Genomic DNA, 144,179 nt, shown 5'->3' with positions numbered 1-144,179 from the left:
GTCCGCACCGAACACCGACAAATTTATTTAGATATTCTTGTCCTAGGACAGTCCCAGGGATGTCCTACGACAATACGCAGACAGTCCTGGTTGTGTCATAGGACAAGATCAGTTGCATAATCTTTTCCGGAATTTGGTTGCGGACAGCATGCCGAAATGACAAAAGTAGCTTCCGCAACCCTTCCTGGTCTTGTCCGCGCCCTAGTGGAAAACCGCCTTTACGGGTTGGCAAGGAGCCAATATGCCGCTTACACTTGATCTTCTATATTTTGCGTATATTGACTATTTTGGATGCTTACAACACCATTCCAAACGATTAGAGCTAGTTTGGGCGGGTTTTAGGCTCAAATTTATGAAAATATGTTTTTTTACTAAATTTGGGCCAATTAAGCCCGCTCACGTGCTGGCGAAAGAGCCTAAATGCCGCTCAGAATGGATGTTTTTCATTTTGCGTAAATTAACTTCTTTGGATGCTAGAACACCCATTGAAACGATTACAGCTAGAATGGGCTTGTTTTGGGCTCAACTTTAGTAAATACGTGTTTTGCTCAGTTTTGACCAATTAGGCTCTCTTACGGTGTGGCGAAGGAGCCTAAATGCCGCTTACACTTGATCTTCTATATTTTGCGTATATTGACTTGTTTGGATGTTAGGACACCCTTCGAAACGATTACAGCTAGATTGGGCTTGTTTCGGGCTCAATTTGGTACATACGTATTTTGCTCAATTTCGGCAAAAAAGGCTCTCTCACGAGTTGACGAAAAAGCCTAATTGCAGCTCAGAATGGATGTTCTTCATTTTGCGTATTTTAACGCCTTTGGATGCTACAACACCCTTCGAAACGATTACAGCAGCTAGATTGGTATTGTTTCGGGCTCAACTTTGGTAAATACGTATTTTGCTCGATTTCGGCGAATTATGGCTTTCTCATGGGTTGGCGAAAGAGCCTAAATGCCGCTCAGAAATGGATCTTCCTTATTTTGCATGTATTGACCTTTTTGGATGATAGAACACCCTTCGAAACGATTACAGCTAGTTTAGGTGGGTTTAGATCTCAATTTGGAAAATACATATTTTGCACAATTTTGGCCAATTAGGCTCTCTTACGGGTTGGCAAGGAGCCAATATGCCGCTTACACTTGATCTTCTATATTTTGCGTATATTGACTATTTTGGATGCTTACAACACCATTCCAAACGATTAGAGCTAGTTTGGGCGGGTTTTAGGCTCAATTATATGAAAAAACGTTTTTTACTAAATTTGGGCCAATTCAGCTCGCTCACGTGCTGGCGAAAGAGCCTAAATGCCGCTCAGAATGGATCTTCCTTATTTTGCATGTATTGACCTTTTTGGATGATAGAACACCCTTCGAAACGATTACAGCTAGTTTAGGTGGGTTTAGATCTCAATTTGGAAAATACATATTTTGCACAATTTTGGCCAATTAGGCTCTCTTACGGGTTGGCAAGGAGCCAATATGCCGCTGACACTTGATCTTCTACATTTTGCGCATATTGACTTATTTGGATGCTAGAACGCCATTCTAAACGATTACGGCTAGTTTGGGCGGGTTTCGGGCACAATTTTGGAAAATACGTTTTTTACTCAATTTGGGATGATTAAACTCTCTTACGTGCTGGCGAAAGAGCCAATATGCCGCCTACACTTGATCTTCTATATTTTGCGTGTATTGAAGTGTTTGGATGCTAGAACACCCTTCGAAACGATTTCAGCTAGATTGGGCTTGTTTCGGGCTAAAATTTGGTAAATACGTATTTTGCTCAATTTCGGCAAACAAGGATCTCTCATGCTTTGACGAAGGAGATTAAATGCATCTCAGAATGGATCTTCTTTATTTTGCGTCTATTGACCTGTTTATATGATAGAACAAAATTTAGAACGATGTTGGCTGGTTTTGGGCTGAAATTAGGAAAATACGTATTTTGGTCAATTTTGGCCAATTAGGCTATCTTGCGGTTTGGCAAAGGAGCCAATATGCCGCTGTCACTTGATCTTCTACATTTTGCGTATATTGACTTTTTTGGATGTTAAAACACCATTCGAAATGATTACAGCTAGTTTAGGCGGGTTTAGATCTCAAATTTTGAAAATACGTTTTTTGAACAATTTGGGCCAATAAAGATCTCTCACGTACTGGCAAAAGAGCCTAAATCCCGCTCAGAATGGATGTTCTTCATTTTGTGTATTTTGAGGCCTTTGGATGCTAGAACAGCCTTCGAAACGATTACAGCTAGATTGAGCTTGTTTCGGGCTCAAATTTGGTAAACATCTTTTTTGCTCAATTTCGGGGAATTATGACTCTCTCATGGGTGGGCGAAAGAGAATAATTGCCGCTAAGAATCGATCTTGTTTATTTTGCGTCAATTGACTTGACTGGATGCCAAAACACCATTCGAAACGATTACAGCTAGTTTAGGCGGGTTTAGATCTCAAATTTTGAAAATACGTTTTTTGAACAATTTTGGCCAATTAGGCTCTCTTACGGGTTGGCAAGGAGCCAATATGCCGCTTACACTTGATCTTCTATATTTTGCTTATATTGACTATTTCGGATGCTTACAACACCATTCCAAACGATTAGAGCTAGTTTGGGAGGGTTTTAGGCTCAATTATATGAAAAAATGTTTTTTACTAAATTTGGGCCAATTAAGCTCTCTCACGTGCTGGCGAAAGAGCCTAAATGCCGAAATTAGGAAAATACGTATTTTGCTTAATTTCGGCAAATAAGGCTCTCTCACGGATTGACGAAGGAGCCTAAATGCCGCTAAGAATGGATCTTCTATTTTTGGCGTCTAATGACTTGTTTGGATGTTAGGACACCCTTCGAAACGATTACAGCGAGTTTAGGCGGGTTAAATCTCAAATTTGGAAAATACGATTTTTACCCAATTTATTCCAATTAAGGTCTCTCACGTGCTGGCAAAAGAGCCTAAATGCCGCTCAGAATGGATGTTCTTCATTTTGCGTATTTTGACGCCTTTGAATGCTAGAACACCCTTTGAAACGATTACAGCTAGATTGAGCTTGTTTCGGGTTCAAATTTGGTAAAAATATTTTTTGCCCAATTTCGGGGAATTATGACTCTCTCATGGGTTGGCGAAAGAGCCTAAATGCAGCTCAGAATGGATCTTCAATATATTGCGTATATTGACTTGTTTAGACTCTTGAACACCCTTCGAAACGATTACAGATAGTTTAGGCGGGTTTAGATCTCAAATTTGGAAAATACGTATTTTGCACAATTTTGGCCAATTAGGCTCTCTTAAGGGTTGGCAAGGAGCCAATATGCCGCTGACACTTGATCTTCTACATTTTGCGTATATTGACTTGTTTGGATGTTAAAATACCATTCGAAATGATTACAGCGAGTTTGGGTGGATTTCGGGATAAATGTTGGAAAATACGTTTTTTTTAACCCAATTTGGGCCAATTTGCCAGCTCTCTCACGTGCTGGCAAAAGAGCCTAAATTCCGCTCAGAATGGATGTTCTTCATTTTGCGTATTTTGAGGCATTTAGATGCTAGAACACCCTTTGAAACGATTACAGCTAGATTGGGCTTGTTTCTTGTTCAAATCTGGTAAATACGTATTTTGCTTAATTTCGGCAAATAAGGCTACATTTTGCGGTTATTGGCCTTTTTGGATGCTAGAACGCCATTCTAAACGATTAGAGCTAGTTTGGGCGGGTTTCAGGCTCAATTTTATGAAAATACGTTTTTTTTTACTTAATTTGGGCCAATTAAGCTCGCTCATGTGCTGGCGAAAGAGCTTAAATGCCGCTCAGAATGGATGTTCTTCATTTTGCGTATTTTGGCGCCTTTGGATCCTAGAACACCTTCCAAATCGTTTACAGCTAGTTTAGATCTCAAATTTTGAAAATACGTTTTTTACCCAATTTAGGCCAATTAAGCTCTCTCACAGGTTGACAAAAGAGCCAATATGCCGCTGTAACTTGATCTTCTATATTTTGCGTATACTGACTTGTTTGGATGTTAAAACACCATTCGAAATGATAACAGCGAGTTTGGGTGGATTTCGGGATAAATGTTGGAAAATACGTTTTTTACCCAATTTGGGCCAATAAAGCTCTCTCACGTGCTGGCAAAAGAGCCTAAATTCCGCTCAGAATGGATGTTCTTCATTTTGCGTATTTTGAGGCCTTTGGATGCTAGAACACCCTTCAAAACGATTACAGCTAGTTTGGGCGGGTTTCGGGCTCAATTTCGGAAAATACGTTTTTTACTCAATTTGGAATAATTAAGCTCTCTTACGTGCTGGCGGAAGAGCCTAAATGCCACTCAGAATGGATGTTCTCCATTTTGCGTATTTTGACGCCTTTGGATGCTAGAACACCCTTCGAAACGAATACAGCTAGATTAGGTTTGTTTCGGGCTCAAATTTGGTTAATACGTATTTTGCTCAATTTCGGCAAATAAGGATCTCTGACGTGTTGACGAAGGAGCCTAAATGCATCTCAGAATGGATCTTCTTTATTTTGCGTCTATTGACCTGGTTATATCATAGAACACAATTTAAAATGATGATGGCTGGTTTTAGGCTGAAATTAGGAAAATACGTATTTTGGTCAATTTTGGCCAATTAGGCTATCTTACGGGTTGGCAAGGAGCCAATATGCCGCTTACACTTAATCTTGTACATTCTGCGTATATTGACTTGTTTGGATGTTAAAACATCATTCGAAATGATAACAGCGAGTTTGAGTGGATTTCGGGATAAATGTTGGAAAATACTTTTTTACCCAATTTGGGCCAATAAAGCTCTCTCACGTGCTGGCAAAAGAGCCTAAATTCCGCTCAGAACGGATGTTCTTCATTTTGCGTATTTTAACGCCTTTGGATGCTAGAACACCCTTCGAAACGATTACAGCGAGATTGGTATTGTTTCGGGCTCAACTTTGGTAAATACGTATTATGCTCGATTTCGGCGAATTATGGCTTCCTCACAGGTTGGCGAAAGAGCCTAAATGCAGCTCAGAATGGATCTTCAATATATTACGTATATTGACTTGTTTAGACTCTTGAACACCCTTCGAAACGAATACAGCTAGACTGAGCTTGTTTCGGGTTCAAATTTGGAAAAAAAAAAAATTTGCCCAATTTCGGGGAATTATGACTCTCTCATGGGTTGGCGAAAGAGCCTAAATGACGATCAGAATGGATCTTGTTTATTTTGCGTCAATTGGCTTGTTTGGATGCTAGAATACCCTTCGAAACGATTACAGCTAGTTTAGTCGGGTTTAGATCTAAAATTCGGAAAATACATTTTTTACCCAATTTAGGCCAATTAAGCTCTCTCACGTGCTGGCGAAAGAGCCTAAATTCCGCTCAGAATGGATGTTCTTCATTTTGCGTATTTTCAGGCCTTTAGATGCTAGAACACCCTTCGAAACGATTACAGCTAGATTGGGCTTGTTTCTTGTTCAACTTTAGTAAATACGTGTTATGCTCGATTTCGGCGAATTATGGCTTTCTCACAGGTTGGCGAAAGAGCCTAAATGCAGCTCAGAATGGATCTTCAATATATTACGTATATGGACTTGTTTAGACTCTTGAACACCCTTCGAAACGATTACAGCTAGTTTAGGCGGGTTTAGATCTCAAATTTTGAAAATACGTATTTTGCACAATTTATGCCAATTAGGCTCTCTTAAGGGTTGGCAAGGAGCCAATATGCCGCTGTCACTTGATCTTCTACATTTTGCGTATATTGACTTGTTTGGATGTTAAAACACCATTCGAAATGATTACAGCGAGTTTGGGTGGATTTCGGGCTAAATGTTGGAAAATACGTTTTTTTACCCAATTTGGGCCAATTAAGCTCTCTCACGTGCTGGCAAAAGAGCCTAAATTCCGCTCAGAATGGATGTTCTTCATTTTGCGTATTTTGAGGCCTTTAGATGCTAGAACACCCTTCGAAACGATTACAGCTAGATTGGGCTTGTTTCTTGTTCAAATCTGGTGAATACGTATTTTGCTTAATTTCGGCAAATAAGGCTCTCTCACGGATTGACGAAAAAGCCTAAATGCCGCTAAAAATGGATCTTCTATTTTTGGCGTCTAATGACTTGTTTGGATGCTAGGACACCCTTCGAAACGATTACAGCGAGTTTAGGCGGGTTAAATCTCAAATTTGGAAAATACGTTTTTTACCCAATTTATTCCAATTAAGGTCTCTCACGTGCTGGCAAAAGAGCCTAAATGCCGCTCAGAATGGATGTTCTCAATTTTGCGTATTTTGAGGCCTTTGGATGCTAGAACACCCTTCAAAACGTTTACAGCTAGTTTAGGCGGGTGTAGATCTCAAATTTGGAAAATACGTATTTTGCACAATTTTGGCCAATTAGGCTCTCTTAAGGGTTGGCAAGGAGCCAATATGCCGCTGACACTTGATCTTCTACATTTTGCGTATATTGACTTGTTTGGATGTTAAAATACCATTCGAAATGATTACAGCGAGTTTGGGTGGATTTCGGGATAAATGTTGGAAAATACGTTTTTTACCCAATTTGGGCCAATAAAGCTCTCTCACGTGCTGGCAAAAGAGCCTAAATTCCGCTCAGAATGGATGTTCTTCATTTTGCGTATTTTGAGGCATTTGGATGCTAGAACACCCTTCGAAACGATTACAGCTAGATTGGGCTTGTTTCTTGTTCAAATCTGGTAAATACGTATTTTGCTTAATTTCGGCAAATAAGGCTCTCTCACGGATTGACGAAAGAGCCTAAATGCCGCTAAGAATGGATCTTCTATTTTTTGCGTCTAATGACTTAATTGGATGTTAGGACACCCTTCGAAACGATTACAGCGAGTTTAGGCGGGTTAAATCTCAAATTTGGAAAATTCGATTGTTTACCCAAATTATTCCAATTAAGGTCTCTCACGTGCTGGCAAAAGAGCCTAAATGCCGCTCAGAATGGATCTTGATTATTTTGCGTCAATTGGCTTGTTTGGATGCTAGAATACCCTTCGAAACGATTGCAGCTAGTTTGGGCGGGTTTCGGGCTCAATTGTAGAAAATACGTTTTTTACTCAATATTAAGCTCTCTTACGTGCTGGCGAAAGAGCCAATATGCCGCTGTCACTTGATCTTCTACATTTTGCGTATATTGACTTGTTTGGATGTTAAAACACCATTCGAAATGATTACAGCTAGTTTAGGCGGGTTTAGATCTCAAATTTGAAAAATATGTGTTTTACACAATTTTGGCCAATTAGGCTCTCATGTGCTGGCAAAAGAGCCAAAATCCCGCTCAGAATGGATATTTTTTATTTTGCGTATTTTGAGGCCTTTGGACGCTAGAACACCCTTCGAAACGATTACAGCTAGATTGGGCTTGTTTCGGGCTCAAATCGGTAAATACGTATGTTGCTCAATTTCGGCAAATAAGGATCTCTCACGTGTTGACTATAGAGCCTAAATATGCATCTAAGAATGGATCTTCTTTATTTTCCGTCTATTGACCTGTTTATATAATAGAACACAATTTAAAACGATGATGGCTGGTTTTTGGCTGAAATTTGGAAAATACGTATTTTGGTCAATTTTGGCCAATCTTACGGGTTGGCAAGGAGCCATTATGTCGCTTACACTTAATCTTGTACATTTTGCTTGTTTGGATGTTAAAACACCATTCGAAATGATAACAGCTAGTTTGGGTGGATTTCGGACTAAATGTTGGAAAATACGTTTTTTACCCAATTTGGGCCAATAAAGCTCTCTCACGTGCTGGCAAAAGAGCCTGAATTCCGCTCAGAATGGATGTTCTTCATTTTGCGTATTTTGAGGCTTTGGATGCTAGAACACCCTCCGAAACGATTACAGCTAGATTGGGCTTGTTTCTTGTTCAAATCTGGTAAATACGTATTTTGCTTAATTTCGGCAAATAAGGCTCTCTCACGGATTGACGAAAGAGCCTAAATGCCGCTAAGAATGGATCTTTTATTTTTTGCGTCTAATGACTTAATTGGATGTTAGGACACCCTTCGAAACGATTACAGCGAGTTTAGGCGGGTTAAATCTCAAATTTGGAAAATTCGATTTTTTACCCAAATTATTCCAATTAAGGTCTCTCACGTGCTGGCAAAAGAGCCTAAATGCCGCTCAGAATGGATCTTGTTTATTTTGCGTCAATTGGCTTGTTTGGATGCTAGAATACCCTTCGAAACGATTACAGCTAGTTTAGTCGGGTTTAGATCTAAAATTCGGAAAATACATTTTTTACCCAATTTAGGCCAATTAAGCTCTCTCACGTGCTGGCGAAAGAGCCTAAATTCCGCTCAGAATGGATGTTCTTCATTTTGCGTATTTTCAGGCCTTTAGATGCTAGAACACCCTTCGAAACGATTACAGCTAGATTGGGCTTGTTTCTTGTTCAACTTTAGTAAATACGTGTTATGCTCGATTTCGGCGAATTATGGCTTTCTCACAGGTTGGCGAAAGAGCCTAAATGCAGCTCAGAATGGATCTTCAATATATTACGTATATGGACTTGTTTAGACTCTTGAACACCCTTCGAAACGATTACAGCTAGTTTAGGCGGGTTTAGATCTCAAATTTTGAAAATACGTATTTTGCACAATTTATGCCAATTAGGCTCTCTTAAGGGTTGGCAAGGAGCCAATATGCCGCTGTCACTTGATCTTCTACATTTTGCGTATATTGACTTGTTTGGATGTTAAAACACCATTCGAAATGATTACAGCGAGTTTGGGTGGATTTCGGGCTAAATGTTGGAAAATACGTTTTTTTACCCAATTTGGGCCAATTAAGCTCTCTCACGTGCTGGCAAAAGAGCCTAAATTCCGCTCAGAATGGATGTTCTTCATTTTGCGTATTTTGAGGCCTTTAGATGCTAGAACACCCTTCGAAACGATTACAGCTAGATTGGGCTTGTTTCTTGTTCAAATCTGGTGAATACGTATTTTGCTTAATTTCGGCAAATAAGGCTCTCTCACGGATTGACGAAAAAGCCTAAATGCCGCTAAAAATGGATCTTCTATTTTTGGCGTCTAATGACTTGTTTGGATGCTAGGACACCCTTCGAAACGATTACAGCGAGTTTAGGCGGGTTAAATCTCAAATTTGGAAAATACGTTTTTTACCCAATTTATTCCAATTAAGGTCTCTCACGTGCTGGCAAAAGAGCCTAAATGCCGCTCAGAATGGATGTTCTCAATTTTGCGTATTTTGAGGCCTTTGGATGCTAGAACACCCTTCAAAACGTTTACAGCTAGTTTAGGCGGGTGTAGATCTCAAATTTGGAAAATACGTATTTTGCACAATTTTGGCCAATTAGGCTCTCTTAAGGGTTGGCAAGGAGCCAATATGCCGCTGACACTTGATCTTCTACATTTTGCGTATATTGACTTGTTTGGATGTTAAAATACCATTCGAAATGATTACAGCGAGTTTGGGTGGATTTCGGGATAAATGTTGGAAAATACGTTTTTTACCCAATTTGGGCCAATAAAGCTCTCTCACGTGCTGGCAAAAGAGCCTGAATTCCGCTCAGAATGGATGTTCTTCATTTTGCGTATTTTGAGGCCTTTGGATGCTAGAACACCCTTCGAAACGACTACAGCTAGATTGGGCTTGTTTCTTGTTCAAATCTGGTAAATACGTATTTTGCTTAATTTCGGCAAATAAGGCTCTCTCACGGATTGACGAAAGAGCCTAAATGCCGCTAAGAATGGATCTTCTATTTTTTGCGTCTAATGACTTAATTGGATGTTAGGACACCCTTCGAAACGATTACAGCGAGTTTAGGCGGGTTAAATCTCAAATTTGGAAAATTCGATTGTTTACCCAAATTATTCCAATTAAGGTCTCTCACGTGCTGGCAAAAGAGCCTAAATGCCGCTCAGAATGGATCTTGATTATTTTGCGTCAATTGGCTTGTTTGGATGCTAGAATACCCTTCGAAACGATTGCAGCTAGTTTGGGCGGGTTTCGGGCTCAATTGTAGAAAATACGTTTTTTACTCAATATTAAGCTCTCTTACGTGCTGGCGAAAGAGCCAATATGCCGCTGTCACTTGATCTTCTACATTTTGCGTATATTGACTTGTTTGGATGTTAAAACACCATTCGAAATGATTACAGCTAGTTTAGGCGGGTTTAGATCTCAAATTTGAAAAATATGTGTTTTACACAATTTTGGCCAATTAGGCTCTCATGTGCTGGCAAAAGAGCCAAAATCCCGCTCAGAATGGATATTTTTTATTTTGCGTATTTTGAGGCCTTTGGACGCTAGAACACCCTTCGAAACGATTACAGCTAGATTGGGCTTGTTTCGGGCTCAAATCGGTAAATACGTATGTTGCTCAATTTCGGCAAATAAGGATCTCTCACGTGTTGACTATAGAGCCTAAATATGCATCTAAGAATGGATCTTCTTTATTTTCCGTCTATTGACCTGTTTATATAATAGAACACAATTTAAAACGATGATGGCTGGTTTTTGGCTGAAATTTGGAAAATACGTATTTTGGTCAATTTTGGCCAATCTTACGGGTTGGCAAGGAGCCATTATGTCGCTTACACTTAATCTTGTACATTTTGCTTGTTTGGATGTTAAAACACCATTCGAAATGATAACAGCTAGTTTGGGTGGATTTCGGACTAAATGTTGGAAAATACGTTTTTTACCCAATTTGGGCCAATAAAGCTCTCTCACGTGCTGGCAAAAGAGCCTGAATTCCGCTCAGAATGGATGTTCTTCATTTTGCGTATTTTGAGGCTTTGGATGCTAGAACACCCTCCGAAACGATTACAGCTAGATTGGGCTTGTTTCTTGTTCAAATCTGGTAAATACGTATTTTGCTTAATTTCGGCAAATAAGGCTCTCTCACGGATTGACGAAAGAGCCTAAATGCCGCTAAGAATGGATCTTTTATTTTTTGCGTCTAATGACTTAATTGGATGTTAGGACACCCTTCGAAACGATTACAGCGAGTTTAGGCGGGTTAAATCTCAAATTTGGAAAATTCGATTTTTTACCCAAATTATTCCAATTAAGGTCTCTCACGTGCTGGCAAAAGAGCCTAAATGCCGCTCAGAATGGATCTTGATTATTTTGCGTCAATTGGCTTGTTTGGATGCTAGAATACCCTTCGAAACGATTGCAGCTAGTTTGGGCGGGTTTCGGGCTCAATTGTAGAAAATACGTTTTTTACTCAATATTAAGCTCTCTTACGTGCTGGCGAAAGAGCCTAAATGCAGCTCAGAATGGATCTTCAATATATTGCATATATTGACTTGTTTAGACTTTTGAACACCCTTCGAAACGATTACAGCTAGTTTAGGCGGGTTTAGATCTCAAATTTGGAAAATACGTATTTTACACAATTTTGGCCAATTAGGCTCTCTTACGGGTTGGCAAGGAGCCAATATGCCGCTGTCACTTGATCTTCTACATTTTGCGTATATTGACTTGTTTGGATGCTAGAACGCCATTCGAAATGATTACAGCTAGTTTAGGCGGGTTTAGATCTCAAATTTGAAAAATATGTGTTTTACCCAATTTGGGCCAATAAAGATCTCTCATGTGCTGGCAAAAGAGCCAAAATCCCGCTCAGAATGGATGTTCTCCATTTTGCGTATTTTGACGCCTTTGGATGCTAGAACACCCTTCGAAACGAATACAGCTAGATTAGGTTTGTTTCGGGCTCAAATGTGGTTAATACGTATTTTGCTCAATTTCGGCAAATAAGGATCTCTGACGTGTTGACGAAGGAGCCTAAATGCATCTCAGAATGGATCTTCTTTATTTTGCGTCTATTGACCTGGTTATATCATAGAACACAATTTAAAATGATGATGGCTGGTTTTAGGCTGAAATTAGGAAAATACGTATTTTGGTCAATTTTGGCCAATTAGGCTATCTTACGGGTTGGCAAGGAGCCAATATGCCGCTTACACTTAATCTTGTACATTCTGCGTATATTGACTTGTTTGGATGTTAAAACATCATTCGAAATGATAACAGCGAGTTTGAGTGGATTTCGGGATAAATGTTGGAAAATACTTTTTTACCCAATTTGGGCCAATAAAGCTCTCTCACGTGCTGGCAAAAGAGCCTAAATTCCGCTCAGAACGGATGTTCTTCATTTTGCGTATTTTAACGCCTTTGGATGCTAGAACACCCTTCGAAACGATTACAGCGAGATTGGTATTGTTTCGGGCTCAACTTTGGTAAATACGTATTATGCTCGATTTCGGCGAATTATGGCTTCCTCACAGGTTGGCGAAAGAGCCTAAATGCAGCTCAGAATGGATCTTCAATATATTACGTATATTGACTTGTTTAGACTCTTGAACACCCTTCGAAACGAATACAGCTAGACTGAGCTTGTTTCGGGTTCAAATTTGGAAAAAAAAAAAATTTGCCCAATTTCGGGGAATTATGACTCTCTCATGGGTTGGCGAAAGAGCCTAAATGACGATCAGAATGGATCTTGTTTATTTTGCGTCAATTGGCTTGTTTGGATGCTAGAATACCCTTCGAAACGATTACAGCTAGTTTAGTCGGGTTTAGATCTAAAATTCGGAAAATACATTTTTTACCCAATTTAGGCCAATTAAGCTCTCTCACGTGCTGGCGAAAGAGCCTAAATTCCGCTCAGAATAGATGTTCTTCATTTTGCGTATTTTGAGGCCTTTAGATGCTAGAACACCCTTCGAAACGATTACAGCTAGATTGGGCTTGTTTCTTGTTCAAATCTGGTGAATACGTATTTTGCTTAATTTCGGCAAATAAGGCTCTCTCACGGATTGACGAAAAAGCCTAAATGCCGCTAAAAATGGATCTTCTATTTTTGGCGTCTAATGACTTGTTTGGATGCTAGGACACCCTTCGAAACGATTACAGCGAGTTTAGGCGGGTTAAATCTCAAATTTGGAAAATACGTTTTTTACCCAATTTATTCCAATTAAGGTCTCTCACGTGCTGGCAAAAGAGCCTAAATGCCGCTCAGAATGGATGTTCTCAATTTTGCGTATTTTGAGGCCTTTGGATGCTAGAACACCCTTCAAAACGTTTACAGCTAGTTTAGGCGGGTGTAGATCTCAAATTTGGAAAATACGTATTTTGCTCCATTTCGGCAAATAAGGATCTCTCACGTGTTGACTATAGAGCCTAAATATGCATCTCAGAATGGATCTTCTTTATTTTCCGTCTATTGACCTGTTTATATAATAGAACACAATTTAAAACGATGATGGCTGGTTTTTGGCTGAAATTTGGAAAATACGTATTTTGGTCAATTTTGGCCAATCTTACGGGTTGGCAAGGAGCCATTATGTCGCTTACACTTAATCTTGTACATTTTGCTTGTTTGGATGTTAAAACACCATTCGAAATGATAACAGCTAGTTTGGGTGGATTTCGGACTAAATGTTGGAAAATACGTTTTTTACCCAATTTGGGCCAATAAAGCTCTCTCACGTGCTGGCAAAAGAGCCTGAATTCCGCTCAGAATGGATGTTCTTCATTTTGCGTATTTTGAGGCTTTGGATGCTAGAACACCCTCCGAAACGATTACAGCTAGATTGGGCTTGTTTCTTGTTCAAATCTGGTAAATACGTATTTTGCTTAATTTCGGCAAATAAGGCTCTCTCACGGATTGACGAAAGAGCCTAAATGCCGCTAAGAATGGATCTTCTATTTTTTGCGTCTAATGACTTAATTGGATGTTAGGACACCCTTCGAAACGATTACAGCGAGTTTAGGCGGGTTAAATCTCAAATTTGGAAAATTCGATTTTTTACCCAAATTATTCCAATTAAGGTCTCTCACGTGCTGGCAAAAGAGCCTAAATGCCGCTCAGAATGGATCTTGATTATTTTGCGTCAATTGGCTTGTTTGGATGCTAGAATACCCTTCGAAACGATTGCAGCTAGTTTGGGCGGGTTTCGGGCTCAATTGTAGAAAATACGTTTTTTACTCAATATTAAGCTCTCTTACGTGCTGGCGAAAGAGCCTAAATGCAGCTCAGAATGGATCTTCAATATATTGCATATATTGACTTGTTTAGACTTTTGAACACCCTTCGAAACGATTACAGCTAGTTTAGGCGGGTTTAGATCTCAAATTTGGAAAATACGTATTTTACACAATTTTGGCCAATTAGGCTCTCTTACGGGTTGGCAAGGAGCCAATATGCCGCTGTCACTTGATCTTCTACATTTTGCGTATATTGACTTGTTTGGATGTTAGAACACCATTCGAAATGATTACAGCTAGTTTAGGCGGGTTTAGATCTCAAATTTGGAAAATACGTATTTTACCCAATTTTGGCCAATAAAGATCTCTCGTGTGCTGGCAAAAGAGCCACAATCCCGCTCAGAATGGATATTTTTTATTTTGCGTATTTTGAGGCCTTTGGACGCTAGAACACCCTTCGAAACGATTACAGCTAGATTGGGCTTGTTTCGGGCTCAAATCTGGTAAATACGTATGTTGCTCAATTTCGGCAAATAAGGCTCTCCCACGGATTGACGAAAGAGCCTAAATGCCGATCAGAATGGATCTTCTATTTTTTGCGTCTAATGACTTGTTTGGATGCTACGACCCCCTTCAAAACGTTTACTGCTAGTTTAGTCGGGTTAAGATCTCAAATTCGGATAATACATTTTTTACCCAATTTAGGCCAATTAAAGCTCTCTCACGTGCTGGCGAATTAGCCAATATGCCGCTTACACTTGATCTTCTACATTTTGCGCTTATTGGCCTTTTTGGATGCTAGAACGCCATTCTAAACGATTAGAGCTAGTTTGGGCGGGTTTCGGGCTCAATTTTGGAAAATACGTTTTATACTCAATTTGGAATAATTAAGCTCTCTTACGTGCTGGCGGAAGAGCCTAAATGCCACTCAGAATGGATGTTCTTCATTTTGCGTATTTTGAGGCCTTTGGATGCTAGAACACCCTTCAAAACGTTTACGGCTAGTTTAGATCTCAGCGGGTGTAGATCTCAAATTTGGAAAATACGTATTTTGCTCAATTTCGGCAAATAAGGATCTCTCACGTGTTGACTTATAGAGCCTAAATATGCATCTCAGAATGGACCTTTATTTTCCGTCTATTGACCTGTTTATATGATTTAAAACACAATTTAAAACGATGATGGCTGGTTTTAGGCTGATATTAGGAAAATACGTATTTGGTCAATTTTGGCCAATTAGGCTATCTTACGGGTTGGTAAGGAGCCAATATGCCGCTTACACTTGATCTATATTTTGCGTGTATTGAATTGTTTGGATGCTAGAACACCCTTCGAAACGAATACAGCTAGATTGGGTTTGTTTCGGGCTCAATTTGGTTAATACGTATTTTGCTTAATTTCGGCTAATAAGGATCTCTGACGTGTTGACGAAAGAGCCTAAATGCATCTCAGAATGGATCTTCTGGTCACGGCAGGTCTCTCTATAGATCTATACACCAAAGAGAGCACCCCCTGACCAAAGAGCCTAAATGCATCTCAGAATGGATATTCTTTATTTTGCGTCTATTGACCTGTTTATATGATAGAACACAATTTAAATCGATGATGGCTGGGTTTGGGCTGATATTAGGAAAATACGTATTTTGGTCCATTTTGGCCAATTAGGCTATCTTACGGGTTGGCAAGGAGCCAATATACCGCTTACACTTGATCTTCTATATTCAAAACGATTACTGCTAGTTTGGGTCGATTTCTGGCTCAATTTTGGAAAATAGGTTTTTTGCTCTATTTCGGCGAATTATGGCTGTCTCATTGGTTGGCAAAAGAGCCTAAATGCCCTTCAGAATGGATCTTGTTTATTTTGCTTTAATTCACTTCTTTGGATGCTAGAAAACCCTTCGAAACGATTATAGCTAGTTTAGGCGGGTTTAGATCTCAAATTTTGCTCAATTTCGGAAAATAAGGCTCCCTCACGGGTTGACAAAAGAGCCTAAATGCAGCTCAGAATGGATCTTCTTTTTTTGCGTCTATTGAGCTGTTTTAGTGCTAGAACACCCTTCGAAACGTTTACAGCTAGTTTAGATGGGTTTAGATCTTAAATTTGGAAAATACGTTTTTTACCCAATTTAGGCCAATTAAGCTCTCTCACGTGCTGGCGAAAGAGCCAATATGCCGCTTACACTTGATCTTCTATATTTTGCGTATAATGACTTGTTTGGATGTTAGGACACCCTTCGAAACGATTGCAGCTAGATTGGGCTTGTTTCGGGCTCAAATATTGTAAATACGTATTTTGCTTAATTACGGCAAATAAGGCTCTCTCACGGGTTGACGAAAGAGCCTAAATGCAGCTCAGAATGGATCTTCTTTATTTTGTGTGTATTGACCTGTTTGGATTATAGAACACAATTTAAAACGATGATGGCTGGTTTTGGGCTGAAATTATGAAAATACGTATTTTGATCAATTTTTTGCAAAGTAAGCTCTCTTATGGGTTGGCGAAGGAGCCAATATGCCGCTTACACTTGATCTTCTATATTATGCGTATATTGACTTGTTTTGATGCTAGAACACCCTTCGAAACGATTAGTGCTAGTTTGGGCGGGTTTCGGGCTCAATTTTGATAAATAGGTATTTTGCTCAATTTTGGCCAATAAGGCTCTCTCATGGGTTGACGAAAGAATGGATGTTCCTCATTTTGCGTATTTCGACGCTTTTGGATGCTAGAACACCCTTCGGAATGATTACGGCTAGATTGGTATTGTTTCGGGCTCAACTTTGGTAAATTCGTATTTTGCTCGATTTCGGCGAATTATGGCTCTTTCATTGGATGGTCCATGCTGAAAATAATTAATACTGTCACGCATTTTGGTTGATGTTCGATATTCTCTTATCATGTTTATGAATATATTCCATTCTTATGCTTTAATTAGTAGTGATTATTATATTAAATTGTATTATACTCATTTATGTAATGAATGTCTTACTAAGATCAATTGTGAATGTCACTTTCAACTTGCCCAGTAACCTGCACACAGCCAAGCCCTCTCTTGTACTGTAACTTGTTCAGGGTCAAACTCTTCTGGTCTGTCCACTCTGTATTCTTTTTGACTTTCCTTCATCTTTCAGAAATTGCGAACAGTGCATCTCCCTTCTTTACGACCTTGCATCTACTTTCAGATAGTTTTACTCTCCTCACTTTCTCTTTCCAGTGACTTTCAACCCTCCTCACTTCTCCCAGTAACTTTCATCCCTCCTCTCTTTCCCTTTTCAGTGACTTTTAAACCTGTGTGTAATTCCCTTTAACCTTGCGACTACTTTCAGAAACTCGTTCTTGTTTATTACCATAGCTACACATTTATGTTCAGTAACTCCCTCCACTTTCTCTGTCCTCAATTCGACTTTGCCCTGCCCTTCAGACATCTCTCCCTAGATCTTCTCCTTGCGTCCAAACTCCTAGTTGAACCTTGTGGTCAGTGTATTGGTCATTATGTGCTTATTCTATTACTTGACTTTATCCTATCCTTGTTTGGAATGATTTATCCTCTCTCTCTCCCCCCCCTCTCTGAATCTGGGTTTTCGCTGTGTGCTTGGGATGACCTTCATGCTATGTCCAGAAAGTGTATATAAGCGAGCAGCATCTCAGTCAAGTTTAGTTTTTAGTTTTAGTTTTTAGTTCAGAGTTTCCTTCATGATTCCAGTCGTATGTATACTTCAGAATTATCACAAGTAAAATTCTTATGATTGTTCCAGCATCGCTCGACGTTATCTCAGTTATCATATTCAATGTATCGCTGGAGTTTGTTTAATTGTAATCATCACATACTCTGTTGCACCTTCATTAAGTTTTGAGCAGTAATAAACTACTGAACTTTAATTTCCTGTGTAATGACTGTTATTCGCTTCAACTGTGTTATTTATGCTCTGGCCATCCTCGACATTTATTTTAGACTCTTATAGCGAGACTCGTAGGACAAACCGAGCCGTCATTACAATACATAGAGTAGAATTCACTGAGCAAAACGCCGAAAATTTCATCAAAATCGGATAACAAATAATAAAGTTATTGAAGTTTAAAGTTTAGCAATATTTTGTGAAAACAGTCGTCATGAATATTCATTAGGCGAGCTGATGATGTCACATCTCCACTTTCCGTTTTCTTATGTTATTACATAGAATCATGTTTTTTTCATTATTTCATACTTGTGTGAATGATATGTCTCCTTATAATTAAATGAGTTGCAGCAATAAATATCTCATGCACTAAATCAGTTGTCAATCCAATTTTTCTAGTTCTTGGAGGAAAAAAATGGATATTTCATACAATAAAATACAAAAAACAAGTGGAGATGTGATATCATCAGCCCACCTAATGAATATTCATGACTACTGTTTTTACAAAATATTACTAAACTTTAAAATTCAATAATTTTGCTTTTTGTTATCCGATTTTGACGAAATTTTCGGCATTTTGCTCATTGAATTCTACTCCATTTATTGAGCTATAATTACTTCTAACCTGTACCATCCCTTTAAATGAGCGTAGTCCTGATAGATGAGTACTCCTGCTCTGCACTCAATTCGCCGACTAAAGCTAGCATCATCTCATTTATCCAATAATCCAACTACTCAAGCCTTTTTAACTATATAGTCAGGCAGCATATGTCATGATTTACCGGCTACTTCGACAAAGTGGCTAAGTCTGATTTTTCACTTTTATGTGATTGATGACATCACAAGGAACAACTTTCAACTTGGTGACAAATTTCTCATGGTCATCTTGACCATGTTACGGGTCAAAATAAGGTCAATAGGGGTCAATTTTTTAAATTGCCCCAATTCTGTTGAATGACACATCAAATTGTTTGTCTTGTTATGCTGAACAAAAAAGTGTACACAATGATATACTCGTGACCTTTCGTTAAAAAGTTATGACCGGAAATGTCAAAAGGTCAACGAACTTTCGTTAAATGGCAAATTACACTAAAGGTGTTAAGGAAGCTCGTTTTCCCGTGATTTTATGCGTATGTGTACTTCTTTATTTTCGATTTTTGATTAGTCCATCGTCAGAAGTCCTTATTCAGAAGATATAAAGTGTCAAGACAAGGTCATAGAAAGGTCAAAAGGTCAACAAACTTTCATTGGAAGCCAAAATACACGTCTAAAAGTGGTTAGAAGTCTTATTTTTCGTGGGTTCTTAATTTTAAAAAGTCTATATCTAAGAAGACATTATATGAAAAAAAATGAAAATGAAAAGCCATAATTTATTGTTCGAAATAGACATGAAATGAAATACTCCGAAAATTTGCTTTGCCCAATTGATTGTGGGCCCGTGCAGCGCCAGAGCGACGAGGCTCTATCCCTTTAAATGTTGAACGCCAAACAGGGTAGCAGCAATTAACGTCTTTTGGTCTGACGCGGCCGGGGTTTGAACTCCCGACCTCCCGGTTGTGAGACGGACGCTCTACCAACTGAGCCAACACACCGGTGTTATATATAAAGGAATCCAATGTGCTTATTTAGGAACAAAATAGATAAACAGAGATAGACGTCAAATTCATTCAGTGGAGTATCATGTTATTGCATGAATTGATAAACCGTCTTGACAAACCCTTATATGCCCTTAAAATCTTGTCATCTTCATGATGTGATAATTAAGTGCATCCAGGGAGTTTAGGAATTCAATTCAAGTTCAATTCATTTTCAATAATAACTTGTCTCTGATATGTAAAGAAGCATTTCCTTCATTTGCTTTGTACAGAATATTCTAATTAACAGAAATTATTGTAATGTATTGGGTGCATGTGCTGTTCTGAGCTTACCATTGGGGCCCTTTTGTATTTTGTAAAGTGAAATTTAAGGATTTCGTTCATACTTTTGGTCAATTATTTTTATTTTTCAGTAAAAATGCAAGTCTTCACAATGTCTAGGGGCAGCTGCCCCCTAAGCCGTGGTTTACTTCAATGACATAACTTATGTGATCATTCTTTCTAGTAACATCCAGGTAGTTCAGCAAGTAGGAAAAAAATAAGAACGACAAAAGAACAAAAACAAAATCTGCATCTAGCATCTATGCACATCACTATCGTGAAAACTGTATTAAGTTTAGTTTCACGTTGTATGCATGCTCTGGAAAAAAAATACTTGACAAAATAGTACAAGCCGTTTTAATATCAGTACATAATCAGGAATGTGTAGTCCAGAGATCGAGTAACGGTCAGAATATATCACATCAGCATGATGGACACACATGACTGACTACAAACATCATGCTTGCACGATGTTGCCTCTTTGTCAGAAATGATAGAAATAATACAACCGTCACGCATTAGAATTAGTAAAGGGGCAATTGGAGTCTAACTTATCGTATCATCCTCAATCCTAATTACCTCTTTATCTTATTCGTAAGTTAATCCAAATAAGATGTTAGGCATCTTTCTTAGGACCTGAGAGCACTGATCAATCGCATAGTGCACATAATCAGACCCCAATACATTATAATATCTATTTTTTAAAATATTATGCACAAAGCAAATGAATGAAATGTATCTTTACAACTCAAAGACTTGTAAATTAAAAATGAATTGAACTTGAATTGAATTTCTACATCAAGGAACTCGGAAAGAGCACTTGTAACATTATTAAGATGATAAGACTTTTAAGGGCATTAGGATGATAAGACTTTCAAGTCGTTTCAAGGCATTCCTGTAATACCATGATACCACACTGAATGTATTCGACGTCTATCTCTATGTATTTTGTTCCTAAATAAGCACATTGGACCCCTTCCTAGATGGAGATTTTTCAAAAAAAAAACCCAAGAAAAACAAGACTTCTAACCCTTTTAGACGTGTATTTTGGCTTCCAATGAAAGTTTGTTGACCTTTTGACCTTTCTATGACCTTATCTTCACCCTTTATATCTTCTGAATAAGGACTTCTGACGATGGACTAATCAAAAATCGAAAATAAAGAAGTACACACATGCATAAAAAGAAGGGAAAATGAGCTTCCTTAACACCTTTAGTGTAATTTGCCATTAACGAAAGTTCGTTGACCTTTTGACATTTCCGGTCATAACTTTTTAACGAAAGGTCAAGAGTATATCATTGTGTACACTTTTTTGTTCTGCATAACAAGACAAACAATTTGATGTGTCATTCAACAGAATCTGGGCAATTCAAAAAATTGACCCCTATTGACCTTATTTTGAACCCTAACATGGTCAAGATGACCATTAGAAATTTGTCACCAAGTTGAAAGTTGTTCCTTGCGATGTCACCAATCACATAAAAGTGAAAAATCAGACTTAGCCAATTTGTCGAAGTAAATTACATCTGCTGCCTGACTAATAACCTTTTTCTATTTTACAGTCATTTTCAGAACTACACACATTTTCAAGAAATATAAGTAAAACTGATCGGCGAGAAATTGGAAAATTGAGAGTAGATCCTAGAGTAATATATGACGACGTCGAGAAGTTATGGTTTCTGGGCCTGACAGCTATGACATAGATTCCATATGTTGCTCGAGTAACAAGCGTTCACGCGCGTTAGTGATATCGGGTCCGGTCTGAGCGTTTCTGGGCGACCGCGCGTTTGTTAGCCGACAAAGCCAGCATTTTGTAAACCACTTTCAATTTGCCATTCGGTTTTAGTCTGAAATGTATCAATTAAAAGGTTAAACATTATCACACTGTAATAAGATGGAAAAGGGGCTTACAAAAGGTATGTTTCACAGAGGGACATGTTCGTCAAAAGACACGAGGCTTACTGTGATAGGTAATTGCCCAGTCAGGGGCGAAATTTTTTCATTATTGACAATTGAAATGACAATTTTTTGGCAGAAAAGTGCCTTCATCGTTTACTTTTGTCCTTAAATGATTTACATTTTTGTACTTTTTTTTTTGGGGGGGGCTGTTACACCCAAAAATGTAATAATCGCCCACAAATGTAATAACACTTTACCCACAAATGTAATAATTTCGCCCACAAATGTAATAATGCACTTTGCCCACAAATGTAATAATTTTTGATCGCCCACAAATGTAATAATGACTTTACCCACAAATGTAATAAATTTGAAGGGATTTTTGACGAATCCGTTCTAAACTAAAATCCTATAGGAATGCATTCATACAGCACAAAAGTGCAAAGTCTTTCTTGGGGATAAGTCCAAAGAATTTTTTTCAGACCCGATTAATTAAAAAATTATCATATAAGTCCAAAGTCTCTTTTCCAGACCCGGTTGTTTCAAAAACTAGTATATAAGTCCAAAGTCTTTTTTCCAGACCCAGTTTTTTTTAAATTGTTATATGAGTCCAGTCTTTTTTCCAGACCCAGTTAATTAAAAAATTATAATATCAGTTCAAAGTCTTTTTTCCAGACCCAGTTGTTTAAAAAATTATTGTATAAGTCCAAAGTCTTTTTTCCAAACCCGGTTGATCGAAAAATTAATATATCAGTCCAAAGTCTTTTTTTCCAGACCCAGTTAATTCAAAAATTATAATATCAGTCCAAAGGTTTTTTTTTTCCAGACCCAGATAATTAAAAAAATATTATATAAGTCAAAAGTCTTTTTTTCCAGACCCAATTAATTAAAAAATTATAATATCAGTCCAAAGTCTTTTTTCCAGACCCGATTAATTCCAAAATTACAATATCAGTCCAAAGTCTTTTTTCCAGACCCAGTTGTTTCAAAAATTATTATATAAGTCCAAAGTCCTTTTTCCAGACCTGTTTATTTCAAAAATTATAATATAGGTCCAAACTAACATACGATAATGATATTCTAGTGGAATAAATATGAGAATCGAGCATAGTTTTTTCTCCAGACACAGTTATTTAAAAATGGTGGAATCAGGCAAAAACTAACCCAACTCTCTTATTAATGTTTCATAACATGGAAATATAGCATAGTCTTTTATCCAGACCTAGATCTTTCAAATAACACATGATGAATAATAATTGTTGGTCCTTTTCAGGACCAACATTTGCCCAAGAAAGATACACGGTGTACCGTGAAACCTACTACACTATTGTTCTTCGCCATGGAAACCTTCAGAAGCTATATGAATAATAATAATAAATTAGTAATAATAAAAAAAGAAAAGCAAACAAAGACCCACGATCCTATTTATGTTGAGTAACATGGAAATATAGCGTGGTCTTTCCTCCAGACCCAGTTATAAAAATCATTAAAAACACAACAACCAACAACAAAACAAAGACCCTGTAATCTTATCAACATTGAATAGCATGGAAATATAGTGTAGTCTTTCTCCAGACCCAATTATTTCAAAATAACAAAAATTATTTTAAAAAAGAACAACAGAAACTAAAACCCAACTATCCTTCAAACTAATAACTTTCAATAAATAAAAGTTTAGAGAGTTTTCTTTATTCCAGACCTTGTCATTTTCAAATATAAGATAAATGAAATCTTCATAACTAAGACTCAATCTTATTCTCGTGCCTGTTCAACATGAATAAGATGATTGTGGGAGTATTTCATCAACATTTATGTCCGACCTTGATGTTGATTGGCTAAGATGCAGTGTTCCATGGTTAGTGTCGGATAAAATGGGACTTGTCGGATTAAACGTCAGATAACTCCTTTCATGAATTGCTCCCCGGGCTCTAAGTTTCGATGGTTTTTATTAATTATAAATTTCTTTTGTCTGGAAGAAAAAGTGAATGTTTAAATACATTATATATTACAGGATCTTAGGCTGCAAGAGGGTTTTAATTTTAAATGTTTGTTTTGTTGTTCTGTTTTTTTTTAATAAGCTGGTCTGGTCAAATTAAGTATGCGTTATCACGAGGGTTTTATAGTTTGGAAGATGTTGGGGTCTAAGTTTTAAGATTAATGTTTCGCTTAATTTGTATTTTTAAGAGAACTAGGTGAGGGGTAAAGACATTATTCTAAGCCCAAGCATTTATACTGGGTTTAATTTTGAAGATTGGTCTTAGCTGTGATTTTTTTTCAATATTTGTTTATCTGTTAAATAACCGGGTTTTGAAAAAAGACTAAGCATGATACTCGTTTTATTCCACAAGAATAAGAATATGACAGTCTTATGTTTTTAAGATTTTTTCATTTTTAAATGACTGGGTCTGGAATAAAGTCAACGCTCTAAACATGTGCTTTTCTACATGCCTGGTCTTAATTTGGAGGATTGTTGGTTCTTAGATGCGTTGTTGGGGGTTGGGTTTTATTGATTTTTTATTCTTGAAATAATTGTGTCTGGATGAAAGTCGATCTTCGACAAGTGGTCTTCGTGTTATTCCACAGTAATCAGATTATTGGGTCTTCGTTTTAGAATATTTGTAAAAACTATGTCATTTTTTTTTCAAATAATAACCAAGTCATGAGGAAGGATGTTTGCTTTACCCATGCACTATTGCAATGATTTGTTGGGGTCTTAGTATTATTAAAAACTGGGTGTGGGGTAAAGACATATTTCTTTACTGGGTGTAACTTTGGAAGATTGGTCTTAGATTTGAAGTTTTGGAAATTCATTTTTTAAATAGCCGGGTCTGGAGAAAAGAGTACGTTTTAAAACTCGCGTTATTCCACAAGAATAAGAATATGATAGGGTCTTATGTAAGAAGATTTTTTTGCGTATTTGTTTTAATGATTAGGTCTGGACTAAAGACAACGCTCTAAACCTCTTTTAAAAACATTTCTTAGGTTGAAGGGTCGTTTGGTCTTAATTTTTGAATTTTTTTTTATTATTACTTTTAGCGTAATTTTGAAAAATAAAACTGGGTCGGGTTGAAAGACTTGCTACATGTATATGTCCATGTTATCCAGCATTAATAAGATTATGGGGTCTTTATACTGTTTTGAAAATGTACATGTAATTCATAATTTTGAATAACTGGGTTTGGAGGAAAGACTATGCTATATTTTCATGGAATTCAACATTACAAAGAGTGGAGGATCTTTTTTTTTTCAATCATTTCTTATTTTGAAATAATCTGGTCTGGATGAATGTCTAGACTTTTTCATGTTATTCAACATCAATAGATTGTGTGTTCTTTTTTTAAAAAAATTGATGAATATTTTAAATGACCCGAAGAAATGCCTTTGTGCTATATGAATGCATTAATATAGGGTTTAGTTTTTAGTTTTAAGTAACCGGGTCGAGAGAAAAGACTTTGCATTTTTGTGCTACATGAACGCTTACTATAGGGCTTAGTTTTTAGTTTTAAATAACCAGGTCAAGATTATGCTTGATTCTCAATTTACTCTTAGCGCATATATTCACAATAATACACCAAATAAGTTGAAACAACTACAGACATTAATTCCACCAGTCTTCATTAACTGGGTCTGGAAAAAAGACTAAGCTCGATTCTCATTTTTATTCCACTGGAATATCATTATCGTATCTTAGTTTGGACTTATATTATAATTTTTGAAATTCCCGGGTCTGAAAAAAGACATTGGACATATGGTATAATTTGTTTAACAACTGGGTTTGGAAAAAAGACTTTGGACTTATATTTCAATTTTTGAATTAACCGGATCTGGAAAAAGACTATGCTTGATTCTCAATTTACTCTTAGCACATGTATTCACAATAATACACCAAATAAGTTGAAACAACTACAGACATTAATTCCACCAGTCTTCATTAACTGGGTCTGGAGAAAAGACTAAGCTCGATTCTCATTTTTATTCCACTGGAATATCTTAGTTTGGACTTATATTATAATTTTTGAAATACCCGGGTCTGAAAAAAGACTTTGGACATATCGTATAATTTGTTTAACAACTGGGTCTAGAAAAAAGACTTTGGACTTATATTTCAATTTTTGAATTAACCGGGTCTGGAAAAAAGACTGCACTTTTGTGCTATATGAACACATTACTATGTGGTTTAGTTTTTAGTTTTAAGTAACCGGGTCTGAAGAAAAGACTACGCTTGATTCTCAATTTACTCTTAGCGCATATATCCACAATATAAGCCGTGTAAGTTGAAACAACAACAAAGACAGTAATTCCACCAGTCTTAATTAACTGGGTCTGGAGAAAAGACTAAGCTCGATTCTCATTTTTATTCCACTGGAATATCGTTATCGTGTCTTAGTTTAGACTTAAATTGTATATTTTTTTAATTAACCGGCTCTGGAAAAAAGACTGGACTTTTGTGCTATATGAAAACATTAGGGTTTTAGTTATTAGTTTTGAAGACACCAGGTCTGGAGAAAAGACTACGCTTGCTTCTCGATTTACTCTTATCGCATATATTCACAATATAAGCCATATAAGTTGAAACAACAACAATGACATTAATTCTACCGGTCTTAATTAACTGGGTCTGGAGAAAAGACTACGCTCGATTCTCATTTTTATTCCACTGGAATATCATTATCGTATCTTAGATTGGACTTATATTATAATTTTTTGAAATAACCGGGTCTGGAAAAAGACTTTGGACTTATATAATAATTTTTTAAACAACCGGGACGGAAAAAAGACTTTGGACTTATATAATAATTTTTTAAACAACCTGCTCTGGAAAAAGACTTTGGACTTATCTCCAACAAAGACTTTGCACTTTGTGCTATATGAACGCATTACTATAGGATTTTAGTTTAGAACGGATTCGCCAGAAATCCCTTCAAATTTATTACATTTGTGGGTAAAGTCATTATTACATTTGTGGGCGATCAAAACTTATTACATTTGTGGGCAAAGTGCATTATTACATTTGTGGGTGAAATTATTACATTTGTGGGTAAAGTGTTATTACATTTGTGGGCGTTAATACATTTGTGGGTGCAACAGGAGCAAAATCTCGTTTGCCCCCCAAAAAATTTTATTGGGGGGGGGGGGAAGTGCCCTCATGCACCCCCCGCTTCCGGCGCCCTTGGTCAACAAGGAAATCCGTGATCACTCTCGCAAAAAGTGTTCACTAGCTTGCCTTCAAATTCGTGATCACTCTCGCAAAAAAGTATTCATGAGCTTACAAGTTCACGAGCTTTCACTTATTTATCGAAATATTTGATTCAAAAGAATAATAATAATAATAATAATACATATAATTTATATATCGTCTTTTCCATTTTGATTAAATGCTCAAGGCGCTTAAGAGAGTAAGACATAAAAGTAAAGAGAAGAGAAGTACAAAAAGAGGGCAAATTTAAAAATGAGGAAAAATTACTGTCTTCAAACCTAGTACCTGCTGGTGAACAAAAGCGATTTTAGGTTGCAGAGTTTGAGTTCTTCAGCTCCTGTGGTAGTGAATTCCACAGGGCTGGTCCGGCATGAGCAAAGGCTCGATCGCCCCAGGATTTTTTAGATAGTGGGATATGCAAGAGACTAGATTGGGATGATCGCAGTGTGCGTGCAGGTTGATAGCGGTGTATAAGAGATTTGTTGTAATCGGGTGCGGATCCATTGATGATATGATGGACCAAAAGTAGAATTTTGAAAACTATGCGATCCTTTATGGGCAACCAATGGAGGTCTTTAAGAACAGGAGTGATGTGATCGCGTTTATTTGACAGAGAAACAATGCGAGCTGCTGAATTCTGAAGTTTTTGAAGTCGGGTAATTTTGGAGTTAGGTATATTAAAGAGAAGACTATTACCGAAATCGAGACGTGAGGAAATGAGTGAGTGCACAAGTTTCTCTGTTGCAGAACGAGTTAAATATTTTCGAATGAAACCAATGTTGCGCAATTGATAGCGGACAGATTTACAAATAGTTGTGACCTGATTTGACATTGACATTTGGGAATCAAAAATGACACCAAGATTGCGGCATGAATCAGAAAGAGGAACAGGATTACCGGCAATGAAGATGGAGTCTATGTTAAGTTTACTTAATTGAGATTTGGAGCCAAAAAGCATGAACTCACATTTACTGTGGTTTAGTTGCAGTGAGTTTGATTTCATCCAGGTGTCAATGGCAGAAATGCAATTTTCCAAAATGCGCAAAGCTTGGGAAGCTTGAGTTTGGTCCGGAGGAAAAGAGACGAAAACCTGTATATCATCGGCATATATATGGTAATGAACAGGGTGATTTTGAAAAATATGCCGAAGACCGAGTAGGTAAATTGAAAATAAGGTCGGTCCGCCTACAGAGCCCTGCGGTACTCCACAACCTAATGACTGTGAGGAGGATGTGAAACCATCAAGAACGACAGACTGTGAATGGTATGATAGGTAAGATCTAAACCATTCAAGAGCCTGGTCATGGATACCTAAGCTTGCAAGAGTATTCAGAAGTATCTTGTGATCTACAGTATCGAAGGCCGAAGACAGATCTAATAGGACCATTGCTGTAGTAGATCCAGAGTCCATTTTCTGCAATATGAAACTAGAAACGTTTATGAGTAGAGTCTCAACACTGTGGTGGGGTCGGTAAGCCGACTGAAAAGGGTTAAGTAAATTGTGTTCTAACAAATAATCGTTCAGTCTAGTGAACACAACTCTCTCAAGGATCTTAAACAGAAAGGGAAGATTGCAAACTGGACGATAATTCGTCAGGGTTTCCCGATCCAAGGAGGGTTTTTTCAACAGAGGACGAATAAGAGCAGATTTTAAAACAGAGGGCACAGTAGCTTGATCTATACTGAGGTTAACAATTTGACAAATAATTGGGGCAAAAGTGGAAGCGCAGTCCTTAACTAGAATTGTAGGAACAGGATCTAACTGGCAAGATTTGGGAGGCAGTTTACGTATAAGTGAAAGAATTTCGTCTGCGCTGGTATGTTGAAAAGACCCGAGCTGGGAAGAGGTGACTGGCTCTAATTCAGGCGGCACATTATGAAGTAGACTATTTCGGATTTTATTAACCTTAGAGTGGAAAAACTTAATAAATGTTTCAGCCATCGAACTACCATCGGTGTAAGTCGGTAGAGGAGCAGACTGTTTCCGGTTCAGAAGTCGATTTGCAACGTTGAACAGTTTCTTGTGATCATTCCCACAGTTCTCGATGAGTCTGGTGTGATATGAGCGCTTGGCTTGTGAAACAAGGTAGTTCACACGGTCACGCTGAGCACAGAATGACTGACGGTCTGCTTGGAGCTTGCCGTTGTTGCGCCATCTCCTTTCAAGTCTCCGCCGCATCTTCTTTGCATCTGAGATATCAGAGTTATACCAGGGACTCTCCTTATGTGATTTGACTTTGCGAGTCCTGGCTGGGGCATGAGTGTCAAGTAATCTGCAGAGTACTGAATTGTAACGGGTGACAGCGTCATCAACGCCTTCTGTACATGAAGCCATAATGTTACTACTTGAGATATCGTTGGCGAATGAAGTTCTATCAATGCCCTTGATATTGCGAGAAGAAAAAGTTACATCTTTCCGTTTCGGCATGTCGAAGCGTAACTTGTAGGTTACAGCGGAGTGGTCGGAAATTCCTGTGAAGACTCCTGGGTGGGAAAACAACAGCCTGTCAGAGTTCCGAACCAGAATAACGTCGAGAATATGACCATGATCATGTGTGGGTGTAGTCACCAGCTGGGAGAATCCATGGCCATCTATGAGATCGTTGAATTTCTGGGTGTGCGGGGATGAAGAGACATCTAAATGTATATTAAGATCTCCAGTAATAATCAATGGAGACAATTTATACAATTTCTCATCCAATAAATCCGAAAAATCATTAAGAAAGAAAGAAAATGATTGAAATCCTGGTGGTCTATACATTACTAAAATCTCAAAACTAGTAGTGCCATTAGATACCATAACTGACATAGATTCAAAAGATGTACAGACATTAGATGAATTAATGGCAACTGAGAGATTATCTCTGAATAAGAGCCCAACACCTCCTCCACGCCCGGAGACTCTTGGGTGATGCAGAAAAGCAAAACCAGGGGGAGTGAGATCTGCAATGATGGCATCATCTAACTGAGTCAGCCATGTCTCTGTAATAGCAACTATATCAAAATAATTATCAGAAACAAAGTCTTGAAAGATGGTGGACTTATTACGCAGGGAGCGTGCATTTAAAGTACATATTTTTAGAGAGTTCTTGAATCTGTCCTGACCAGCTCTTTTTCCTCGATGTGTCTTCGGCCCTCGAGCAATACCTAGGGACAAAATCCTCTTCCAGGCTGTGATGTTCTCTTCACGCCATTTTTCAGATTTATTACCTGGATTACAAGAATGCAGAAATTCATTAGTATAACTAATCTTACCAGGATCCAGACTTGGGTTGGGAACATCAATAGGAGGACCTGGATTGGGATTAATGTCCCCACAAATTAGTAATCTAACTTGGAAAGTAGAAACAGAGTTGGTATAGTACAATATGGGAGTCCCAATGTACTTTCCCTTTGAGCCTGTAGAGAAGCCACTGGATACATACTGAAAGCAACATGGTGTTATGTGACAATAGGTCTGTAATAGCTGAGTGCTACTATACAAAAGAAACACAGTAAGTACAAAAGAATGCAATTTCAATGGCAACATTGTGCCAGTGAGAGTGAACTACAACACACAGTATAATACACATGTAATGCACACAAGCAGTACAAAATGGCTATAGGCCTGCAGTGTGGCAAAAATTGAAAAAGAATCTACTCAAACTACAAAGAAACCACACGGTAAAAAATCCTCAAATTTGTCCAGCAGGTACTTGAAGACAGGTATAGAACAGTAAAATACAAATCACAATAGATAATTACTCAAAAAACAAATAATCGAACACAAAATCAAGAGCTCTGTAGGAGGGCCGCCGCCGGGCGCGCAACCTACAAAAAAAAAAAAAAAAAAAAAAAAAAAAAAAGAAATAACCAATATAAAATAATGACATTTATTATTTCCTATGGTGCAAAAATAATCAATATTACTGAAGGAGATAGTTGTTTAATTCTTAGAGAAAGACAGTCTCACAATTCACGAAATTTTGCAGGGACATGAATTCAGCCACGAGCATGACGGGAGGGCTTGGATAAATCTTGCTCATTTTCTATTTCATAGCAAAACTGTCGTGTGTTGCTGCCCTCTACGTTCTTTTGTGGAAGTACGGTCGTTTAATATTCGCCGACGGCTGCACAAAACATTAGCACCATGTTATGGAACATCAATAACATTTTACAAACCCCCACATTTCAGTCCTATAGAAGGATGAACATTTATTTGATTTGAGTGAGCGAAAATCCCTCCATAGGGTGCGATCATGTCTATTCATGAGAATATTACTCCCGAAGGGGCTTGGGATCCGCCCCCATTTTTTCCAAAACCGTGAACAAGAACGTAAAATGACCATATGAATGCGAGTTTTGCATCGTCAGCACCCCCCTTTTGGCTCAGCCCCTGTTACACCCACAAATGTATAAATCGCCCACAAATGTAAAAACACTTTATCCACAAATGTAATAATTTCACCCACAAATGTAATAATGCACTTTACCCACAAATATAATAATTTTTGATCGCCCACAAATGTAATAATGACTTTACACGCAAATGGAATAAATTTTAAGGGAATTTTGGCGAATCCGTTCTAACTAAAATCCTATAGTAATGCGTTCATATAGCACCAAAGTGCAAAGTCTTTTCTCCAGACACGGTCAATTAAAACAAAAATTAACGCAAGTCCAAAGTCTCTTTTCCAGACCCGGTTAATTCAAAAATTATAATGCAAGTCCAAAGTCCAATTTTTTTCAGACCCGGTTGTTTTAAAAATTACTATATAAGTCCAAAGTCTTTTTTCCAGACCCGGTTAATTCAAAAATTATAATATACGTCCAAAGTCTTTTTTTTCAGACCCAGTTGTTTCAAAAATTATGTTGTTGTTGTTTTAGCTTATACGGCGCGTGTCATTCAGTAGTGAACATTTGCGGACTTATATAATATAAGTCCAAATTCTTTTTTCCAGACCCGGTTAATTAAAAATTTATAATTGTATCTTAGTATGGAAAAAAGACTTTGGATTTATATTACAATTTTTGAAACAACCGGGTCTGGAAAAAAGACTTTCGATGTATATCATAATTTTTGTAACAACCGGGTCTGAAAAAAAGACTTTGGGCTTGCATTAAAAATTTTTAATCAACCGGGTCTGGAAAAAAGACTTTGGACTTGAACTATAATGTTTTATTCGCCGGGTCTGGAAAAAAGACTTTGCACTTTTGTGCTATATGAACGCATTACTATGGGATTTTAGTTTAGAACGGATTCGTCAAAAATCCCTTAAAATTTATTACATTTGTGGGTAAAGTGCATTATTACATTTGTGGGTGAAATTATTACATTTGTGGGTAAAGTGATTTTATATTTGTGGGTGCAACAGCCCCCCCCCACTTTGAAAACCGTTCCGCTGCCCCTGCCCCCAATTTGTAAACACGTACAGTCAGCTAATCGCATCGAAGGTCATTCCTTACCCCGTTTGCCGGCCCGTTTGTGAGCTCGAAATGAGTGGATTTCTGGAGCGATTTTTTTTTTGTCGTAAACAGGCCAAAATGTTTCATAATGTTTATCTGATCCGACAAACTTCAATGGAAACCTCATGTTTTTTTACCTCATATTTTTTTTTTTAGAGAGCGCAATCCATGCACTTAAGATTTCATTACTGCATTCTGTTACAATTGCGTTTACCTTTCAAGAACCTGAAAAAAACGTATTACCAAACTCGAAATTGTGTCGATATACATCATTATGTATGGTGTGTTTGTGTAAATAGCTTACGTCAATTTGTGAAGCTGTTTGCAAATCACTCATTTATTCACCTTTGGACTTTAGAATCGGTCCTCTAGATTGCTTGTCATATCTATTTTATTCAAAACACGAATTTGATTGAAAACAAAATAGAAATAGTAATACCTCCACTAATAATAAAAATATATTTTATATGTGTGCTGCAAAGCGGCTCACTCTGAAACCGTTACTGTTTGGAAAAAAAATATTATTTTTTATCAAGTATGTAAACAATGACAAATATAACAAAAATAAGAACAATATCTTAGACTAACAAATAAAATGATCATTTTCTCATGGTTATTTCTATTTAAAAAAACCCCTCCAAAACAAAGCAAACAAAAACGCGCACATTGATTTCCTATGGCAGATGTGAGGCATGGGTACGCCCCTGTCGTCATGAAGGACACGAGGTGGGGGGGTTCTTTTATTGAAAAGGCTTATATCTGTCTATAAACCTATAACTCAAAGCCTTGCGTTCGATTGTAAATATGAGATAAAACTATTTGATTGGTCTTTGGAAAACTTGAAACAAAGTACGCATGCAACTGGCAATGTTGACATTCATTGGGTATTACCAATCGGTAATTGATTAAAAGCTTTCGGGTAACAAGCCTTCATCCAAAGCTTACATAAGATTTCACTCCACGGTCTGATCATGATATTGTATTATCTCAGTCACAGTGACGATCAAAGTTATATGAACGTCCATTTACTGCAGTCAGTCGATAATGATCTTTCGGTTCTGTTGTGTTTGACTGCATCATTAGCTTGCTGTTTGGAAGTAAAAATTAAACACAGTGTACATTTTGCTCGAATACATGTCTACAAATCGGATATTTCATTTAACGGTACAGAGAAATAATAACATTTTCCATTTTCGTTATACCACGGAGCCATTATGAATCTTCCAGCTAGGTCTACGACTAGGATCAAAGGTGAGATATTTTGTTTTACCCATTACCCGGGCCCATTACAGAACCTTGGAATGTTAGAAATAAACTTCTGGATATATAACCAACGCAAATTTAAACGTAAGCACGGTAATCTTATATTTCAAGAATCATGACAAACATGGTTACTCAATTCTTTTCTTTTGTTGGAGTTCCGTGTACTATTGGAAACTATACCGACTTTTCGCAAACCTCGGGGATGCACCATTAGGGTCCGATAATTAACACAAGAGTTAACGAATAGTTATACACTCGATTTTTAAAGATTGATTGTACATTATAGTCAATGTAATCAAACGTACAGAATTGCTCTACAATCATTATTAAGCTTTATGTTTTAGACTCTGTAGATCTGCTTTTCGTCTGCAAAATCTTTCATGCGACACCCGCACCATGCTGCGAGATTAAATCCCGCTTTAATGCAATATGTACGACTGGTCATCAGCGTATGCCTCCTGAGCCGGTGGCGCGTTTCCGTTTTACACCCTGGCGAAGAATTTTGCTCCTCCTACACAATATAACGGGCATTATGTTTTACTTTCCCCAGAAATGGGGGATTAGATTTAAATTCCCGGAGGGGGGGGGGGGACCACTTCCATCAGTGACAAGTGGATAACAGGCGCGACCATGGGGTTTTGAAAAGCACCCTAAACAAGGGAAGCAAGTCTTTTCGTGATTATGAAAATGCATCCCTTAACAAGTATTTGGCATGTGAAACCCTACAAGTTTTGGAAATATAACCACTTTTTCAGTATTTTGAACATCGTTTTTGACACCCTTATAACGTTACATCCCGTGTTTTTTTTTTTACGTGTGGTCGCGCCTGGTATCCACTCGTCAGTGGAAGTTGGGCCCCCGGGTGGAACCTCGTTCGAGCTCTGTGAGGACCCAAATGTGGCTCTGGAACTCGTCCTAAATCGGATATATCGCTGTTACCATAGCAACCAGAATATTGCACACGAAACGCACATTGAATGTTTCCATTGCAGATGCGCAACGAAAATAAACTTCATGTCACACAATTGCATTGCAGGACAGAGTTTTACGACCGTGACGACGGGCCCCAAAGTCTCTTCCAAAATCAATATACCGTCGTAAAGTCCGTTTGCGTTGCACAGGCGAAAAGTTGGAGTATTTCACAGTACGCACAGCTAGTGAAACGTAATAACATATTTGTTCAGTGACCGCTTAAATGCAGCAAAAGGTGGATAAGGCAGGGAGGAGCCTTTAAATCTGAAGGCCTTTTTTGTAGCTTCATAAATGAAGAGAGGGCGCTGTCGTGATTACGGTTACACTTCGTAATTCCAAAGGTTCGTAATTCCGAAGGTTCTTTATTCCGAAGGTTCGTAATTTCGAAACACGTAATTTGCCTATACCTCGATGTTCGTTAATCTTAAAACGTAAAAGGGTTCGTTAATCCAAACATTTGTTGCGTTATTCCGAAGGTTCGATTATCCAAAAACGAAATAAGGTTCGATGTTCCGAAGGTTCGTTAGTCCGAAAACGAAATAATGTTCGTTGTCCCGAAGGTTCGTTAATCCGAAAACGAAATAAGGTTCGTTAGTCCGAAAACGAAATAAGGTCCGTTAATCATTACGTTTTGGACTAATGAACCTTTGGAATTACGAACCTCATTTCGTTTTCAGACTAACGAACCTTCGGAATAACGAACCTCATTTCGTTTTCGGACTTACGAACCTTTGGAAATACGAACCTTCGGAATAACAAACCTTCGGAATGTCCGAACCTTCGGAATAACGAAGCTTCGGAATTACGAATGTAGGCGGTGATTACGATCTAGACACGTCTTTCCCAGAATTGGAGTTTAATTGATATTTATTTTTACCTTTGCATATCGGTAAGCAGGCGCGGATCCAGGAGGGGGCCGAGCCGGCCCCGGCCACCCCCCTATTTTTTGACAACCTGCAGAAAAAGTGTACTCTTTATCTTTATAGAAACTACGAAAAACAGAAAGAAAAGTAAGAAAGAGGTATTATACCCATGATGTGTAACTTACAGTCTCGTAACGGCCGGCCCGACCCCGAAAGGAAACAAGAAAAAGTTTAGGGAAACAATTGTAAAATAGACTTTATATGAAAAATTTCGCTCGCGCTTCGCGCTCGCATTGCCTGTGTAATGAATCCCATTCAAGAGGATTAAATGACACTTCCTATTATATCCACTTCTGAAATCAATATGCACACAATATTCGCACATCAAGCTTTCATTATTTTGTTTGATTTACACAAATTATATCAAAATTCTCAGCTCGCGCTGCGCGCTCGCATTGTTTGATTTGTGAGATACCTACACTGTTAGAAAAAATAAAAGAAGTTCCTGCAGCAGAGTCTCGAGAACACCTGTAATCTTACCGAATTGCGTAATAATCATTCTGTAAATTCAAAAACAAGAATTTTTCTGCAATTTAACAGAACAGGTCTGTTTAAAAAGGGGGAAAAGGGTGTTTTATTCAAGGAAATTTGTAAGATTCCATACATCAAATACCAATTTCCTGTAAGATTACGCAATTCGGTAAGATTACAGGTGTTCTCGAGACTCTGCTGCAGGAACTTCTTTTATTTTTTCTAACAGTGTATCTTCTTTGGAAATTCTTTCCAAAATTTGTCAAAATGCTCTTTTATCATGTCAGTATATCAAAAAATTAAGCTCAGATGCTTCGCGCTCGCATTTAATTGCTTGAGACACACAGCTTGTTCTTTATTTAAATAAAAACGCGCTTAGACAGTCCAGTTTTCAGGTTGGAATATATCAAAAATTTTGAGCTCGAGCTTCGCACTCTCATTATTTATTGTTGATATCCTCTTCATTAATCACTAAAAAAACAGTCCTAATTGAGTCCCTTTTCACGTTACTATAATCAAATTTCGGCTCGCGCTTCGCGCTCGCATTGTTTAGTTGGATACTTATCTGTTTTTCATGATTATAAAAACTGCTCAGAATATTCAGTTCTAAGGACATAAAATATCAAAGAATTTTAGCTCGCGCTTCGCGCTCGCAATATATATTAAGACCACATGAGATACCTTATCTTGTTTATAACAATAAAAACTAACATATATTTAAAACTTCAGTCTTTAGTTAGGACTACCCCCTGAAAAACCAAAAAAAAAAAATCAAATTATAGCGGCTAATCAAGAAATAATTTTGATGAAAATATTTTCGGCCCCCCCCCTATTGGCGATAGCTGGATCCGCCCCTGGTAAGTGAAATTTTTGAGACTGATAATTCAATGATATCATTCAGCTTCGAAAGGAACCTGAATATAGTAATTTGATAAAGAGGTATAAGGAAAGTCATAAAAGAAAGCAACGACTCAACCTGGCCTGTTCAGTCTGGTGCGTTGTCGGATGCAACGTATACAGGCCCCACCAAAACAGCGGCACGTACGTGATACGGGCGTTGAGGACGGGGTCGAACCTGTCTTCCTTAAGAACGGGGACGTAGTCCAGGAAAAAAAAAAGATTTTGGAGGTCAACCGCAAACAAATTGCAAATTTTCCACAATTCATTTTTCTGAAATCCCTAAAATATATACTATAAGTCCAGAAAATTCCAGGAGTGGAAAGACGTCTAATTTACATAAATCGAAAATAGCCAGCATATTTTCAAAACATTTAATTGCCACGAAATAAGTGTCATATGACTGAGAAATAAATTTCCTACAATTTTGTATTATTCATAGGATATGAATAGATAAATGAGATTTTAAGTAGAAAACTGAATTTTTGTATCCCCCAATTTAAAATTTTGTAAATACATGATTTTACATAAATCCAAGAAAAAGAGAGCAATTACCTTGAAATCTTCCTGAAAACTTTATTGATATACTGTTATCATGTGGATGCAATTCTAACTTAGTTTCATTCTATTTAATAAATTCATAAGGTATCAAAGTTGATTGCTCAAATTTCACGAATGTCGAGTATTGTATGCATTTTCCTTTTGTACTATATGTAGTGTATGTATACTGATTGTAGTGTGTAGTATGAATTTACGCTTTTTAACCATTTAGATAATTAAGATTAGGCCTTTCTCTATCTGCTACATAAAAAGGGCCGACACATTGACACCTATCATTCTCAGGAGGCTGTCGAAGTCATGCCCCTGGCTATATCTTGTTGTTTGGTGTGTATAAAAATAAACGCAACCACCATTCATTTCAAATTTGTGGAAATTTTATTAGTTTTATAATCCAGGAAAAATTGCTGATTTGGGGGGTTAACCACAAACAAATTGCAACATAATTTTTTAACCGCAATGCATTTCCTTGGAGTATTCATTCATTATTCCGTATTCATTACTCAACATCATAACATTTAAGTATTTCCAAGTCGTTTCTCCCTCATAGTCTTTGTTTATATCATTTCCGCCACCATCCAAAATAAGTATGATCTCCGACACCTCCGACAGCTCAACCACTGATGCATGCAACAATGAAGGGGGAAGCTCGACCTTTCGCTGATGAAGCAAGCACTACGTTAACAACAATAGAGACTTCCAACCTTTGTCACGGCTCTCTATTCATTTTTAAGCAGGATTAGCACTTGGACTGAAAGCCAGGACTCCTATTTTGTTCACACGGTTTATTTATCCAGCGTCCATTGCAAAATAATATAATTAGAGACACGGTCGTCCGTCGGCTGTACTTTTCCCCCGTTACCTCACTGACTTTACTTAACTTAATCTTTTTTTGGAATTTTCTAACTATTTTTTTTAACCCCCATATTCATCTACTCGTCTTATATGAGACTGTATCATAGGCTCCCCTAAATGGAGTTCAGTATGTACAAATACCCATGTGCCTGTTGTATGAAACCAGTTAAGAACAATCAGAAGGGACTTAAGTGTACTAAATGCAACCAATGGCTACATATCATTTGTGCTGGTATTCCTGAAGAGATCTACAATGACAAGTTAGAGAACTTTTTCGGTTGGCAATGCAACATTTGTATTTTTAAAGACATGCCCTTCTATAATGAATCGGAAAATATTACCATTCCGGAGTCAGATAATGTCAGTAGAAACACTACCAACCGAAACATTACTTGTGTGCACGGTTTATACTACCAAGAATTACGTGGTAATGGCCTCAAGATCGTCCATTTAAATGTTAACAGCCTACTGAGACACATTGAAGAAGTGAGAACATTTGTTAAGACTAACAAGGTTCAGATATTCGCAGTTAATGAAACCAAAATAGATGAATCTATCTATGATATGGAAATCATGATTGACGATTATAATTTGATTCGTAAAGACAGAGTTCGACAGGGTGGTGGAGTAGCCATTTATCTCCACAAATCATTACATTTTGAAAAAATAAGTCATGAATTTCTTGATGATTTAGAAGCACTTGTTATTAAAGTTTATCTCAAGTTTTCAAAACCTCTTATCGTATCAACTTGGTATAGACCACCATCTTCAGATATTGGAATCTTTAATTTGTATGAAAGATTTCTTAGCGTTATTGACACAATGAATTGTGACATAGTTATAGCAGGTGATGTAAACTGTGATATCCTAGCTAAACCCTTATCAAGTATGACCAAGAAATATGTTGATATAAATAATGTTTATTCTCTGGTTCAAATTAATACCAAAGAAGCAACAAGAATCACAAATGTTTCTGCTACACTGATAGATCATTTATTAACAAACAACACTAAAAACGTAGTCAATCATGGTGTAATTCATAACGGGATGAGTGACCATTCGATTAACTTCCTGACCTGGAACTCTAAGATCTGTGCTCAGCCCAAATTTATCTCTTTCAGAAGTTGCAGCAAGCTCAATAGTGATGACTTTAGAAATGATATTCGTAACCAGAATTGGGAAAATATAGATCAATGTAATTCAGTTGATGATGCTGTCGAATTATGGCAAAATATGTTTTTACATGTTGTTGACAAACACATGCCAAATCGTTCAAAAAGAATAAGTACAAAGGGTCTCCTTGGATGAATGCAAATATTTGTAAACTCATGAAAAAACGTGACAAAATTAAAAGAAAAGCTTGCAAACTGAAAGATGAAAAACTTATGTGCGAGTACAGAATATTACGAAATAAGGTAACAAATGAAGTAAGGAAATCAAAGAAACGGTATTACTCTGATAAATTTACACATTTTGAGGTAAACCCAAAGCAGACTTGGAAAACCTTAAAGTCCATTATTCCGAATAAAAAACGTGAAATACCTACCGTTTCGTCTAATTCGGATTGTAATACTGAAACTGCTAACATATTCAACACTTACTTTGCAAACGTAGGGAGGCAATTAGCCAGTGAAATACCTGATATGAACCCCCATACAGAAAATGATAATCATACAAATGAGAATTTTGCATTTACTCAGGTGAACGAACATGATGTTTTGAAAATCATAAGAAATCTTAAAAACACTAAGTCTGTCGGCGTTGACAAGATATCTGTCTTTGTTTTGAAGGCATGCTCTGTGGAGATATCAATGAGCATTGCTAAGTTGATTAACTTGTCTTTGTCAAGCGGTATAATTCCGCAACAATGGAAAAAAGCCAAGATTATCCCAATTCACAAAGGTGGCGATAAAAATTCTCCTTCGAACATTTCAATTCTGCCCTGCGTATCTAAAATACTGGAAAGGGTTGTTCAACGGCAAGTTTTAGATTTTTTGCGAAAGAATGATATTTTGACACCTGCCCAATCCGGTTTTCGGCCACGGCACTCAACTATTACCACTCTCCTAAAGGTAACCGATGACTGGTTTCACTCGGTCGATCTGAAACATTACATTGGGGCCGTCTTCGTCGATTTAAAAAAAGCATTCGACACCGTGAATTGTGATATTCTTATGAAAAAAATGAATAACCTAGGTATTTCTGGTACACCATCCTTATGGTTTCGAAGTTACATGTCAAACCGGGTCTGTAGGACTCTTATTAATTCGGAACTCTCGTATGAATCAGTTATTAGACTGCGGTGTGCCCCAGGGATCACTCCTGGGGCCACTGCTCTTTATTTTATATGTCAACGATTTAGTGAAATGTATTAATACATGTCATATCCAATTGTATGCGGATGACACCGTTTTGTATTTTTCACACCCCTCCATTGATAGAATCAATGAGGCTCTCAACTCAGATTTAGAAAATATGTACCAATGGATGTGCCAGAACAAGTTAAGTGTTAACTGTCAAAAAACGGTCTGTATGCTCATTGGAGGCAAGAATATGATTTCCAAACAAAACGCCCTTCATGTTTCCTTAAATAATACCCCATTAACTTGTTCTAACAAGTTCATCATGTTAAATACCTAGGCATCATAGTTGATGATTATTTGAATTTTAATCTGCATATAGACAACATGTTGCAAAAAATAGGTCAATTAGTCGGCTTTCTGAGAAGATTGCGGCGATCCCTAAGTGAATCGATTCTGAAATTAATATATAGTTCATTGATCCTACCCTACTTTGATTATGGCGATGTTGTTTACGATGCATCCTTTAAGAAATACACAGACCGCCTCCAAAAACTACAAAACAGAGCAGGTCGTATTATACTTCAGATTAAACCCGAATCTCATATATCTACTTTGGAAATGCACAATACACTAAATTGGCAATTGTTGGACAAAAGAAGAAGCGATCATTCCCTTATTCTCATGTATAAGATCATGAATAATCTTTCTCCAAAATATTTAAGAAATGAATTTGAGTTAGTATCACATACGTATCCCTCCCGTTTCGGAACCAAATTTAAATTACCCAAACCAAGAAAAAATTTCCTCAAAAGATCCTTCAAGTATAAAAGCGCCATGGCTTATAATTCCCTTCCTCCTCACATTAAATCATCCCCTAGTATTAATATCTTCAAATCTAAGATTATTGATCTGTAGCCACATGGACTCCGATATACCCCCCCTCATCCCCTATTAGGTTTGCACCCTATACTTTTTTTTTCTTTTTTTTTTCGGTGTTTTATCTAAATATGTTAACTGTTAATATTTGTATTTTTAACCATTTATGTTCGTCACTATTTTATTTTATCTTCTGTACATCTATTATTTTAATCTTGTTATACTGTGTCTACAACTTATATGTTAATGTTAAATGTTTTGGACCCCACGGAAGACCAGCGTCACTGTGCCAGTCACGCTGAATGTGGGCTATCCACCGTATTTTATTGTATATAATTGTGCTTTTAATACGGAAATAAATACTACTACTACTACTACCTAAATAGCAAGTATTAAAATGATACTGGATGATAGGCCCAGTGATACGACAAAATTTCCGAATGAAAATCTATATATCGTGATAATTTTCAAACAAAGTTTACATTGCAAATGCTGATGACCAAGCTCAATTCTCAGATGAATGTTACTGTACTAAGTATTCCCATTCATTTGAAATGAATAAAGTAATGGATGGACTTATGTCGCAGTTTTTTGTTGTATTATTTAACTTCAATTTAATGAAATTCAGTTAAATATCTATTTTATTCCAATTGACATTAAAATCAACTTTCATGTATAGTATACAAATCAATAATATTATTAATATAGCAGAGAAAACAATGAATGTAAAAAAAGTATATAAGTTGTACATGGAAGAATGCGTAAAAACCCAGAAAACAGGTGCCTTTGTCGGAAATCGGGATACCTTTAAAACCATGAGTAAACAACAATGAAAAAAAAGGGCTAAGAAAGAGAAAGAAAGAGAATAGAGGACAAGAAAAGAGCATAGAGAGGCGAGCAAGCAAGTAGAATAAGAATGGGCATGAACCTATGTTGCAAGTGACCTAGGAGTAGATATAACGCATATTGTAGTGAAGCAGCTTTTCTATTTTTCTTGATCTCCTGCAAATTATTGAGGAAATATTTGCTCATATTATCCTGGCATATTAAAGCCCATTTTTACAGGAACGTGTTAAAAGTTACCTCACCCTTTTTCGTACTTGACATGTCTTTTGAGTAATTTTGGCAGCCCACTGAGGGAGTATAGGCTCCAATTTCCCAGCACTTCTTTATATGTAGCTAATAGTGAAATAAATCTGTTATCCTCAAGTAGTTTTGACATGTTTAAGATGATCTGGTGGATTGCTTTACAGCGGAAACAGCCTTTCGCCTCAATGGGGGCTCCAGAATTAACGATTTTCCCATAAATAGGCAAAATACAAAAAAGGGGTGAGTAATTTCGGCAGCCCCCTAAGGGCGTAGGCTCCAATTTCCTAGCAATTCCTTATAGTAGCTGATAAAAAAGACTTCTCTTTCATTTCCAAATAGTCGTTAAGATAATGAAGGTGGCTTGCTTCATAACGGAACAGTTTTTTCCTCAATCATGACAATAGGGGCTTCAAAATGACAGATTTTCCCATCAATTAAATCAATTAATTCTTTACAAAATCTTATTATCTTTCAGGTCTTAATATTTTGAAGCGAATGTGCCCTGAAATACAGCCATTACGAGCTCTTAGTTTCCTGAGGCAAACTGGCCCTGATTATGATGGAGAGTACACCCATATCATCGTTGGAGCAGGGTCTGCAGGATGTGTTCTGGCCAATCGTCTATCTGCCCGACCCAGTAACAAGATTCTTCTCCTGGAAGCTGGTCCTAAAGATAACTCTTGGAAAATAAAAATGCCTGCAGCCCTTCAGTACCCTGTAAGTCAGAAGACATACAACTGGTATTACCACACAGTTCCTCAAAGGCACATGAATAACAGAGAGATGTTCTGGCCAAGAGGTAAGGTCCTAGGTGGATCATCCTCTATCAATGCAATGTGTTATGTTAGAGGACATGCTTATGATTACGATAGATGGGAACAGGAGGGCGCTTTAGGATGGTCTTACGCAGATTGTTTGCCTTACTTTAAACTGTCCCAGTGTCATGAATTTGGTGAAGATGACTACCGTGGAGGAGATGGCCCTCTTCATGTATCTAGAGGTACTTCAAAAAATCCATTATTTGATACATTCATCAAAGCTGGTGAAGAATGCGGATATCCAGTCACATCAGATATGAATGGATATCAACAGGAGGGGTTTGGGTACATGGATATGACAATATACAAGGGTTTAAGGTGGAATACTGCAAATGCCTTCCTTAGAACGGGCGATGTCCTCCAGAGAAAGAACCTCACTGTACACCCAAGGTCTTTTGTTAACAGGGTTGTATTCGAAGGAGAAAAAGCTGTGGGGATTGAGTACATTCGTAAAAATACAACGCTGATTGCCAGAGCATCCGACGAGGTGATTTTATGTGGGGGCGCAGTGAACTCACCACAATTATTGATGTTATCCGGTGTTGGAAATGCAGATGATTTGAACGAACTCGGCATTCCAGTGGTAACTCACCTTCCAGGCGTTGGGCAGAATCTCCAAGATCACCTGGAAATCATACTCCAGTATAGTTGCACCAAACCTGTGACACTATATAAGGCACAGTGGAAGTTTCCTCATGTCATGTTAGCGATCGGTCTGCAATGGTTTATGTTTCAAACTGGACTTGGTGCTTCTAATCATTTCGAAGCAGGTGCGTTCTTCAGGAGCCGAGCATTTATCGAGCATCCAGATATCCAGCTACATTTCCTACCTTCAGCAGCCTTCGATCACGGACAGGTTGAAGGAAATTGTCATGCATTCCAGGCTCATATAAATACGCTGAGAGCAACCAGCAGAGGTTTCATAAAACTCAAGTCACGTAATCCAAAGGAGCAGCCCCTGATTGACCCCAACTATCTAGAGACTGAGATTGACCGTTGGGAGCTCCGAGAAGGAATTAAGCTAACAAGAGAGATCTTCCAGCAGCCAGCGTTCGACGATTACCGTGGAGAGGAAATCATGCCGGGTTCTTCCGTTCAGTCTGATTCTGACTTGGATGCCTATATCCGATCAACTGGAAGCACAATTTACCACCCATCTTGCACATGCAAGATGGGTTCGGAAGATGATTCCATGGCCGTAGTTGACCACAGTACGCGAGTCTTTGGCCTAGAGAATCTCAGGGTTGTTGACGCATCCATCATGCCCAGCGTTGTCAGCGGAAACACCAATGCCCCAACGATCATGATAGCTGAGAAGGCAGCTGACATCATCCTTGGTAACAAACCTCTTGAGAGAATCAACCCACCAGTCTGGAACCCTGCATCCTTACAAACTCAGAGAGACTTTATACCGATGTCCTCATCACAATAACGTATTCAAGAATCGGATTTATCTGGTTTACTCAACTACCGAAACATTAGATATTGTTTTAGTGCATTCTTTGCTCTTACACACAATATTTGGAAATTTTTGAGCGGTATTCACGCAATACTTTCCTTAGTTCAAAAGGTTGCCAAAGAAAGTGACCAGTCTTCTAGTACGGTTGGTTTGTTCATAGATTTTTCTAAAGCATTACGGTTTTCGGGGAAAACCATTGATATGGTTTAGGCATTATCTTAAAGGGCGCTCCCAGTTCGTTTCACTTAATGACAATTTCTCTGATCACAAGCCTGTCCTTTGCGGAGTTCCACAGGGCAGTATTCTTGGTCCACTTTTGTTTATAATTTATATAAATGACATTGAAAAGTCGTCTAGATTACTTCAATTCATTCTTTTTGCTGATGATTCAAATATATTTTTCTCACATCATGATCCAAAACAATTGACGCAAATGTTAAATCAAGAACTTAAAAACGATGCAAATTGGATAAAAGCAAACAAATTATCACTAAACCTTGATAAAACTAGTTATATGCTGTTTAGTAATAAAGTTGAAGCTTTACCAAGTGATGTAATTTTTGATGGTACTGTCATCCAAAGGGTCCGATCATCTCGATTCCTTGGACAAATCATAGATGACAAGCTTTCTTGGAAACCGCACATTGATAATGTCTGCAAAATCATTGCTCGAAATACTGGCATCCTTGGTAAATTAAAACAATTCTTACCACACACTATTATGCCATCCTTGTATTCTACATTAATCCTCCCTTACTTAAATTATGGACTTATCGCTTGGGGTAATCCAACAAATTGGCTGATCGATAGAATATTCATATTACAAAAAAGAGCTATTCGTGTAATAAATGATGCAGATTTCCTTGCACATACAAATAATCTATTCTTAAAAAATAAAATTCTGAAAATTAAAGAATTGTACACTTTTCAACTTGGACAGTTTATGTTCAAGCTCGATACTAAACAACTACCTTTGCCTCTAATTGATATGTTTTTCAAAAATAGTTCGATTCATAGTCACTTCACTCGCCAAGCAAACTCTTTTCATTTGCCATTGAACAGAACATCATTTGCTAAAAAACGTTTATATTTATGGGTCCTAAACTATGGAATTCCTTTACAATTGATATAACACAATGCAATTCTATACAAATGTTCAAAAAACGACTTAAATTATTTCTCCTGAATTATTACTAAATATTTAATTCATCAATTTCAAATTAAGCCTTCAGTGTTAAGTGGGAAACCTTTAATAATTTGTATACACTGTGAATGATTCATATATATAATTTTTTGATATGATGCATATGATTTGTATAATAATGTATATATTACATAATGTAAATATTGTTACGTTTTTTTTTTGTTTGTTTTGTTTCGTTTTTTACAAAAAAAAGGCAATTCAGTTGCTATAAAAAAGTAATTAAATAAAAAAGGGGGGCCTACATTTTACAAGCTCTGCTTTTCAGTTGGCCCTCCCTCCCTTTCAAATATTTATATATCTCGATCTGATGATTGTGTATTGTAATTTTAGAATGTAATTTATTTTTTTGTATGTACTTCAAATGTAATTATAATATGTTACTATGTCAATTGAATCATAATTGTAAATATGAAATTGAAAGTGGAAAATAAATAATTGAATTGAAAAATTGAATTGAAAAAAATTGAAAATGTCAATGTCAAGAGCCGTGGTGTAGTGGTTCTGACTCTCGCCTTGTAAACAGAGGGTCGTGTGTTCGTATCCGACCGCGGTCTAGCGTCCTTTGGCACTCTCGACCCAGGTGCTAAATGGGTACCCTGTAGGATGCGAAAGATATTGTATATTTGAATTTGCCAGCGCCATGATGAGGCTGCAATGAATGCAAGGAATGCTCCCCGGGAGTAGATATTGTGCACTTTTCGTGCGGGATTGAAATGAATCCAATGGCCGGGGTAATAATATGCTGTAAAGCGCTTTGGGCCATTCTGGGAAAAGCGCTATATAATACATGGCTGTTTTTATCATTAAATTTCATACGCAAACTTTTACATGCTTTGGCATATGTCTATATCGAAAAAAAGAGAACCAAAGAACAATTTCATGTGAAATCGCAAAATTTATCATTTATTTATGTATTAACTATTTCATTATCTTTTAGTTGATAATCATCTCGGTGCATACATAATCATATCACTAATTGTAATAGTAATAAACATACTTACCAACCCTTTTAGTGTACTGAACGCTCCTATATGTACGTTAGTTATGTAAAACTCATTAAGAATTTTTATTTACGCTGAAAACACCAACACCCTTTCCTTTGATATGAAATATAATGTTTATGATTCTTATATACAAAGTAGTAATGTTCACTATTGCGATTAAGATATAGGCCTAAATATATCACAACTTTTTTTCAACTCTAGGATTCCAATCATTTAAACTTACAAAACATTACCATGACAACTATTTACAACACGTACATAGTATATGTTTTAATATTAGGGGGGGGGTCAATGATTAGTATAAATTTGATGTCCATTTGTTTTCGAAATCATTCCCTATTTTGATATTTCATGTGAAACTTTTCGTATTCATTCCGTATTTTAATCTTTCACTTAAAACTGGGCTTCCTTTTTCTTTCATAAAACAAATGTTACTCTGAATTCGACTTCCACGTTTGTTTTTATTCCGCAAATCATATATGGCAGAGATATCAACACTTTTGTTCTTGGCAAAACGTTGGGATTTGAATTAGATGAGCAAAAAATGAATTAGTTAAACGACAGCGATTTTGTAGACCTCCAAGTGCGTTCTGGGCCTCGTCTTATGAAAAGTCACGATCGATACAATCAATCGTAATTCTATGGAAATCATCAGTGTCATAATTCTTTTCCACAGAAAATTTGCACAATGTCCTCTGTAAACAAATTTAGAAGCACGGTGAATTTTCAAGAAAACAATTAATGCATGAATATACACTATAGTTAGAAAATTCTTTGAACAAACATGTATTGTATATGTTGGCGTTGCTGGCCGTACATAGTTGTGATTGAGCTGATCAATTGTAACTCTTTTTAAGAAGAGACCTAGGTCTATCCTCATTATTATTATTATTATTTGTTTGGCGTCACCTGTGCCTGGGAGGCGAAAAGCGAACTGAATCACTATGACCCGCAGGTCTCTCCTCCCGATATAACTGATTGGGGGGAATGCAGGTGGACCACTACACCGGGGTTTCCCCTACTCTTATACGAATAATGCAGTGGGTTCTTAACGTGCAAAGGTGGTTTTCCATTGTAACATAGCCTACATCTATGAAACATGGGAGAGACGTTTACACACAACGCACTGGCTTCAGTCATCCGCCCGGGGTGGACTCGAACCCACGATCTTTGGTTCGACGGGCAGACGCGTTACCTCAGTTGCCGATCCTGTCATATCTACCAATCGTCTTCTTACAGTGTGGACAAACGTGGTGTACATCCTTGAAGCCTTGAACACAGAATGGAATCAAACAACACATGAACCACCATCTAGGATAGATAATAAGAAACCAGAGAAAAAAAATGATACAATGACGTAGTATTTTTCGAATCGATCAGTGAAGATAGATGGGATAAGAACGGAACGGGAGATGAAGAAAATAATGCCTTTAATTTACACTCTAGACATGCTAGATGCAAGTTCTAATGCCTAATGATAGTAATGATAATAATGATAATTATAACAATAATTATAATAGAGATTATGATAATAGTCAGTTTTTATATGGCGCATAACACAGAATACATTTGTCTCTATGCGCTTCAAAATAAAGGAAAGAAAAGGAAATAATCAGATATGACTCATTTTTTCTCTTTGACATACATCCCTCTTTTGCTATTTAACATGTTTAACCTACAGTCAATCTGTAACTCGAATTTGGGTCTGTAGTAGAGAAATCAAAAGGCCCTTTCACACGGTAAAAATATCGTAATTTGAATGATGATTCCAGTGAAAAATAAGGTTTGTAACGAATTTTTAGCACGTGTGAAACCAAACTAGAACATGATTAAAATCACGAACGCTGATCACAGTCACGATTACAATAGCAATCATCATTACAATGATGATTCAAGATTCACGTGTGAAAAGGCCTTTTAAATCCCCCATGGCAGGCCCAAATTCGAGCTACAGTTTGACTTGATATGTGGTCATTAGACTAATTGGCTATTAGACCAAGTGGTCATTAGACCAAAAGAGAATTGGACTAAGTGGGTTTAGCCCGAATTTTGTGATACATGTATTTGACCAACCGTCAGTAAACCACATAACTGTGTGTGAATTCATTCAGTTGAGTTAAGGGAAGTAGTGAATCAATTGTTTTTAGGGTTTGTTCCATGAATCAGCGACTGCATGAGCTACTGAACGTTCACCATATGTTTTTGTTGATATTGGAGGAACGATTCATACATTCTTTGTGAACGTAGATGACGTGCTTGCTTAGAGACAGTAACTATAAATCATTTAGGTATAAAGGAGCAAGTCCATATAGGCATTGATATACTGTAGTAACAACATTTTAAATTGTATTCTAAACTGGACTGGTAACCAATTTAAATGCTGTAAAGACAAGGGATATTTCGTTATGTTTCTTTGTACGAGTAACAATTTGGCAATGGGGTCAGTGAATAAGTAAATTATAGCCCAAATCAAAGTGACACATTACAAAATAAATGGACTAGATGTTTCGTTGTTTTTTGTCATAAAATCGCGAATTTATGCAGAGCAAATTGTGTAATGCGACAGTTTGTGTAACGAGCTGTATTCCTCTTCCACCTCCCCCCCTTAAAAAGAGGACAAATCTACTTACAAAAGATGCGAAATCTCATTTACAAGAAATGAAATTGTTTCACTCTGTTAGGAGTGTCATTAGGAACCAGATTAAGCTTTTTGGTACTTAGAAAGTTTGCACACGTGATTGAGTGGGTCATTGAAAACGGGTACTGTATTCTTGAGAACTCACCCAAGCATTAAGAAGATACAGACCATGAGATATGTAAGCGCCCCTGGAACAAAAACCGTTACTGTCCTGACTTCTTCCCCGCAGGATGGGCAGATTGTGTAGATGGGTGTGGTTCCGAAATTACGACTGATTAACTGAGCTGCTGAAAAAAAATAAATGTACAATTCAAGATACATGTAGGCTATCCCAACTATCGACAAATAAAGAAATATTTGATTTTATTTCATTTCTGATACAACTCAAAGAAGCTAAACCAAATTACTCGTCTCTATCAAACTTTGATAAACACTGTGGTTTAGCGTAGATATGTAGTTTTTTTTGTCTCGCCTGCATAGCAAACACTATTGACACAGTTTTCCGCCACGGTTGTGTCGTCAACGATGAAATCTTAAACAAAGTTAAATGTCAATAATATTGTACCCCAGAAAAATTCTGTTTTGAATCAATAGAGTAAAATCTAATAAACACAACGCTGAAAAATTCATTATATCGGATCTAGAAAAAAGAGAAATTTATGACATCTAAAAATATAGTTGACAAAATATATGTGAACTCGGTGGCATTCAAATGAGAGACTTAATGATGTCAATTACTACTTAATTCTTTTTTATTGTTTGAATTGTACAGATTCTACTACAAGAACCACCACGACTGAACCATAAAATCTTATAACAATGGAAATAACAAATGCTCAAAGAGGATACAAATTTGACATTTCATATTTCATATAAAATGCATATACAAGTTGATGTCATCAGTCCCCTCAATTGCATACCGACCAGTACCGGCAGCACCCAAACGTTCTTAGCGCTAACAGAGACCAAACAGTAAGGCCTACTGTCAGGGAGGATTTGGCCGCACAAAAGCATTGTTAGCCGAATCAGACAGTCTGAGTTAAACATTTGTATGTTATAATTATGTTGTAAAAATGTATGCTTTCATGTTTGTACTTTCTATTCGTCCATCCTGTAAATGACTATCGTTATGTGGCATGGACCTGGGTTGAATGTGAAACGTAGTTTGATTAATAAAGATAAAACAAAAATAATTTGATCCGATTGCTTTCAATATTATTGGTTTTACTAAGGTTCTTTGAGTGTCTTAAAGTCTAATATTAAGATACACGTGGGTTTATTTGTCATTTGTGTGAAAAACGAAAGTGGGATAAATTTGGGTATTTACATTGACAGGCCAATAGCCTCTCTAAATCCCACGTCTTACACACCCTATCTTTTATAATGTTATCTTTGTTGTTTGAAGGTCAACCTGTCCGAAAGTCAACCTGTCCGAAAAGTCGAGTCTCTCTACTACTCATCATCTCTACTCGCCGACTCAAGCCAGCATGTCCTCATCAGCTCTACCACTCAAGCTGTTCTCACTCAACATTCCTTCTGGTTTACAGTCCTCTTCAGGACTATATTCAAGAAAGAATACTCTACTCTCAAATCTCCACTTTCTCGCCTATCCACTTCTTCTCTTCTTCTATCCACTGATTCTATAACACTCCACATGATGTACCGTAAACCACATCAGCAATGTTATCTTTGTCTTTTTTTTCTTTATGTGATTTGACATTGGCTTGTCAAATTTGATCGGGGAAATTTTCTTAAAAGATTTCTTAAATTAAGCCGGAGGGCATTAAATAAGTAGTAATTAAGTAGAAATCGTATGGTCGATTGCATCACTGTTCTGTTTCAAAGTAGAATAAGAAGTGACCACTGTCTTTGACTTACTTGGTGGCGTAAATGTTGATGCAGATGGTTCCCTTGGGCTCATAGTTTGAGGTACTGGTATCGGGTTGCTATCTTCATACGATGGGGGAGGTTCGGCTGGATACTCTCCCCCTCCTGCGTACGATGGTAACTTTAAGAGTCTATGATTTATTACCTGACCATCTGCATGAGTTACGCTTCCCCCTCCAATAACAGAAGTTTCATTGATGGTAGCCGATTCACCCACGAGGCCATTATCCAATGGCACTTCTGCTTGTGACTCGAGTCGAGAAAACTCTTCAGGAAACAGCTGTGATGTTTCAGTCGTACCTAATGGTGGATAGGGCATGGTTGTGGCATGATTTGGATTGATTTCTTGCTCAGACTCGGATGAGTGTGGATTTGGCTCATTTTGTTCCTGCGTCAACTGTATTGAAGTTGAATGTCCATTTGCTAACGTTCCTTCTTGATGACTCGCAACGTCATTCAGCCCAACAATCTCATTGTCATTATCAGAGATAGTATATTCATCTCGTTCGGCTTTATCTACAGGTTGCCTGATAGGTGCATCTACTAATGGAGTAGATTCGTAATAGGACGGGAGGTTAGAAACAAATGAATTATTTCCTTGTTCACCCACATCGTCATTAGCCGTTAGCGAGAGATCTGACGAGTTAATTTGGCTGTATGATTTGCTTTGCTGTTCTTCTGTAGTTGAGAAATTTGAGGCTGAAGTATCCATACTGTTTTCGGTATTGTTGTTTCCCCAGATCTGTGTGGCCTAGAGGATTATAATGATAAAAAAATCGTTCGTTTACATGTATAAAAGTGCATACTAAATGGATGTAACATCTACTTAGTGACACATGGAACCGATTTGTCTTCACACACATTCATACACATACACATATATAAACAAATAAATAAATGAATAAAATAAATATATATATATATTGTACATGCATTGCGTCCCATCAAAAAACTAAACCGAGATTTAGCGATGGTTTATCATATTTGAATCATAAATACAATAGGCAAATGTATGGTGGCCCTGAATGGACATCGCATATAGACTAAATCCCGAATATTCATGACGAAATTGGCGACGAAATTCACGACGTCGCCAATTTCGTCGCCAATTTGAATATTGACGACGAAATTCACGACGTCGTGAATTTCGTCGTCAATTTGATTTGCTTGCCTGGGCGGTATGCGGCCGGGTTAAAACCAACTCGCCTGCTGCTAATTCGTCCACTCACAACAGGGTCTACATTCATTTAGTATAATACAAGTCTGTCCATTAACTTTTCGCCTAACAACCATGCTCCAATAACCATTTGGTCCAGTCATCACTTCGTCTTATCACCAGTTCGTCTTTGACAATTTCGTCTCATAACTAGTTGGTCTAATATCAATTTTATTTTCCTTAATTTCGCCCAATTAACACTTGGCATTACTAACCTTGGCATTAGACCACTTGAAAATAAACCATCTAAACGACAGAACGATGTCCACTGCTATCAATATGACTAGCCGGATCCAGGGGGGACGAGGTGCCCGCCCCCCCCCCCCCCCATTGGCGGAGCAAAAAAGGAAAAAAGGAAAGAAAGAAAAAAAGAGGGAAAAGAGAATAGAGAAAAGGAAGAGGAGATCAGTGAATAGAATAAGATGAGGGAAGACATGGAAATAAAAATAATCTTTCATGTCACTATATGAATTTTCGGCTCGCGCTTCGCGCTCGCATCAATTGTTTAGCTACATAGCTATCCTGTTTACGATTACAAAAATTGATTAAAAATTTCCATTCTTTATGTAGAAATGTCCAAAGTTTTTTGCTCGCGCTTCGCGCTGACATCAATTGTTTATTATATACCTATTCTGTTAAGTTGCAAAAAGTCCTTAGAATTCTCATTTTTTAGGTAAAAATGTAAAAAAATCCTGCTCGCGCATCGCGCTCGCATTAATTGATTTTTAAATATATAACGTCTTCGTGACTAACTGCATGCAGTACCTTCAATTTCCACCAGTTCATTTCTGCTCGCGCTTCGCGTTCGTAATAATTATTTATTTGCATGCACATCTTTTTTAGGAAAACAAACATTGCAAAGAATGTTAAAATGTTTGAAAAAATACATAAGATTTCCAAAAAAATAAGCTCGCGCATCGCGCTCACATTATATAAATAAGGATTATGATATTATATATTTATGTTGATTTATAAGAATAAAGCTAAGAAGACTCCCTCTTCACAGAAACAAAAAATTATCTTCGAGCGGCCGATCGGGGAAAATATGACTGAAAAATGATCCCCCCCTATTGGCGAAGCCTGTTTTGCGTTCATTACTATAACACTGTAGCACACTATACACACATGACTGCTCTCTCTGCTGGTCAAGGAACAAGTGCTTTATTCATACATATGAAACATGTGGTACCACGCAGGGTCCAGGGTATTATATAACTCTCTAGAGGGTGGTGAGGGGTAACCATGGGAACATATTAGATAGGGTAGGGGATGGAATGTGCTAACCCAGGGAAAAGTCTGCTACTGGGAAATGATGACAATATGCCAATGCATGGAGGCCTATACAAACACAATAGGCTGGATCCGCCCCTGGAACACCTGTAGGCAATGCAAGCGCGAGCGAAAATTTGATATAGTGACATGAAAGATTCCTTTTATTTCCATGGCTTCCCCTCATCTTATTTTTTTCACTCGTCTTCCTCCTCTTTTTTTTCTCCTCTCTTTTAATTCCCTCTTTTTTTCTTTATTTCTTTCTTCCCTTTTTCATGTTTTATTGCTCCGTCAATGGGGGGGGGGGGGGGGGGGGGGAGGCGGACCCCTCCACCTGGATCCGCCTATGCATATGGATAGCAGTGGACATCGTTCTGTCGTTTCAATGGTTTACTTTCAATTGGCCAACTCGTCTGCTATCATTTGGTCTACCATCAGTTCGTCCACTATCCACATGGTCTAACTGCCATTTCGTCTAATAACCAAGTTGGTCCAATTGCCATTTATTCCATGTGCCATTTGGTCTAATTGAACTAAGTGTTAATTGGGCGAAATTAAGGAAAATAAAATTGATATTAGACCAACTAGTTATGAGACGAAATGGTCAAAGACGAACTGGTGATAAGACGAAGTGATGACTGGACCAAATGTTTATTGGACCGTGGTTATTAGGCGAAAAGTTAAATGACAGACTTGCATAAATACTAAATGAATGTAGATCCTGTTGTGAGTGGACGAATTAGCAGCAGGTGAGTTGGTTTCAACCCGGCCGCATACCGCCCAGGCAAGCAAAACAAATTCACGTCGTGAATAATTCGCGACGAAATTCACGATGTCGCGAATTTCGTCGTCAATATTCAAATTGGCGACGTCGTGAATTTCGTGAAAAATTGGCGACGAAATTGGCGACGAAATTCACGATGTCGTGAATTTCGTCGTGAATATCAAATTGACGACAAAATTCACGACGAAATTGGCGACGTCGTGAATTTCGTCGCCAATTTCGTCGTGAATATTCACGATTTCGTCTATATGCGATGTCCCTTCGGGGCTACCATACAAATGACCTACCCAATGCAAAGCTTAGGATCTCCTCTTTTATCTGAAATTCAGTATCTGTTCTTTTATTTGATACCTTAATCACAGAAAACGGTCAAGAAGTAAAACAAGATTTTCCCCCGTAACCAATGCTTGTATTTCCATAGTTTCATCATGTTCATGAAATGTTTTCAGCGGTTCCCCCACATACGCTATCGCATGGTTAACAAAAGACTTAATGCATTGCTGATCGTCAACAAAACGGAGTTTCGAATGAGTCTGAACGCTAGCCTGTAAAATATATATGTATATATATATATAGAGGAAAAAATGACTACGAAGTGGTCGTTGCTCCTTGCTTCTCCATTAAATCAAGCTTTCGATCAATGCATGATCTTCCTCAGGACTATAAATATATAAACAAAATACAAATACAATACAATAATATAATAATACAATATGATGGCCTCTAAAATAATCTAAACATGCGTCACGGTTACTTATAATTATTAATTATTTTACACTATATAAACAAGAGAACATATTATATGATATAAAAAGACTTATTTTGACAATTGCCAGATAAAGATATATATTTATAGAAAGAGATATTAATTTTAGGTAATTATATTACTACAATTGTCATATATATATATATATATATATACAGATATTTATTATAAATGTATACACGTGTAGGAGTCAACATATCTGAGGAATTATAAACAAGAGAACATATCATAAAAGGACTTATTTCTCACAATACATATTAAATACATTTTACTTTCAAATTAAGACATTTTTAGATTTTAGTAATTGCGAAACTAATCGGAACTTGCTAAAAACAACAGTTTTAGCACAGCGATCGATGGTAAATATGTATTTCAAATTTACAGGATATGTCACTGGAAATCAACGTATTTTTTTTACAACAAATTAAATACCACTAAACAATTGGATTATGCCATTGAATTAATCTTAAGATTTATCTTTGATGTTAATACTTTGATAAATTTGCAGTCGCTTACAGATTTTCTACATTACCTACTTATAGACATTACAGGTATAAATACCGCCAATGATTGCAGGGCACGCTGGGAGAACAGTTTTCGGAACTGATATATATAATATTACTTCCAGACAATGTATGTATGTGTGTGTCTATGTATGTATGCGTGTGTGTGCGTGTGTGTGTTTGTATATGTGTGTGTGCACATTTACTAGTCAACCCATCGAAAATAACTCTTAACTGACACGGGAACTTTGTTAGCTCTAACAGAGCATGCAACCCTAGTATTGGCCCTGGGCATCGCTACGACATTATCGGTTGTAACAGAGGCCTCTGTTAAGCCCCTTTCACAACTGACGTACGACCTGTTTACGACCGCCTGCAACAGTTTTTTTCCTGTTGTTGCACGATCGATCTCTTGGTGTCTTGCGAGCTCTCGCAGTCGTTGTAGACGAATGCACGAATTTGAGGTGGTCGGAGGTGGTCGTGACTGGTCGCATCTGAATTTGAACATGTTCAAAATCCAAACGCGATCAAATACGATTGATTTACTCGAGTCAGGTCGTACCATCGGTCTGGCGATCATCGTGTGAGTGTTGTTCAATATTGTACGACTTGGTGCGAGAGTTGGCACAGCTACGTATAGTCGCATTTAGTCGTCTGGAGGTCGTACAACACTTGCACATGTGCTAGAGACCAGTCTTGCGACTGGGTGCGATAATATAAGACTGTTGCAAGACAGATCGAAATAACGGCTTACAACATTCCACTACCGTCGCATTCGCATATATGCGACTGTTCAGCCCCTTTCACAATTGACGTCCGACCAGTTTACGACCGGCTGCAACAGTTTTTTCTTGCTGTTGCACGATCGATCTCTAAGTGTCTTGCGAGCACTCGCAGTCGTTGTAGACGGTCGCACGAACTCGAGGTGGTCGTGACTGGTCACTTCTGAACTTTGAACATGTTCAAAATCCGAACGCGATCAAATACGATCGATTCACTCGCATCAGGTCGTATCCGGGGTCGTACCATCGATCGGGTAATCATCGTGCGAGTGTTGTGCAACGTTGCACGACTTGGTGCGAGAGGTGGCACAATTAAATCTACTCGACTGGGGGTCGTACAACACTTGCACATGTGCTAGCGACCTACATGTACAGAGACCTGTCTTGCGTCTGGGTGCGATAATGTATGGGCCATAAGACTGTTGCAAGACCGATCGCAACGGCTTACAACATTGCACTACCGTTTCATTCGCATGTATGCGACCGTTCCCCTCGCAATCCCTCGTGCAACACACTCGCATGTAAACGCACGAGCACAATTGGATCATAAGCGACTTACTCGTGCAACGGGTTTTACTGGTTGTTTTTGTTGTACGACAGCTGTTGCAACTGTGAAAGCCTCTGTGCGATCCTATGAGATAACTGGCGATTGATGCCTGTTGCAGCCTGTCGCACGACCAAAAGGTCGCAAATGGTCGTACGTCAATTGTGAAAGGGGCTTTAGCCGGCCTCTACTGATAACTACTATCATTGCATGAAATATTTTTCATCGGTTTATTGTAAACCTTAATTAATAAAGATACATACCAGATCACACTTACCAGTTAGCATCTTCCGATATACATAAAAAAGACTGCAAAGACAACCTAGATGAGTTGAGTAGATGAGTAAAATGAACTCCTGTTAATCTCTCAATAATGTGTCACTTGTCTGAACTCCATCGTAGTAGTCTGGCAATTAATAGACAGAGATTATTGAATTCAATAATCGATAAGAACGTAACGTTTTCAGTTATCTTTAATGGAAGCGGTCTCTTCTTTCAGAATGTATAGAAGCAATGATGTGTGAATCCCACATACTTTCAAAATAGACTAGCGAATACTTGACTAGCTATTCAATTTGTTATTTCATAATGGGCTGCGACATTATCCATGTTATCAGACGTATATGATATGGGAGTTTAGGTTGAGCAAAGGTCTATTTTAATCTTAATGATCGGTTTAATAATCAACCAGGTTGTTTAAGTTTCTGTGATGTCATCGTCTGTGCCCCTTTTCCCAACAAGCAAAGTTAAGGAAATCACTAAATAATTCACACACACATCCAAGCACGCACATCCACAAACACACACACACATACATATGTATATATACAATTTTACAAGTTATTCAGTATTATATTCCATTTGCTATATATATATATATATATATATATATATATATATATATATGCGACATTATCTATGTTATAAGACGTATGTTTGATAATACAATTAACTCTCTCATCATATCTATTTTCCAGAACATTATCGATATTATCTTTAAATCATAAAAATTAACTTTTTCATCATAACTAATATTAACTTGTGACTATTGTTAATAGAAATTAATGCATAATACCATATTAAACAAATTTATTTTCTTTTCCATAAACAATGTGCCGAGGCTTCAAACAAAAATTATTTTGAACTAAACATCTTCGATGTATTTCCAAAACTTAAATTAATCTCTGTGCACAACCAAGATCAATCAGTTCATTGCTCTCTCTACAAATATCCATGTTTCTGAAATTCAATTGTTTTAGTAAGCGAGAGTGAGTTATAGAAAAAAATTGAACTTAAAACATTTTTTAGTTTAAGTGTCCAACCAAGATTTCTTATTGTCTTCATCTAAGATTTGTCTTCAAAATAATTCGGCCCTTCTCACGGTAAATTTGATGGTATACAGCGCTCAAAATTTAAAATTAAATTCATAAATTTTCTTAACAAAACAAATCTATTTTTGTTTTACCTGTTCTCCCCAGATGTCTGGTATTGACATGAAGCAAACCGATTATTCTGACAACCATTGTCCGCCAAAATTTACCATCTTTTATTCAAACTCATTTACAGTAAGAAAAGTATTCTTAGATACCAGATCACCAATGAACAACATATTTGACCATATCCAGATCCTAAATAACAACATCATTCCATTGAATCTGATATTGCTGTTCTTTGCAAATTTCCATAATTGAAATCATATTTTACTTTTGCTTAAGCATTTTCTCCTTTTTTCAAAGTAGACATATGACATTTTATGAAAAAAACTTTGGATTTTTTTTTCAATGACAGGATATAATTTGGATAACACACATAAATTATCAAACCAATAATCAAAGATCAATTCACAATTTGATTTGGTGTCATCAAAATATTTGAACAGCCACTTTAACTTAGAAGCGTTTAACTATAGGCCTACACCTAAATCTAACATATTTAATCCATAACTTCACAAATCATAATTACATTAGCTCGTTTTACTTTCTTAATCTCCCATCCCCAACGATTGTTTATCATTAAATTGTCTATTTTTTAACCAGGTCGTTTGGACAAAAGATGGTCTGAGCAGTGTATAAAAATTTAGAATGGATGATTTTAAAATAATTATCTTTCCTTTATATGTAAGATTCCATTGTTGGCAAATGTTTAGCAACATTTCTATTTGATTAATTTCATCCTTTGACCAATAGGCTCACAACTCACATATTCAAGGGCTTTAACATAATTTTCAGCGTATGGCATATTATTTATCATTTCTAAAGGTTTCTCTTTCCTAAACCATATGACTTTCTCTTTCCAAAACCAAATTAATTTCTGTTCCTTTTGTAAAACAACACCAGTAACTTTTACAATATCTGAAATATGTTCAATAGCCTTTATTTCGTTTTTTTTTCATAAATCACCTTTCATTCATAAAAAAAGGGAATCAATTACAATAAAGGGCCTAGCTTATTAATTATAAACGAACGTAATAAAGGGCAACATAAATTGAATACATTATAGGTATACATAAACAAACATAAAACAAGAGATAATAATTATCTACATATCAAACGTGTCAATTCAATTCAAACAAACTGATACTTAAAGTGATTAGAAGGGGAAGGAGGGGATGTGCTATCCCGTGGTTTAACTTCAGTTGTTCAAATTTTAAAATAAGTTCAATGTACTAACATATGGTATTACAAAAAATATACAAATCATGCAATTATAAATATATGAACAGATTAAGTGTAAATTCAAATAAGTAGGCCTAAATCTTGGGTTTATATTTTTTTATATATATAAAAGGTGTGATTTTGTTCCGCAAATTATTTTGCATAAAAAAAGTGTCATGTCGTCAGCTCGCTAACATAACTTTATTTCTTTAGATTTTTCTCCAACACATTTTCCTTTATATTCTTATCTCTTCTTATTTTGTTGCTGAGAAAACTCAACAGCTAAGATTTAAAAAAAAGGTAGAGCAGACAACAGGCAACCTTGCCAGGGATAACCATCTAGTGGGGTAAAATGTTTGTGAAAACAACCATGAAAATACGAAATTTGATATTTGCGTATACAGAATCGAAACCCATTTTCGAACAATATTTTAAAACCACATTTTTATAAACTTTAATTTATAAAATATTATATTTATGCCATCCTGTTTATATGTTTTTTACATGTTAAACTTAATGCTTGATTGATAATTGAATATTTTATGACTTTGTCATTTAAAATTTTAAACACTTCTTTAAACTGTACTAAATATATTAAACAGTGGTGCATTAATGTATTACACAGTGCGGTATTTGAACAAACACAGCATTTAATTGTGTAAGAATAATCACATTATTCTAGCAAGTGGAACGCTTGTGGCAGTCTCACCTGCACCGCGCGATTCAATTTAGCAGCAGTGCAAACGTTGAAAACTATTATAAAATGATTATTCACAAAAAGCACCATTCATATAAAATGAAAGCACCATTCATATAATGATACAATACTACGTTCATTGACAATAAATTTCATTTTACCTTGATCATGCGACCTAAGACTTGCCAGTTAAAAGTTATGACAGCAATTTAATAATTACCTCCAAAATGGCCAAAGTTCAATGACCTTAAAGGACCTTTGACTTTGGTCATGTGTCATGTGACCTAAAACTCGCACAGGATATTCAGTGACACTTGCTTATTCTTATGTCCAAATTTCAAGAATCAGATCCATAAACGTTCAAACTTATGATGCTACTTCAACAAATACCCCCAACTTGGCCAAAGTTTGTTGACCTTGGTCATGTGACCTGAAGCTTGCACAGGATGTTCAGTGTTCCTTGATTACTCATACGTACAAGTGTTTTGAAATAGACCAATACACTTACAGAGTTGTGATGGTAATTCAACAAATACTCCCAACATGGCCAAAGTTCGTTGACATTAAATGACCTTTGACCTTAGTCATGTGACCTTAAACTCGCACAGCATGTTTAGTGATACTTGATTACTCTTATGTCCAGGTTTCATGAATCGGATCCATGAGCGTTCAAAGTTATGATGGTAATTCAACAAATACCCCCAACTTGGCCAAAGTTCGTTGACCTAAATGATCTTTGACCTTGATCATGTGACGTGAAACTCGCACAGGATGTTCAGTGATACTTAATTACTCTTATGTCCAAGTTTTATGAACAAGATCAATACACTTACAGAGTTATAAAGGTAATCAACAAATACCCCCAACATAGCCAAAGTTAATCGACCTTTGACCTTGGTCATGTGACCTGAAATTCACAGGATATTAAGTAATACTTGATTACTCTTATATCCAAGTTTCATGAATCAGATCCATGAGCATTCAAAGTTATGATGGTAATTCAACAAATACCCCCAACTTTGCCAAAGTTCATTGACCCTACATGACCTTTGACCTTGGTCAAGTGACTTGAAACTCACGCAGGAAGTTCAGTCATATTAAATTAATCTTATATCCAAGTTTCATAAACTAGGTCCATATTGTCTCGCCTGCTTATAGCAGAGCGAGACATATATAGGCGTCGCTTTTCCAACTGCGACGGCGCGCCGCGGCGTCGTCAACATTGAAATTTTAACCCAGGATAAGTTTTTGAAATGTCATCATAACTTAAAAATCAAGTATTACCGAATATCTTGACTAAGTTTCAGTTCACATGACCAAGGTCAAAGGTCCTAAAGGTCAATAAACTTAGACCATGTTGGGGAAATCAATATCGAAATCTTAACAAAGGTTAAGTTTTTAAATGTTGTCATAACTTCGAAAGTATATGAACCTAGTTCATAAAACTTAGACATAAATGTAATAGTGTATCCCTAAAGATCCTGCCTGAGTTTCAGGTCACACGATCAAGGCCAAAGATCACTTTAGGTCAACGAACTTTGGCCATGTCGGGGTTATTTGTGGAATTGTCCTCATAACTTTAAAATTTTATGGATCCAGTTCATGAAACTTGAAAAAAAGAGCAATGGTATCCCTAAATATTATGTGCGAATTTCAGGTCACATGACCAAGGTCAAAGGTTATTTAGTGTCAATAAGCTTTTGAAATGTTCGGGGTATTTGAGGGATTGTCATCATAGCTTTAAAAGACTATAAATCTAGTTCATGAAACTTGGACATAAGAGCAGCAATGTATCACTGAATACCCTGTTTGTGTTTCAGGAACATGGCCAAGATCAAAGGTCACTTAAAGGTCAATGAACTCTGGTCGTATTGAGAGTATGTGTTGAATTGGCACAACTTGGGAAGTTTATGGATCTAGCTCATGATGCATCAACATAAGGGTAATCAAATATGAATGCTTGTTTTGCACACGTCTTAGGTCACATGATCATGGTCAAAGGTCATTTTGGGTTAATGGACATAATATTTTATCAGATTAGTGTTTTCTTCTGAAATTAATTATTCATCAGCTGTTTTCACAGCGAGCACTTCTGCTATATCGAATTGCTTAATGCAGGCGAGACTGCCAGAGGCGATCCTCTTGTATTTTTTGAGTTATGATGACATTTCAAAAACTTAACCTTAGGTAAAGATTTGATGTTGATTCTCAACATGGTCTAAGTTCATTGACACTAAATGACCTTTGACCTTGGCCAAGTGACTTGAAACTCAGGCAGGACAGTGATACACTATTTAAAAGACTAAACCTTCGGTTAAGATTTGGTGTTGACGCCGCTGCCGCCGCCGTCTGTGATGAGACAAATATTAGAATAAACTAAAAAAATAATCACATCATTTTATTTTTACTTTTTTATTTGGTACAACCATCTCATACAGAGTTGTCAGAGTAACACATTTCATAGTCAAGTCTAGTATCAATATAGAATAACAAATATACAGTATGAAAAAATTACATTTTTGATAAATAAAATACATAGGAAAAAAAAACCCAGAAAAGAAAGAAACATATGCAACACAAATTTGTCTATTATAATCCCAAATCTTAAAGATCCCATTTTAAAAACGAATCTAATAGTGTCCCTATAAGGAATGCATTTTTCTGTTTGGTATACTTGTTTTAAATTTACTGATAAACGGGTAAAAGAATGGGAGGGTATTAATATGTCTACATAGATCACATCACGCCTTGAATGATTGGCTGATGGAAGTAGCGGGTTAAGTAGTACTACTCTTTACATGAAATTCATAGATCCTCCTTTATCCCTGAATATGATGCTCATCTTTGTCTAAATTCATCATTATTTTATATACACACGCTTTGAATCGTTTGATACTATTACCAATCCATCCATTTTCACGGAACAGCACATTAAGAATGTCCACTCTTTTAAAGGCACTAAGAATGTATTTTTAAGACCCTTTTGCGAAAAAAGAGGTTAAAAGACTGCTATATAAAATGATTATTCACCCTCAAATCGATTATTGCACCACTAGTCGGATGAAAACAATTGTACAAATAACACATGATTATACATCATCGCAAAAAACTTCACATACGTCAAAATAGAGTGCTAATACTGACTATTCGCTGATTGTATGTCATCAATGAAAGACTTTTGTATGACACCATTTCGAGGGATTTTTCTCCGATTTTTCTGATAAAACAAATGAAAACCTGTTTATTGGGCTATTTAGATTAATAACAAATTTGCTCCCTAACCTGTAAAAAAATCAAAACACAGAAAAAAAGTTTTAACAAATCCTCCCTTGATCGGGCCGATCCTAGGGGCAGGGGGTAACAACGCCTCTATTTTTTGAAGCATCAAAAAATGTGTTTCTTTCAACCCAAGACAACAATACCCTCTTACATACATGTTCAGTTCATCAATTGTATAGTTATATACTTATGATGTTCATGATTACAAAAAGTGCTTAGAATGTCCAGTTTTTAATGTCGGAATGTCACAGTTTTTCAGCTCTTCTTCTTCTCTATAAGTACAGGCCACCGTCTGGCGTATTGTCGTACTGTCGCACGAATTATTTGATTGTTGAAATATGTATCGTCTTCAGGGGTAACTGCAAACAGTCCTTATTACAATTTTTTTTAGATCAGACCAGAAAGCATATTATTTTTTTGCTCGCTCTTATCGCACTCGCAACGATTTTTCTGTTACATATCTTGTTCAGGATTGCAAATATTGCGCAACATATTCGATTTTCATGACAAGATACCAGAAATTTCCAAAAATGTTAGATTGCGTTTCGCGCTTGCACTATCTATTCACATGTATATGCTCTTTTATAAGAATAAAGCTAAGGAGTAACTATCGTATTCATATTCATATTTATGTACATATATATATATATATATATATATATATATATATATATGATTGATTGTTATCATTTCTTTATTTCAAAGAAAAACAGTATACAAAAAAGAAAAAGTAACGAGCAAAACCAGGTATAATAATAATAATAATAATAATATAGGTGTATTTAAAAGACCCAGGGAAGCCACTTCAGTTCTGAAAACTGTTCTCCCAGCGGGGGGCCCTGCTATTATTATTACCCCAGCTTTATCTGGGCTGCCTAGTTGCTCAAGCATTCACGGAATTTCTATACTATACTATACTATACTATACTATACTATATAGGTTAACCTATACTGGTTCAAGGCAGTTTGAAATGTACATAAAAGGTAAAATTAAAAATATATAAGATATTGATTGCAAACAACAAGCAATCATGCAATAAATCAGAAAAATGGCTTAAAAAAAATTACATGCGCAAAGGCACATCGAAAATGGTATCAACATCGAGCATTTCATATACAGGTATATTGTGAAAGAATTGAATGAAGAGAACAATGGTAGGCGTAGCTTACATACATACAAACATACATACATACATACATAACAGGTACTTTTATAGCGCTTCACCAAAAATATGATCAAAGCGCTTTACAATAAATAACAAATAATAATAATAATATTATAATAATATTGTGCATATTAAAATTCAAGGAGCGTGCTTGAGAGGAAACATGATTTGACATAATCATATTATTATCAAAATAGACATTAAGATTAGGAACAGAATTGGATGGCTTTATTTGTGTACCACAAACATCCAAGGAAACATTATTAAGATAATTCATATTATGGGGAGAGCTGCAATAAAGAACTTTGTATTTTCCTCATGTAACTTCGGTTTATTTACAGTCATCCATGATTTTAATTCTCTTATACATACTTGAAGCTTATGCAATGCAATTACAGTGTCAGCAGGTATTTTTGGATCGAATTCTTTATATATCTAAGTGTCATCTGCATAGATATGGTATTTTAGGTTGTGACTCTCGATTATTTTACCAAGTGGATAGGTATAGTATGTAAACATTCATGGGCCAACCACAGATCCTTGTGGCACACCAAACTCTAAGGTATGTTCAGTTTAAGTACAAACTTGACTTTTACGGTTTTTAAAATCAGATAAAATCCAACTTTTTACATTTCCAAAACATTGTGCGAGTCTTTTTGCGGTTTTCCAAAGCACACAAGATGTCATTTTTAAATGTCAGCAGAATAGAGCTTAAATTAATGTTCCTCAGAGCTATCTGTATATATATATATGTGTGTGTATGGGGGGGGGATATGGTGGTGCTCCCTTGTGTGTGTATACAATTGCAGACTCGACTTTGTATTACTGGGAGAAAAATTACCGTGTCTGCCACGTGAGCGGGTGTAAGTTTGTCGCTTTTACACGCAAAAGAAGGCGAGTCTCCATCAGCTGTCGGGTCTACACCGCGAGCCGAGGAGGTGTGTTTAACACGCTATATAAATATCTAATTTTAGTCATTTGTGATCGAACCGCCTCTGAATCGCTTGCTTTTTTTAAAGTCGTAAATATGGATTCGCGTGAAAATTGGATGGAGAGTAAATTATATGAAAGTGCACGACTTTCGAGTTGAAGATATTTTCCCTGAATAGAATCCCAACATATTACATCAAGCCCGAGATGTAAACTGCATTAAAGAGCTAGCCTTCGTGTTTTCTTCTGTGATTTATTGTTACATTTCAAAAAGCGTTGAAGAGTATAGCATGTAAAAGACTTATGAAAGGCAAATCATAAAAAGTACGAAAAAAAGGTTTTTAGGTGTCAAAAATCAACTTTTGTTCAGATTGATTCGTTAAAATTTGTGTGCCTAGCTCCAACCGGTACCTGCTAATGAAATGCTGATTTTAGTAGCAAATCTTATCAAAATAATTGAAGAGATTTAAGCTTTTGTTTAAGATTACACTTTATTTAGTTAAAGGTTTCTGTTTATCATTATAGAGGGTCCCATCAAACAATGCTCTTTTTGTGGAGCGTTGTGGCCAAGAGGATTAGTCTTCGGACTTTGAAACAGAGGGTCGTGGGTTCGAATCTCAGCCATGGCGTAATTTCCTTCGGCAAGAAAATTGTCCACATTGTGCTGCAATCGACCCAGGTGAGGTAAATGGGTACCTGGCAAGAATTTATTCCTTGAAATGCCACCGCGCTGTAAAAGGCAGCGGGGCTAAAGCCAGGGTAATAATATCCAATGAAGCGCATAGGGACGCAGTTGGCAGTGATATGCGCTATATAAACATGTTGGTATTATTCTTGGGTGCATTTCCATTTTTATTTGTAAATTTTATATTCATTTGTTTTACTCGGGTGTTTAATTGAAAATAAACAGAGATAAATGCAATGAAATAACAACTTAATAAAAAGTATGAATGTGTCTTATTTCATGAATACGAAAACCCGTAGGAATAGTGAAAAATGTACAGCACGGTACCATGAGACAGAATTAGATTCAACATGTTTATACACACACATTTTTGCGATCTTATGATTTTAAAGCATATCAAGCACGGGATATGCAGTAAGTAATACAAATACAACTATTGATAATGAATATAAAATATTAAAGAAGCGTTCTTCAATTCTCAAAATATATAGACAAACTGTTTTGCTCTCATTTAAATGTTAGATTGGTTCTAAGTATTCATTATTAGCCGGAGGTTCAAGCGTTGTGTGTGAGGGAGCTTGATTTTTGCGAAGTTCCTGATAAGCCTGAATATCATTTTTTGTCAGCGATTGATATGGGGTTCCAGATCCTTGGTCAGGTAGCTCTTCATACTCCGCTTCCTGATTGGCTGGTGAATTGGCATCACGTGGCTTTGGCAATGGCGGTTGCGGACCATTGGTAGTAGCGTAGTAATAATTACCCTCGATGGTGGCATATCTGTGTGTATCATCATTCGAATGTGTACCCGGTGTGTCTCCCGTCTTGACAGTGACCCGTTCGCTATCCATATTATATGCAACGTTCGTTGAGGAGGTAACATCAACGTGACCAGCTGCGGCAGGCTTGGACCTATGAAAAGTATAAAACAAATGGAAATGCAGATAACTAGTTTCTATTATACAACTCCCAAGAATGTTCTTTAATCTGACTGGTCCAATCGGATCACATGATATTCAGCGAATTGCACTATTGAATCCAAACTGCACTATCCTGCACTCTGACGTCATACCAAAAGTGCTATCCTGCACTCTAACGTTAGAGTGCAGGATAGTGCAAGGTCTGGAATTATCTAGAATTTTCTAGAATTAAGATCAAACATAGCATTTGGGGCAACTCAGTAACATGGAGGAGGAGGAGGGGGTTGTATAAAACATTGCACGCATTCTAGTGTATAGAGGACCTACATAATAAACGCTGTGCCCTGCGGACCTCGCTGCGGTGTATCAATTGGCTCTTCTCACACATCGTTCATTATTTGGCCCTGCATGCACGCGCTTACGTGCATTATTTGTATACTATACCTAAAATAAAATAAAAATCTCTTTAAATAAAAACTTCGTGAACATTCGTCCAAATTGCTTTATCAAATGATTTATATAGCAAACATATATTGTTTCTGATGTCTATTCATTGTGTAATTGCGAGACAATGAGAAGAGATTTCATTTTTTATCATTTCGTTACGAGGCCTTTAATATAACAGTTTTCATTTTGGTTGAAACTAAATCTTAACATTATAAATCATTGCAAACCAATGTATAAATGACAATGTGAAGTTATTGCCCGAGATTCATAAATCATGTACATGTACATTTCTCGTTAATTAGCATGTTTTTGTATCTTGTAAAAACAAAATAATGAAAATAGAATCGCGAGCAGAATAATTTGTGCATTTGTGCAAACATTCCGATTGGGGAAAAAATATGACGATTTTCTTTTACAAACACAAATCGAGATTCTGATTTTTTAAAAATATCTTTCTTACCAATAGCGTAATTAAATACAAACGTTTTGGAGTGAAATTATCTATTGTTGCGCACTTACGTTACATCTGGAAAACATGTATCAGGTGTATTGAGTAAAGATTGACTTCCGAAATACTTTAACATTTAAAGAGGGACCATGGGCCTGTCTTACGAGAGTTGCGATTGATCCCACTAATCGCAAGCGTCATCAACATCTAAAATACGCGTTTGTTCACAATATTTTCTAGATATGATGTGTATTCATAAATTCAACGTTATCCTGACAATTAAGTATCTTTCTCTTTGTTTCCAAAGGACATTGAGCAAATTTCGTAAAGAAAAAAATTATGACATTGATAGATTTTTTAGATCGATCGGATCTGTAAGAAGGGCATACCTATTTCTCCTTGCCGTGATGAGAACACTCAATAAAGCTATGAATAAAAGAACAACGATCACTCCTGCTACTCCCACGCCTATGTACAAACCTGGGGAAAAGAAGAACAACAAAAAATCATCAATATTCTTAGATCAATATTTGGTGTCATTTTATCGCATTCACGAGTGGTTAATTCTAAGATTCATAATTATAACACACGTCAGAGACATCTTATTCACCAACCCTTTGCTAGAATTAATGCTACGCTGAATTCATTCAGAACAAATTGTGTTAAAGAATGGAATATGTGTCCTGCTGATATAAGAAATAGCAGTACCCTGTCTCGGTTTAGGAAATTATGTCATAAATATCTACTTGATAAATTTAAGACTAGTTGTTAGTTGCACCTGGGGGTGACATGTTTGGGGTGTGAATGTCTGTGTGAGTGTGCGAATGCTTGCGTGTGGGTTATGTTCCTGTTGTGATCTTTAAATTCCTTGTAATTTTTATCATTTTTTTTCTTCTCATAGTTGTACTATATCTAAGTAAATATCATATGCAGGGGCCCCTGATTACAAGCTGTGCTTCGTTGGGGTCCCAAACCTGTCATTTTCATCAGTTCTTTGTAATGTAACCATTTTATTTTGTTTGTACTTTTTTGTACTTTGTACTTGTTTTTGACTGGTTTGAATAAATTCAATTCAATTCAATGCATTTGGAGGTATTTGCGCTTAATCAATATTCTCGTTATATCCTCTTTCGTATGGAATGTTTTATTTTGCAATATTGGCTGATGTTAATGATAAAACAGAAAAATATTAATGCATAAGTATTCAAATAAATTTGCATGAATTCTCATATTTTTCAAAGAAACATTAATCACTGTCCAGAAAACGACTGCAATCGATTTCTACTATATAAATCATAGTGAAATACGTATTCATTTCTGAATTTCCCATTGCCATTGTGCAAAAGGAATATATGAAAATAATTGATTTGTAAGAAATATCCACGGTGGCCTCTAAAATTGCAAATTTTGAACCCTATGGGACAAGATTTGGCAAAGGGAACAACCCCATTTCAGACCTGATTAATAGTACTTCGGATAGAATTCAATGGATCACATTAATCATTACCTATGCAACACATTTTGTTGATATTTATCATCTTTCGGTGATATTCACTTATTTATCTGTTGTTTATTGCCATCTGGAATATCTAGTGAAGTAGTACTATCGTAGTATCACAACAACACCAGGGGTGGATGAATCTCTGGACATTTAAAAATAAGATCCGGGCTTCAATCCCATCGCGGCACTCATGTCATTTGGCAAGACATTAATCTACATTTTCAACAAGCATGACAAAGTGTATTAAATCAATAAGTGAGTATACATAGTAGGTAGGAGTTGCTTCAGCACCGTGATAAACCAGTACAATAGTACTACAACGTATATACAGGGGTATGAGTGTTCACATATTTGTAGCTGATATCAAGCGCAATATAAATGTTGCATATCAAATATCCACATCTATTGAACACTTTAAGAAAAATGAACGTACTTACCAACGTTGTTGGTAGGCGGAATTACAGTTACTGTAGCCATAGTCTCTGATGTTTGTTGTTGAGGGGTAGTGAATTCTTCGGGTGTACCATAGTCAGTGGTAAATGGGATAACTAGAAAAATATATGGAAATGAACGTTGGTAGTCACTTGGCAATTCCCAAAAAATAATCAACCTGTTTATACCTCCGACCCCCATTTTTTATCAAGTTTTAATTCACTTCATAAATTGACCAAGTCATGGTGATATGAGAGCATTACAGACTGTCGAAAGAACAAGAAATAAGAGACAGAACAAATTCTGAAGGTCCCACATTATAGGGGGTCGGACCGTCTCGGACGTACCTATTTTATGGAATTGCGCCACTGGAAAAACTGTGGTATTGAGAACCACACAATGCATTCATTGAATTCCTATGATAATTGTTGGTTGTTAGTTCGAAATATCAGGGTGTTATCAAAAACACAATTGGTTGTTACTCTTTATTATTTGGTGTTTAGTTAAATCGATATGGTGTCATTTTAACACCACAGGTAGTCCAGATACTGGCCCTTGATTGATTATTTTATTTCCATGCAACAATTGAACATACAACATAAAACGAATTAACAATATTTAAATATCAGAACAATCATTACATGGGAGGGGACAGTCATAAGCACAGAGGCTTGAAAAGGACACCCCTCAAGAAATGACTATACGGCCCTGAATGCGTCTTTTTTTTTCTAATAAAAATAAAATAACATTTACATTCTCCATATACGCAGCAGGGCCAAAATGAAAAACATCAAGCATGCCACAAAGACATAAAAATAAATAATATTACATAATTATAATGATGATATGTCAGCCGTGTATCGAAAGATAGTAATTTATTTATTTTTTGTAAGTATTAAAAAAAAAAAAAACAATGACTTAGATCGAATAGCTGTTAATAATAAAATGTTTGAAATCGAACTTAAATTTATTAAATGTAGAAGCGTAACGTATTGTTATGGGTATATTATTCCAGGTATCAGGACCAGTATGTCTTATTGACCTATGAGCTAAAGCAGTTATTGGGTTTAATAAATGAACATTTGTTGAAGTTCTCGTAGGATAATTATGAATGAAAGAATTTAAAACGAACATATGATTAAACGTGGTTGGTAATTGACGACAGTAAAATCGATACATAAACAAAGCAATTTGAAATATTTGTATGTCATCCATTTTCAAAGTTTTAAAACGATTAAAGAGGGGATCAGTATTTTCATAATAACCAACACCAGCACATAAACGAACAGCTTTCTTTTGCAATAAGAAGATATGATGATTTTTTGATTTGAATGAGCCCCAAACAATATTACAGTAAGTTACATGTGGCAGTAAAATAGAATTATAAATTGAGAATAATCTTGAATAGGCAAATAGTATTTTACTTTAAACATTATCCCTATGCATTTTGACATAGATGTGAGTATTTTAGATATATGATCATCCCACGTTAAGAACTCATCTATAATGACACCTAAAAACCTCACATTGTTTCTTTGCGCTATAGAAATATTACTTATTTTTATTTCTTCTGTATATTGATCAGATAATGCTTTAGAGCTCTTGAAATTAACATAATATGTTTTTTGCAAGTTTAACGATAATTTATTACTTTGGAAACACGTGGATATTTTGGGCAATTCATTATTCAAAATTTCAAAAAGCCTTTTTTTATCAGAGCTCGAAGAAATAACTGTAGTGTCATCAGCATAGAGGATATATTGCAATAGAGGTGAAGAATAAACAATATCATTAATATAAAGAAGAAATAAAAGGGGCCTAAGATTGAACCTTGTGGTACACCACAATTTATATACTGCAAACGAGAACTAACTGAATTTATACACGTAAATTGTTGCCTATTAGAAATATAACTTTTAAACCAATTGAGGGTAGTACCTCTGACTCCGAAATATTTTAATTTATAAAGTAAGATATTATGATCCAGGGTGTCGAAGGCTTTGCTTAGGTCCATGAAAACACAAATTACATGCTCCTTTTTTGCCAAAAGAGAAGATATTTTATCATAAAGATCAACAAGAGCTAAATCAGCAGAATGAAGTTTACGAAAACCATATTGGGATGGATTAAATAAATTATGTAATGACAAAAATGAGACTAACCTGTTGTAAACAAGGCGTTCTAATATTTTTGAAAATGATGAGAGAACAGAAATGGGGCGATAGTTCCCAATAAGTGTACGGTCGCCCTTTTTATATATAGGAGTGACTTTTGCAACTTTCATGTCACAAGGAAAAACTCCAGATGACATTGAAATATTACATATATGAGCAAAAGGAATTATGATTGTTAATATAATATTTTTAAGGAGATTGTTACTTATCTCATCATATCCATAGGAACGTCTGGTTTTAAGATTATTAACAATTTTTAATATTTCCTCAGAATTTGTTGGATTAAAAAATAATGTATGTTGACATGAATTCCGTAAGTAATCTGCAAAATTAGTAGTAGTATTAGGTATTTTTGATGCTTGTTCTTGCCCAACATTGATAAAATAATCATTAAAACCGTTAACAATATCATCCAATGTTTCATATACAACATCGCCATGTAAATATTTATGATTTACATTAACATCCTTTGTTTTTCCCAATAACTCGTTAATATTTTTCCAAGTAGCTGACATATCGCCTTTGGTATTTTCAAATTTTTGCGAATAATATAATTTCTTTGCATTTTTAATAGTACATGTTAAAACATTTCTATATCTTTTATATTTAGTAATATTTTCAGGAGAAGAATTCTTTAAACTAATCTTATAAAGTTTGTTTCTTTTTCGAATTGATTTTACAATCCCAAAAGTAATCCATGGTTTTCTGGGGGTTTTTGATGACTTTTTCATTCTAATTTTTGGAATGTTACGGTCTTAGTGATAATGCAATTTTTAAATGAATAATTTATATGCTGTGTCAGCAACGTTACAAGATAAAACATCTTCCCAATGTTCGGATTGAAGTTCGGTTACAAAAGTTTGAATATTTTCAGGAGACATCCTTCGAATGTATTTAGATTTTGCAATAGGCTTTTTGTTTTGTCCAAGTGTAGTGATCATGAAAATAGGAAGATGGTAAGAAATATCTGAATATAATATACCAGACGAAACATGTTGCTTGTCAGTGTTGGAAAAAATATTATCGATTAAAGAGGAACTTGCAACAGATATACGGGTAGGTTTATCTATAAAAGGGTATAATGCATACGAATTTAATAAGTTGACAAACGTTTGACTCTGTTTGTTTACATCCAGAATATCAATATTGAAATCACCAGATAAGTATATATCTTTATGTTCATTTGCAAGTTTATGAAGAACAATATCTAGATCAAAGAAAAAAGATTCAATATTTAAATGAGGTGGTCGATAAACAACACCTATCACTGAGTTTTTTGAATTACAGTTGTCAACCTCAATAAATAATGATTCAGCACTATTATTCTGAAAATTTAAGTCTTTCCTAATTAAAAATTGATATGTTTCCTTAATATATATAGTGTTACGTCCCCTAACTCGCCATCTCATGTCATTTGCCTACTTGTCATATACCGCCCTCCATACAGCCGGAAGAGGACGGGAAGCAGACCAGCCGTTTTCCTAGAGGAGTTTACTTCCTTACTTGAAAGTCTACAAGTAGCTTCACAAAAAATACTCTTCGTAGGAGACTTAAATTTCCATATGGATGTTAAAGACAATCCTGACAGTTTGGCTTTTAAAGATCTCTTAGACCTTTTCAACCTCCAGAACCATGTGACTTTTCCAACCCACTTGTCAGGCCATACATTAGACCTTGTTATATCCGATGCAGGTGATCATATCGTCTCCGGACTGGAGAAACACAGTCATCTGCCTTCGGATCACGCAGCGGTTATATGTACCCTTCGCCTAGGTCGGCCTCAAGAGGTTAGGAAACATCTTCTCTCACGCAACATGAAAAACATTAACTTCAATCTACTCCAGCGGGATCTGTCCAAGAGGCTCGAGGGGAACTATCCAGATGGTATCGATTTGTTAGTTGACCTGTATAACATGTCTCTGGAGGATGTATTGAATCAGCATGCACCAGTGAAAGATAGACATGTCATTCTTCGCCCAAATGCTCCCTACTACAATGAATCTCTACGGCTTGCAAAGCAGGAGCGGCGTCGTTGTGAGCGGCGAATGCTGAAGTCTAAAACTGAGATTGATCGACAGATTTACAGAACTAAGTGTAAACGTTACTACGAGAAATTAGCAGTCGTGCAATCATCATACTTCCGTGATAAGATAGAGTCTTGCGATTCACGTAAATTATTTCAGACTGTGGAGAAGCTAACTACCGTAAAACCAAACGTTCTGCCACCCCATTCATGTGCAGAATCATTAGCAAATGAATTTGCTGACTTTTTCCATCAGAAGATCTCTAATCTGTTGCTTGAAGTGGATACGGCACAGTCAGGGGATCATGGCAGTATTGAGCTTAATGAAACATGCCATTCTTCACTGTCTAAGTTTGAAACTCTCAATGAAGCTGATGTTTTGAAACTGATTAAGTCGTCGTCATCTGCAACGTCCCCTCTAGATCCCATGCCGACTACTATTACCAAGAAGTGTGCCCTTGTATTATTACCATTGATGAAGAAGATTATTAACACTAGTCTTGATACCGGAGTTTTTCCTACTTCATTAAAAAGAGCAGTCGTGACACCACTCATCAAGAAATCCAATATTTCGGCCGATAATCTGTCGAACTATCGTCCAATATCTAATCTCTGCTTCGTGGGAAAATTAATTGAGAAAGCTGTTGTCAAACAACTCCAGGAATACCTGTCCGAAAACGATTTGCACAACCACTTTCAAGCAGCTTATAAGCCACACAACAGTGTTGAAACTGCTCTGCTCAGGGTACAGAATGACATATTGGTCTCTCTGGATGATAGAAATGAAGTTCTGCTGGTGCTCTTAGATTTTAGTGCTGCATTTGATCTGATCAACCATGACATTTTGATAAATCGCTTGAAACATTTGTATGGTATCGATGGGTCTGTACGGAAATGGATATCATCCTACCTCTCACAGCGTACACATGTCGTAAAGGTGAAGGAGGCCGTTTCCAAACCAATCACTGACTCATGTGGGGTGCCTCAGGGATCGATAATTGGTCCATTGCTCTACACGCTATACAGCTCTCCAATATCAGCAATTATCAAGTCCCATGGCTTGGAAACAATGCTATATGCTGATGATACTCAAATGTATTTAGCATTCAAACCACATGACCTACATAATGTTACAAGCAGGATTAATGTTTGTCTCGCTGAAGTTCTGTCTTGGGCCCGGAGAAATAGTTTGAAAATCAACCCACAGAAGACTGAAGTGATTCATTCATCTAGGTTTAATCCTGCTTTAACACCAGCTTGTATTAAAATAGATGGGGTAGATGTACATGAGACAACCAAAGCACGCAACCTGGGCGTTCACATGGATCAACACCTTCAATTAAAAGAACATGTTAGGATTATGACTCAATCTGCAATGTGTTCACTGAGAAGAATTGCAAAAATTCGGAATTACTTGTGTAAAAAGACCACTGAAATGTTGATTCATGCTTTTGTTTCTTCCAGAATTGACTTTTGCAATTCACTTTTATATGGCCTGCCTGAAAAAGATATAAGAAAGATACAAATAGTGCAAAACAGCGCAGCCAGACTTATCATGCGTGCTAAAGGTAAAGATCCCATTACGCCCTTGTTGTCGCACTTGCATTGGTTGCCTGTACAGAAGAGGATTGTTTTCAAGATAATAGCGATATGTCATAAAACATTAGTTAGTAAGTCCCCATTGTACCTATATAATCTGATTACTGAATATGTCCCACAAAGGAATCTCCGTTCTTCTAGCCAGAATTTATTAACTGTACCAACATCTAAAACATGTTCGTTTGGTGATCGTGCCTTTCAGTTAGCAGCACCTGTACTATGGAATAAACTGCCTAATAATCTGAGGGCCATCACATGTACTTCCACCTTTCTTAAATCTTTAAAAACATACTTGTTCTCATGTTAGATCATTTGGTTTAGGATAGGTATGTTGCAATGTTTTGTTAATCTTTCATTTAGTATTTATGTATTTTATTCTAAGTATACTTGTATAAGACTCCATTACCTCCTTTGTAAAGCGCATAGAGATTCTGTAGAATATTATGCGCTATATAAGCATCTACTATTATTAACACCACCGCCTTTCGTATTATTTCTATCAACATGAAGAAGTGAATAACCACTGATATTAAATAATTCTGGAGATTTGTCATTTGACCATGTTTCAGTTACACATATAAGACTATATTCATATTTAACAGAAGAGAGCAATTCTTGAAAAGTATCAAAATTCTTACACAAACTTCTTGCATTGACATGAAGAATACTGAAGTGTTCATCTTTGAAAGTAATCTTATTTTTGAATTCATGGGGTAAATAATATTGGCGAGGAGAAACTTCAATAGTTTCATCTAGTTGCAAATCTGTGTTACTTTCCATCATGAAATAAACATTCATATAAAAAATACTTGCACATATTAATGAGAATGTGCATAAAGGCAATCACCTTCCTTGCATCTTGTAATAAATAATTGTAACAGTAATATTTATGAATCGATACACGACTGACACATAGATGTACTAAAATTACTTGCTGACTTGCGTTTATATAAGTAAAGTAATAATTATTGTAGATTATTTCAAGACTGATAATCAAATTAAGTACAAAAATATTGTGACATGCTAAAAATATGGCACAGCGATACGCAATAAGGCATTTATACGAATATAAGTACAGTAAAAAACAGTTTATCAGCAATTCGAATTGCAGCTGGCGTTTAATCAGTTTGTCATGAGCAACACAGTTTTGTTGTAATTGTTGCTAATCAGTGAAACTAAAATATAACTCAGCTCCATAGTATGCTGTAACAAATATGTTTAATGAAATAATCACTAATTTATTTTCCTACAAGGTCAATAACCAGCTGTTGTCGTTCATAACTGCATGAAATATAGTAACATCGTTTCTAGCAGGTGTAATATAGTCGTAGTCAGAGCGAGTTCAAAGAGTTAAATCAAATATTGTACTTATAGAGATCATTCATGTTTCGATAGTGAAACTGATTGCTTTCCCTTCGAGAATTTGTCTGCACTCTATGCCCTCCATCCACTGAACGTTTTCTTCCACACTGAACTGATCATCCGATAGTCAAGCTCAATATGTTGAGCCTTCGCTGGATATTCTTGGAGAAATTGGAGGAGTCAGAATAACAATGTTTCCATTTGCACCGTGCCCCGGCACCGTGCACGGAAATAAGCCCGTGGCAACAATACCTATATGGCTGCCATCTCGGATTTTACAGAATGGCCGCCATTTTTTTCCTAGGTAACCAGAAATTATGATTTTGGCACCTAAACTGCCATTTCTGAGGTCAAGGAAGCTATAGGTATCAAAATATATTCAGGAAATAAAATAATTTTCATTAAATGTCTTTTTTCCGCATTTCCAGACTCGATCAAACTCATATTAAAGATCAATTGAAGTGTTGCAAATTAGGCGACCTGAACGTTTCTTTATTCTCTTCAGTGAGGGAAATGTTAAACCAGTGTGTCATGCTTTTACAAATCATTTAGCATGTGACATTATCAAGGTTAAAGGTCACATAGGCTCAATGAACTTTGACCATGTTGAGGTATCAACCTGTTCGAAATCTTAAACAAGGTTAAGTTTTTGAAAATCATCATAACTTAGAGGATATGGGTAATAAAGTATAACTATCTTGCATGAGTTTCAGGTCACATGACCAAGGTCAAGGGTCATTAAGGATTAACCAATGCTAAGATTTTGAATTTTGAACATAATACTTACATTCTGAATAAAAGTAAATGACGAAGTAACCACGAGTACTTTGATACTCAGAACGGAAAATGAGATTGATTGAATGAGTCTCAAAGTTTGGTATGAAGATTGTCTCGAGACCAGTTCCACCTATCAGGGTTTTGTTTGTGAAAGCAGATAAAAATTGAAGTTGATCGCTGACATCTAGATCGTAGTTGATAACAATCTGAAGGTCTGTATCATTCAGGTTCACAGTTAGGTCATACTCACAGCTATAATCTGGCGGATATTTTGCAGGAAAATTCTGAAAAAATAACAAATATAACAATGTACAAATATTTGAATTACTTTGTTTTATGGGTAGTTCTAAAACAAAAGCTTGAAAATGCTTGATATTGGTCATTTCAATACAAGAAAAATAGCCTACAGTGGGCAGCGTAATTACATTTAATATCAGCCCCCCACAAAAAAAGATACAAACGAGTAACGGTAGAAATCCATTACAGTTACACATTCTGGAACAAATTGTTTAACTTGCATGTATATTCAGGTAGACATTTACATGTATATTTCATTTTTTATGTTGATTTTGTTTTAATATTAACATGAATGAGTGGCCATTAGGGGCTCGATGATCATGGATATTTTAGCTTGAAAATAGATTTTAAAAATCAGATAACAGTAACTTCCGTTACATACACAATCATTTGTAATTTGCGTTTTTCTTTGAATGTATCTTGTTACATGGTTTCTGTTATACAGTGCGTCCCAGAAAAAAGGAAACCGTAATTCAATGTAAATGTTTGTCATCGTAGTCATGAATATGCTTTGAGATGTACTCCAATTAAAAGAAATGATTGCCCTCTTGTATTTGAAGCCCATGTCAACGTCATTAATGCACGCATGACTGAGTTAGAACAATGGAAAGTCGTGCTACTCAATTTCCATTTGCACTAGCAATTTGATTTCTAAGTTAGTTGTTCTGGCCATATTTGTATAGTGCAGAAACTATGTTCACATATTCTACTGCGCTGTAATTAAGAGCTCATGAAATGCTTGAAAATATATTTAGAAAAAGGAAAAAATGAAAGGGGTTTAGTTAAAAAATAGATTTCCAGTTTAAGTTTGAACATTTCTTGTGATGGGAGCTGCGCAGGCGAAGGCACGATCTCCCTAAGTAATGAGTGGGGATGTGCAGGAGCAAATTATTATTAGAACTGCGCAGGTTGTGTGTCTCTGTGAACTTTTCTTGGTAAAGGCTCAGAATAGCTAGGCTTACCACTTTGTGCCTTGTATACCATTATAACAAAATCTGCGAGCTAAAATCCAGTGCAGATCGTGTAAGGTAGGGGTGATCCGGGGGGGGGGGGCACTCAGTATATAATGCATAGTGGTATATGTGCCGCGGAGGGGACCCCCATTTTTACACTCAATTTTCCGTTCCAAGGCATAGTATGTAGTCTTATTGAGAAAAAGAACAAAGAAAGCCGCTCTAAAGCATAGCATTTTCTTCTTATCGAGAAAGAAGAAGAAAGAAATTCGCTCCAAAGCTTCGCACATTTTTCGTTACGCCGTTCCGGTCGCATTGATCCGCTACAATCAGCTGCAATTTTGGTGAAAAAAAGCGGCCGCAGAGCACTGTCCGACCATTGCCTCTGCGCGAGCGCACCCCGCCGGGCTAGGTGCATAATACACGCATGCCCGTTATATATAGGGTAGCATACGCACTCACACGCTGGCGATTAGTCCAGTTTGGACCTTGTTGTTTGGAAGTGCCCTTTCCCCAAAGCTAACATAGAGGGCACATGTCTCCCAATCTCTAATCAGAAAGATGAGTGGTTTGGCGCTGATTAGAGATTGGGAGACATGTGCCCTCCATGTTAGCTTTGGGGAAAGGGCACTTCCAAACAACAAGGTCCAAACTGGACTAGCTGGCGATCCGCTCCAAGGACCCCCGTTTTCACAAACATTTGTAGTTCCGAAGCCCGTTCCGAGGATCCTCCTTTTTACAATAAGCCCGCTCCAAGGCCCCGTTTTTTGTCTAGCCCGCGGCACACCTACACCACTTTTTTGGTCGAGTGATGATTTTTTCAGCATTTTCTTTGTGAATTTTACTCTATTTATTTATACATACAAATATTTTCAGCCCGGACCATCCCTTTAATGTCTTTTGGTATGACGCGGTCAGTGTTTGGAACCGCGACCTCCCGATTGTGAGACGGACGCTGAGCCAACACACAGGTATTTAGTGACGAATGAACGTCTGAGAGAAGGGTAATTGCGTAAAATAATTAACCTTTTCGTACAACCGAACTCCATTTTTCTCAAGTTTTACCTTAACTTCATGAACTCGTCCAAGTCATGGTCATTTGAGAACACTACAGACTGTCATAACAGCCAGATATCAGAGATAAAACATGGGGTCGGACGTACATATTTTATGAAATTGAAGTTTCAGGAAGATAAAAGTAATCAAAATGATTACCATTGAATTATTGAACTCCCATAGACATAGACTCCAACCCGCAACAATAAATGATTTTTGATTTGATTTGATTTATTTTATTTCCACATTTCAAAACAAAAGCAATGTATATACAAGTATAATAATTTTTTTCAATATTACATCATAGGCAAATATTTTTTCAAACATAATGAATAATGTACATAAATCATTATAAAATATCAACTGTACTGTGAAAATTATATCTATACATACATTTTTCTTTAATTACTGAACATATATATATTTCTAGAAATGTGGGAGACCTCCATCTTAAGCTTGGAGCTTGAAAGTGATGGCGGTCCGGCCGGGGAACCATGGGTCACTTCTCAAAACTTCACCAAACAACAAACAATAAAGGATTTTCCTTCCCAGGACTGAACAATAGTCACCGTTAGCATGGCTAGCCTATTTTCTGCTGCTTGTTGGGAAAATGATACGCTTGTTTTTGACGATTCGTCGAATTAGTAGATTGGACATTTTTTCATGCAGCTTTTTCTCGACCATATGCGTAATTTACACTTAACGTCTCATACGGAAGAGGAAATTTATATTCAAGTTAGATAGCAGTAATGCGAGAAAACCAACTTAAAATCATCATTTGCTCACCCAAATGGAATTTTACTATCACCATTTTCCATTGTGATAGCTTCTAATTGGTCATGCGTGCATTAAAGACATTGAGATGGGCTTAAAATAAAAGAAGTATATTGTTTCATTTGACATGCACATTAAATTATTATCATGATAAGAAAAAAGTACACTGAATCACGGTTTCTATTTTTTCTCGGACGCCCTGAGAAATAACACGGATCAACGGCCAATACAACATACGAGCTGTATGGCTAGTGAAAATTTGGCTTGAAAGTGCGAACAGGTTTGTTAACTTTGATTTACCTGACCCTAAGACAGAACATTATCGCCGTAATATCCAATGCAGAGGTGCATGTCAATGTAATACTGTACACAATCACATGAAACTATTGGAAAATATCGACGCATTAAAAAAAGGCCTGTAAGACATGGTTGACATGGTAACCATATTATTGGTAAAACCTGTAAGTTCTGCTTTTTTCCAGTTTGTCATAACAGTTTGCACACAGAAACAATATTGGAAGGTAAAGCGAAGATGCCTATCATTTTTGGTGTTTTTTTATCGAATACTTAGAATTGATTTGGAAATAAAGGTTGCCTAATTTAACTACTTCACATTTTGTTAATGTTTTTTGTAAGTCAATTTTGATTTTCTTTCTTTCTTGCTTTTACACAGATATCGATACTAGGCGACACTAAAGAAATAAGGGAGATGGGAAACCAGTTACAGTAATAGCAATTTTATTACACCAACTTTAAGGCAAACCTCATTTAACGTGCGCGGCCATCGTAAGGGCCGATATGACAACATCTGTCGCAGAGGGCGACATTTCACGCTACACATCAAACATATTAACATATTGGCGCAACCACTTTTCTCTATCTTTCCATTGGAATTAAGTCAACCTCTAACCAATTGGCCTGGGGGACAATTACTTCCTAAACAACAAAATCAATTCAATGTTTTAAAAGGTAAAACAAAACTATATCTGTAGTTATCTCGTCAAACCATGGATTCCGGAGAACACACCAATAGACCTGCATTCCTGGAAGGTATCACATATTAATCAAAGTAAGTTAACAGATCAGTATCAATACAAAGTATTGGCCATTACCATGGTTACTACATAAAACAAACTAAAAGGCATAATGTACCTTTAACCATTACTAGTATATAACATGTACAACAAGCGTAAATAAATAACCGACATATTATCTACCCTTCTATCTGTAGGCAAAACAAATAAATAAATAACCAACCTCTCATCTACCCTTATACCTGTAGGCAAAACACACATCAAATAGTCAATCAGCATGACCTATTGTATATCAAGCCAACCAAAAAGAAAAAAAAACTCTAATAGCTTTGAAAACATCACTATGTATGCAAAAATAGCTAAAACCTGTAAAACAGTTAAATTCATGTAGCAACATCAATATTGCCAACACACAATGTAAAACAAACAGTTAAAGCATGACTAAGGATAAGAACTAAAAAAGCATTACTACATAGAACACATCCATTAACACAATCATTGTGGACACTGCAGATGCATAAAACTAAAAGGGCATAGCAATACACAATACATTCCTAAGTACAATGGACACTTGTGAGCCTATATGCACAAATAGATACATACCGAAAAATGTCAAATGCAACTTACAATTTTTTGTGTGTTTCATGCGAAATATAAATGCAAATGAATAACCTCACTGCTGTGCATACTGAAGAGAAACAATCCTATCATAGGAAGCACATAAAAATATCCAATGATATATTGACCAACTGTAAGAACATGTAAGGAAATGAAGGCCCACAATTCCTGCAAAGCAAAAGACAGTCTTTGCATGTACTAGTAATAACAAATGCTAAAACAAAGTGGCAAACAAATAGGCAAAGGGTCACTTAAAAACTGGGATAGGTAAAGTAAAAAAAATAAACGTGTACAAATTGTTCCATTAGTAAAAAAAAGGTGAAGGTTCAATGGCACTATCCAGACACCACAGCTCAGCTATGAAATGTGCACTGTCTAATTATAGGCAAACCAACAAAACATAACAAACGAAGAGCAGACTACTGGACTAGGGCAGCATTTTTTTTCCCGAAAATATGGAAAGTAAAATATGTATTTATGAAGTGCCAAAATAGTACTAACCTAAAATAGCTGATAAAAAGGGGCATGCAGGCTCACACTATACATCCTAATACTAATATCTCAACATCTAATAAAAAACAGTATGACATAAATACATGTAATTTAAAAACTAAAAGTAATCATAAATATCGGACTACCAACTCATCACTAAGATGGAAATTAACATAAAATAAACATGTAATTACTTTTAGTCATAAATAATTTATATATAAAAGGGAACAATCTGACACCTGAAAAACTGCATGGTAACCCAATATAACCAAAGGGATACAATTTATTTAGCAATAATCAAAACAATGATAATATGGTCCACTGGTACATTATATATACAAATGACAGCAAAGGCTAAATATATACAAAATAAAAAAAAATGCGCAAAGCATATCACAAAATAAGGCAAACAAAAGAGACAAAAGCATAATAGGAAACCGAAAAAAAAAGATTGGAGTATGTACTGTCCATATCAGAATGAAGAGCAAAGAATACCAGTTCACATACTGTCATGAATGAGTCTTCGATATCGAAGTCCATAGATAGGCGTCATTCTCAGAATGTTATGGAACATTAAAACAAAGTCTTTGCCCATCGACGTTCCTGAAAGGGCCTCTTGAAGAAGTGCATCAGTCGGTAATCTAGTAAGGGGTCCTGCATGACTTAAAGTCAATATCTGGAGGACGACCTGGGGGGAGTCCAATGTGTTCTCCAACGGGGTGACATGGCCGACTCTGTGGAGTCATCATGAGGGCAGAAGTGAAGGACACAACGGTGTCTGACCACCTGAACTGGGGATCCAACATCTTGTAGCTCCGGGGATCACTGGTAGGACCTGACGCATCACCGGGGACATCATCAGGAGAATCCGGGGGTCGACCAGGAGGGTCGTCAATCCGTAGGATACAAGGATGAGGAGCCATATGATGATGCACGGCAACGTTTTGCATGAGAGAAGGGCAATTAGAACCCTTGATCACAGGAGTAGAAGAAGGTAGGGCATTCAGGTAGCACCAACTGTTATCATACAACGTTGGCTCCAACGACTGACCACGATCTGGTTGAGATACAGAAACAATCTCAGATGAGGAGTCATGGACTGCACAGTTACTATGGTATAAAGATTGATGATCAGGAGTTGATGGCTGTTGAGGTGTTATAAGCTCACTGATAGGCTCTGTGGCTACAGGATGTCTGTCTGAGTCAGCAGAAGTTTCCATGTCTCCAAGGACTTCACTCGTAGGTGACTGGTCTGCAACAGCAGGATGGACTCGTTCGCGATTACAGGAGATCGAAGCTGAAACGAGGTGAGATCGATCAACGCCATCGGAAGCCGAGCCGGGTAAGCCTGCAGCAAGCGCATCGGATAGTGGGATAGCCGAAGGACCGTACGGATACGATGGTCCATCACCGAACGATACTACGCGCTTAGCTGGGCGGATAAATACATCATATAATTCCATGAACGGAATTCCAGCCTGTATAGCAACATCCAAAGACTCTACCACTAATCCTTTGAAGAGAAACTGTCTGTTGTCCCTTGTGAATGTGAGACAGGTCTCACCTACAATCGCAAAAGCAGAGGAATTGTCAGGAGGTTGAACTGATGGGGAAGTGGCGGTTATCTCACCCCCAAGATCTTGAACCGTAGAAAGTAGAATCAAATTCTCCGCAGACCCACTGACAATGCTCACACGGACACACTGATCACCATGGAACAGTTCCACAAAGGGAGTCACGGGGGCCTGATTAGGCACAACGAATGAACTAGCCACAGGCCTATGTGGCATACTGTGAGGACCTTGGACCTCATCTGACTCTAATGAAAGTCCATTGCACCAGTGAGGGTCTCCCTGAATCGCTGACTCTGACTTCGAGTCATCAAAGCAACCAAGATGTAACTTAGGATCGACAGAGGAACGATCCACAGCATACGATGAACAGTCAACGTCTTCACAAGGAATACAGCCTGGAACATGATCATAACCAGGGTCATGATCGACAATCAACTCATCGCAGGTATCACTACAAGTCTGGAAATTGGTGTAGCCAAGAATGCTAGCGGCCTTGCGAGCTCGAGTAATCATGCGCCTTTCATGGTCGGGCAAAAATGGACAGTCACCAATATGGTGGTGGTAACAATGCCGACTAGCATTAAGACAAAGTGGGCACACAACTTGGTTTATGTTAGGCTTACGATGAACTAAGGCGGGCCTAAGATTAGTCTGAATTGATGTAGGTGTCATGCTATAACTATCGGAAGCCTGGATATGTTCATCAGGACTCGACATATACTGATAGTAAGGTACATCACACCGGGCATCACACTTGCGGTCATTATTCATGTCATAATAGGCAAATCTATCATACATCTCTTTACTAGACCTACTACCGATATCATTATCTCTTGACTCATACTCATCGTACACGGCTTGATGATTATCACGCTTTTGGCTTAAGTGTACATGTAAAACTCGAATCTGAGGATATGATTGGCTATGTAGATCTAGATCTAGGCATGACTTTCGTCTGGAATTATTAAACTTATGACTAGCTTGATCACAATAAAAACTGACATAATCTTCTGGTTCAATCTCATCAACATAATCATCTTCTTGGTCATTCTCATAATCATCTTCTCGTTCATTCTCAACCTCATTCTTTTCATCATAACCATCTTGTTCTTGTTCATTCTCATCACCATAATCATGATAATCATCTGGTTCATTCTCCACGTCATACTCATTGGCTGGTTTATTCTCATTATCACAGCTACCATTATGACTGGCCATGTCACCGACACCGTCACTGTCGGCGACAGGTTCAACATCAGCCACACAATTAAATCTTCTGATTTTATTTTCACTATGTCTGACTCTAATTTCTTGATTTACTGTGTAATTTCTTGATCTACTAATTGTGTCATAGCTTGATTCAGTAATTGCATTACTAGAAAAGTTGGAAAAGTCTGACAGAAAAGTACAAGAACCAACTTGGCTGGGGCGGCCTCGCTCTCGGGCCTGGGGGCGAGGTCTTGACCTCGGTGAGGGAACAGCCATTCAAAGGACTGTATGTGGGACTACGGCACTGAGGTAGTAAAAAATTGTTACACCTATCACGACACATTTTTGCCGACCAACTGGTTGCTCGGATAGCATGAATCCCATCACTGTGCGGAGCAGGCAAGGTTTGAATCCCAGCTGTCACCACGACAATAAAGAAATAAGGGAGATGGGAAACCAGTTACAGTAATAGCAATTTTATTACACCAACTTTAAGGCAAACCTCATTTAACGTGCGCGGCCATCGTAAGGGCCGATATGACAACATCTGTCGCAGAGGGCGACATTTCACGCTACACATCAAACATAATAACATATTGGCTAGGGACCGCTCTGTAAATCAGCGTTATATTGTTATCGACACTGAATAGGGGCAATCTCTCCGTCTTTTTCCTTTTTTTTAATTGTAAATGATATGTAATTGTTGTTTTTAATTGACGGAAAATTAATGCAGCACCCATAACAATAACATCCATACAAAGAAAATAAAATGTAATCTGCATTCACATTCGAAACTAGGGGTAGTTGCTAGACACGGGAATTCGGATTCATTTGGAGGAGTTCATGCTTGTTTGGAGATGGGCCGTAAGATGGTTTTAGGCGTGATTTTTAAGAAATGTGACATTTTCTTACGAATGATCCCGCTTTCTTTATTGTTTTTTTTTGTTCACTCCTAAAGGCAAGTGAGGAATACATTGCACCTGTTAAAAGGAAAGTTCACCCTGATGAAAACTCTGTTGTAAAAATAGCCCCCCCCCAAAAAAAAAACAGTAAAAATATTGGTGAAGGTTGAGGACAATCCATATTTCATGTTTTGCATTTGTGACGTCATAAGCGAGCAGTTGCCCCATATGTTATGTATAATAAAATGCACAAATTCCATTTTTTTAATGGGTTGTGATGATTTATTTTGTTTTCTTTTTAGGAACGGGTGTAAAATTATTTGTCTACTTATATACTGAAGGTACAGAAAACACATTTTCAATTTTCTGTGAAAATGGCATTTCAATTATTTTTTTACCATTCGGTAAGAAGGCAAACTGCTCGCTTATTACGGCATAAATCAAATAATTATTCTGACTTGTTTATTGTTTGACGGATTTTCCTCAATCCTAGTGGGGATATTTTTTCTGCTATTTTCACAATAAACTTTTTGTCATGGTGAACTTCCCTTGAATGCGATGTCTATGAAAAGTGAATGAAAGGGAAGACATAGATTAAAAAAGAAAAGAGAATGTGAATAAGATGTAAAGGATGCTATGCCAATTTGAGTCGAGGGGTTCATAAAATGAAAGCAAAAGAATAAAGTAGGGGAAGGTGGGGTAAGTTGAGCATAGGGGCAAGTTGAGCCACCAGCCCCAGGCCAATAATGAATGAGTCAGACATTGTGGTGGTGTCATGTATTGATGACCCATAGCATAACCCCTAACCCCACCACATTGTTTTCAACTTTGAAACAAAAAGTAGTTTTTTAGAGGGAAAAATATGAATTTCAGCCAAAAAAGTAAAAAAGAGTGTGAAATAGATAAGTGCTTTATAAACAAACACATCTTTAAATATAATAAAGACATGATAACAACATTATTAGTCCAGGTATGGATCTTCATTCCTGTCATAGTCTTTTATATGATGGATGCATAATAAATGTGTGGATACAAAATTATCGCACTAAGTTCTGACTGGGGTAAGTTGAGCCAAACAGCATGGGGCAACTTGAGCCATGGTAATTCCTATGGTAATGCATCTTAAAAAACAAACAAACCATAAAAATCGATTGAAATGCTGGCTGAAAGGAGCAAATTTACATGACTGCTCTTTTCCTTTTAAAGGATGTTAGTATTAATAGAGAATTAGCAAGTGAAAAGACTTCAAACAAAAAATTGACATGCTGGTTCTCCCCTCATACATTTTGTACATAGTTTTTGTGGCTCAACTTACCCCAGAAGGTGGCTCAAACTTACCCCATATATGGGGCAAGTTGAGCCATTTGACATCGTTTTTTTTCAAAGGTCACGATGACTTTCAGTGTGGGGATAGAAAGTTATATATAGGTGGAAAATATTTCAGAAGAATTAAATTTCAAGGCAAGGTACTTATTTCGACAAGATTATTAATCATATCAATTCTAACATGCAAAAAGCAAAAACTGTCACAACTTACCCCGCCTTCCCCTATACATACCAGAGATGTGAAGTGTACCATACCACCGTCTTCAATTGTGCGATATAGATAACACTCGCCAAGGGATGCTATTGCAACCAAAGAAGAAAAAAAGACCGAGCAATAATACAGTACTGTTTCAAAATACGAATAATAGACATAGACCTATTTTCCTAAAGCTACTATCACTAACAGTTTTTACAGAAAAGTAATTACCAATTCAATTTTCGTAAATTGAATTTCAAGTCTCTTAAAATTTGATATAGAGAGTAACTAGGTCATGCTAGAGTAATTTTGAGGTTGTTCTTTCCTTTGTTTCTATCAGATTTTCATATATCATTCTTTACTCTTTTTTTTATGTAATATGTGCAGGAGTGATTCTTCTTGCTCGTCCACTTCTTTCTCGTTTTATTCTACTTTTTCTTTTCCGATATTCTTCCCAACTTTTCTCCAAATTCTTCAACTGTTATGCAATTTTATATGCAAATTAATTTTAATGGTACGTGATGTGATATTAAACATTTTGAATTTTCCTGTTCTTTTATATTTGTATTTCTCAATAATTTTGACGCCCATTGATTCTAAAACTTGTTCATTTATGTTGAAGCGGATTTCGTTACTGTTATGTTCTGTGATTGTTTCGTTTATCTGATGCTATGCAATGATTGTTGCTTTGTCCTATTATGGTATTGTACGTTACGTTGTTTCTTTTGATTTCAATCCATTATATTGCCAAAAAAACCTCTGTAATTTGGCTTTGTGCCACGATTCCTATTTTTTACCTGAATAAACCATTTTGAATTGAATTGAATTTTTATTATTAGTTTTATCATTATAACAACAATGATAATCTGAAAACCCTTTTTTGGGGGGGGGGGGTGGGGGAATAACAACATACAAGATATGATAAAATTACCTTCATAAACGCTGACAGCATTGGTTCCACCACATATTTGATCTGGATCTCCTTGACATCGTGTTTGACATGCTATCATTCCTAACTCTTCTCCTTCTGAAGGTTCATTGCTATCTGAACAGTGACATCTAGACCCGGTCACACCAAAGAATTGATGACCCAATGAATAACAATCGCGACCACAATCCTGAAGGGTCTGATCGAATTGTTGAGGAGGAGTGATGGTGAAGTAAGGATTATCATCTGTGCTTCTATAACATCCCGTGTAACCAGGTACTTTTTGAAGTAAACGGAAAAGAGACGATAATCATTCAGCAAGATTGAATCTTGGTGATACATCATAATTAATAAATTAATAAATTGAAATCATTGTCTAAATCATTTAAAAAGAAACATTATCATCAAGATGATGAAGTAGCCAACAAAAACATTGCCTGCTCGCATCATTTTGTAAGTGAAATACGCATTGTCTTCGTAAATTCCTACAAACAAGCCTTAAAATGCTTCTTTTCAGTTCTGAATTTTCCTAAATTTTTAGCACTCGCTTCGCGCTTGTAATATTTGATTAGTGAGTGTATTTTTATCGTGATTTTACTATCGGTACAAAAAGTGTTCCATGTTCTTAACAAAATCAGCAAGCGCTTTGCACTCAAATTAGATGAGTATGGTGAGATATGTATTCTATTATTTGATTCCTAAACATAGTCCTTAAATTGTCATTGTTTGGGGGTAAAATTTCAGCTCGCGCTTCGCGCTCGCATTTTGTAGCAAGACAGATATGTATTTTTTTAATTGCTTATTATGTCCCATTTAGGTCTGAATATCACAAATTTTCAGCTCGCGCTTCGCGATCGCATCATTTGATCAGTGAGATATCCGTTTAATGGCACAGTCCTTAACCCTATCTAAGCCGGATCCCCCCCTCAACGAGTCGCGCGATATTTTACAATAATAATAATATTAACTCTTATTTACACCGGGTAGTCACTCTCAGCTGTAAGCTGTTCTTCCAGCGGGCCCTGCATAACATAATATGTTTTTATTACCCTTTTCCATTCAATACGTCGAGCGCCAAGCAAGAAGGCAGAAGGTCCCATTTTTAAAAGTCTGGTATGACTCGGCCGGGGATCGAACCCACGACCTCCCGTTCATGAGGCGGGCACTCTACCACTGAGCCACCATGTCCGGTGATTACATGAAAAAAAATTGATATCAGATCAATGTCCTATATATTATATTGTTTTTTGCATTTTCTTATGTATATCATTTTTGGACCCTTTATTTTTCATTGTTTTTTTCAATGTTCGTTGGAGACACTTCTAAGTTCATAAACAGCATAAAATACATACAAAATTGAAATAATGATACATTTATAATTTTTGGAGTATTAATAATAATAACAAGAAGAATAACAATTACTGAGTGGCGTAACTACGGGGGGCATGGAAGCACGCTCCCCTCCCCCCCAAAAAAATCGGCTGGCAAAGGGGGGGAGAAGAAAAAGGAGAAAGGAAGGGAAACGTAGTGGGAAAGAAGATATTATTGTTCTTTATAATGTTGTATTATGGTATAATTATGTTATGTTATGTTACACCAGACTATTTTTTCCTTACTTTATGAAACATTATTTGCTCAGGGCCTATGTCTTTATTGTTTTTGGTGATCGCATTGTCTGTTTGACGAGATATTACCCAAGGAGCTATATCTGTTATTAGTCGCGCAATTTTTTTTGACCGCGCTGCTCGCTGAGTGTTTACTTTCAAATCTTGCGCAACTTTTGAGACCAATTTTGCGTCACACGGGTACGCAGTTCCGAAATTACGCAACGTTATGTAAGTGCATGTAAGACCAAAAATTGCTCAAAAACCTAATTTCGTGTACAAAGTCTATGCAAATTATGTTTTCAACCAAAAAATTATCATTATTTTTAGTTTTGCTGGTCTAAATGTATGTATTTTATGCTGTTCATGAACTTAGAAGTGTCTCCAACGAATTTCATTAAAAAAACAATGAAAAACAAAGGATATACATAAGAAATTGCAAAAAATCAATATAATACATAAGACATTGATCTGATATCACAATTTTTTCATGTAAACTTGCCAAGTACACCACAAAGAGTTGCTGTCCCAAAAATTAGAACACCTGGAGCTTTATTTATGGAGTTGAAGGAAAACGTATGATTTCGCATACTAATAACGCATAAATTAGTATAATTACTTAATAACATTTCGCATGAAATAAATTACAATACAATTTTCTAGATAATAACCAAGACAACCTGCGTGCCAATTTTCGGCGCGATCGCGCGATCGACGGGTGAGATCTCAAGGGGGGGGGGGGGGCGGGGCTTGGAGGGCCCCCCTGCCATCTGAACTCCCAAAATACCCCGACCTAGATAGGTTAAAATGGCTTCAATAGGCATATATACTTGGCTCACTGAGTGCATGCCTGACTCAAAAATTTTGCTGGTGCCCCCCATGCCATGACCCACGGTACGCCCACTGATTCAAGAAGTTCATGGTTCATGAAGGTAGAGCGCCCGTTTCATGAATGGAAGGTGGTGAGTTCGATCCGACAGAGCCATACCAAAGAATTTAAGAACAGCCTTCTCGTTGGGCGCTCGACGTAATAATAATAGTCAGTTCTTGCATAGAGCTATTTAATAGCTCCATGGTTCTTGTATAGCACCTAATACAATAACGTCTCTATGTGCTTCCAAAGGACTTGGAAATTATTACCCCGGCCTTTGATAGGCTACCTAGGCGCTCCAGCTTTGAAGGAATTTCTTCCTACCGCGGAACCATTCACCTCACCTGGGTTGAGAGCAGCACAGTGTGGATAAATTTCTTGCTGAAGGAAATTACGCCATGACTGGGATTCGAACCCTCGACCCTCTGTTTCAAATTCAGAAGACTTCTAGTAATCCACTGGGCCACAACGCTCCACAAGACTAATCAACTGGACAACAACGCTCCACGTGTGCAAATGGAGAAGGGTAATAATAACCTACATGGATAGCATCATGCATGGCCCTCTGTAAAAGCAGCTAATAACAGATGTAGCTCCTTGGTAATATCTCGTCAAACAGACAATGCGATCACCAGAAACAATAAAGACATAGGCCCTGAGCAAATGTTTCATAAAGTTATGAAAAAAATTGTCTGGTGTAACATAACATAATTATACTATAATACAACATTATAGTGAAAAATATCTTCTTTCAATAATTGAATTGAATGTATTTATTGTCCTGTGTAGGAAATTCATTTCACATCGGGTTTACAAAAAATACAAATACATATGCACATAGACAGATTGAAATAGACTTACAATACCGTGGGATTACATACACAATGCCGTCTACGTTATTTCAAATATAATAGAAAAAGTGCAATTGCAGATATATAAATTGATTAATTATTCAAATATTAATTGGTTTGTGATTCCATATCCAGCGAGAATACGGAGGGGGGGGGGATGGAACGAATATTGCGAGACGGTAAGTTAAAAGTGAGTATTAAAAGGGGGCGGGGTTCAGTGCAATTCCCCATTCTATGTGACAATTGTACTATTAAACACATGTTGAGAATTTGGGACAAAATACTGCCTATAATACGTACTTTGTTAGTACGGGAGACACAGAGGCGAACACCGGACCTATTGAAGTTGTAATAGCAATGTAGAGGGTGAGGTGGATCTTTTAGGATGGCCTGAACTTTAGCTAGTAATCTCTCGTTGTAGAGAGTTTCAATTGGGGGTAATTCCAGACCGATTATTTTCTGGGCAATTTTCCGTGGACGTTCAAGCTTCTCTTTGTTCGATTTAGTAAGGTTGCTATATAGAAGCAAATTACATTGAACATTACAACTGACTGGATGATAGACTTGTAAAACAGGGACAAAATCGACTGTTCCAAATGGATCTTTTTTAATTTGGCGAATGAAAAAGAGTCTTTGATTTGCCTTCCTTTGAATTGAGATTGTGTTTTCAGTCCAGTCAAGTGTATTCGTGATTGTGGTACCAAGGTACTTTTATTTGGTTACACTTCGTAATTCCGAAGGTTCTTTATTCCGAAGGTTCGTAATTCCGAAACACGTAAATTGCCTATACCTCGATATTCGTTAATCCGAAAACGAAAAAGGGTTCGTTAATCCGAACATTTGTGGCGTTATTCCGACGGTTCGTTATTCCGAAGGTTCGATAATCCGAAAACGAAATAAGGTTCGTTGTTCCGAAGGTTCGATAATCTGAAAACGAAATAGGGTTCGTTGTTCCGAAGGTTCGTTAATCCGAAAACGAAATAAGGTTCGTTTTTCCGAAGGTTCGATAATCCTAAAAACGAAATAAGGTTCGTTTTTCCGAAGGTTCGTTAATCCGAAAACGAAATAAGGTTCGTTAATCCGAAAACAAAATAAGGTTCGTTAATCCGAAAAATTAAAACGGGGAAGCAGAGGCAAGGGGGTGGACACTTGCCGTTCAATTGTTATGAGGATGGGAAGGCAAGGGCGGCCAAGCGAATTTTCGTTTGGGGGTAAAGCCAAAAAATGAAGCTCATACGTCAAAATGGGCACTTTGGTGATATTTTCACCTTAAGATTATAAAAAAAATCAAATGTGAAGTTGTAAAACTCGTTTTGGGGGTCAATTATTCTTTCAATGGCATTATTGCGAGGTGTTGCGAGCGTAAATCACAAGCTAAAACTTAAGGGTATTTCAATAAAAATGGAAATAAGTTTTTAAAAATCCGAGCAGATTTCTGCTGTCACTAAAAATATGTACATCTAACTAAAGAATTAACACGAGCGCAATACGCGAGCTTAAACATACTGACCAGAAAAGGAATCTTAAAGAAAGAATTTAGTGACCTCTTTAGAATACATATTTCACCAATCGAATAACTGAGAGTGCGAAGCGCAAGCTGAAAATTTGCAATATTCCAGCCTGAAAACTTTACTTTAAAAAGAGTATTTCATTTCGAAAACATGAAAAACAGCATATTTATTTTTGAAAAAGGATCTTTGAATCTTTCCCATTTTTGGAAAAATATGCATTTCCCTGTTTTTTATTTCATTTTTGGGGTGCAAGTGCCCCCTGCCTCCCTCCCGGCAGATCCAACTTTTGTCAAATGGGGGGGGGGGCAATTTTTTTTCGGCCATATTTTCCTCGATCGGCAGCTTAAAGTTGATTTTTGTTTGTTTTTTGAAAGGGTAGTCCTAACAGTCAATAATTAGCTTTATACTTATAAAATAAAGTAAATATGTAATAACATGATAAAACCTTTTTAAATAATGCAAGCACGAGGTATATATTTTTTTTAATACGATGGGCAATATGTTTGTGATCTTCAAAACGAGATGCCTATGTAGTAGATAATAACTGCGAGCAAGAAGCGCGAACAGAAATTTTAAATATAAGCTCCGACCTGATCTAAAGGGGACATTTTAAGAACTTTTTGCAGTTAGCCATGAAGACGATGCGTGTTTCAACCAGTGGCGGCGGAACGTATTTTCCTTTTTGGCGGGGGGAGCCAAAAAAGGGGCCAATAGGGGCATTTTGGTGCAAACTGATATTTTCGCGATAAGATTATCATCTGTGTAAAGAGGTTGTGTGTTTTGTAGTAATTAAGTTGAGCAAAAAAAAATTAAGTGATCTCTGATTGGTAAGTTATACAGTGCGTCCCAGAATAAACGAAACCGAGATTTAGCGATCATTTATCATAACTTAATCATAAATAGAATAGACAAATGACCTACCAATTTAAAGCTTAGAATCTCCTCTTTCATCTGATATTACTTAGGTTATTTCTTATTCACGCATGAGTGAGCAAAATCAATTTGAAGAAAGGATACCAAAAAATCATTTGGCGGGGGTATCTGGGTTTCAAAAAGAAAAACACATTTCTGAAAAGTTCAATATCTCCTCTTTAATTTGGTACCTTAATTGCAGAAAATGGTCAAGAAATAAAAAAGTTCTGGTCATTTGAAATAAGGCTTGTATTTCCATAATTTCATGAGATAAACGTGTTTTCACCGGTTTCGCAGAGAAGCTTTCGCATGGTGAACAAAAGATTTAGTGCATGGCTGATCGTCATCAAAACGGAGTGTCGAGTGAGTTTGAAAGCCAGCCTGGAGAACCTCTTCATTTTATGAAATTATTGAAATTCAAGCCTTATTTCAAATGACCAGAACTTTGTTATTTCTTGACCATTTTCTGTAATTTAGGTATCAAATTAAAGAGGAGATATTGAACTTTTCAAAGATGTGGTTTTCTTTTTAAAACCCAGATACCCCCCGCCAAATGATTTTTTGATATCCTTTCTTCAAATTGTATTTGCTCACTCATGCGTGAATATGAAATAATCTAAGTAATATCAGATGAAAGAGGAGATTCTAAGCTTTAAATTGGTAGGCCATTTGTCTATTTTATTTATGATTAAGTAATGATAAATGATCGCTAAATCTCGGTTTCGTTTTTTCTGGGACGCACTGTATATTACGTTTCATTTCTGCGAGCGTAGCGAGCAAGCGGTTTTTGGGAAAATGTAAAATTCGCCTATTTGGTCAATTACTGTAAAAAGGGCATCCTTGTGAGGTGTTGCCAGCGAATCACGTGCTGAAACTTTTGGAAATTTCATGTAGGAGAAAAATGATAAAAATTATATTATTTACCCAGGGAAGCCACTTCAGTTCTGAAAACTGTTCTCCCAGCTATTATTATTATTATCCGTGTTTGTTACCAAAATGAATAATTTTCATTTTCGGAAATACGAACCTTATTCAATTTTCGGATTAACGAACCTTATTTCGTTTTCGGATTAACGAACCTTATTTTGTTTTCGGATTAACGAACCTTCGGAATAACGAACCTTATTTCGTTTTCGGATTGACGAACCTTCGGAATTACGAACCTTATTTCGTTTTCGGATTGACGAACCTTCGGAATTACGAACCTTCGGAAATACGAACCTTCGGAAATACGAACCTTCGGAATAACCGAACCTTCGGAATTACGAAGCTTCGGAATTACGAATGTATGCGCTTTGGGTCCTTGACCTGGTCAATGGGCTTTCCATGTATTTCGAGTGGCATGTGCTCAGTAACATTTCTTCTAAAGTCAATGATTATTTCTTTTGTTTTTCCTACATTTAAAAGAAAATGATGAGTGTCACACCAATTGACGAAACGTGATATTTCTGAGAAGTAGCGGTTTGCATCCACGGAAAGGAACCCAGATATCACGGTATCATCAGCGTACTTAATAATCAAACAATCATTATTTGTGCTAACACAGTCGCTTGTATATATTGAGAACAGAGCAGGGGAAAGATCACATCCTTGGGGTACCCCGACATTGAGCTGAACTAACACCTGATTTAATCTGTCCAACTTTAACCATTTGTGGTCGGTTCAGCAAAGAGTCAAGGAGTAGAATTGATATAAACATTATATTCATCTAGTTTCTGAATTAGCAGATGTGGAACTAAAGTGTTAAATGTACTTGAAAAATCGATAAATGTCGATCTCACATACGTTTTAGACTTATCTAAATGAGACAATGTTTCGTGTAAGTGCAGTAAAACTGCATCTTCTACTCCCCTGTTTGATCTATAAGCAAACTGTAATGGATCTAAATGGGCCTCTGTTTGTTTCATCAGATATTTTAACATCAGTTTCTCGAAACATTTCTTTATACTGCATGTTAACGCAATCGGTCGATAATCATTCATATCAACCGGGTTCTTGACTTTTGGAATAGGAACTATGGATGATGTTTTCCAAAGTTCCAGAATAACACCGCAGTGGAATGCGATTTGAAACAGTTATCTGAAAATACCAGCGAGCTGGTCTTTACATGTTTTCAAAACTTTATTCGGGATACAATCTGGACCGGGTGACTTGTTGACCTTTACATGACCTTACAACACTCTCTTAAGTCATGTTCTGTCAAAACAATTCTATTGCTATCGTATTCATCCATCTTTTTTTCCACTACGTTTCTCTTTCTTTCTCATTCTTCTTCTTCTTCTCCTCCCCCCTTTTTTGGCCTGACGATTTTGGGAGGGGGACGTGCTCCCACGCCCCCCTCCCGTAGTTGCGCCACTCAGTTATTGGTATTCTTCTTATTATTATATTTATCATTATTGTTGTTATTATCATTATTATTTTGTATTATCATTACTACTACTATTACTATTATTAAGATTTGATATTATTATTATCATTATTATAATTGATATTTTTTAATAAAAATGTCGGATTTGACTAAGCAAGCATACATTCATCAACTTTCTGAAGATGGATTTGATTCGGATACTGTACTCCATTTTTAGTTCAACATTAGCGTAACGTAAGCTCCGGTCACAAAGAAAAAAGTCGTTCCTACGAATTCTGGTGATCGTAGAGGTTCGTAGAGGGGGCACATATAGATTCCAACGGCCTTTTTAGGAACAACTCAAGACCTTCTTAAGAAGTGAAATAATTTCCGGTTATAATGGCCCTAGAAATGTTACGAATTGCGAAAGAATGTCTATAGTTATTATTTCGTCAGACTTACGGAAATCTTACAATTTCTGGTGTCGGCAGATGGTATTACGTACAACTCACGGCACTCTGAAGTCATTCGTAAGAAGATTTTGTTTTTACAGTCGCACAAATTGTGTACCTAATTCGCCTTACTAGATCCTTACAAACGCCTTACAAACGCAATGAGTAGTTCGTAAGAGCGCCAAACGAATTTCCATTCGTAAGGCTCTCTTACGAATGTGGTAGGAGCCGATTATTAACACCTCAAGGCGTTCTTAGTACGATCATCGTAAGAATTTAATGCTTCTAGAATTATCTCTCGACCGTGGTTCATACTTTAACGACGTTCGCACGGCCACCCTATGAAGAGATAGGGATTCGTACGACGCAAAAAAAATCTTGGACAAGACCATCGACCAAGTTGCGAACTTAAAGAATGGTCTATGAAAGGTATGCTAATACTGGTCTCGTACGACCTTCTTGGGAAGAAATTGCAAGATGGCCTAGCAGCTCTTTTAATTTTCGCACAGTCACTTACTTAGTCTCGGCACTAATTAGTAAAACGTTTGTACTGTACTACAGACAATATATAAAAAATCTCGATATCGAATCCAATAGGCTGCAGCGATGGCAGTTGCGCATCATTCATGGAGGAATAACAAATGGTTTCACACTATAATCATGCTTATGAGGGTATATAAATATACCTAATATTTCATATAAATGAGAAAGTTTCAAAACTGATTCCCTCTGGTTGATTAACGTTATCGTCTTGTGAAATCAAGCAAACAGTTATAGATTATCTTATTTGTAGGGTTTTTTAGTAGTATGTATAAAATAATATTTACCCTGATATAAAGGGGGAAATCACTTCCGTTTCGTAGAATGGGTAAGCGCGGGAATTATGCTTTCACCACCTGCGGATCATGGATTATTTTTTTCAAATTTGTTTTGGCCCCAAAAAAAATTGACAGGAAAAAAAGAAGAAAAAGTGATCCATTCTATTTTTTTTTCTTTTTCTACAAATTTTTGAAGGTATGCAAGCACTCCTTCCCCCGTTGCAGTCCTGTTTAGTATATCGATACTCACTATGAAAAAGGGTTCAAATTTGCCCCTCTTGGGGCGCACCAGCAGACTGATATAATAGAAGCATTCTTTACTAGTGCACGTTTTCACCCTAAATGGTGTAAAGCATGTACTCTTGCACCCGCTAACCTTTCAGGTAGCAAAATATGCTCCCTGAATGTGTGTTGCTATTGTTTCAGTCTAGGCACTGGCGTACCTACGGGGGGGGGGCAGGGGGCCACAACCCATGCAAAGGACGTACCCCTGCCCCCCTGACGAGCTTGAAAGACCTTTTTTGCCCCCCCCCCTCAGACGAGTTTGAAGACCTTTATGCCCCCCCCCTCTGACGAGCTTGAAGACCCTTCTTTTATTTTTTTTTTTATTGTCAAATTTTTAGGCGGTCGGTTTTTGCCCCCTCCCCCTGTGTAAAATCCTAGGTACGCCACTGAGTCTAGCGGTGCAAATTGAACTTTCCCCCAGTGTGTTGATCGACTACTGATGATCAACTGTCTTGTTCTCTGTCTGAACATTCAACTAATAAGATTTCATTTATGAATTGAAATGACCCTGCTATCTACCCTCTTAGATAGATCAGAGGTTGTCAAGAGATAAAAACATTTTGCAACTTACAAAAACATGAAACCCTTGGTACTTGAGAGCAAGTGTTGGTTGTATTTTCTTGACAGGATAACGGGGGAGATGATGAATAATCTGGAACACATGATGCATGTCTTATTGGCTGGTTTAATGACGTCGTATCCACAAGCATAACTCCGCTAAATCCTAATTGCAAAGTAAAGGTAATTACAATGTTTTAAAAACGAACTTCAAACAGACGAGAAAATAAACTGATACAGTCTTAACTTAAAACAGAAAGATAAAAATACCATCATGATCTGTTAAATGTATTTTCCCGATCATTCATTTTTTTTACAAAATATTTTAATTTTAAAACTTACAGGCAAACAAGACAGAAACTTTAAAACTTACAGGCAAACAAGACAGAAACTTTAAAACTTACAGGCAAACAAGACAGAAACCTTAAAACTTACAGGCAGACAAGACAGAAATTCTAAAACTTACAGGCAAACAAGACAGAGATTCTAAAACTTACAGGCAAACAAGACAGAAATTCTAAAACTTACAGGCAAACAAGACAGAAATTCTAAAACTTACTGGCGAACAAGACAGAAATTCTAAAACTTACAGGCAAACAAGAGAGAAATTCTAAAACTTACAGGCAAACAAGACAGAAATTCTAAAACTTACAGGCAAACAAGACAGAAACTTTAAAACTTACAGGCAAACAAGACAGAAACTTTAAAACTTACAGGCAAACAAGACAGAAATTCTAAAACTTACTGGCGAACAAGACAGAAATTCTAAAACTTACAGGCAAACAAGAGAGAAATTCTAAAACTTACAGGCAAACAAGACAGAAATTCTAAAACTTACAGGCAAACAAGACAGAAACTTTAAAACTTACAGGCAAACAAGACAGAAACTTTAAAACTTACAGGCAAACAAGACAGAAACTTTAAAACTTACAGGCAAACAAGACAGAAACTTTAAAACTTACAGGCAAACAAGACAGAAACTTTAAAACTTACAGGCAAACAAGACAGAAACTTTAAAACTTATAGGCAAACAAGACAGAAAATTTAAAACTTATAGGCAAACAAGACAGAAACTTTAAAACTTACAGGCAAACAAGACAGAAACTTTAAAACTTATAGGCAAACAAGACAGATGGTAGAAAGGTGGAATTGAAGAGAGAGAGACAGGAAGAGACAAGGATTTATTCCGGGGGTGGGGAAAGAGCATTATGAAAAGAGTCCAACTTCTTCATTTCATGTGTTTCCATTTTGCCAGATCGTCTATAGGCTACTTATAAAACTCACCTCGATGGTAACATACTGCTCTTGCTACTTCGATATTCCATCTAGAGTCTGCGCAGATAGCAAACCAATTGTTGTTATTGTTGAATCTTACTTCCGGGGTCCCCTTCCATAAAGCCCCCGAATTGAATTTTGCTGCGCCTGTGAACAGATGTAAAATTGATTCATGCTACTTCCAAACGCTAGTGTTACTGCTTTGTCATAGTTACTGTACATGGAGTTTTCATAATCACGTGAATTTTTTTTCGCCAGTAAATATTTTTGCTAGTAATGATTTAAACTCTATTCGTTTTACAAAACAAGACTCAAGCCGGATGCGCGTTTCCGTTTTACACCCTGGCGAAGGCATTTTCCGGAAAAGTAGCCAAAAAGCGACTAGTGAAGAGTCTACGTCTACGTTTGTTTACATTATCAGCTGGGCGCGCGATCCAAAGTCCGCACTGAAGTTATCCACAGAACATACCGTACATGCAAATGCAGTTGAGCTTATAATATCCAGGTTCAATACGAATGTATGCCTTTTAATCATGTTAATTGATCATTTGCCTTGCCGATTTGCTGATGTCTGTCTTTCTATCTGTCTATACAGTGCGTATCAAAAAAAACGGGACAGATTTGAAAAGTCTATAAAATTTTAGTTTCAAATTATTATGTCTATATTTTGGTGTTAATAGGTGCTCTAAGGTCTTGTCTTTCAAATGCTATCAAAAAATTTAGTTTCGTTTATGCTTGAGCGAACACAGGACGTTTTTGTTGGGGGTTCAAAAAGAGGCTTGCGCCAGAATTGCAGAATATGAGTAATATGATGATCGGACTTCTTGCTTATTAGCAGACTTCCTCTTAACCTTTTCATTATCTTTGCCATAATTTTCAAATCATGCGGTCAAAATTCATTTTCAGATCTATTTATTTGCTTGAATTATTCTGTTATTTCTTTTTAATATGCTTTCTGTTAGCTTTGAATATTCCTTCTTCAAGCTAAAATTATTTTTTTCAACTGAATTATGGGAGAGCATGGATTTTTTTATTCAAATCCTTTCATTATGTGCTACAAAGATTATGGTGCCTTTTGAACAAAGCCACACAGATGGGTGGGCGCTCGGGTTGCTCCCCCCCATTAAAAAAAAATCATGACTAAAAAAGTGGAAAGGAAATAAAAGGACAGATAGAAAGTAAAATATGATATTATTTTCTGAATATTATGTCAAAATCTATCACAAAATTTGATATTGTAATTAAAAAAGTGGGAATATTTGCGTGCTCACTTCGCTCGCTCACAACTTTTTAATACATTTTACCCGATCTGCCATATCTAGCTCCTTCAAAATTGACTCAATACACCATTGTCATAGAAAGACATGAATCCCTTCCTGTGTTTCCTGTCAAGCAATTAAACTTGGTCAAGGAATTAAAGACCCATTGAAAAATAGATTCATGTCTCTTAAAGGTACATAACATTGTTTGTTTCACATAATAAAACGATTTTAATAATCACAAGTTTTCCCAATTAATCATTCAAATCTTCTTGCTTGGGTTGACAAAAAAATCTTCTTTTCTCAGTTACTTATGAAGGAAAATTAAAAGGTAAGAGAAGATTAAATGAAAAAACGAAATAATTCAATTAAATAAATAACTTTGTAAATGAAATTTGAGAGCATAATTCGAAAATTGTGGAACAGATAATGAAAAGGTGAAGAGGATTTCTCCTGATTAGCAAGAAGTCTGATCATTGTATTACACATATTCTGCCATTCTGGCGCAAGCCTCTTTTTGAACCCCAACAAAAATGTCCCGTGTTCGCTCAAGCATGAATAAAATTTATTTTTTTAAATTGCATTTCAAAGATAAGACCTTAGAGCATCTATTAACACCAAAATATAGACATCATTATTTGAAACAAAAATTTTATAGACTTTTCAAATCTGTCCCGTTTTTTTTGATACGCACTGTCATCTATCTCTCAAATTCTATCTCTATCTATCTATGTAACTGCAGTATCTATCTATCTAATAATCTTCTCTGTCTCTCATTCTTTATCTAACATCTATCTATCTCAAATTCTCTATCTATCTCTATCTATCCATCCATCTGTCTGTCTTTCTCTATTTCTCTCTCTCTACCTACCTATGTAACTACAGTATCTATCTGTTAATTTGTCGCTCTTCTCTCTCATTCTTGATCTATCTGACATCTATCTATCTCTCAAATTCTCCAGCTCTCTCTCTCTCTCTATCCATCCGTCTGTCTTCTATCTATTTGTCTATCTATGAAACTACAGTATCGGTTAATTTGTCTATCTTCTCTTTTTCTCTCATTCTTTATCTATTAACATCTATCTATCTCTCAAATCCTCTATCCATCTGTCTGTATTTCTATATTCTCTCTATCTATATATCTATCTATGTCTCTATCTATCTGTTAATTTCTCTATCCTGTCTCTCTCATTCTTTATCTTTCTATCTATCTATCTAACATCTATCTATCTGCCGTGTCTCTCAAATTCTCTATCTCCATCTCTCCCTCTTTCTCTCTCTTTCTATCTATCCACCTCTCTCTCTCTCTCTATGTATATCTATCTATCTGTCTATCTTGTCTCTATCTATTTGTCAGTCTTCTATATCTATCTTTCGGCAGCTTCTAAGGTATCAATCCATCAAACTTCAATTTGTCTTTCCATTATACGGTAAGTATCTGTTTATTTTGATTTTGTCTGTCATTCTATTCATTTTAATTTATTTTTAGAAAAAAAACTATCATAAACAACGCGACTGCAAAAGCATGTTCGGATTTCACTCATAGAGATGTATATTGATTTCACTCCTGACTGCCGCTCTCTCTGTACGTGAAGTGCCGAGGAACTCTGCGCTCTGATCAGTAACTGTGCAAATTGCATGCGGTGGTGGACTCGCCTGTGTCGCACGCTGCATGCAACCAGCGACGTGTGTAGACTCTTCACTAGTCGCTTTTTGGCTACTTTTCCGGAAAATGCCTTCGCCAGGGTGTAAAACGGAAACGCGCAAGCCGGATATCATATTAGTAAGTATAAAATCAATTAAATTAAAAGTCTGTATTCCCCTTTTGTCGATTCTCAGAAACATTCAATCCCATTATACACATTTTAAAGCAAAATACAATGAAAACAACACAATCAAGGAACAAAACGACATTCAATCATATAAGGCATATCTACAATGTATAGCCGAATACAAGAGGAATCAAAATATACCATAGTAAAAAATATAATTTCGATGGTGAGGTCTTCATAAAGCTCTTTGACTTCGTGAAGATTACGAGAAATGAGTGGGCGATAGGACAACTGATTATGCATGAATGGATTTCCTGACCTAGCAGTTTGTACCTCAAGAATTGAGAATCAGGATGATGTGATGCCTCTCTGTTTGATGTACATGTGAGAGGGGACGTGTCGACTCAGTATTTTTTATTACTGTCATGAGAAAATCTGATCAATTTAGCCTATATAACACTGTAAACGGAAGTATATTGAAGAAGATTTGTAGTGCGTGTTTTCCCTTTTTCCTATTTCCATTCTCATCTAAAATTGTAATAAGAATGAAATTCTGATTGTTCTATATAGCTTCCAATAGTATCCCCCCCAAAACAAAAAAACGTGATGAGAATAGAGATTTCTAGCATTCATCTTTTCTTTTTTCTTTTTTTACTGAAATGGAATAGTTTATTATAAATATTTCCTTTAGGGCGTTCGGACAGCATATTAAGAAGCATCTTGTCTGTGGATGACATGATGTTTAGTTATTGCAACATGAATTATTTACTACAATACGGAGATATGGTATGTATTCATCAGTTTTAACCCTATCTAGGCCTGGGTATTTTGTGAAGATCATAATGGCCAGGGCCCGAGGCCCCCTTCAAGATCTTCGAAATTGACACGCAGGTTGTCTGGGATATAATCTAAAATATTCTATATTAACTTATTTCATGCTAATTGCTTTTAATTGATCATGCTAATTTAGTGTTAATAAGTATGCAAATTCATACGTTTTCTTGTAACTCCCTAAATAAAGCTCCAAATGTTATGTTTGGTTTAGAAACTCTTTGTGGTGTTCTTAGCAAATTTACATGAAAAAAAATCGGATCAACTTTTTATTTTGTTTTTGCAATGTTTTATGTATTTTTTACCTTTTGCTTTTTTTAGTTTTGTCGGGGACTCTTGAGAGATAATAAAAGTGAAATAATCAATTTAGATCAGCAAAACAAAAATAAATCATACATTTATGATTTTTTGCTGAAAACACAATCTGTCTGGACCTGTCGGTGAGAAAAGCAATTTTGCACCCGGGTATCGCAAATTTGATCTCAAAAGATGTGCAAGACTTTAGAAGTCAGCGAGCGGCGCGGACAAAAAAAAAAAATCACGGCGAGCCCCCCCCCCCTGGCCTAGTTCGGGTTAATGGTAACATGAAACTAAAAGTAAGGGCGAGAACTTGGCACGATAAAAGAAATTGTAAAACATGAGATAATTCTTTCCATGGACTAACATGAACTCTGAACTGCAATCCATTTATCCTTCTTTTATTTATACAAATGATTGTCGTCAGGTAAACTTACTTGGTGTTTGAAAGCGAGCTAAGGTGTGGGTGACGTTCAAAGCGATGAAATAAACGACGAAAAAATAACGGCTACTCTCTCCCTTTCCGATCATGATTCTATTTACTGCACAATATTTGGTTGGATACCTAGAAATAAATATTGAATAAACAGATCATGATTATGAAATAAAATTATCAATACAAAGTTTAGTTTAAGTAAGGTTGACTACACAATATAGCCTACTGGATAGAACGGTAAGATGCACGTTTGTTAGATCTTTTATGAAGTAAAAAAAAAGGTTTTCCTGGTTAAGATTTTCCCAACATCGGGTACAAGTTATTTTAGCAAACACATGGGACGTGGGACGGTTTTGAAAGTATATAGGGGGGCTGAGCCGAAGGGGGGGGGGGCTGACCATGCAAACAAATCACAATCAGATGATCATCATTACGTTTTGTACACAGTTTTGGAGAAAAAAAAGTGGGGGCCAAACCCCCCGCAGCCCCCCCCCCCGTGAAACAAGCATGCATGTCCCCTCATTATCTCATAATATAGTGTTATATACGTATATACCATCTTAATTATAATAATAATAATATAGGGTATTTATATTGCGCACATGATATCCACCTTGTTAGGTGCTCAAGGCGCTCCTATTTTACCCGGCTAAGCTAGGCATTCATAGCGCACACAGCTTTTTAAGGAATTACTTCCTACCGGTACCCATTTATCTCACCTGGGTTGAGTGCAGCACATTGTGGATCAGTTTCTTGCTGAAGGAAATTACGCCATGGCTGGGATTCGAACCCACGACCCTCTGTTTCAAATTCCGAAGACTAATCCACTGGGCCACAACGCTCCACAATTATCACAGTCGATAATTCCAACGGCATATAGAATAGTATCAAGCTAACTGAAATATGTTTAATTTGACTGTTTCGCTATTATTCGTTTCGCTCTGTCGCACTCTAATCTCAGCAAAAAAGTAAGTCCCCCTAAATCAAAATGCTGTAACTTTTGAACGGAATATTTTTTCGATATTTTTTTTTCGTATGTAGATTTCTACACTCATTAAGAAACTGTGGAAAAATAGGATTGATTGGTCAAGTCAAAGATTGCATTAAATATGACAATTTGTTCGAGCCTAAAGAGTCATTTTTCAGATTTTGTAAATACAAATATAGGAGAAGGTTGTTTTTTGGTAAATTTTATCGTGCTAGTGCTGTTTTACTATCCATTATTTTGCCAATCCACACAAAGATTTGATAACGTATGTACATGGTTGAGTGACCACAATTTTCGGATGTATCATCATTGGGGCTTATGGTAGTATCATCTATAACTTGAAAAAACATGTTAGAAATGAAAAATGATAGTGGCTCCCTTCCTCTGATTTCTCGGCCCCCTCCCATTTTCAAATTCTGGATCCACCACTGATTAGTCCATTAATTCAACTGATCCTGAGATATTGTTAGGAAAGGAATGCATTTATGCAATATAAAGCGCATTCATTCCTAAGTTTTCGAGTGTGCTCGCTCAACCATGGAAATGTTTAAAGTTCGGAAAGTGTGTGGTGATGAAAATGATGGATCACAACAAACAACAGCAATCACAAAAATCAAATGAAATGAACTATGCAAGAAGGTTTGTGACAGATATCCACAATGAACAAATTGCATTTTTTCCATTAATGTATAAAAAAAAGCTCTTCATATTTCACGTGTTCATTCAAGCGTGAACATTTAATTGCCTTTTATCCATTGAAGCATGCTAATTGGTCGTGACCATAAAGAAAATAAGTTAAAATAATTTCAGTTCCCAAAATAAAATAATATTTGCCTATGATATTTGAAAATCGCATTTTTGTTTTCATTAGATATTGAACCGTGAAATGATGAATTTTGTTGGAAATACTCTTCACAAAAATAACTGTCATCACATTTGATCATTTGTCTTTTTGAAAGTACCTTTCCAAGCCTTCTGACGATTTTTCATGATGAGAATATGGAATTCTTTCCCATAAAATGGAATCAAACTCCTGATATTTGGCTTGTGACTTTTAAAGAATGACAATTTTGTCTTCTGGTGGTGCTCATTGAAGCACGACACAAAGGCATGGTCACACCATGGACTTTTTACGAATGGTCACACCGCCCGAGCGTTGTTGGAGCGGTCGTGGAGCGGAGAGAAAAAAATCATCACCGCTCGCTCCCTTTCACCATTTTCGATTTCTATTGTTTTATTTTGTTTTCGATTTTTTATTTTTTCCCCAAATTTTGTGAGCGAAATTCGACCCTCTTTCCCTTCCGCTCCACGACCGCTCCAACAACGCTCGGGCGGTGTGACCAGGCCTTAAAATAAGCCCTTAACATTCACTTGGAGGGTAGCTTATACATATATAACTGGGCGTTGTGGCGTGCGCCTGTAATCCAAGCTATGTGGGGAAGTTACAAATTGATGCAGCGGTTCGAGCCCTGGTCACGTCTTTCGGATGGTGACGTTAAAGGTCGGTCCCAGACGTAAATAATCATATCTGATTGATACACGTCTGACAAAACTCAAATACACACACACACTCTCTCTCAAATACACATGTACAATTACCTACACGCGCATGTAAAAATAGATTAAAAACTCCCAGTGGTTCAGAAATATTTAAGGGGGAGGGGACTTACTTTTTGTGTATAGTTTGCTGAATATTCTATTCATTGTCACCAAATGTCGCCATCATATCATCGAGCCCAATCATGAAATATATTTATGAAAATATTTAGTACGATGATCATGCTCATACTTTCTTTCTCTGCAACAATATTATACTTGCAAATGTTTACGAAAAATGCACTTGCTTTATTTCGTGTAATCATGGTATGTTAAACATCATCGAACAGAATATTCACGATAACAAATTTGTAGCAAAATTGATATGATGGACTGTGTATGTGATTCCTCTATTAATAATGCAATACAATAATATTCTGATAAATTGAGTCTATTATAAAATGTACGCCTGTTGACTCCACTGTTGTAGACCTTATAGTCGATTTGACAGTCTCATAGGCTCAATACACCAACCTAGAAATGTTCTTTCCGATGAAGTTTTTTTCTTGATTCGTGTTCCTATGGGGTCCTAGAACAAATTCAGCTTGGTTGCCAAAAGTTGCCGTTTGGGCAATTTTGCTAATTAGCATAAATCCAAAATGGCCGCCAGATGCCATCTTGAAAACCTAACTTTTGAACCCCTGTCCACAAAATGATGAGTAATGACTCGTTTTAGGGGTTTAGAGATGTGTAGAACCGATTTCTGTAATCATTTTTGCAATATAAGGTCATCTTCAGGTCAAATCCAAGATGGCCGCCAGATGCCATCTTGAAAAATTGACTTTTGATCCCCTTGCCCCAGAATGACGAGTAATACCTCTGTTTAGGGGTTTTGGCGTGTGCAGAATCTCTTTCTGCTTTCTATTTTGCAATATAATGTTATCTTCAGGTCAAATCCAAGATGGCCGCCATATGAAGCCATCTTGAAATATCAACTTTTGAACCCTTTTGCCCCAGAATCAAGAATAATAACTCTATTCGTGAGTCATTTGGTATGTTGATACAATTCATGCTGTAATTTTGCATAAAGGATAATCTTCAGATCAAATCCAAGATGGCCGCCAACCGCCATCTTGAAAAATTACTTTCCGAGGGTTATACGTGTTAGATCTAATTTCAGTAAGAATACTCATTTCTTTCATTAATACTAAGTTTTTGTCAAAGAATGATGAATAATCCCTCTTTTCGTGAGTTATTTGGTATGCTGATTCCATTTCTGTTAATAATTTTGCAATATAGGATCATCTCCAGGTCAAAATAATCCAACAGGACCACTAAACGCCATATTAAAAAAAAAAACTACTTCCGAGATTATTGAACATGAAGAAGTGCTCTCCCTAATAAGGTTGTTGTTATATGTATTGGAGCTCATGTAAGGAGATTTCAGTGAGAATGATTCATTTCTTTTAATCACTCCATTTTTAGTTCGAGGTCAAGTCATGTCTAATATGGTGAGATGGTTGATAGATTTCGTCATTAACCGCTTACTTTAGAATGAAACCATTCAAGGTTTGGGCTATGATTTCGGGAGTTTTGATCCTTTTTTATTTCTGTGCAATCATGCTTTTCCAGTGAAATGACTTTAAAGTATTATTTAAATAAAAAAGTGATTTCTCGGTAATATTAAGAAAAAATAGTTAACTTATTAACTTCCTTTATAATTATTATTAGACTTTTCCTCCTGACAAGAGCCATTGACTTGGTCAGCAGGAGTGCACTTTTTAGCCTCCTGCAGAAGATAGGCTCCCCCAAAACTGTTCCACGGTCAGGATTGTTCTCATTCGTGAAATGTTTTACGGAAACGATGTCGCCCTGCCTCTCAAGAAGTGGGAGTACAAGACCTAGTCATACATAACAGCTGCCTGTCCTGTGCATGTTAAGGGTTTGGATCATCCATCAGCCTTTGAGACAGTCAGAAATCCTGATAGACTCAAGACACCGACTGTCCTCCAAATACACACTCGTCTGGTTGTGGTGGACCCCTCACCTACCTTGGACCGACTACATGTCTCTTGCCCCCTTTCACAGGACAAGCATAGGGATTGTAAAATCTGTCACAGTCATGGCCAAGCTCCTGCACGGAAATAAGTCCTGGAAAACGTACGCAGACCAAGAAAAGTGGCGAAACACCTTCCATGTCAGCTGCCTCGGACGTATCATGCACGTCAAATGGCAGGACTAAGTGAAAAATGCAGAGGCCCTTTAGCATATGCTGGCATCAAAAGCTTATTCTCGCTCCTTAGTCAAGGGCACCTCAGGTGGTTGGGGCATGTTTGCCGCATGAAACCTTGGCGAATCCAAGAAGGGAATCGCCAAGGTAAGGTGAGCTATGTGATTGGTCTCACCCCATCGGTAGATCACACCTCCGTTATAAAGACACCTGCAAACGTGACATAAAACTTGCCGGCATAGACACTTACACTTATGAAAGTGTAGATGATAGTCGCCATTCTATGGAGAGCTACTAAGTACAGGGGTCAAGATGTCAGAAAATAATTGGAATGCTAAATTGGCAGGCCAAAGGCCTAGGAGGAAGGCTAGGGCAGCATATCTATATAAACGTGTCTCAGCGCCATCCTCCTTCATCTGTAAAAATTTGCTCTAGAGACTGCCACTCTAGAGTGGAGCTCTATAGTCACTCTCGAAAATGTAAGGCCGAGCGCTACACCATCGTCTTTTAAGGCGAACTGATGCCTACCAATCATTGGACACATTGATTTAGAAAAAAATATTGATAAAACACTTTCAAATTCAAATCAGACCCTAAAAGCCTCTTCAGTATAAAGGTATGGATGGACCTTAAAAAATAAAAATACACTCGGAATGGATCATGGCCCAAACCTGCAGAGGATTCATTCTAAGTTGAGCAATTAATGTTGAAATCTGACATCTAAGATGTAACTTCACTTGACTTTGAACTTGAGAATTGATAAAAGAAATATGTATTCTTACTGAAATCCCTTTACATTAGTTCTAACACGTATAAGCCTCGGACAGTAATTTTTCAAGATGGCGGTTGGCGGCCATCTTGGATTTGATCTGAAGATTATCCTTTGTGCAAAATAACTGCATGAATTGAATCATCATAACAAATGACTCATGAATAGAGTTATTATTCATAATTCTGGGGCAAAGTGTTCAACAATTGATATTTCAAGATGGCGTCATATGGCGGCCATCTTGGATTTGACCTGAAGATGAGATTATATTGCAAAATAGACAGCAGAAATGGATTCTGCACACCCCAAAACCCCTAAATAGAGGTATTACTCGTCATTCTGGAGCAAGGGGAACAAAAGTCAATTTTCAAGATGGCATCTGGCGGCCATCTTGGATTTGACCTGAAGATGACCTTATATTGCAAAAATGATTACAGAAATCGGTTCTACACATCTCTAAACCCCTAAAACGAGTCATTACTCATCATTTTGTGGACAGGGGTTCAAAAGTTAGGTTTTCAAGATGGCATCTGGCGGCCATTTTGGATTTATGCTAATTAGCAAAATTGCCCAAACGGCAACTTTTGGCAACCAAGCTGAATTTGTTCTAGGACCCCATAGGAACACGAATCAAGAAAAAAACTTCATCGGAAAGAACATTTCTAGGTTCGGAAAATGTCAAATCGACTATAAGTATCAAGAGAATAATCACTGTGGGACTATCGGTTACAATGCAACACAGCTACAATACGCTTCGTGAAGTTGTTTAAACTAAGGTCAAGTTCATCAACAAAACGGTTGCTTTGGATAAATAAAAAAAAATGCTAGTAGAGCAAATATAAGACTGAAGATTTTTTTAAAAAAGATAAATTTTTGCTTAATCTTTCACGAAAGAGTTTAACAACATGTTTAACGCACATCCTCGATATAAGGGACCCGATAAATTGCGATGGTGTCATCCAATCAATATTTCTTCTCTATTAAGTATTGTTAATGTTAGGGAGTTTGTTTTTTTTACTCGTAATAATGTGAAATGAGTTTTGATTTCTTCCTGAATATGTGGAATTGTTATTTTTACAACATTGTAAAGCATGGACATATTGTACATTTCATCAATTAAAATTCGAAATAAAAGTTATTGTTTGACATTATTCAATTTAATATTATTTTGCATACCACTCTGTTGCACTTATATTTTGTGAAAATAAGCACAATTTCACAATTCGATTACTTTCTTATCACATTGTGACATTTTCAGCGTTTTGTTAGCTTTTTCTTTGTCGGAAGAACGCAAAATTTAAAAATTAATGTACTTTGGTTATAATTAGCATTGATCTTTTATTTCCTTTTATTCGTCTCAATCTTATCAATGCTGCATAATTATCTCAAACTCACTAATCATCGATTTGTTATTATGCTCGGTATCATCTTTTATTGAAGTTATTATACTACATATATATCATACTACTTTGAGCAATTTCACATATCACAATGTAGGATCATAGGCAGGACAAATCCCCCCTAAATAGATGGAGGGGGCTGTCCCCCTAAAACAAAGAGAGAAAGTAAGAAAGGTCGAAAGAAATGAAGAAAGACTTAAACTCTCTAACTTTTCATGTCAAAAAATATATAACATAATTATCTCGCGCATCGCGCGCTCGCATAAATTGTTTAATCAGACACTCATCATGTTCTTCATAATTACCAAAACTGAATAAAATTTCAAGATCTAAAGCTAAAAAAATTCAGCTTACGCCTCGGCTGCTCGCTATACATTATCATGTTTATGTTTATCAAAAGAAAATAGAATCTTGTGTTTCATGGTCTTAGTTTTCTTCATTTTCTATTTTATACTAGCAATCAGGATTTGGAGAAAAAAAAACAATATTCATTGTATTGTTTCTGCAGATCAATTTTTCCTCTCATTCACAGCAAGGATTTTCTTATTGTCTCAAAAATCGAAGAGAAAATATAATACTTGTTCAAAGTAAATTAAAATTACATAGAACAATGACAGGACGCTATATGCATCAGCTGAATTAAAGAGATTGCATACATCATGCTTAGATGCAATACTCTAATTGATGCAGAAATAAAGAAATGAGAGTAAGTTGACATGTCCTCATATCATTTGACCTTCTTGTTTCCTCGATGCCTTTAACACCATCATCTTCATGGACACAAATGTAGTATTACACAAAGATCGTATGCACAAGGATGTGAGAATGATTGATGCAGAGATAGACAAATATAAAAGCAAATTGAATAAAAAGTTAACCTTTTGGCCCCTTGATGACCTTTGACCTCATCATATTTCAGACCACACATGTACCCAGGGATCATTTGAGCCAAGTGTGAGCAAAATTGATGCAGAAATTAAGAATCGAGAGCAAGTTGAACAAGAACTTATAAAAAAAGATGGACATTATGACCTCATATCATTTAACCTTTTTACCCCCTAGATGACCTATGACCCATTAAGGCCATCATTCTCATGGACACACCCAGTGATAATATGTACTAAGTGTAAACATAATTGATTAAGAAATGAATAAGTCACTGCAAGTTGAACCTTTTTTTGACAGACATGACCAACAGACTAACGGACCTACAGGAAAAGTAAATCACTAGGTTTCTGCTGAACTTCGTTTAGGTGAAACAAACTGAAAAAAAATCACCACTTTATTCAGTGCAGGTTTGAATGCAGTTGGAAAACACTCTGTCCATCGGAAAGGAGGCAAATGTTGGTCCCGTGTACAGGAGAGTCACGACCTATGCACTTTAAAACCAATACACTATTCGTCAAAGAGTACGCCCGGTGTATTGCACCTGCCAGTCACAGCAAACTTCAGGTCAAGTCTATCTTAACGTTATACCATAATAATCTACATAAATATTGTGGGCATTAACAGAATGATAATACAAGACAATTGTCATGAGCATGATGAGTGATGAGCAAAAAGGATAAAGAGAAAGGATGAGCAAATGGAATTTGTTATGATTTTTGGTGGTTATTATTGTATTATTTATTTGTATTAATTCTTTCATACTTGTTCCTTCCTACTTGTAGATATCCTTAATTTGAAAGTGCATGGTATACGAAATATCTGCACATAGAGTCCATTGTAGAAATGTTTTACTTGCACTGTACACGCAACACTTGACAAGCACAAGGTACATAGTACGCCAGTGGTGGACTGTACCAGACTGGAAGAAGAAGAAGAAGAAGATATACTTCACATAAGATCTAAATGCATGTCAATTCAAGATACATTACTTACAATGATTACGATCAAGGTAACTGAGGTTTGTCTGGATGACAGTTCGAATCACTCTCCAGCTCTGTTCATCATCTTGCCTCTAGCTTACAATCGTTTTACAAGATCATTCACAGCACGACTGGTTAGCTCAACAGCATAGTCTGACAATTTTATATTGCTATTCATTTTCAGAGCATCTACAGCGATCATTCTGTTCGGGGAAACCGTGTTGCTACTTGGAATATGTAGGCCTTATTAATGCAAAGTTCTTCATATATATTCAAAGGGGCCGAATAATGGACTTGCGTCATCCATGGTGTACGCAAACAACTCTGATGGGATTCTTTGTCTGGAGTCATTGAGGTGTGGTTCTCAAAGCAGACGACAGTCGGTCAAATAACCATGTACATGTTCAATGAATCTGATCTGTATCAAAGGCAGCTATAGGACCATTGGGCGTTATTTCATCGAAATCAGACAAAACATTTATAGCAGTTTCTTCATTTCATTTCGCACGATCTCGATGAAGCATGTATATATTGATGTTACACTAAAAGGCTAGAAGCAATGGGCATATCTTTTCTTCATATTGCGGTTAGGCTCATTCAATTACGAGAACAACATCAACAGTAATGCAATACAAGTAAATATCAAAGAACAAAAGTAAATAATTACAGAATCATATACATACATGTAATACATGCACTTACATTATGGGACATTGCAACTAACATTATAATGAAACAAGATGAAAAAGAATCGCGGGGACCTACTAAGAAGCTTCGCTTGTAGGCCATAGGCCACCAGAATGTTATTAACTTACATAATCACGTAAAACCTATGACAACAAGCAAACAAAAATGTGAAGCACAGCAAATTTGAGAAATTAGTTTTAATATACATATAAAATTTGAAAAAATCTAACAAATTCTATGTGACCAAATAAAATAATCTGAAATTAAACGACATTTAAATTCGTCATGTGGACGAATTAGGTGGTCTGTCAAACGGACATAATCAAACTGATATAGAAAGATAGATAGGTAGATAGGTAGGTAGGTAGATAGATAGATAGAAAGATAGATAGATCATGTAGACAGATAGTTAAACAGATATGTAGATTGATAGATGTAGACAGATAGATAGATAGATAGAAAGAAAGATAGATAGATAGAAAGATAGATAGATCATGTAGACAGATAGTTAGACAGATAGGTAGATTGATAGATGTAGATAGATAGATAGATAGATAGATAGGGAAAGAAAGGGAGAATGACAGACATATTGCAAATCACACCATGGATGAAGAGAGTGTGTCATGAAAGAAAGTTAATGTATCAGATATGGTTGTAAATCATAAATAGTGAAACAAATCAAAGAAATCAAGAGAGAGGGGGAGAGATAGATAGATAGATAATGATTGATGACAAATATTAAGATGATGATGATGATGAACAGCACATAATTATTCAAACGGATCAATACATATCAGATTCAATGATAAAAAGATAGACAGAGAGACATTTATATTTGGATATTTTAGTAACTTATCAACTGCATGATACCGGAGCAGTTTGAGCAATGTATACTAATGTATCGTCGATAGAGGCCTGGGAAAATCAAATGGTGAAGATGTCGGTGTAAAATGTAGAGATGAATGACATGTCCAATAGCATGAATAGATGTAAATGAGAGAAACTCACAAAAAGTTAACAAACTTAACATAAATTTAGTGTTCACGATAAATATAATGAAACTACAAAACTTACATTGTTCATTGTACCTTTTTGGAAAGGTTCAACTTGCGCATATAAGGTGCAGAATTGCACCACAAAGGTTCTTATTTGCACCTTCATGATAAGTACAAAGTTGTACCTTTCCGAGAAAAAAAAACTAGCTTGTACCGTAATTTAGTTTTTAGTATTTAGTTTTTTCTGAAGTTTCATTTTAATTTTCCCTATACAGTTTAGTTCGGTTTATTGTCTGGAGTTATTGAGGTGTGATTCTCAAAGCAGACGACAGTCGGTCAAATTACCATGTACATAATCTGACCTACAACAGTGGCAGCTATAGGACCAGTGGGTGTAATTTCATCGGAATCAGACAAAACATTTATGGCAGCTTCTTCATTTCATTTTGCACGATCTCGATGAAGTATTTATATTCATTTTACACTAAAAGATTGGCATTTCTTTTATTCATATTGTAGGCCTAGTAATGAATGAATGAATGATTCTTTATTTCGTTCAATTTCGATAACAACATCAACAGCAAATCTTTACAATACTAGCAAAGAACAAAGTAAATACTTACAGAATATTATATATAACACATGCACCTATATTATCACGGAACATAGCAACCAGCCTTAATGAGACAAGATGGAAAAGAAACGTGATGACCTACTTACTAGTAGGCCATAGCCCATAGGCCACCAGAATGTCAAAACTTACATAATCAATCATTTCAAACTTATGAGAACAAGCAAAGAAAATGTGAAGCAAACAAAATTTGAGTAAATATCCAAAGTATTGATATACATATCTAAAAGTTTTTTAAAAATCATAAAATTCTATTAGACCTTATAAAAATAAACTAATCTGAAATTCAACGAGATTTAATTCGTCATGCGGACGAATAAGATGGTCTGTCAGACGGACATATCTAAACAGATAAAAAAGATAGATATATAATTTTTGATGATAATAAAATATGATGATGATGATGATAAATATTAAGATGATGATGAACATCACACAATTATTTAAACAGATCAATAGATATCAGATTGAAAGATAAATAGATAGACAGACAATAGACATTTATATTTGGATAACTTAGTAACTCATCAACTGATTTGATGTACCCATAGATCATGATAACGCAACATGTACCGTCGACAGAGGCCTGGATAAAATCAAATGGTGAAGAAATCGGTGCAAAATGTAGAGATGAATGACATGTCCAAGAGATGTAAATGAGAGAAACTCACAAAAAAAGAATTAACAGAGAGGGTATTATTATTTTCATAGAACTAATGTTCACAATAAATACAATGAAACGAACAAAACTGTACCTTTTTGGAAATAGGTGCAACTTGCGCATATAAAGGTGCAGAATTGCACCCCAAAGGTTCTTGTATTATTTGCACCATCAAGAGACGTACAAGGATGTACCTTTCCAATAAGATACAAAGTTGCACGGTAAAGGTCCACAATGTGCTGCACTCAAACCAGGTGAGGTTATTGGGTACCGGTAGGAAGTAATTCCTTAAAAAGCTGTGTGCGCTATGAACGCCTAGCTTAGCCGGGTAATATAGGAGCGCCTTGAGCACCTAACAAGGTGGATATGTGCGCAATATAAATACCCTATATTATTATTATTATTATTATTAAAGGTGCTCCAAGTGTGACATCTAGTCTGCATCTTTAAAGGTTGGAACTATTAAGATATATTTTCACCGATATACGTACTATCCCGTGGGTACGCCCAGCCGAGTGTGCGCGCAAAACCGAGAACCTGATTACTCCGAGGAAAAATCAGGTTCTCGGTTTTGCGCGCACACTCGGCTGGGCGTATGCACATGATAGTAGTATATCGGTGAAATTGTGAAAATATATAGATTCTATTAAAATCGTCTAGAACTAGACTACTATTAAGACTGGGCGTTGTGGCGTGCGCCTGTAATCCAAGCTGTGGGGCAGTTACAAATTGATGGAGAGATTCGAGGTTCGATCCCTGGTCACGTCTTTCGGATGGTGACGTTAAAGGTCGGTCCCAGACGTAAATAATCATATCTGATTGATACACGTCTGACAAAACTCAAAAATACACACACACACACACACACATCCAACTTGCCTCGGTTTTCCTTCCAGGATGCCACCGTGCCTGGCCGTCCACTTCATCAATCTGGCCAAATTTTCAGATGGTTGCGGAATTCTTCTGCGATGCACATATAATCCTCGGAGTCAGTGATTTCTAACGCTTCCTTTAAAGGGATGGTCCGAGCTGATAATGTATTTATATCTTAGTAAATAGAGTAAAATCCACAGAGCAAAATGCTGAAAATTTAATAAAAATCGGAAAAAATAACAAAGTTATTGAATTTTAAAGTTTAACAATATTTTGTGAAAACGGTTATATACACATCGTCATTAGCATTCATTATAGGATGGCTGATGATGTCACACCCCCACTTTTCCTTTTCTTTTGTTATTACATAAAATCATTATTGTTTCATTTTATCATACATGTGTAAATGATGTGTCTCCATTATGATGAAATAAGTTGCGGCAATAAATAACTTGTGCACTTAATCAGTTGCCGATCCAATTGTGTTAATTCTTGAGAGAAAAGCTTTTTTTAATTATATAATAAAATACAGAAGAACAAGTGGGGACATGACATCATCAGCCCACATTATGCATATTCATAAAGACATGCCTAGAACTGTTCCACTGGAATAATGCAAATCTTTAAAATTCAATAAATTTGTTATTGTTATCCGATTTTGATCAAATGTTCTGAATTTTCCTTTGTGAGTTTTACTCTTTTTTTAATAGTTCCAGCCTGGACCATCCCTTTAATTCCGCAATAATTAATTGGCACAAACAGAAAAATAAAATGATGGATCGCGTGTACGGGGTAACACACCTCTACAGTGCATATAATGATAATAATAATACTCAATATTTATAACGCGCTTTTCCCAAATGGCCCAAAGCGCTCACAATTTCAATTGACATATTTATACAAACAAAAATCAGAATGATATATTTTTATAATGAAGGTAATTGCCTAGAACAAGAGAGTTTTAAGGGACTTCTTAAAGGACTTAGGACTTGATTGTTGGGAATTGTCTTATTGCGAGAGGGAGCTTGTTCCATTCCATAGAGGACGCAATGGTGAATGTTCTATCTCCAGTCTGTTTTCTTTTTGTTGGATATGTTAATTTAAGTGGGTCTTCAGAGGATCTAGTTTTCTACCTGGGACATAAATTTCTAAACAATCAGACAGGTATTTTGGGGCTTGTTTATAGAGTGATCTGTATACAAGGAGTAGTATATAACATAAAGCGGGACAGGTTTGAAAAGTCCATATTTTTTGTTTTAAATTATGATATCTATATTTTGGTGTCAATAGGTGCTCTTATCCTTCAAATGCCATTAAAATAATTTAATTTCGTTCATGCTTGAACGAACACGGAATGTTTTTGCATGGGGTTAAAAAGGAGGCTTGCGCCCAAATGGCATAAAATTGTAAATACGATGGTCGGACTTCTTGCTAATCAGCAGAACTCCTCTTAACCTTTTCATTATCTTTGCCATAATTTTCGAATTGTGCGGTCAAAATTCACTTCCAAATCTACTTATATGCTTGAATATATTTCTTGTTGTTCGTTTTTAATATGTTCTCTTTTAGCTTTGAATATTCCTTCTTTAGGTAAGAATTTTTTTTTAACTGAAGTATGGAAGAGCGTGTTTTTTTCAAATCCTTTCATTGTGTGCTATAAGGTTATGGTGGCTTTGAACAGTGGCATACTGATGGGTGGGGGCTCGGGTTGCTTCCACCCTCCCCCCACCAAATAAAAAAAAGTCATGACCAAGAAAAAAAAGTTGAGAGAAAAATAACAGAAAACGAAATATGATATCATTATCTGAATATTATGTCAAAATAAAAAAATTGGATATTTTAATAAAAAAGTGGAAATTTTTGCTTGCTCGCTTCACAGCTTTTTAATACATTTTACCCGATCTGCCATATCTTGCTCCTTCAAAATTAACTCATTACACCATTGCCATTGAAAGACATGAATCCATTCCTATTCGTCCTGTCAAGCATACAATTAAACTTGGTGAAGGATTCAATAACACCTTGAAAATAGAAGTAATGTCTTTTATAGATACCATAACGAATACGAAAATACTTTGACAATGAAAGCATGAAAACAATTGTCCATGCATGCATTATTAGTAAGGTAGATTACTTTAACAGTATGCTATATGGGCTCCCCTCTTCTCAAATTGGGCGTCTTCAGCGAGTACAGAACGCATGTGCACGGCTGATTTGTCAGGGTAGTCAATCTAGATTTTCAAGGATCACCACTGTCTTAAAAGATCTACACTGGCTTCCAGTTCCCCAACAAATATCTTTCAAGATTTTGTTAATTGTATACACGGCACTAAGTGGCCAAGCCCCCATTTATATATTTGAGCTTTTACAAAGAAAAGTTCACAGACACTCTCACAACCTGTGTAGTTCACATGATAATTTGCTTCTTCATATCCCCACTCGTAATACAAAAATAACTTTGGGAGATCGTGCTTTTGCCTGTGCAGCCCCAAAGTTATGGAATGGTTTGCCGTATATGTAGTGAGATCCTGTCCATCAGTAGAAACGTTCAAACTTAAATTAAAAACCTATCTATTCAAATAATTCTCGTACATTTCTTAACCCCCTTTTCTAATTTCATTTTCAAGCATTTCACCAGCTGTAAATTGCAGCGCAGTACAATATATGCACATAGATTCTGCGCTATATAAATCAGTATATATTATCATTATAACATATTTTGTTTCACATAATAAAATGATTTGAATGATTACAAATCCTCCCAATTAATAATGCAAATCTTCTTACTTGGGTTGACAAAAAGTCTTATCTTACTTATGAAGGAAAATTCAAAGGTAATAGAATTTTAAATGAAAAACAAAATAATTCAGGTAAATAAATAAAATTGTAAAAGAAATTTGACAGCATAATTCGAAAGATAATGAAAAGATTAAGAGAAAGTCTGCTGATAAGCCAAAAGACTAATCATCAAATTTCTAATTTCTGCCGTTTTGGCGCAAGCCTCTTTTTGAAACCCCGACAAAAACGTCCCGTGTTCGCTCAAGCATGAACAAAATTAATATTTTTTAATGGCTTTTGAAAGATAAGATCTAAGAGCATCTATTAACATCAAAATATAGATACAATATTTTGAAGAAAAAAATTATAGACTTTTCAAAACTTTCCCGTTTTTTTTATACGCACTGTATAATTGCAACGTTTGGTTCCCCGTATATTAGGATTTACAAAAAGCTTATTGGAACAGTTACTAGAATGACCTTTAACTCTTTGCCAAATGACCTGATTCCCAAAATAGGATTTTTAAACATACTTACACCACTTTTCTTACAATTACTTTTCCCAAAAAGTCATGACAAGCGCACGCAACATGTTTATAAAATTCGAATTATGCAATTTGTTAATTCACCGAACCCCTTCTCACGTACAATTTATATACGTAGATTGTTCCCTGACCCTCAAACTCTTTACGACATTATTTACATGTAGGAGCAATTCCACAAGTGAAAAAGTAGTTTTATTGTCATAACACGTATACAAGACGTACACTCTTACACGCAAACACGAAAAAAATCATTGCCGAGCAGGTTCAATTTTGAGAGCATTTTGATAAGGATGGAGTACATGTTTAACGTTATACTGGAACCTTGACTATACGCGAGGTTAAAACTTGCACCCCAGCCACCCGTTGCACCTTTTCCCACAAACCTGAACCTTTCTTGCACCCCTATTCCTTAGTGTGTATGATATGGGTCTTATTTCAGCTTCATATTCAGGTTAGCCTCAGAACTAAAAACAAGATGAATATGCTTACTTTCCTGACCAGCCCCTTTAAATTAAAAAGATTACAACTTATTCCCATCTTCAATCACCCGTAGGGGTTCAATTTAAAAATTAGGGGTGCAGTTTTGAACCCGCAGGGTGCAAAAATGAACCCCAACCGCAGGGTTCAATTTTTGAATCCCAAATCAGGGGTTCAATTTTTGAACCCATAGGGTGCTGATTTTGCATCGACCTTTCGGGATTCAATTTTGAACCTTTATTTCTTAGTGTATATTAGCCAAAATAGTCCATCCACGCCCCAGACACGCGCTCAAAACGCACGCACTCACATCCCCTTATCAATCATTCTGTCTGGCTCTCAATTCGACATTTGCCCCTGCGACAGTTGCTTATATAATGCTTTATATATCATAGGGCTAGAGTTAGGATTGTAATAGAGTTTTTGGTTAAGAATAATGTAAAGATAAGGGTTGGGGTTTATTCAGTTTGGGAAGTAAGCATTGGCTTCGGAAGCAAAAAAATTTAGGAGGGGACAACAAAAAAAATTTTGACAAGCAAAAAAAAACCAAAAGTTCTCAACCAAAAATTTTTAGGGACGTAGGAAAATGAATTGACAAGCAAAAAAAAAAAAAAAAAAAAAAAAAAAGGTTATCAACAACAAATTTACTCAAATTTAGGGGGGACACGTCCCCCCGCTTCCGCCGCCTATGGAAGTAAGGTTTTATATTTGACGTAATATGCAGATATTCCATCGGAGCAGTTGTCGTCCGAGCAAATGTTATTGAACTCTCAATTCTCTCTACCTCTCTCTCTCTGTAATATGTAACTACAACTTTATAGATTGATTCACTTCAAGTACTGATTTATCAAATTAAATTGATTTGACATGTCTGAGCTCAAGGCATACAGACAGATCTGATTTATTTGAATTGCATTATACTGCACTTTGCATTATCAGATAACATTTGATATCATCCAAGCCATATATACATATCGATAAGCAAAATAATAATCAAAACATATTGATAATACTATCGGAGGAGGAGGGTCTTTCTAAAGGCGACCACATAATGTACCCCACGATTGGTCTGCGACCCGATTTCAGAATAAAATGTAGTAGACTTTGATGCTAATATTGAGACACGGAGTATCTGATGCTAATATTGAGACACGGAGTGTAATGTTCTAAATCATCGTACGAATACCTAACGTATGTTCAAATATGTGACTATGCTATATGTATCTAGTCGTAATGACGTCATACAGTCGTATATTGGCTACGATTTTTAACTAATTTGGCCTTTACTCCAAAATAAAGGTTTGCTGTCTTTAAAAACTGTTATATTAGTATTCTTTCAATTAAATTTAACCTCAAATAAAATGGTATGTTCCATTCACATTTTCAGAAAATGAGCAAAATGCGATTTGTTCCAAAATCGGATCGCGAACAGTCGTAAAGTGTGCAGTGGCCTTGAGGGGATTGGCAGTGGCACTTTGGAAAGGCATTTCTCCCATTTCTCTTTGTTTTAAATGTGTATTAGTTTACAGAAAGAACCTAAATTCGAGTTGAATGGTAAACATGATAAAGGGATAGTAAAACGAGAGATAATCATGGCAACGAAATAGTAAAACACTAGTTGAATGGTAAGCATGCATGCTAAAGATATAATAAAACACGAGAGGAATGGTGAACATGGTAAAGAGATTGCGAAACGTGGATACATGGCAAATAGATAGTTAACCACTCAACCAGACCATCACATGTCATTAGTATTTTAATGAAACAAAGTAAAGGGTGTAAAAGTTTTGCATGCCAATGGTGAAAAAAAGATATCGAATTAACTGTTAATTAAAAGAAAGATGGAAAGAGAAAATCCGAAAACAAGTTTCACGAGAGAAAAGGCGTTGTTTAAATCCATACCGTTTCAATTGATGCAAGATGTTACGATCAGGTGGTCTTAGTTAATTGTATTATTCCAAAAAAATTGTACTTGTGCAAAATTCAGGTAATGCGCGTACATTTTGTTCCTTCCATGACGAAATTATTGAACATCTGTTCTTTGAATGCCTTTTGACAAGAGATTGTTTGAGAGATGCAAATTAGTATTAAAATTAGCTTCACGTATAGAAAATGTTCTTTTTGGAATTACTCCCATTGATTATAATAGAGCCTTAAATACACTTACCATTTGGGCGAAATGGATGATATATAAAATTAACTGGGCTGGAATTCGCCTTATGCCACAAAGAAATCCTCGACGAGATTAAAAATTATTTTTGGTACGTAAAAGCTATGTCATGTGAAAATATGAAGCGAGTTTTTTTCGAAAAATGTTGGTCAGATTTCATTAAGATTTTCGACTAATTTCGAAAAGATTTGTAATCGGTTTGTTCAATACGGTTTTGCATTATGTAATTATGTTTTTGTTTGTTATTGTATGAGCTGAAAATGACTCATTCATAACAAGATTTATATTATCATTTTTTCTTGTATTACTGTTAAACACTCACTAGCTGATTATTTTTGTACATTGAGTATGAAAGCAAATGTAAACTGAAGCCTTATTGAATAAAACGCCCAACTGTGGGGGGAGGGGGAAAGAAATTGAAAAAAGTCACAAGTTAGCATAGAAAATGAAAATTTAAGTTTTGATGAATTTTGACAAAGTATTTAAATTATTAATCTATTTCACTCTTTTCCTTTCTCCTTGTCCTCATTTCCTATTTTTCTCAATAATTCCTTTTCGTTGAACTCGTACTCATGGTTTCTACTTAGCATTTATCATTTGATCAAGGTATGTTGTAAAACATCGCCCAATTGTTACCCTCGTGGAGGAGAGAACGTGAGTTTAATCCCCCTACCTACCCATGACGAAAATATGACTTTATAGAAATGCGACCCTCTGCCTTCTAGCCAGGTAATCGGTATTTAAGAATTGAGAAGGGTGTGCCTATTTATGATATATCATGCTATGCAAAGTGGCTGCCCTGGATAAGAGATGCTATTATTTCTACCATTATCATCATTGTTATTACTACCATATGCCCACTAACTAAGAATGTACTAAGTCATCTTACCAAATAAGTTTTATTTGGCTTTTATTAATTCCATCACTTTGATCACAATGTTGTCTTGAGTTTCGATGGAACGTAGACGAAAATGCGAAATATTGCTGGTGATTAATATTCCTTTGAATTCTAATAAAGCTTTGAAAAATACACATTTCCAAGAAAAGCATAATTATTCATGGTTGTGATCAGGCTATGACTAGAGGTTGTCCATCTCTCTGGGTTTCTAGAGATGCAGGTCTCCATACTGGTAGATTGATTCTTTCAAGAGGTTTGTTACCAAGGATGATGTCAGCTGCTTTTTCGGCAATCATAATGGTGGGGCCATTAGTATTCGCACTGGTGATGCTTGGCATGATGGATGCATCAACAACTCTAAGATTCTCCAAGCCAAGGACACGGGTATTGCTGTCTACAACAGCCATTGGATCATCTTCAGAACCCATCTTGCAGGTGGAGGTTGGATGATAGATTGTTTCAGCTTTCTCTCGAAGGACAGCATCAATGTCAGAATCAGTTTGGGTGGATGATCCAGGTGTGACTTCATCTCCTCTAAACTCATCGAGTGGCCTCTGTCCAATTATTTCTCGAACGAGCTTGATGCTTTCCCTCTGATCCCTACGATCACTCTCCGTGTCAAGGTAATTGGGATCAATAAGGGGATGCTCCATGGGATCACGTGACTTAAGTTTGATAGATCCTCGACTGGTTGGTCTTAGTGTATTGACGTGAACTTGGAAACCATGGCAGTGACCTGGTATTTGTCCATGCTTATGAGTCATCGACGGCACGAAATGCATGTGGATATCAGGATGTTTTACTCCAACACGACTCCTAATGAAAGCTCCAGCATCCACATGATTGGTGGCTGCAAGACCAGTATTGAACATGAACCACTCAAGACCTATAGCGACCATGTTAAATGGATATTTCCACTGTGCTTTGTAAAGCGTAACAGGCTTTTTACAAGTATATTGGACATAGAGTTGCAAGTGATCTTGAAGGTTCCGACCAACACCGGGAAGGTGAACAACTACTGGAATACCTAGCTCTTTTAACTCGTCTGCATTACCTACACCTGAAAGCATTAACAGCTGCGGTGAATTCACTGCTCCACCACACAGAATTACTTCTTGGGACGCTCTGGAAACTTTCTTTTCTTTGTTGCACATGTACTCGATACCGATTGCTTTGGTTCCCTCAAACAAAACCCTATCGCATTGTGATCGTGAACGAATCGATAGGTTGTTTCTTTTTCGGACATCCCCCGACCGGAGATATGCATTAGATGTATTCCAGCGTATACCCTTGTGAATTGTTCTATCCATATATCCAAAGCCCTCCTGCTGATATCCATTCATGTCAGATGTATTTGGGTATCCGCACTCTTTTCCTGCATCGATGAATGCCTTGAAAAGTGGGTTTTGAGATTTTGCTTTGGAGATATGAAGAGGTCCACCGCCCCCTCGGTAGTCGTCTCCACCAAGTTCATGACACTCTGCACGTTTAAAGTACGGTAGACAATCTGAGTGAGACCATCCAATAGCACCCTCTCTTTCCCATCTATCGTAATCATCAGCATGCCCTGTTACGTATACCATTCCATTGATAGATGAACAACCGCCAAGGACCTTACCTCTTGGCCAGTACATCTCCCTGTTATTGAGATGCCGTTGAGGAACGGTGTGGTAATACCAATTGTAGGTTTTAGTACCAAGGGGGTACATTAGGGCTGACGGCATCTGAATCTTCCACGAGCTGTCATCAGGTCCTGCTTCCAGAAGTAAAACATTGTTGCTAGGTCGGGCAGATAGACGGTTTGCCAGAACACATCCTGCGGACCCTGCTCCAACGATGATATGAGAGAATTCTTCATCATATCCTCCTGTCTTGGTGTTGATGCTTCGTGAATTTAATTGCTGATGGTGTGATGCAACAGAAATGAAGCGCAACTGCCACAATCTGATCATACCTGGATGTAGAAATATATATATATTCTGTATTATTAAAGCAGTATTCCAGAAATTAATATTTAGATACGAAACTGAAGTAAATGGCAATATTTAATAAGCTCTTTGATCGACACCAAAGCGGTACAGATAATACTTCCTTCATGACTACAATGATAATTATACTTGCCTAGACAGTGCCTAATACTTTATCAACTCTATAGTAATACAGCATAATTACCCTGACTCTAGCAGAGCAGTTGTTACGCGCTCATGCGTTTCAAGGGATAAATTCCTACCAGGTACCCGTTTGCCTAATCTGGTTGAATGCAGGAAAGGAAAACACCTCAAAGGCCGGGATTCGAAACCACTTCTACCTGATTGAATGACGAGAGTCGCAACCATTAGACTACGACGTCCCTACTCCAGGAGGATCGAAACGTTTGAAAGCTAGTTCACACTGACAATAATTGTAAAATTAGCAGAAATAATGATTAAATTATTGTTTGAAGAAAATTCACCAAAGATTTAAACGTTATCAAAATTTGGTGACGTCATATGCGAGCATGTGCAAAAGTGTTATTGCATGACCTATGGTTCATCATACCAACTCATCAGCACAGGTATCATTTACTTACATACTATTAAAGAAGTTAAAAGTGATGGGATTAAACTCTACATGTATCGAGTTGTTACCATGCAGACAGTTCTCTCTAATTAACTGCCTACTATAAAGGAAGCATTTTAGGCCCCATTCTTATTATGTCTTACATCAATGATATGTGTACTTTTATTAACGGATCTAATTTAATTTCATATGCTGAAAATAGTGTCTTCCTGTGTTCAGATATAAATCTCAAGATAATTGAGAAAACAATACATATATGCGCAGATTTGGCACATTGCATTGACAACATGCTTAGTGTACATGTTGGGAAAACGGAAAGCATTCTATTTCCTTCGAACGAAAGTTAGGATATACACCCGATTTCAAGGTTTTATAAAATAATCAGGTACTTGTCAGAAAAGATTCAGTAAAAATATTTGGGAATTAACATCCCTTTAACTGATCAGCAAAAAACAAATTTCCAGACATGATCCATTCATAATTTCCGGGCAAAAACTAAAGCGGAACTTGCAAAGGATCCACTATAGGCCGAACTTCTCCAAATTTCTTATGAACATGAGTGTCGTTTTGCCGGTGTTCATGGCTGGGGGATGACCATAGTCATTTTTTTCTGGAGGGGGGGGGGAGCAAGACGTGTCAACTCTGCCTTTGCGGTACTTTCGCATTTTCTAAAGTGAAATTGAAGGATTTCGTGCACACTTATGATTAATTTCAGACGATTTTCAGTAAATATGTTATTTTTTTAGGGGGGGGGGGACTGTCTGTCTGCTCCCTACACCACTGCGTACGGCCAAGGGGTGACTGACAAAACTTTTGTTCTCTGTAAGGGATTTTTTGTTAGTTTGAAGGGGGTGATTGCGTAATTGGTCTACAATATTCATAGAGGGAAAGACATTACGTCATAGGAAAAAATGAATAATTAATTCGAGGAAGCATTTGACATTTTAATGCAATATTCATTGGACAGCGTAAAACAAACCCCTCCTCCTGTCTTTATTTCGTCCCTACTTCCTCTTCAATATAAATTGGCCTGCATAGCATGTGCCTGTTTTTGTTAAAGATCTGTCACGGCAAAAAGATATGTGTGAACATAATATTATCATGCATTAATAAAATGCGAAAAAATTAACATGTAACCGTTCAAAAAGACGCCTGGAGTAAAGATCGATGCTTGCTCCCATAGTTGAAAAAAAAAAGACCGACCCTTAAACTTCGCTACCTTTTTTTGTAACGGCACAACTGTCTTTAACAAATAGATTAATTCAAATCATTCAGAAAACAGGCACGATTCTAGACTAAACTTTTGGGGGAGGGGTAGTGCTTCTGGAGGACTGAAAAACGTTTGTGATATACATTCAAGGAAAATAGCCTATCCTGAATCTAGTAAATTTGGGAAAAAATATATTCCACAATAAGCTGGATTTTAGATAAAGATTGAGTTGTGGAACTCAATATTGGGAGTGTGAAACATATCGAACATTTTAACATTCTGACCCAAGAGGGAAAATGCAAGCACTGTTTAAAATGTAGGAACATTACGAAAAGGACACAAAGCTTTACTATTCGAATGGAGAGCGAGAGCTGATTTTTATCTCGCCTCCACAGCAGGCGGCGCGCCAACATTAAAATCTTAACCTAAGGTTAAGATTTTTAAATATCACCATAACTTGAAAAGCTGCATGTATCCCTCCGCATCTTTTCAGAGATACTAATAACATGCAGTAGATTGATATGTAGGCTAAAAATAAATGTTTACATGAACATGCCTACTGTCTCCCCATTTTTCTGGCCCGTCGGAAGGAATCTGAAAGTGGTAAATGCGAACACGATGCTCTAGCTAAATATTTTTATATATCTACCTAAAATGACATTTTTAAGGACATTTTGCAGAACTATATGGAGATCATATTTTAATAAAAGAATAATACAAGTGCGAATCGCGAGACAGATTCTTTTGGATATATTGACAATACATTTTGTAATCGTGACAATGAAACCTATTCCGGGGGGGGGGGTGGTAGTCTATCCGATATGCGTCGGGCTAGTGGGCAAACTACTGACGGGCGCCAGTAACTTGCCCACTATAGCCCGCGCATATCAGATAGGCTAGAGTGTGGGGGTCAAGGGAGAGGGAAATATTTTTAAGTACATTTTCCCTGATCGGCCGCTAAATTGATGGGATAGTATTTATGAAACGCTAAACTTTGTATATCTGAGTTGTTGTTCTTTCTTCATTTCTTTACAAACAATATACGGGTAACTCAGGCCTAAATTAATAATGCGAACGCAAAACCCAAGCTGAATTTTGTAATAAACCGATTCATCTGATCAGCGGATCCTGCTTTCTTAAAAAAGGAAAATGCTTTCATCCACAATTCGGATTGGCCGCGCCGGCGGGATCATGCGAAAGCCTATATATGCAGCATGTGCAGTAAGCCTTGCAATTTTCAAACTCATCTTATAATGCTCCTCAGTGTGTGAGGAGAGTGAATGCATTGTGTGCGGGCATATGCCAAAATCCGATGACCCCGCGATCGAGTCCCCTGAAGTATTGGGGGACATTCCCCGCCCCCCCCCCCCTGAATCGACACGCACTATGAAAGAGTGTTGTTAAATACCGACTAACGAAAATTATAAACGCCAGCCCGAAGTACACTACGAGCATGTGAATTAATTACTAATACTGCCGAGTACTAAACACCAAAGTGAGGCCGGTCAATAAGATCAAGTAATCGGAAGTCCGGATCTGAATCCGATATTTATTTTGAAATACTCGATCTCGTTCCGCAGCACCCATCACATGTACACACCACCCTCGTGTGAGTCATGTTAGTACTCACGTCCCTTGCAATAATACAACTATACACGTACCTCGTCTAAACGTTGACAATGATTGCATCATGTTGTCTTCAATCCTTCTACCTTGGTTAATGATCATTTAATGAAGTTATGACGACGTATTAAAGACGAATAAGTTGATAGATCTGAGGGTAACGCTACTAACATTGTAATATTTAACTTAAGTAGGCCTTTGTACCCAAACTGGAGGGTAATTGATCCCATTGAGTGTTTGTGTGTACGTGCTAGACGGGGTGCTAGATCACGGAGACAATTCGTGCTAGGTCATGTAGGTTGTCAATCCCTGAATAGAACATGATCAGCTCGTCCCAGAATTTGATACAGGTCGACGGCTAAATTAATTGTAAAAATAAGTAGGGGAAGGCGGGGTAAGTTGAGCATAGGGGCAAGTTGAGCCGCCAGCCCCAGGCCAATAATGAATGAGTCAGACATTGTAGTGGTGGCATGTATTGATGACCCATAGCAAGGCCCTTAACCCCACCACATTGTTTTCCACTTTGAAACAAAAAGTAGTTTTTCAGAGGGAAAAGTATGAATTTCAGCCAAAAAGTAAAAAAGAGTGTGAAATAGATAAGTGCTTTATTCACATACACACGTCTTTAAATATAGTAAAGACATGATAACAACATTGTTAGTCCAAGTATGGATCTTCATTCTTGTCATAGTCTTTTATATGATGGATGCATAATAAATGTGTGGATACAAAATTATCGCACTAAGTTCGGACTGGGGTAAGTTGAGCCAAACAGCATGAGGCAAGTTGAGCCATGGTAATTTTTATGGTAATGTATCTTAAAAAACAAACAAACAATAAAAATCGATTGAAATGCAGGCTGAAAGGAGCAAATTTACATGACTGCTTTTTTCCTTTTAAAGGATGTTAGTATTATAGAGAATTAGCAAGTGAAAAAACTTTAAACAAAAAATTGACATGCTGGTTCTTCCCCCATACATTTTGTACTTAGTTTTTGTGGCTCAACTTACCCCATATATGGGGCAAGTTGAGCCATTTGACATCGGTTTTTTCAAATGTCACGATGATTTTCAGTGTGGGAGTAGAAAGTTATATATGTAGGTGAAAAACATTTCCCAAGAATCAAATTTAAAGGCAAGGTACTTTTTTCCACAAGAGTACTAGTCATATCAATTCTAACATGCAAAATGCAAAAAGTGTCACAACTTACCCCACCTTCCCCTACTATTCACAATTCAATGTGCGGAATCAGTAAGTCCATTTCATATTCTGACTTCTTCAGCGGTTTTGAATAAACAATCTATAATGACGTATTTCAGCCTATTCGAAGTTGGCAGGCACACTGCAGAATGTTCTGCTTTATCTAACATATCGACCCCATTTGCTCATCTACAGGCTGACCTGGGAAATCTCCATGATCTAACAAGTTTCATCAAATCACGCCATTGTACATATTAAAAAGGGTAACATTAACTAGTACTTGACAATCCATTCTAATTTGATAATATGAAATGCACATTGAGGGACTCTTTGTCTTTGTCAGTCCTGTTTCATAGCTGATTCCAATGATTGATTTAGTTAAAATTTAATTTGTCATTTACCGAAGTTAATAATTCACTGTGTCTCTTTGAAAAAAAAAATTGCCACTGGTAATGTTTGCACTTGAAAGGTGTGATACGCTTGCCTTTCATTGTTCGGCCTATTGTATTCATCCATCATAAGGTTGGTGTACTGATTCTCCTAGAGAGAGGCGTATCACGGCGTCCCGGCCGGGGCAAGCTCTAACATTGCGCCCCTTTCAAAGTGTAATAAAGGCATATACAAATTTGATTTGATTCATTTATTTCTACATTCCAATAAAAATCATATACAAGTGAAATCATTTTTTCTCTTAGCATAACATAATAAGTAAATGATATAATTAATAACATATACATATGTACAATCTAATAATCTAATTGAAATATATTTATACCTGATCAATTTCTTCTTTTTTTAATTGTTACAAAAAATAGCAGGAAAAAAAATCATATACATATACATATATCAACATAGTAAATTTTGAAATGTGGGAGACCTTCATCTTAAGCTTAGAGCTTGAAATTGATGAAGGCCTCAAAATGAAAGGGGAAGGAAAATCAGACAAACAGTGCAATAAAAGAGACTTATCCTTCACTGCACAAAATAATAGGAATATTACCAAAAAAGTAGATAGGGAAAGAAAAATTAAAATGAGGAAGTTATAATCATGTTGATAAAAAGATAAGTGCAAGTGCGGGGGGGGGGGGTTGTTGTAATATTGGTTGGTATTATATACGTAACACACAGAGATTTTAGGTATCATATTTTAATAGTGTATTTCTCTTCAAATCAGCCTTAAATGAATAAAGTGTAGAGCATAACTTAGTGTCAGATGATAAATTATTCCATAAATCTGCACCATAATGTCTAATTGATTTTTGTGCTATTAGCTTTGGATTTGTGAGATGAAATTGTCAGAGTTTCGTTTTGGATAAGAGTGGATGGTGTTGTTGATTGTGAACATATTTTGAAAGGATGGAGGAAGTATTCCCTTTTTGTATTTGAACATGAAGATAGCAGCTTGATATGTATTTATATCTGAAATTTTTAAAGTTCTTAATTTGAAAAATAAAGGACTGGATCTAGCGAGATATTGTGATCCTGTACAAATACGAACTGCTTTTTTGTAACAAGAATATCGAATTAAGTTTTGTATTACCACAATTACCCCAAACTATGTTGCAATATGATATGTGAGGGAGAACTAAGACATTATAAAGAAGAAAAAGAGTTTTGGGGGTAATAAGTATTTTAATTTGGAAATTATCGCATCACCTCTGGATACGTAAGTGGTGATATGGCGTAAATGATAATTCCACAATAGATTTTCATCAATAGTTACTCCTAAAAACTTTGAATGTTGTTTATGTTGTAAGGTTACGCTGTCAATGTTTATCGTTATTTCTTCGTTAACTGCATGGGTATTATAATGTTTAAAGTGCATAAAATGTGTTTTGTTTATGTTTAGAGACAGTTTGTCGCTTTTGAACCAAGTAGACACTCTACATAATTCATCATTTAAAGTATTTACTACAATTTCAAGTTTTGGGTGGGAATAAAAAAATATTGGTATCATCTGCAAATAGGATAAAAGATATCAAGGGGGAAGTTTTCGATATATCATTGACGTATAGTAGGAAAAGGAGCGGTCCCAAAATGACCCCTGCGGCACACCACATTCTACAGTTTTAAAGGTTGAATCTATTCCATTAAATGTAACATATTGTTGTCTATTTGATAAATAATCTTCTATCCATCGATGTCCCGTATTCCGTACAAATGTAGTTTATGAAGTAATATTTTGTGATTAAGTGTATCGGAAGCTTTGCTTAAGTCCAAAAATATTCCAATAACATGTTCCTTGTTAGCAATCGCTTTTGTGATGTTGATATAAATGATTACTAGAGCTAAAACTGTTGAGTGATTTTGTCTAAAACTGTATTGATTTGGATTTGATAAAATTATGCAAGTTTAAACATTTGTATAATCTTGTGTATATTATTTTTTCTAAGATTTTTGATATGCTACAGAGGATAGAAATTGGGCGGTAATTACTTATTTCATGAGGATCATCTTTTTTGTAGATAGGGGTAACTTTTGCAATTTTGCGTAAATTCGGACAAATCCCTGATGAAATAGATTGATTAAAAATAAAAGTTAATGGATCAACAACAGCATGTACAATTTCTTTAAGCATGGATGAACTTATCCTATCGTGACCTTGTGACCTACTAGAGTTCAACGATTTTGTAATATTATTATTTCAGTAGGGTTGTGGGATTGAGAAAAAGAGAATGTTCGAATGGCGTTGAAACGAAATCAGTAAAATGGGCGTTGTTGCAATTACCTATTTGATTTGCCAGTTGGGGTCGATGTTACTATAAAAAAAAAAGAATTAAAGGATGAAGCATATTTGGATTGATGTGGGATTTTAAACCATGTAAAGTTAATTCATCTTCAGGTAATGGAGTATTTTTTCCCAATAATATTTATAATCCGCCAGTGGCCTTAGAATTAGAACTTTAGATAATTTGTCTGAATAATACATCTTTCGAGATATTCGTATCAGGTTTGTAAGTTTGTTACGATATTTCTTATATTTTTGTGTGTTTGTAGTTGCAGGTTTCTTTAAATGAAGTTTCTAAAGACGGTTTCTAGTATGAATTGATTTTAGAATCCTTTTGATATCGTATGTTTATGGTTGAGTGAGCACAATATATCGTGACGATATGAATTTATGGTAGTATCCTCTACAACTTGTAAGAACATGTTAAAATTTTAAAATGTTGGTGGCTCCCCGATTCTAAAATTCTGGATCCACCAATGATTTGTCCATAAATTGAACTGATCCTGAGAAATTGTGAGGAAAATAATACATTTATGCAGTATAAGGAGTATTCATTCCCAAGTTTTCGAATGTGCTCGCACAACCATAAAAATTCCAAAAGTTCGGAAAGTGTGTGGTGATAGAAATGATGGATGATAAAAACAACAGCAATGAAGTCACATTTGAAACAGAATTTGCCCCCAATATTCACTTTATTACCCTTTAAAATGAGTCTGTGACATTGAAAATACCCATTTTCCCACTCTGATGCGTGCTCACTCATCCATAAATAAACAAATCAATTTCATTTTTGCGCAGAATTCTGCCCATAGGTTGATAAACATTACTGCCAAACTGAATGACATTGCTAAAGACAGCCTTGAAAAAAGTTCCACCGTATTGAATAAGGGGTTCCTTATTCTTAAACTTAATGCACCCATAATGTACACAAGGCTATGAGAGAGGAAGTCAAAATTTTTACAAATGTGAAATGAGGGTTTATTTCATGGACGGTTTTGTTACTTCTGCTAACAGTTATTTCATGAAACTTCGCACATGGCTTCAGACAGAGTGCACTATCCAATAGGTGCGCACACCAAAATAACCATTCAACACGGCACAGAAAGGGGCCAAGGCCTTGAACTTTCTTCTCATTTGCATAATTTTCGAATATCGTGTGCTCACTGAGGCATTAGACATCGGGAATTTCATAAAAATCAATTCAAATGAACTATGCAAGGAGGTTTGTGACAGATATCCATAGTTAGCAATTGCATTTTTTTTCGATAACGTAAAAAAGAGCTAATCACATTCCACATGTTAATTCAAGCGTGAATATTTAATTAAACGCGTTTGAATCATCGAAGCATGTTAACTGGTCATGAACATCACGAAAAACATGAGAAAAGATTATTTTCAGTTACCAAAATGAAACAATACTTGCCTATGATATTTGAAAATCGTTTTTTTTTTCAATAAATGTTCATTGAACCGTGAAATGATGAATACTGTTAAAGATACTCTTGCCAAAAATAATTGTCATCATATTCGATCATTTTTATCGATAGAAATTTGTAAAATATCCATTTATAGCAAATTTGGACTTGTGTTTATTCAACCGTGAAATTTAGCCAAATAAGTTGTATTGTCTGTTTACAGAAAGTACCTTTTACAAGCCTTCTGACTATTTTTCATGATGAGAATGTGGAATTCGTTCCAATGAAGTGGAACCAAAGTTAATGATATTTGGCATGGGACTTTTGAAAAGTGATATTTTTGCCTTCTGGCGGTGCTCACTGAAGCATGACGTAAAACACGTCCATAACATTTACTCAGAGGGTAGCTTATAAAATAACCTACACGCTCATGTAGAAATATATTAAGAACTCGCACTGGTTTGGAAATTATTGATGTTTGTTTAAGGGGGACTTACTTTTTTTGCTTTTTTTGTTGTATATATATATATAGAGAGAGAAATAGTCTGCTTCGGCATATGGAATAAAATAATCATAAAAGGTATAGTAAATGCCGTAGAAATAAAATCATAGATTTTAAAAGGAGCATAGCTCTAAAAAATGAAAGGTAAAGTCACACTCTTCGTCAGTGCCCATGATGTGACAAAAAAGAGAATTCAAAATCCGTTTCTGAAACAGTCGTGAAAAACACGTCTGTTCATGGGCATACGGATTGTGAAACTCACCTTTCAAAGAAATCAATGCGCTGAAGATGGAGGAAGCGCACTGTAAAAGACGCATCTAAAGACGCGTTGCCATGACTGCAAGATGACAATGGCGAATCTCCGGCTCCAAAACAGGAAAATCTGAAAAGGGCCTCACCGCCAACAGTCGAAGTTTAGCAGTAAAAAGTACCTGAGTAAAATAGAAATAGTCTGCTTCGGCATATGGAATAAAATAATCATAAAAGGTACAGACGTGTTTTTCACGACTGTTTCAGAAACGGATTTTGAATTCTCTTTTTTGTCACATCATGGGCACTGACGAAGAGTGTGACTTTACCTTTCATTTTTTAGAGCTATGCTCCTTTTAAAATCTATGATTTTATTTCTACGGCATTTACTATACCTTTTATGATTATATATATATATATATATGTATGTATATATATATATATATATATATGTATATATATATATATATAAAGGAAGAAGAGTGCCTTTTGCACAACGTGTATTGCAGCGCGTCATGTTCTATGTATGGGCGTAAATAATTCAAGCATTGACGCTAGACGTAGATTCCAGGTATCTCTTTTTTTTGCTATATAGCTTTCGGCCAGTAGAGCCTTCATCAGGCCTATAATGCATTGAAACAAACAAAATAGAACAAAACCATACAAATAAAATCGTAATAAAAACAAAGTAAATGATGGGTAACAAAGGGTATAGAACAGAAGGATTATACTAAGATAAATAGATCATGCACCACACAAGCTTCAATGCTGTATTATTCTTGGGCAAAAGTTTTAGATCGGCCTTCCCCTCCCCGTATTGATGCATTTTTTTTAGACTGGTCAAAAGCTTTTGACAAAGTAAACCATTCCTTACTAGTTCAGAAATTGCACTCGTTTGGGATATGTGGAAATGTTCTACGATGGATTAGTTCATTTATCACGAATCGTGATCAGTGTGTTCTTTTTCAAGGAGCCAGATCTGATTTTCGCCCTGTTACATCGGGCGTGGCTCAAGGGAGTGTAAATGGCCCCACCCTCTTTGACTTGTTCACTGCAGATCTCCCCAATGTTATTTCTCAACTTTCGGCTTTACCCCAATATGCAGATGATACAGTCTTATATCGCACGATTAATCAAATGAATGACGTAGAAATGTTGCAATCTGACCTAAATTCTCTTGTCACATGGTGTTATGACAATCACATGGAACTCAATACACTTAAATGCAAAATTATGCATATTACCAGGTCGAGAAATGCTATCAACGATGTCTATTATGTAAATGATCAACCCCTACAAGTGGTTAAGTCTTACAAATATCTTGGCATCATTTTCTCTCGTGGTTTATCCTGGTCAGAACATGTAAATTATGTTGTTAATAAATGTTCAAGATTGTCAGGGTTTATCAGAAGAATAGTTAACTCTAGAAACCAAAACGTACTCAAGCGTTTATTATGTGCTCTATGTCGGCCAATCATAGAGTACGGCATCCCAGTTTGGCTCCCTCATCAAAAGAATCACATCAATGCCCTTGAAGCTGTCCAAAGACGTTTGACTCGTTTTTGTTTTTCATACAATGATGCAAAAAATCTGACATACACAGAACGTCTGACAATTTTGAATATCTCACCGTTATACAATAGATTGATTTACTTGTCAATTTCTTTTATGATTAAATGCCTATTTTGTTTGTATAATATGCCACAACATATACTACTTAGCCCAAGGAAAAGGAAACTAGATACATTATTGTTTACTCATGAATTTGCCCGATACAGTGCTTTAAAATATACTTGCTTTCACAGTTTTGCCCGCTTCTGGGAAACAATTCCTAGGGCTGAGAGAGACATGTGCCTGGAACCAAATATTAACATAATTCTCAATGCTCTTCGAGAGCTCCTATGTAGCATGCCACCAATCGAAAAGGCATTTTAAACATTTTTTTTAAATTCAAACATTGCATTCCTTCATTCTAGCCATCAATCGTTTAAGAAAAAAAAATGTATATCAGTAATTTCTGCCTTCTTACTTTGCTTTCACCATTTCTCCTTTTTCACTTTTATCCCGCTTTTGCTTTCTTTCTTTCCTTCTTGTTTACTCCTTTTCTACCTCTCCTTTCCTTTTTTTCTTTTTTTCTTTCTTTCTTTTTTTTCTTTCTCTCTTTCTTTCTTACTTTTTCCTTCTAAACCTGCATTAGCCCAATTATGTCTTCAAATGTCATTTTTATTTGTTATTTGTTGAACTGTATTTTGATATTAGTGTTCTTTTTTAGCACCAGCTAATGAGGAGAGTCTTTTAACAGAAACTTGATTTCTTTTGATAATCCCCAGGCATTAGCTGGTGTTTTTCCTTTTTTTTGAGTGTTTTTTTTTTCAATTTGATATATTGTGTATTGGGTGTTGTATGATGATTATTTTCAACGTAATGAATTCAACTATTGTTATGAGTATGTGCACCTGGAAATGAAATAAAATAAAATAAACAAAAAAATAACAACAGAGGGGGTTGAGTACAGAACAGAAGGATTACAGTAAGATAACAAAAAAAATAACAACAGAGGGGGTATATGGCTTAAACGAGATGGTGGAATACAATAGAAAAGATTGGGAAACTTAAGTGTGTGGAAAGACAATGTATTTACCGGCATTGAAATTAACTTTAGTTTCTGTTGTGAAAAAAGGAGAACAATGTTTCAAGTAAAATGAAAATGATATTGAAACAAGTTTTCATCTTACTTGAAACATTATCCTCCTTTCATTAAATATGTCCTCCATGTATGAACTCCATCTGCAGTGCCGTTTCTTTCATCACTCGAAGAGAAATCAACATGGTTTTTGGGTAAATTCGGCATAAATAAACACAAAACGCAAGAAACGCTGAATATAGGCCCATGTGCGCCACATCTTTCTTATTTAAATCTTAAAATGCTTGAGAAAATCAAGTGAGCGAAGCGATACGGTGTTTACGGAAATTTGAGGTATATATCTGCTCCCCGGGCCGGCGTGTATTCATATTATGTGGAAACAACATGTTGGTCATCAACTCTTAAAGTGATTGGTTAACATTGGTTTGACTTTTAAAAAATCTGAGCTAGAAGGTCACACTTGTCACCTGTGTCTGTGATATGTTACAAAAATGAAGCCCAGAAAAAATTGCGTTCGAAAATAATTATTTAGTGCTTAAAAAATTGAAATATAAAGTGACCGGAAACACCATCTTAATTTCATCCCATACACTTATGTGTACTATTTAGGCGTCTATAAAAGGCCTATACAAAATCGGGGTTTGCCTTGTAGTTTTAGCTTTTCATTCTCAATAATGGTTGTTTTCACGGTTTGTTAGTTCTAATACATGTACTTGTACACATGTTTCATCTCGGTTTGAGAATTTTTTTAAATCGGCTGCTCACAAAGTTAAACAATACCCTTAAGACCATACGCAATGTTCGATTTTGAAGTACACCCAAATCTTTAACTAAAACTTTCCCTGCGTTGAACCATACTATAGAGCAGTAATCAAAGTGTGGTATAGAAAAGGTTATTTGCAAATAAACTGTCTATTTTTTACATCAATAACCAGTTCCTTCCACCATGTCCGTTTTCTATCACAAACACCGAAGAAATCAGACCATCAAGCATTTCTCACGGCTATTAAATCACGAAAGCTATATAAGGACAGTGAACCACTCTCAAACTATCATTAATGAATGTTTCAATTCAACTGTTCCAACAAGACTACACTGCAATGTATTGGCTATTACTTATCTTCATCATGGCGGGCAGTAATGTAAGTTCTACAACTATTGTAGCAAATGTGGGTGAGAATATTTCGCTGACTTGTAATCCGGACAGATTTACAAGCGACCTTTACTGGACTAAAGACAATCAATACTTTGCTGCTGTGGATACAAATTATCCCAATGGCGGTATTTACAAGGATTATAAAGACAGTCGTTTGTCGCAGTCTTATAAAGTTACTAATGAGACGATGACTCGATCTTTTGCAATTTATATCTATGACACGAGAGTAACAGATACTGCGACATACACGTGTGTGCAAACTGGATTGCCACCTTATCGTGAAGAATACGATGTTTATGTATTAGAATGTTCTAATTGCCTTATCGATCCATCATCACGTGATCCTAGATATGTTGATATCACGTGTCATCTTAAGAACTATAATACATCTCATCCTGTGTTAATTAATACTACATTGAATGGAATGATACAGCGTACAGCCATTATCAGTGACAACAATTTAACATTCTCAGTCTCGATTGATATAATCTATAACGATATTGAATTCATGTTTAATCCGTTTAACGGTACTTCTTCATATATTAATTGTCTCGTACCAGCCAAGAAAAGTACAACGACATCGCTTAATACCGTTTTAACGTTGCTCAATACTGCTACAACAGTTTCATCCAGTGAAATTCCAAATGGGAAATTTAAAGCGAAAATTCTCATAGTAGTCATAATTTCTTTCCTCTTTCTCGTCATTCTCGCGATAGTTATTTTCATACTACGAAAGAAACTAATGAACAATATGAAACCTAAAAGAATCAGTAGTATAGAGACTAACGATTCAACGGACGAAACATTTGGACCATGTTATGAGTCAATTGACCGAGTGCAGCACATGGAAGAAAATAATGATCCAGAACTGACACCAAAAAATGAAACTGTCATCTATACTTTACCAAATAAAAGTGGTATCATCAAGCGATATACGAAGTCAACAATTCTGAACCCATCACCAGGAAACCTAGACGACACTAGCGTCACAATTACCAGCCGTCGTTGCCGTGGTACCGATCATGAAATACGTCCTATGAAAATCAACCAGTACGAGGACATCGATCTGTTAGGACCTAAGGTTGCAGATAATGACATGTGGAATTTTGACCCGGAGAGTCTGTTGGATATGCATCGAAATGATGTAGAGATCTACGCTATATCGCACAATACAGGACTTGGATCTAATGTGAAAGATGGAGAGGATTACGACCAGGAGGTTCCTAGCTATGCTATGCCAGATAAAGGTCTCAGATCGCCAGTTCCTTTCTATGCTGTGGTGGAACAAAGATCTAATATGAAAGAGGAAAACCATTTCCCGAAGAGTCCAGATGCGGAGGTTGCTTGCTATGCTATACCTGAGATCGTGCAGTGATTTTAGACTTAAAAGAAGGATCAGGTTTGTTAGATATTGATGATACAGAGATCCAATCTTTCTGTTCTATGCCTGGTAAAAAAAATGGAGCGAAGTACCCCATTCCACAGAGGGAAGACTTTTTAAGGCCCTTTGACGGACCAAAAATTGAGTAGGTCTTGTATACAGCAGTCTCCCCGATCACTGAAATTTGTCATTTCTATATGGAATGGCTCACAAAGAGCTTTTAAAGATTAATTTATATTTCTTGTCTTACAGACTTGTCCTATAGATATTTTTCAATGGTCTTTGAGAGATCGGATTTAACAAGTGATCTTTCAGAATTCTTTCCATGAACTTTTCCTTGTCTTTCAATGATCTTTCATGAGTCTTACAGTGATCTCCGTAAAGAAAATCTTGAGAGACTTCGAAAGATCATCGAAAGACTTATAAGAACTTTGAAAGTTCATCGAACGATCGCTGAAAGATTGCTGAAAGCCCACAAGACCATTTTCCTGATGGCATTACAAATAAAGTATTGAAAAACATTATACATTCCCTTGCTGATCCCCTGCTTCATATATTTAATTTATCATTGCAGCTTGGCCAGGTTCCAAAGAAGATGAAAATAGCTAAAGTTATACCCATTTTCAAGAAGGGGGACCAATTAATTACTAGTAATTATCGACCAATATCTTTGTTAACTTCGTTCTCAAAAATTCTTGAAAGGATCATTTATAAAAGGACAGTTGCTTCCCTTAAGAAATATAGTATTATATGTGATAATCAATTTGGTTTTAGAGAAAAACATAATACAACTCATGCTATATTGACATTAATAAATAAAATATCTACTTCTTTTGATAATTCTGATCATACTGTAGGATTATTCCTTGACTTCTCAAAAGCGTTTGACACAATAGATCATGAAATACTGTTATGTAAGCTGTCAAATTACGGTATCAGAGGGACAGCTTTACAATGGTTTAGGAGTTATCTTACTGATAGAATTCAGTTTGTTACAGTAAATGAATCAGAATCTCCAACAAGGCCAGTTTCCTGTGGAATTCCACAAGGTAGTATTCTTGGCCCCTTGTTATTTATACTTTATGTTAATGATATGAAAAATTCATCTCATGTTCTCTCATTTATTCTCTTTGCTGATGATTCCAATATTTTCTATACACACCATGATCCACATGTACTTGTGAGCACTATGAATACAGAATTTAAAAAAGTAACAAACTGGATTAAAGCCAACAAATTGTCACTGAATCTGCAAAAAACTAATTATATGCTTTTTAGTCATTCATTGAAACATCTACCGCATCAAATACTTTTAGATAATACTGAAATCAAAGAAGTGCAAACAACAAAATTTTTAGGTCTAACTATTGATAACAAGCTTACGTGGAATGCTCATATCAACAATACTTGCAAAACTGTGTCAAGAAATATTGGAGTCATCAATAAGCTTAAATACGTTCTACCAGCACAGGCGCTATCCATGTTGTATTGTGCATTAATTCTACCATATCTTAATTATGGAATTCTGGCATGGGGTAATGCCTCTCAAACGAGACTAAATAAAGTCTTGTTACTTCAGAAAAAAGTACTGAGAATAATATGCAATATGTCCTTTAGAGCTCATACGGATGAATTGTTTCGTCAGAAACGTATCCTTAAAATCAATGACCTGTACCGCTTGCAACTATTCCAATTCATGTATCAGCTAGATAGAAATAGTGTACCTAATGTCCTACAAAAGAAATTTATGAGAAACAATACTTTACATTCATATAATACGAGACAATCAAATGACTATCACTTACCTAAAAGTAAAACAGTATTTTCTAGCAAAACTGTATTTTTCACAGGACCAAAACTCTGGAATTCTCTGGACAGAGAAATGAAAGAGGCAGCTAGTCTTATACGATTTAAATTACTCATCAAAAAATTTCTCCTGAATTCTTATTGATTCAATCTAATATTTGTGAACTTCATACTTATCCACGGTAGTTTTGAATATTTTTTAAAGTCAATATTTAATTTTGTATATAGTGTAAATACATTTGTGTTACAGTGTTTA

At 36.5% G+C, this 144,179-nt stretch overlaps 4 protein-coding genes across 6 annotated transcripts; 1 reads left to right on the top strand and 3 right to left on the bottom strand.

The window, feature by feature from the left end:
* Positions 1 to 33,279: 33,279 nt before the first annotated feature.
* On the top strand, positions 33,280 to 46,167 carry LOC121431090 (choline dehydrogenase, mitochondrial-like). Its single transcript, XM_041628570.1, has 2 exons — positions 33,280 to 33,586; positions 43,018 to 46,167. The coding sequence occupies exons 1-2, from the start codon at positions 33,550 to 33,552 to the stop codon at positions 44,790 to 44,792; spliced, it is 1,812 nt and encodes a 603-aa protein (XP_041484504.1). The 5' UTR covers positions 33,280 to 33,549; the 3' UTR covers positions 44,793 to 46,167.
* Positions 46,168 to 48,146: 1,979 nt separating this feature from the next.
* LOC121430453 lies at positions 48,147 to 58,034 on the bottom strand. 3 transcript variants are annotated; one of them, XM_041627721.1, is made up of 4 exons: positions 57,680 to 58,034; positions 51,544 to 52,303; positions 49,811 to 49,949; positions 48,147 to 48,338 (listed from the first exon to the last, which is right to left on the bottom strand). In XM_041627721.1, the coding sequence occupies exons 1-4, from the start codon at positions 57,701 to 57,703 to the stop codon at positions 48,224 to 48,226; spliced, it is 1,038 nt and encodes a 345-aa protein (XP_041483655.1). In that variant the 5' UTR covers positions 57,704 to 58,034; the 3' UTR covers positions 48,147 to 48,223. The 3 variants fall into 3 exon arrangements, with proteins under 3 accessions (XP_041483655.1, XP_041483654.1, XP_041483656.1); XM_041627720.1 differs by having other exon boundaries at positions 49,811 to 49,952; positions 57,680 to 58,033; XM_041627722.1 differs by having other exon boundaries at positions 49,811 to 49,952; positions 57,694 to 58,032.
* An 8,853-nt stretch (positions 58,035 to 66,887) lies between these two features.
* LOC121430534 lies at positions 66,888 to 115,050 on the bottom strand. Its single transcript, XM_041627829.1, has 10 exons — positions 114,750 to 115,050; positions 105,947 to 106,074; positions 101,360 to 101,497; positions 100,089 to 100,241; positions 89,870 to 90,145; positions 88,975 to 89,042; positions 78,518 to 78,791; positions 70,578 to 70,688; positions 69,029 to 69,119; positions 66,888 to 67,736 (listed from the first exon to the last, which is right to left on the bottom strand). The coding sequence occupies exons 2-10, from the start codon at positions 106,038 to 106,040 to the stop codon at positions 67,346 to 67,348; spliced, it is 1,596 nt and encodes a 531-aa protein (XP_041483763.1). The 5' UTR covers positions 106,041 to 106,074; positions 114,750 to 115,050; the 3' UTR covers positions 66,888 to 67,345.
* Positions 115,051 to 123,549: 8,499 nt separating this feature from the next.
* LOC121430912 (choline dehydrogenase, mitochondrial-like) lies at positions 123,550 to 131,144 on the bottom strand. Its single transcript, XM_041628343.1, has 2 exons — positions 130,881 to 131,144; positions 123,550 to 127,404 (listed from the first exon to the last, which is right to left on the bottom strand). The coding sequence occupies exons 1-2, from the start codon at positions 130,945 to 130,947 to the stop codon at positions 125,621 to 125,623; spliced, it is 1,851 nt and encodes a 616-aa protein (XP_041484277.1). The 5' UTR covers positions 130,948 to 131,144; the 3' UTR covers positions 123,550 to 125,620.
* Between the last annotated feature and the right edge of the window lie 13,035 nt (positions 131,145 to 144,179).

Source organism: Lytechinus variegatus, chromosome 17 (genome assembly GCF_018143015.1).
Source record: "Lytechinus variegatus isolate NC3 chromosome 17, Lvar_3.0, whole genome shotgun sequence".
Lineage (NCBI taxonomy): Eukaryota > Metazoa > Echinodermata > Echinoidea > Temnopleuroida > Toxopneustidae > Lytechinus > Lytechinus variegatus.
This window is presented reverse-complemented; position numbering and strand designations above follow the sequence as displayed.

Excerpts from the sequence above, each read along its gene's own strand:
- LOC121431090 (XM_041628570.1), top strand. The coding sequence starts at position 33,550 with ATGAATCTTCCAGCTAGGTCTACGACTAGGATCAAAG. Across the intron at positions 33,587-43,017 it reads GTCTACGACTAGGATCAAAG|GTCTTAATATTTTGAAGCGA; the intron begins GTGAGATATTTT and ends ATTATCTTTCAG.
- LOC121430453 (XM_041627720.1), bottom strand. The coding sequence starts at position 57,703 with ATGCTAACTGGTAAGTGTGATCTG. Across the intron at positions 52,304-57,679 it reads TAACTGGTAAGTGTGATCTG|GCCACACAGATCTGGGGAAA; the intron begins GTATGTATCTTT and ends ATAATCCTCTAG. Across the intron at positions 49,953-51,543 it reads ATCAACATTTACGCCACCAA|CAGCTCAGTTAATCAGTCGT; the intron begins GTAAGTCAAAGA and ends ATTTTTTTTCAG.
- LOC121430534 (XM_041627829.1), bottom strand. The coding sequence starts at position 106,040 with ATGATCGGAAAGGGAGAGAGTAGCCGTTATTTTTTCGTCGTTTATTTC. Across the intron at positions 100,242-101,359 it reads AGCAGTATGTTACCATCGAG|GATTTAGCGGAGTTATGCTT; the intron begins GTGAGTTTTATA and ends CTTTGCAATTAG. Across the intron at positions 67,737-69,028 it reads ATCACGGCAAGGAGAAATAG|GTCCAAGCCTGCCGCAGCTG; the intron begins GTATGCCCTTCT and ends TACTTTTCATAG.
- LOC121430912 (XM_041628343.1), bottom strand. The coding sequence starts at position 130,947 with ATGATCATTAACCAAGGTAGAAGGATTGAAGACAACATGATGCAATCA. Across the intron at positions 127,405-130,880 it reads ATTGTCAACGTTTAGACGAG|GTATGATCAGATTGTGGCAG; the intron begins GTACGTGTATAG and ends TTCTACATCCAG.